The sequence below is a fragment of the Leuresthes tenuis genome, unplaced genomic scaffold, assembly GCF_036924035.1.
Source record: "Leuresthes tenuis unplaced genomic scaffold, fLeuTen1.0.hap1 SCAF_21, whole genome shotgun sequence".
Classification (NCBI taxonomy): Eukaryota; Metazoa; Chordata; class Actinopteri; order Atheriniformes; family Atherinopsidae; genus Leuresthes; species Leuresthes tenuis.
Genome location: NW_027325375.1, coordinates 17,651,640 through 17,773,535, shown reverse-complemented (window position 1 = coordinate 17,773,535; position 121,896 = coordinate 17,651,640). Strand labels below are relative to the sequence as shown.

The 121,896-nt window shown below is 38.9% G+C and overlaps 4 protein-coding genes across 8 annotated transcripts in view; all 4 read right to left on the bottom strand.

The window, feature by feature from the left end:
• Positions 1 to 2,840: 2,840 nt before the first annotated feature.
• On the bottom strand, positions 2,841 to 37,811 carry grik1a (glutamate receptor, ionotropic, kainate 1a). Of its 4 annotated transcripts, none has more exons than XM_072375108.1 (17): positions 37,424 to 37,811; positions 26,007 to 26,174; positions 24,803 to 25,060; positions 23,686 to 23,867; positions 23,031 to 23,084; positions 22,592 to 22,762; positions 22,129 to 22,272; positions 17,840 to 17,947; positions 17,532 to 17,576; positions 14,360 to 14,476; positions 13,796 to 13,999; positions 13,140 to 13,363; positions 12,498 to 12,616; positions 11,055 to 11,272; positions 10,054 to 10,279; positions 7,313 to 7,563; positions 2,841 to 4,435 (listed from the first exon to the last, which is right to left on the bottom strand). In XM_072375108.1, exons 1-17 carry the CDS (start codon positions 37,503 to 37,505, stop codon positions 4,268 to 4,270), a joined length of 2,739 nt encoding a protein of 912 aa, XP_072231209.1. In that variant the 5' UTR covers positions 37,506 to 37,811; the 3' UTR covers positions 2,841 to 4,267. The 4 variants fall into 4 exon arrangements, with proteins under 4 accessions (XP_072231209.1, XP_072231206.1, XP_072231207.1 ...); XM_072375106.1 differs by lacking the exon at positions 17,532 to 17,576 and adding an exon at positions 6,485 to 6,653 and having other exon boundaries at positions 4,354 to 4,435; XM_072375105.1 differs by lacking the exon at positions 17,532 to 17,576.
• Positions 37,812 to 38,923: 1,112 nt separating this feature from the next.
• tiam1a (TIAM Rac1 associated GEF 1a) lies at positions 38,924 to 91,200 on the bottom strand. Of its 2 annotated transcripts, none has more exons than XM_072375596.1 (29): positions 91,008 to 91,200; positions 75,595 to 75,698; positions 73,100 to 73,755; positions 72,124 to 72,410; positions 70,946 to 71,203; positions 70,611 to 70,842; positions 69,536 to 69,708; positions 68,725 to 68,949; positions 67,350 to 67,535; positions 64,433 to 64,579; positions 64,152 to 64,226; positions 60,946 to 61,107; positions 60,018 to 60,122; positions 59,006 to 59,087; positions 58,667 to 58,753; positions 56,325 to 56,537; positions 55,338 to 55,471; positions 47,551 to 47,775; positions 47,376 to 47,444; positions 45,952 to 46,077; positions 45,645 to 45,753; positions 45,283 to 45,462; positions 45,042 to 45,160; positions 44,831 to 44,939; positions 43,730 to 43,788; positions 42,888 to 42,984; positions 41,668 to 41,755; positions 41,349 to 41,521; positions 38,924 to 41,214 (listed from the first exon to the last, which is right to left on the bottom strand). In XM_072375596.1, the coding sequence occupies exons 3-29, from the start codon at positions 73,746 to 73,748 to the stop codon at positions 40,595 to 40,597; spliced, it is 4,989 nt and encodes a 1,662-aa protein (XP_072231697.1). In that variant the 5' UTR covers positions 73,749 to 73,755; positions 75,595 to 75,698; positions 91,008 to 91,200; the 3' UTR covers positions 38,924 to 40,594. The 2 variants fall into 2 exon arrangements, with proteins under 2 accessions (XP_072231697.1, XP_072231698.1); XM_072375597.1 differs by having other exon boundaries at positions 70,952 to 71,203.
• Positions 91,201 to 115,719: 24,519 nt separating this feature from the next.
• Positions 115,720 to 119,182, bottom strand: sod1 (superoxide dismutase 1, soluble). Its single transcript, XM_072375598.1, has 5 exons — positions 119,049 to 119,182; positions 118,083 to 118,179; positions 117,897 to 117,966; positions 116,222 to 116,339; positions 115,720 to 116,108 (listed from the first exon to the last, which is right to left on the bottom strand). The coding sequence occupies exons 1-5, from the start codon at positions 119,118 to 119,120 to the stop codon at positions 116,001 to 116,003; spliced, it is 465 nt and encodes a 154-aa protein (XP_072231699.1). The 5' UTR covers positions 119,121 to 119,182; the 3' UTR covers positions 115,720 to 116,000.
• Positions 119,183 to 120,098: 916 nt separating this feature from the next.
• scaf4a (SR-related CTD-associated factor 4a) overlaps positions 120,099 to 121,896 on the bottom strand; it is a 12,124-nt gene continuing 10,326 nt past the window's right edge. Inside the window, exon 19 of the mRNA XM_072374520.1 lies at positions 120,099 to 121,896. This exon is cut by the window's right edge and continues 1,861 nt beyond it. The gene's annotated coding sequence lies outside the window, so the exon portion shown is untranslated.

Genomic DNA, 121,896 nt, shown 5'->3' with positions numbered 1-121,896 from the left:
TTTTTTTTAGTGGTAGATATGACCAGCACTCAAAAATTCATAGGACCACTTCACCTGCACACCAGCAGATGGCAGCATTTGCTCTGAATTATTTACAGTCAGGACTCAGAAAGGGAAGGTAGGAGAAAAGTAAAAGACACACACACAGAGAAACAGAGAGAGTGATAAAAGATGCTCTGTCCTCTTCCTCGTTTGTCTTCATTGACAGGCTGTTGACACAGATCTGCTTTATCAGCCTCAGGGACTGTTCATCTCACTGTGATGGATGGGACACACTGAAACGTCTGCCATTCTTTAATGCTGCAGTCATACTTAAAATCTAATTCCTCTGTACTTGTTTGTACACTTGAGAGCCTCACAGAGTGATACACAAACTAAACTTGACAGGTTTGATGGATTTGGCTCTACAGAATATCTTAAAAATACACCTGGTTGTATCCAATGTGTGGCTGGTTGAATATATTCCAGCTCAATTTTGCCTTGCTGAGTTTTTTTCTCTGCTTTGTTGACCTTTGTAGAATGATTCCAACAGAGAGAGAATGCTGCACATTTTGAGCATTTCTACGATGGCTGCAAAAGGTGTTGTAAAGTGTCTGTCGGTCTTGGTTTCTGTGGATTTTTCTCTCAATCTTTTTCTCCTCAAGCGTAGAGGAGGTGTGCATTAATAATCTCTCACCATCTGACAAACATATACGCCAGCAGCAGCAGCAGCAGGCAATGTCTTTATGTTTCAAGATCACTGAGATAAAGAGCTTTTCTGTATGAATCCATCAAGGATGTTCAACCAAGTGAATGCAGAAAATGACAACAGCAGCTTTAGTCAGGTAAGGCCATCTTTTGTAAGAAGGACAGGAGTCCTATTAAACTGTGCAGAATGCCAAGATCAAAAGCGTAATCCATGACCTCATTCACAATGGATTAGATAATGATAAAAAAAAAAGATAAATAAAAATACTGCCTTTGGTTTTGATTAAGAATTATGGGTTTAGGAGATTAGAGGCAACCAAACGCTATTACACTGGACTGAGCCCAATCTCTGAATTAATCTGAATACCAAAAAAGAGGAAACTCATTACAGGAAGAGATTAAGAAAAGCTTGGTCCATTTCTCGTAGGATGTATACAAACCAGCACACTCACTCCATCAAGAGAAATGTCAAACCCCTGACTTGTGTAATTCATAAATAATTTATATTATGCCTTGCCCTTACCTGTGTGAAATGTCACTGGTGATATATGGGCATTAGAGGTCACTTGCATCCTGACAGTATTGATAATGAATAGTATTAACTGTATCAAGATTCACTGCTGAATGATCTCTATCAAGTTATCTGATCTCCTGAAGTCAGCTTCTCACACATATTTGGTTATGCTGACATTGTCAGTATAATTTCTCATGCATTTGTGTGTCTTTTTAATGACTGTGTCGATTCTAATTGTACTCGTGGCAGAATTGTTGGTTTGAGTCCAAGGTATGGATGGTTTGAGTCGTTTTGCAACAGAGCACACAACACACTTGAAGTCTCCTGACAGAGTTCATGGCAGAAGCGGAGTGAGCACAGAGGAGTTTAAAAAGGGACAGAATCACTGAAAAAAGGCGCTAATGGGGAGAATAGATTAAACAGCATTGGCAAAGTCTGACTTAATCAAGATGCACAAGTCAAGTGATGCTTTCATCTTCTTTCTGATTTGTCTCTTTCAGCCTACAGGAAGCTCCAGAAGACAGTCACAAACCTGGATACAGAGAGGCTCGTGAAACAACATGAAAAACAGAACTCAGTGGAAAGGATTAGTCAAGAATGATGTCATTGCAACTGTTTGAATGATGCAGGGATACAATTTGTTTTTGTTCACCATCAAGAGTTGATGCCCTTCAATGTGTCCTCATTGGCAGAGTTCCACTTAAAATGTGTCAGTCGGTAGGCAGTGATTGCCATAGACACTCTCTGTATTCGTGCTGCAGAAAGATAATGATTCTGAAGCCGCTTACATTTTCATCCCTCATCTTCCAGCTGAGAAAGCTGTCTGTTGTCAGTGAATGGCTCACTGAATTTTTGGATATTAAATTCAAATGATTAATGTGTTACAAAATAAATAAACCAAAACACTAACATGTTATGGTTCTGTTTATGCATAACTGACTCAGAATCCCAGACACAGATTAAACATCCAAAGACACATCCCTTTAAGTTGCTCTGTTGGTAGGTTAGTGACATCCCTTTCTCACATGCTACACTTGATTTGACTTGGCTACACTACTGTAAAAATAACTTGCAAATCATTTGTAGATATAAAAGGATTCTTCTGAGGAAAAGAAAACGTGTATTTTCACGCAATTCTACACCAATGAAAAAATAATTCTGGATATTATTTTTTGCTTTCTGACAGTAGACCAGAGTAGTGTTAATGTTAGATACTTTAAGAAGAATTACATAGGTCATTACTCTCAAGATTATATAATCTAATATCATCCAAAAGTTTGCAATAACTCACAAAAGCATAAGGTAATCAGCTTGATATCGAAGACAGATGTTTAAACTGAATGAAGCAAAAGGATGTTGCACTTTAACTCTAGGGGATGCCACAAATGTGAAAAGTTTATCTTCTGATTGGTTGTATAGATTCATACAAAAATCTGTTCATATGATTAGGGATCACGACACAGCTAATTCCTAAAATTGATCAGTTACTGATTGAATCAGCCGTGACATAAAATAATAAATCTGATTTTCTAAGCATTTCACAATCCAAACTTAAATGAAAATCACAGCAATATCACCCGTAAGGATCATTGAGCTGAAAACTTTATGGCACAGTCATTGATTTATGGCAAACGGCAGCTTATTGCAACTTATCATCAGCTCAGAAGTCCATCACCATTTATTTTCAAAAATGTGTCATATCAATTGACATCTGTGTCTTTACAAATCTTCATTCAAATGGTACCAAACTTGCAACAGACATTCTTTAGGTGAACAAAAAAAAGTTTAGGCACCTTAGAGTTTAAGGTGACATTCATTATCTAGCTGTAACTGGTACCGCACACATACGTGATGTCATTTACCTTACATGTAACAGGGGGTGTAAGATTCTTCTCTGGGAATAAAAGTTACACAATTAAAATCCGCTAGTGGCCATGTCCTACTTCTATGGGTGTTTATACATGAGATACAGTATGTTATCATAAAGGTTATATTTTACACATTTACAGTACAAACTCTTCTCACCTGCTTGGATGCAGATCATAACAGCTTGAGGCTATCGTTTTAAATTTCTCTGAGCCTAAGAGTAGGCTAAATTCATGCCTGGAAAAGCGGCTAAGACCATACATTTTAAAGATCCAGGTATGTAACATGCATACCAAAGCTTGTAATGCAAAGTGGCTGATGCTATTCCCTTTTTTGAATGTACACATCCGTTGGGATCTGCTGTGACAACTAAGAGAAAAGACTTTCCCTCAGGCTTTCAAATTTGACAACTGCAAAGGGAAAAAACAACAACAAAAAAACAGTTACTCCCAGGTGAATAAAAACAAAATGTGTTTTATCTTTGACCCACTGAGAATTTCCTGCGTTAAAAAAACAAACTGATTTTGCCCTTCCCTTCCCACTGTATCACATTCTTGTGAGGCCACAGTTTGTGTGAATTTTATGGGACTGGTTTGATGTCTGTGATGTTGGTTCTACAAGGGAAAAAACAGCAGGTGTGTTCCTGTCTTTAGAGGTTGTTATCTCTTTTTTGCTGGCTATGATTGGAGGCACTCTGAAGCCATTTTGCAAGCTGCCAGCAGGTAAACAAAGACACATGCACACACCACTGCCAGGAGTAAACAACAGTAGCCAATCATACACAGGCTTAAAAAAATGCAAAAATCTTTTAATTCTGAAATCTGAAAAGTGGTCACATTTACGAGATGGGAGAATTTTTAAAGTTTGCAGATTCAACTCTGCAAACTGTTCTCAACTACAGCCATAAGGACACAACAATTGTTTATTCTATGAGAGGTTTCATTCTTACAGTCACCGCCTGTAAGACAATATCAACGCCCCCCGAAGAATATCAATGTTTATACAGAGTTATGATTCTACAAACTACATCTACATTACTATCATCAATGTATTATACATACACAGTCAGTGTGAAATAAAGGAGTGATGAGGAAAACATTTCACATCAGGATGGTGGTGGATCACAAACAAATCTGAGAGGCGAAGAGCTAACAAAATCCAGTTTCTGATGCAACTTTAATCACGTTTTTGATCCCTGGCTCACATGCTGGAGTCTCTTCTCCCTCCTTCCCTCCTTGCAGCTCTTTTGGGTTGACAAAGGATGCAAGGGGACCTTGCTGCACTGTGCTGTCGTGACCTCCTCCGGATGCCTTTGTAACACTGCAGGGAGATCCCCAACTCCTCCATCACAGCAGTAAAAGACACACACTGCCAAAGAGAAAGACAACAAAAAACCACGATTAAGGCACCAGTAAAGCTCATTTCCAATAAACCAAGTAAATCTGAAAAAAATCTTTTTTTAAGAGACTGTTAATCTGTTGCTCACTATTGAAACTAATTTAATTAGTTTGAAGGAGTTAAGCTGCAGCTGAATGTGAGTAGGCAGCCAGTGACTCATCAACCACTTGGCCAGAAATTATAAAACTGTACTTTTATCGAAAAGAGCTGTAACGGATTTATAAACTCGATTGTCTCATCATAACACTCGAATTGCTGCTGTGCAACGTGCTGTTTCAGAATAAAAAATATCTACCACATTCATGATCAGGCTATTATTTAAAATGATCAAAGAAAAAATGGCCTGGAGGAATCTTAAAACATGTATATTTGCTTTATATTTTTCTCTTCACTGGCGAGTGTGTTCAAAATCATCATTCACAACGGAAAGTAATTATTTCATTATAAATTCATATTCAGTCAAACAACAGAAGACCTTTCTCATTTATCCTGAGGCTTAGCTGAAAGCTTTTCAAACAAATACCAGTGACATAATGTTTCAGTGAATAAAACATAACCTCTATCAACTTCTGCCCTTAAAGAAAACCTCTGATGGAATTTAAGTATTTTTCTGCATCAGCATAACATTAGGAACATTTGACACTAACGTGAGCAACTGTAATTTACTTATAATATGCCTCAGTTACAATATATACATCCGAAGACACAATGTATCTTCATGATATTTAATATTCTATCTACTAATTTAGAAGTTTATTGTCAGGGTTGTATCTCTCCCTCATTTATTTTGTCTAAAATATTCCCCATCATTCCATTTATCATTTGAAAATCCCTCATCTATCATCTATGTCTCATGTATCTCAGTGCAGTGCTCCCTTGCCATTCATCCTGTACACCACATCTAATATTTTCCAGATTGTAGTTTGTCTGTATGGTGCTGAGTGTACTTCAGGCAGCACTAAAGCTGTGAGCATAGACTTTTCAGTGTATTGTGTGTGAAACTCTGATATGATTCTGCTCTCCCTCGTGTCTTAGGATCACAACAACCTTCTGGCTGCCAGCACACTCAATACGATCCAGATCAGCCTCATTAGCTGCGCACTCAGCCTGCCCATCCTGCCATGCTCTCTTCAGCCCAGCTTTTCTCTCAACCTAAAGTTACCCCTTTTTCTGAAAAAGTTTAAGAGATAGATAGATCTTGCAAATAGTTGATAAAGTGGCCCCATCTATGATTACTTAAGTTAAAACACAAAGAAAGTTCAAGAAATTTACTTTTATCGTTGGATTTGTCAACATATTATATATTCAATCAATATTTGCTTAATTGCAGCCAACTAAACCAGTCCACTTGCAGGCCTAATGAAAAGGAAATTTTCAAACAACATTTCTTATCCATTGATTTCGCAGAAGACACTCAATTTATATTAGAATGAGAGCCAACCCTGCTATAGAACTGCTACATATTACTTACAGCTTAATGCCAGGGAAACACCACACTCTTTGTCCTATTTAGATAAGACGATTAAAAAAAAAGAATATAACACACACTTAAAAAGAAACAAAAAAACTTTCCAATTTGCCCTCTTTATTGCCTTCTGTTGAAACAGTCTGCATAATCAGGCTTTCATCTTAGAGAGTGCTCAGTGCATATAGCAATAGCATGCAAATAAGAGTGGATGGTCACTTATGATGAAGACAGCCTGCATGTAGATGAGCTTTCTGCTCATAATTGAACCCGCTGTCTTGTCTGTAAAAAGGTACAACTTTACTTAGGTATCAGGAAAATGGTGACTAAAAGCTATAACAGTATTCTATCAAATTTTGTTGTAATGTATAAGTGGCTTTAAAACAAAAACAGTACAATTGAGAACACAAAAGGTCTCAGGATGGCTAATTGGGTGCTGAGGGCAAAGAGGGTAAGAGTAACTGGGATTGGGTGAAGCTGGAAGCTCAGGTGAAGGTGCAGATAAAGTGGGATATGTTCAACAAGGGCAGAGAGAAGGCCCCCTGGTTACAAACCTATCGTCTAGAGCGAGTATGAGTTGTGTATGAGTTGCCATGGCTACTCTGTGTCATCCCTCAGTAGCCTGCCGCTCTCCAGATCATTAGATAAGGAGCTGCCAGAGGAGGAGGTGGAGCCACGCCGCTGAAACTGACGAGACTGCACCCCGTAAAAGAAACAAAAGGCCTGATTTGAAGAAAACGGGATGGAAGAGAAAACACAAAACAAAACCAGACATGAAAAAAAAGTTTAAACATTGTGAAAATTAAAATGAAAAAAAGAACAGGATGAAAGACACAAAAAGAAGGCAAACCAAAGAAGACAATCGTGTGTATTGTGTTGTTGCTTTTCAATGGCTTTTTAAGTGTGAAATGGAATGAGAATTTTTTGTCTGTTAAAAGAAAAAGTAATAATAGTAAATAATAAATAAATAATAAAAAAGGATAATAAAGTGCTAATTACAAGTTTGGGAAACAGAAGTTATATAAATAACACTGAGATAATGTTTAGTTTTCTGTCATTTGGAGCTTCTCCTCACTTCTTTACTCCATCTAACCCAATGTTTACTATGAAGGACTGTCAGACACTGATAAAGGTTTGATTCTCAGTCACAGACACCAACAGAGAGAATATCATTTTAAGTAATAAAAAAAACATCAGTTGGTGACTTAAAACAAAAAATATTACTATATTTTATATATATATATAAAACTGTATTTTGTCCTCAAAATGCAATGATACAAAGACATAATTGCACATCCAACTCTGCCCAGAGGAGTATGCACCCTCTAAGTCAGTAATTTGGGTTTGTCACATGAAGGAACAGCAGTATCACCATCACTCACCTCCTCTATGTCAGCGTTCCTGCGGGCTCTGTAGATGAACTCTCCGATAGCAACAAACACAGAAAGTACCAGACCAGCAGCCAGGACAATAAAGATACCACCGATATTCTCTACTCCAAGAGCACTGGCCTCCTTGTTGTCCTCCTCGGGACAACCGTTTCCTCTCCACCACTTCTCCTTCATCATGTGCAACTTCCCTTCCTCCTGCAGCTGAAGGATGGCGATAGTGATTTTATCCCTGTATGGAGAACCTGGTGAGGGAGATGGGACATTTACAGACCAATTACATGTACTTCTTGCTTCTCTTTCTTCATCGATATAATGCCATAAGCATTTGCTTCTCTTGGCAAGCGTCAACTGAAACGTGGTGAGTGTATTTATATTAACCCTTTTTTGAAGCCCTAAATCAGGATGTAGTGCTGGCAGATATCCACAAAAGTCAATATTAGTTCAGTTATGACCTGCTGTGTGTAACTTAAGTTTCAAGTGACCTCAAAAGGTCCAACAGTCCCTATAGATGTTCTTCGTGAAAGAGAAGCCAGGAAAAAAATCAAGGAAGATCTAAAAAGATTCTCCAAGCATGTGGAAGGAGCAACTCTGGTCTGATGAGATGAAAATGGAACTTTTTGGCCATCAAGGAAAACAGTTTGTGATGTCAACTCAACACCTCTTCACGTCTACTCTTGGTATACTGCAAAAATGCAATGAAATATCTTGCAATTAGTTTTAGGCCTCAGTCCCATCAAGAATGTGCGGTAGGACTTACAGATTACAGCACAGCGGTTAAATCCAAACTTTAAACAGTTGGAGCTGTTCTGCCTTGAGGAATGGGCAACAATCCCAGCCAGACAGTCGTGTTCATACTGTTCATACTGGCAGTCATGCTGTGTCAGCTGAGTGACACAAACTTCCCATTTAAGAAGGCAATTTGTGGCAGCACTGCTGGAGCATGTATCTGTTTAATTTGTTTTTTAATTAACAGTAAATAAAACTCCAGTTTGTATTTGTAATCCATGTTGTTGTTTAAAATGCATATTGAACAACAATGTCAGGCAAAGTTATAATTTTGCACATAAAATCAGAATATTTCCTTTAAAAGTCAATTACACACACTCCTGTTATGTCGTTGTAATGTGAGAGGAAAGACCTTAAATAACTAATTGTGAGTTCAGCTCAGGCTGGGCTTAGGAGTTATCATCCTGTGGATGCTAAATGAATGTGAAACTGATACAACTATGGTTAGTTGTTTAGGATACCTAAACTTGTGCTGATAAAAAAATCCTGCCAAATGCTACGTACAATCAGTCAGATCGTGCAATCAGTAACTTTTTCTCACACACATCCAGTCCAAAAATAAATTTTCTTAACAGCCAGATATTTAAATAAAGCATCAGTATTTTAATTAATTAAGATACTGCATTTATTTATCTTATCCATGGTCTAAGTGTTGCATTACATGATATGCTCTAGGCCCCATTCATGGAAACACTGGCAGAGAAATCATAACATTTTTCAGCTCCAGTGTTTAACACAGCCAACTGACGATCCTTCCATTGCACATTGCTTACATCTCTACATTTAGTTCTTAGTTACTGCATTTTTTTTTTAACAATCAAAAATGCTCTATATGAAGAAATGTTGGGTTAACATAAAATTGGACTTGCATAATGACATCCCTGTGCAAGAGGGATCAGTACCACCTTAGCTTTCCAGAAATGTTCTGGTTATGGACTATTGAGTAGTAGAGCTACAATGCAGATGTTGCTCCATTCTGTACCGGCTGTTATATGTTTCCTACAAGGATAACAGCACAAGAGCAGCAGACAGCACTACAATTAACAGGCTCATCAGTTTGGCCTGCTTGTATGAGTGAACTTGAATTTCTGGTAGAGGTGTGTCACGCTACACAGGTTCATTAGTAATGCTTGTCATCCTCTTTGCCTTCTTAATTTTGCCTGGGAGGAGATCCATTAGCCAAAACTTAAGCTTTTGCTATTTTTTTTTTTGCTAATTATTTTATTTACAGTTGCACTTCTCACACTAACCTCCCAATATTCACATTCTTCACTAAAGGGTCCTGTGTTCGGCAGCTTCTACAAATGGATGTGTGTAAATCATGCTGATGTTCAAAAAAGCTCAAGTAAAAAAGCTAACTAGCAAGACAGACTCAAGCTGTTTAAGTTCTAGTGAAGTAAAAATCCAAACACTTTAAAATGGTTGGCTTGTTTCCAGTCTCAGTTCAACAAATCGGCCTAAAGCCTCGCATGGAAATTAGGCCTGAACAGCTGGCACGGCTTTTTAATGGAAGTGTATTTGTACATTGAGGATGCGGGATAGCAATTCTGCACTCAAACTCTTGAAGAATAAAAATAGCATATTCCAAATTAAAGAAAACTTTACAGAGGTTCTATCAAATCTTGCATTTAATATTAAGTCTGTAAAATATGTGATCTGTATAGTATCTATAACTGTACAAATACAGTTTTGCCTGGAATGCGAGAGAGACACCAACAGCTGGAAACAAATGTGACTGCATGTGTCAGCACACTTCTACAGTAAAAGCAAATTATGATTGCTCAATACTTTTCTTTAACTTGTTAAACCAACTGATAAGTGAAGTCTGGAAAACAAGTAGTCAATATAAGTAAGTTTACACTGTCACAAGGGTCTTGCTGTGTTGAAGTATGTCCAAAACAAGGGGTCAATACTGATTGACTGAGTCTCTCTGTCAACCTTCTTACCAATAGGCGTTCCCACTCCATAGCCCTTGGAGTCTATGAGACCTCCAATCTGTGTGAGGTTGCAGTTTCTCTGGCTGATGTACTCAATGCTAGTGGACTCCATCAGCATGGCGTAGTCTGTTGTTAAAACTCGGGTGATCCCTTCCTTGTTATTCCTAACTAATGCAGTGTTCTTCCTGCTGCTCATGAAGGCCCACATCTTCTCATAGGTGGAGATCTTTGATTTCTGGAGGAGCAAAACAAGAAAGGGCCAGTAAGAAATGTGACTCATTTGTGTAGAAATCATAGGCCAAAGTCATACATGCTTTTTACTCCACATAGAGTATACATGCATTCTGCACATCAGCTTGAACTAGATTTAAATTACAACCATAAATACATATGTTTCACATCCTGATGCACATGTCTCACTGTGCATTTATGTGTCTCTTCTTGCTCACTCAGATAAAATAGAACAGCTGCGTTCTAAATCTCCTCCAGCTGATTCAATTTGTTGCGGCCATCAACACAGCCTGCCTCTTTCTTTACAGGCAGCCATAATCACTGGCTCCAATCTGGTGGGATAAAGCCCAGCATGAATCACCCCTGCTAAACCACAGGATGCAAGGAGAGTTTGGAGTTCTGAGGCAAGGAAGTGACAACCCTGCCAGAGGACAGTGGTAGATTATCTAACACGACCTAACAAGTTCACATATGTCTATCCTCAACCCAGACACCCAAAATCACATGCACAAGAAGTTTTGAACTGGAGGTGGTTCATGCTTACCACTTAATGCACCTATGTTTCCTGTTGTCAAAGTAAAAGCCTCTACTGCTGCGTGTTTAAATATCAAATGCATTTATCCCCTATGGGATGCTGGGAAAAAATGCAATTGACTGAGGCAGGAAGAGATCAAACCCATTTAACCATTGTTTAATTAAATGAAAATACAAGACATGACTCGCAGGTGGCCGGAGTTTACCCCAGCATTGAAAAATACAGGACGCTACACCAATATTACCTTAAAGAAGGTCATAGTAGATCCATCCCTCACTGCCCCATATTCAATCCTGGTCTGTTTGGCGAGGTCGTCTGCAGAATCAATGGGTGCGTCCATTCTTTCCACAGTGAGGAAGGCTGCCAAGTTGGCCGTGTAGGATGAGATGATTATTAAAGTAAAGAACCACCAGATACCCCCAAGTATACGAGTGGACAGAGCCTTGGGCATCAGTTCTGAGCCTGAAAGCATTGCGAAAGAGAAAAGAGGTTAAAACGAGCATAAAAGGTGACGGTTTTACAAAGATTAAGAGTAGGCGTTAGAAAGTGTAGAAGAATGTTGATAATACAGGAATAATTGTGCTACGAATTCCAGTGTGCTAATATTGTTCAACTAGAATGGAAGGAAGGCTAGTTTTAATACGATATGAATGCTCTTAGGATATTGCATTTTTGCAAGGTAAAGTCCTCCGGACTACATGGGGTTAATAGCCGAGTCCATGCATGGCCTCCAGAAATACATACATATTTCAGAAATACAGATACAGATACATTCAATGTGGCAGGGTTGGATTTGTTCCCTTTTTCTTGTTCTAGGTGTGAACAGATGCCTGACTACTGTCGCAACAGTTTAGCTTTACCAAAAAGGTAAATTACATGCACCACATGAATGTGCTTATACCAGGCATATGCAGAGGCAGTGGATACCTGCACTATACAAATTGTCTGAGCTTGGCTTTGTTTGAATGATGAAAGGTAAAATAGAAATCCTGCAACATTTCAGCAGAATATAAAATGCCAGCAAATAGCTTTAGAGATGAAAACAAAATTACCCACATCACAAATTTGTTCACATTTGAAATAAGTTTCACTTTCACGTAGCTTCTTTTACCTTCTTTTTCTTTTCTAACACTGCTTAAATCTGCACAAAGAAACATCAAGTCTCCACGACATCCAGCATGTCACACCCATTGTCATGATGCTTGGCAAAAATTTTAGGAAACTGGATCCAATCGTTTCTTTCTTTACTGTTATTCAGAGAATTTATACGATAACTACACTAAGAGCCCAATAATTTGATTTCAGGCACAAATGTGCACAACTTCAGGTACCACGCATGCTTAATGGTTCTTATTTAAGTAGCTATTTGAAGTACATTTAAATAATTGCATTCCATTCATGGTTAGTGCAAAGAGGTATTTGCAGGCTTCACACTACAAATTCCACGGGCAAGTCAGTGAAATTCAAACAAAGAGGTGGATGAGCGCACAGAGAATCAGATAAACCTGTGCGCATCACAGAGACCCTAAAATGATCATTATCTGCAATGTGCAAATCATAACACAGCATAAGAGGCCACAGGTTAGTTTTAACTGATTAAACCCACTGATTAGACTGGTTGATTTTTTTAAACCCTCTTGATGTGAACATGTAAGGATTAGAACCACTTTAAAAGTAAGATATATACCTTGCCGCATGAGAGCTCCAATGCCAAACCAGAAACTGTTCAGTAAAGTGAAATTGTTCTGTACAAGAGATGAGGATGGGTTGCATGAATGAGGATTGTACCACTCATATGGAGTAAACCTGCAAGACAATGGAAATAAATTATAAAGGGTAAGAAAGACAACGAATATTCAAATACTCAAATACAAAAGAAGCTAGATCATCTTGAAGCATGGTCAAAGAGTGAATTTCTCATCATGTGCGTTTCAATTCGCCAGAGAAATCTGTACTTTATCATGATTTACATTTTGATTATCAAAGATTGATTCTCGCTTGCACGTTTCTTGGTGCAACCTGCTAAAAAGGGTTTTTGCAGGCTATCTGAGAGAAAAGTGTTCTCAGTTACACCCAGTTTTTTAACAGCTACAGAGAAATGCAGTTGGGCAGCTGACAGCTAAAATGCCTGGGGTCTCATTTACAGAACTAATTACTACTAAGTGAATCTTTACACACAAACATCCTCAGGTAAAGCTCCCTACTCCCTCAGGCCCAATTTTGTGAAACAGCACAAAATACTGTACAGAATATCCTTGACAACCCTTATGCTTGTTCAGACTAGTGCATACATCAACTCATTATCACAAGCATCAATCCATCCTCTTACCTTGCAATCACAAAGAGCACACAGCTGACACCAGTGCAGGCTAGTAGCACATACATCCAGATGTCTGGAGACAGAGGGTTAAGGAAGGAGAATACCCCTGGATTGGTGCCATTAGGTTTGCGGTACAGGATGCTGATTCCTAAGGTCATGAAGGGCTTTGAGAAGTCAATCACTTTCTCCCTCACGTAGGTGATGGTTAAAGGAGCCACGGCAAGGTCTGCAACCTTATGCAAAGATGCAACTTGTTAAGATTCATCTATTTTATTCATGTACTTATTGTGTATGTGTATGGGTGTGTAAGATAAAAAATAAGTAATGTGCAGCAGTAACAGTGAGAAAGGTAAGAAATGAATGGAGGATTTGATATGATAAAATGTGTCATAAAGGAATCACAATCAAAAAAGCTGGAAAGACCCTAAAGGCTCTTTATATGAAGAAGAATTTTTACAACCCCCCCCTCCAAAAAATGTTATAAGTCTCACATTAATGAACATGACTGAATACGCTGCCTGCAAGCAGGCTTTATTGCAACCTTTAAACTCAACTTCGGGTGACTTCATCATTACTTTTCAACTCCATGGCATGAAAGAAATAATGATCTAACTAATGATTGCGTGGGAGGCATTTTTAATGGTGTGATATAACCATTCACTCACATGGTCGATCAGCTCCCGGACCATCCCATTCCACTCTCCCTTGTCATTCTGGGCTCCATACTTCCCATCACCCACCAGTCTAACTTCATAGGTAAAACCCAAAATGTTTGAGAGCTCTTTCAGGAGGTCCATGCAGTATCCCTCATAACGATCATTTCCAACTAGCTCCTTGTCTGATTTTTTGATCATCACATATGGATTCTCCTGCACAGCAAAAAGTAAATCCATCAGTGAAATGAAAAAACGTTTCAGATTGACAGACAAATTCCCCATCCTGAGAGATTAAGTTTTTTTTTTGTTTTTTTTTAAGTACTCAGGAAGCTGCATATATGGTTTTAGCCTGATTACCCTAGGATGAATGGCAATATTGAATTAATAAGAGTTAATGTTGTATATTTCTGGTGAACAACAATCTACTTTTATGTGCTATATATGAAAATGATTTCATCCACCCTCCCTGTCTTCTCCCTTTTCTTTCATTGTTCCAATTGACTCCACTCTATACATCCCAAAAGTGCTCTCTCGTTCTCCCTTTGCTGTCCTCTATTTAATCTTCCTCTTCACCTGTATGGTGGTGACAATAAGAGTCCTATTAGCCATAGAGTCTGTCACATTATTATTCTTGTCTCGATTGGGCTTCTCCATCAGGGTCATCCCTTTGTAAGAGTTCCACACAGCAACCTGGCAAGACAAACAGGGACTCAGAATTATAGAATCACATTTAGCTTTGATATAAAGCACATATGACATTTTATATTAGCTGTTGTAGTGACTGTAAAAGACTGATAAAAATGCAATGTAAACATGTTTGCATCTGTTAAAGCTTTGAAAAATCCTAAGTCTCTGTGATTACTACCATCCTAGTCTAAACAAGAAGCTCGAACCTGCCTCAGCACACTGCGTATTAATAACATTTTCTGATTCGGTGAACAGAAAAATGGAGCAGAAGTATGAAGGTTAAAAGACTTGACACTCCTGGCTCTTATTCAGACTTCTGTTATATTCCCTATCCTACAACATTTCCATTTGATCGGCTTTGCTCTGATGATTGCGGACAAAGTACTGTAAACTTAATTTTATTTACAGTGAATATGAAATGAAGAGACAAGCTCACAGTACTTCCAATATCATTTGGGGTTTTTTCGTGGGCAGAAACAAAGCTGATTTCCACAACAAAGATGAATACAAAAATTCTCTTTGTCATAGATTACTTTGGATTTGGAGCAACATAATTTTCTCATCTTTTCAAACTAGCTCTACATTTTTAGTATTTAAAATAATTTATTTCTTGTCTGACATAAAATGTAATTCTTTAAGACCTTGATTGTTGGACGCTTAGTCTTTGATAATTTTGCCTTGTATAATTCATAGATAATGTATTAATCTCTTAATAATGAACATAAAAGATAAGATAAAACTACTTGAATGTGATGGTGAAGAGTCAGTCACACCAGCAGGGACAGCATGAATGAAGAAGGGCAGAGTAAGAGGGGAAGTCGTGTGAGGGTACAGTGTGTTTGTCCTCCAACTGTTACTGTAAGCTTGAATAAGGCTGTCTGCCTCATCTGACCAGGCGGTATAATCCCCACAGTTACCAGATTAGAACAGGCATCTGGCAGCTGTATTTTGAACCCCTCAAATCCCCGCACTGTTTAAGACCCAAGCAAGGGTCAGGGGAGCTCATGACAGTGATGCAATAAAGTCAAGCGCATTAACTCATTACTCCTTGTTAATAGAATTAAAACAAGTGACAAACTTTCCTCCTCTGGCAATTCACTCTATAAATAAAAAGTAAAGTGTTTTGGTATTTTCACTCGGAAACAATGGCCTGTTCTGTCAGTGGTTGCATAAAAAGGATGAGCAGCAATGTGCACATCAGTGTCTGATTAAACTGAGTTCTTCTTATTCTTTTCACATTTCATTCTTCAGAAAAGGCTTGCGTCGAATTATCTGTTCCAAAAAGAAGAAATGTTTTCACTTTCTACCTTATTCTGTCAGCCTATACAGACAAACAGAAAATCTGCTAATTTATAACCTCGCGAAAAGCACTCTATATTCCCATTGAGGCACTCTGTGCAGGGGTCGATAAATCTTCTTATCTCTGGACACTGAAGATGAGGAACATTCTGAATGGTTGTTGGATTTAATTAATTGAATTGTTCTTAATCTCAGAGATAAATGAGCAGAGCGAGAACAACATTTTTGGAAGCGTGGAAGGCACTTTGGTTTCAGATTGTGTGGTTTCACATAATCTAGCAAGTTTCATGTTGTTCAAAAGGTTGGTTTTTTTTGGAAATAACCTCCTCTCTGAAACACAAACTCTACTGCTCACTATAAAGGTTTGGATTAGAAAGAAATCTGGCCGAGCCTTTAGAATAAATGCAAAATAAAACAGGCTGGGTCAATCACATAATCATCATCTTTTGAAACCCAGGTCCTGGTTTTATTTTGTATAGCAAAGCAGCTTCCACCAACAAAGTGTGTTATAGTAACTGACAGGAATTCTCTCCCTTATGCTATATTTCCAGAAAAGTCAACAACTTTAGGAGAAAACACTTTATTTCTCAGAAGACTTTCACTTTATTTAGTCACGTCATCCTCTACAGCATATTTAACACTCCAGTGCCCAAGAACTAACACAACTGCAACCAACTGATAATTCATTTTTCATTACCGTAAAGTCAGGCGTTTTATGGGCTATGCTCACCATAAAGTGCTATTTCCTCTGAGGGGAGGCTATTGAGGGCTAAAAGTACTGAATGGTATTAAAATTGCAGCATAAATCACTGTTTCTGCACCTGGGCAGCTGCTGACTGCCTCCACAACTGTGTGCCCGACAGCTGAAACAGACGGTGAGGAGGAACTTTGCAAACAAATGGTCTTTGAAACAATGGATTGGTTCAACATCTGCTCTTTCAATCGTCAAATAATTTCAGCAAAGATATGTAGATACAAAAAAAAATAATTAGGTTGCCTATTACTTAACTTACTTGGTGTGTTTTTTTTTCCAGTGTGAACACTTTTCTGAGTCACTAAGTCACATGACTTATATTCTGGTCATTTTCCACACACAAATATGATGACGTCATGATGACAGAGTCCCATCATGTTGCTTACAATGCTTACATTTGCTTCTTACATTTGTTACAAAGATATTTCTTTTTGGTGAAGTATGCATTATTCCTTGAATGGCTACTGCTAGAGGCAATCCCCATGTTCAACTGGAGTAAGTAATGTCTTATTTTGAATGGAGATACTTGTGACATGTCTGTATAGTGTCATTGGGTTAGCAGTCAGCCACTTGTATGAACTTCTGGTTTGAAAGAATCTCTATGGTAAAGTTTAACTGACACAGTTTTCCTATACATTCAAACACTGACCCGTCAAGTTGATGGCACACCAACATCAGACCCACCTCCATCTGCAAACCAATCAGGTTTAAGTATAATTCCAATGTGACACCAAACATAGCAGGCGCTGTGTTACGTCTGCTGAAATAAAAATGATTAGATTTTTTTCTGAAGCTACTAAAAAGTTTTGACGCGTGTCAGAGCAGTCAGTCTGTACCCAAACAGGAGGAAAACGGAAATGTCAAATATGGCTTCACGATACACAAAATCAGTGAAGAGTAACAAAGTTGACAAGGCAGGTAGCACGGAGGTGTGTGGCATATGGAATGAGGATAGGGGGAGGACAGGAAAAAAACAAAAGCTTCCACCAAAATGCTCGAACAAACCTTGATCCACCTTTTCGTGAGACGACTTGTACCTTCCACATTACCCTTTTGAAATAGGCAATATTAAGCACAACATTAAGCAGAAACATCATGAAAAGAGACAGTCACCTGTTGCAGTACTATTATAATTTTTGACTGGACAAATTCAATACACATAACTGTGTGGATGGATTACAGAAAAAAAAAGCATCTCTACAGTACCCCCCCTCCTTCTCTTTTCCTTTCATGAGCACTAACACACATGAATCGGCCAGCCTGGACGCTGCAGGAGAGTGGTGTAATTGGCTGTTTCAGGCCTCTGTACTCACCCTGGTGGTGCCGTCCTCTTGGAGGCTGATGATGTCCAAATCAAAGTTTCTCCTCAGGCCATCTGTCTTATTAAGCACAATGTGCCCTGTCAGTCCATCCCACTGTGCCTACAAATAGGGACAAGCACATAGAGAGTAGTGGGAGACCATCTGAGTTCTTTATATGTGCAGAGCCTGAATGAAATATCTTTAACAGACTCCCAGAAGGAAAATAGATGCTTTGTCCATGTTGGCATATGGCGAGAGGACTCAAGTAAATCAAGTGAATTCAGGAAGATGGATCAAGATATTTCTGAGGTAAAGTCTCAATATGAATGTAAGTTTATGTTTTACACAGTGACAGTAACTAGACTTACATTCATGTTCCTGCTATCTTAATGGTGAGGATATTACGATATTCAATTTGAGCTGAGATAGTGATAATATTCATATTCAAGATTTTCCTTTTTCCTCCATTGCCATTCCTCTATTACGTGGTGAAAGTTATATTTTTCTCATTTGCCAATTATTTATTTAACGCGCTACTTGCAGTAAGTTCAAAATGCTGTCGACAGACAGAAAAGAAAAAAAAAATGGGACCATATCACATCTGTACTGCACTGTCTCTACTGGTTTCCTGTTTGTTGATTTTAATATTGATATTTTGCTGTTCACTTTTAAGTGCCCAGCTAGAGACCTTTGGTCTACCAACTAATTTTCCTTAATGGGCCTAACACCAGGCAAACACCTAAAGGCGATTGGGCTTTTACAATGGCTGCCCCTGGGCAATTTAAATCATTGCAAAAGACCCACAGTTTACAGTTATTCTATGATGTATTATCCATTGTTGTTTTACTGCTGTACTGTTGTAACTGTGAAACTCTTTGGTTATTGTTTTTAAATCTGCTACATAAATAAAAGTGACTTGACTTAACTTAAAAATGTCTCTTTCTTCAAACATCAATGAATGATTTATTTCACCAACTTAAAAGGTTCTGTAAAGAATATGAAGGTAACATCAGGCAGACCCAAAGGGTTTTTACTTATAAAACATAATATATGTTACAAAAACCCATTTAAGAGTCAAGCAAATCATTGCAATCAGCCAATATCTAGATGTGAGCTCATAAATGTTTTGTTTCATGTTTGGTTTGATAACTGAATCGAAAACAGAAGGTTGGATTTTATAGGAGATTAGAATTAAGCACAACAGACCTTGCACCAAGCCAAGCAAAACTATTCACAAGCTTCTGTGGATTTGTAACATTTTGTTCATTTGCTTGGTAAAATGTGTTTTGCAATGTGCGGAAATGTGTGCGGAGGAAGAGTATCGAGTACAGTTGTTGTTTTGTTTTTTCCCATAGCAGGTATCCCTGGTCGAGAGGTTTTGAATTTGTTTGCGCCTCTGCCCTTTCCGCTCAACCCCCAACTGGTCAAAGCAGATGGCAGTCCTTTTATAGCCTCCTTTCTGTTGGAGGTCCTCTCCTTTTCCTCGCTCACCAGCCTGTGCATGCTCAAGACAGGAAATTGAATCTAACTGAAGATTCTATGCGATCTGGGCTTCCTTTGATTAACTGTTTTTCATGAATCGACATTGTATGAACACAGCTAAAATTAATTGGATGGATTTGGATGAAATGTCTTCAATTGAATGTAATAATGTGATTGAACTGGATTTAATTGGCCCTATATCTAACTTGTTCATAATCTGCTCAAAGTGCCGTGAGATGAATTGCCTTGAATTGGCATTGAATGAAATGGATTTATTTGGATTTTAATTAATCACAATTAACTGGATCCTAATCTTCTTGAAATGGACTGCAATTGCGTTGTTGTGGCATTTGTGTTAATTTGTCACTAAATAAATAAAACTAAAATAAATCTAATTGAATATGAAAAAAATTTATATACAATATGATTATGAATAAAGTTAACTGAATTTAAATCAGTTTGTTGTCAGATTTGAGAGTTTTATCCAACTTTTAAGTAAAAAAAACAGAACATAAAACTCAAACAAAAGAAAGAATCAAGATAAGATAGTCATAAACAAACATAAGGGAGTATAGTCCTCACAAGATGGCATCCCTGTGGGCTTGAACTACCTTGGAAATCTCTATTGAAAATCTTAGAAAACCACATATGTTGCAATAGAGCAGCAAAAACTCAATCCAGAGACAAAACCAAAATCAAATCTAACTCAGAGCCCTGCTTGTTGACTCTTGTCTTATCCCTTTCTTTGTGGGAGGCTTTTTAACTCAGTTTTTTTTTTTCAGTGGTATCAAAGCTGGATGTCCATTAACTCTGGACTGCAGACCAGGCACTCAAAAGCACGACAGCAGTTCAGTTTACAGCACACTGCGAAAGGGAGGGTAACTGTGCTCACTGGTAAAAACACTGTTATGCTGTTATATTTTCAGATAGCAAATAGTTACTTGCTAATGTATTATGGCTGAAAATTTGAGACTTGACAAACACTTGAAAAACATAATTTAGTAGTTCTATCATTTAGTTAAAAAAATTCTTTGTTCTACTTCATTCTGTTCTTGGAATTTACAGTCTTTCCTCCTTGCAGAGCACCTCAAATTTTTTAGGACATCTTGTAGGGCCGGCTCAAAAGCTTCAGCTTGTGTTTCATGCCAGAGTTTGAAGCCGGGGTTGCATCAGGCTGAGCTTCCACAATATAGCATATTGTGGAAGCTCAGCCTCTTTTGATTCACTTGTTGACTGCTGAAAAATGCTGCTCTTATTTTCCCCTAAACATCAACCTTTTAGGTAAAAAGAAGTTCTAAAACAGAAGTTGTCCTTCTGGTGATTGTTCCAATTGCAGTTGTACATTTTTTACCAGTTTTCAGTAAAGAAATAGCTGTGCATGGATAGGTGTGCTGACATACGCATAAAACAAACCTTGTGGTGATTGGACTTTTTTTGAGTGTCCGGGTTTTGTGCTGATTGTGTAAAAAAAAAAAATTTTCTCCCTTTAGAGACATGGATAAGGTCTTACCCTGCTTTTAGAGACCTGGATATGCTATCTCACTATTGATAGAAATCATAGTAGCTGATATGGTGACTAATTATATACAGCAGTAAACAAGTGTTGGAGAGCGGTTTGAAAAGCCAGGTTTCTCATGTAAGTGCCAAATCCAAAATATGGTTTAGACTCTAAATTGGATACCAATTAAAAATCCCAATCTGGAGTCTAAGCATCCTCACCTTCTCCTGACCAATGTTGAGTGAAACACATTTTCCTAAATTTCACTCAGGTCAAATGTTCCCCTTATTCAAAGATTATTTTTGTATCTGCACAAGTGGAATGTGTTAAATGCTGAACTGGAGGTATAGTACAGAAGCAGAAAACACTGCAGCACTCTCGTTATCACATCAGATCGTTTTCTTGGTGTGGAAACATTTCTTGCAGTTGTTAATGTGAATAGAAAATATCAACAGAGAAGACATACAAAAAAAAATAGAAAAAAACCTTCCTACAGATGATAATAATACAAAAAATAGAGGCTATTATCCACTTTTCACTGTGCATGAAATCACAAAAGTGTGTCCATACATATAAAATATATAAGAAAGCAATTTATCTACACCAAAGACACACAGATATAAGTGTGTTATTTCAGAAGAGAAAACCGTGTCCTCATATTCTCAGCTCTATTGTCAGGAATGTTTTTTAATTGAGTGTTGAGTGAGATATATTTTCAGTTCATACAGTCTAAGAAGCTATCTTTAAGTGATGAATAGCACTGGAGGACAGAAGCTTCAAAGAATGGGCAGGGGCAAACACGCCAAAAGCTAAAGAGGAGAGGCACACTAAGATGTACAGAAAATAAGCTGGGCATGAAGAAGAAAATGTAGCGAGGGGATGGAGTGATAATGTTCTCTCTCTCTCTCTCTGGCAGGCAACGGTCGTCCGCTGGATTTAAGACTTAAGACATCAAAACATTCCTGCATCAAAGGCCTCATTTCTGTCTGTGGGCATCCAGACTGACAGTCAGTCTAGGCCACATGCTTTCAACTTATAAGTACATAAATGTCTTGCATTGAGTGCTCTCAGAGGTTAAGCATGACGTCGAAGAGGAGACATATAAAATCAGTTTATGATCCATGTCACATGACATGATTTGGAATTTTGCTGAATTTCATAATCAAAACTGGGGCGTTACAAATGTGAATGATCTTGTGCTTGTAAAGTGCTTTGAAAATGTTGAATCACGCCATCAAAAATGCATGCCAATGCAGAGCAATGGGGAGATGCTGGTGATGGTGCAGGCTTCCTAGTTTTCTGTAGCTTGACTGTCACTGACCTCTTTGAACAGGTTCATGAAGCGAGGTCCAAAGCGCCAAGGTTTGTGGCGGTGGCACTGCAGGGAGCTGACGGTCATCTGTGTGGCCCGTTGGGAAGCAACAGCAACCATGTATACTGCATCATACATCAAGGCTGCATCAGTCTGCAGAGGAGGCGGTGAGAGGAGTATTTTTTTTTTTCTACACTCAAAAGCAATAAACATATGAACATTATTTGCAAACAGCTGAATTACAAAGCCAGGAGAGCAGGTCTGGCAGATGGAAATAAGAGGTGAAAGCATGATAATAAGTAAAAGGAAGGTGCACCATTAAAGGAGTAAGGATATTTTGTAAGTATAATGATAAGACAAATATAACAGGATTTATCCAGCATTTGCATTTTACCAAGGCAACATATCAAATGTGCATCGCTGCATCGCTTTCAGCAGAGCATGTGTCCAGCATCATCATAAAAAGGCTTACAGTCATGACTCCATCAGTCAAGCCACTCTCCTGTTTGGGACCCTGCAGTCTGTCCATAGCCCACTTGTCCATTGTGGAAGCTACCCATGGATCATCAAAGTTAAGCAGTCTGAAACCTGTCATGTTGACTCCGCTGTAACGGTATGGCTCCAGATCCAGAGCAAACAAATCCTGAAACAGGAGAGAAGAGATGGAAATGAGGGGCTCAACGGCAACATGGTACATGTATATTTTTATCTGTTCAGTGGACAAACAAAGTGCAGCACAATGTAATATTTAAGTTCATGGTGTGACATTCTCAGTCAAAACCAAAGCTTGGTAACATTGCCAGTAAATTCACAGAGCCAATGTCAGGCCGTATGTGCATACGCAGCTTGGTTTGACTTTGTGTAGTGCCTCCTGTGAAACAGTTTAAGTTGAGCATTGTTATCTAACTCACCAGTGTCGTGAAGAAAAAATGGTAGTATTCTGTCATCATTCCCATTGACGAAAGCTGCAAGATCAGGAAAATAAATATAGCAACAACAGTAAGGGCTGGACTGTTTTATTTTACTGTACTCAAAATTCTAAATGTTTTAAAAGACTAATGAAAGGAAAGATGCAAATAATGTGAAGATAGAAAGATTATATGATATGAGGAATTAGGGCACTGAATAGTATTTTTTTGTTGTTGTTGTTGTTTTTTTTCTTTATTGCACAAGACTTTCAGCCCCTCAGTCATATTTTAATCATTAAACATGGGGATATTCTATATTTGCTTCTATGCACAAAAACATCATCAATCATCAGCAACGACTAAATGGACTTTGCTCAAATAGTAGCACATTCATGAGATGGAATTGTGGACCCTTTAAAATTGTGACATTAAAAGGGTTATGTCATACTGAGGAGCAAATGGAAATGTTCACCTGATTATATCCTCAATGGCTACCACTGAAATCACAATAGATGCCTTAGTAAACAAACTATAGTGGCTACATATGATTTTTCTTTTTTTTCTATTATTAACAAACACAGACAGGCATTGCTGTGAAGAGAATTGTCAATTACAGGGTTCCCAAAGTACACACAAATGTGTTATAGAAAGGAGATACCTGCTTTAGGAGTTCTGATGCTGTGCGGTAGGAGCAGTCAAAGATAATAAAAAACTCTTTGTCTTTCTTCAGCTCCTTAAGCAGCGGTCTGGCATCTTGGTTACTCGGGGTGAGCTGGCGGATCTTGATCTTCAAGTTTAACTTTGCTGGAGCCTTGATCAACTCTTGCATCCGCATTAGACCTAAATAGAAAACAAACACAAAAAACACCCCACACACATGGAAAAATAAAAAAGTAGAAGAACATTTGTTTTTCCCGCATCCCCCGTGGTGGGACGCTCTTAAGTTAAGACCAGGGTAGAACACAACTCTTAAGATTCTTGGTCAAGGAAACTTGAATCATTTTGTTGAAGTATGTCATCTCTATTCTTTGCATCATCATCATCATCATCCTGTTGCTCAGCTTCTTGCTTAGACTACATCTTCTTATACTTTACTCCCCCACAAAATTCCTCCATATGTGTATATGGACACAACATCGTCAAGGAAATGCATTTCTGATAAAAAAAAAAATCAAAAGCTAAATTTAAAAAAGGTAATATTAGTCTAGGTTGTGGTAGGAAGTCTATGCAGCTCTCTGTATTATGAAGGCAGAGGGCAGATGTATAGGCAGCTTTTCTTATAAGAGAAGCTGGTGCCCTGTCATAGATTGGGTTCACTGGCCAACACAACAGAGGTGACTTTGGTAGACAGGATTATATTTTGTAATTATAACCATGACATATCAGTGTACTGGGATATCCAAAAAACACGAGGAAGACATTTTTTTATCTTGTCATTCTTGTTTTTCTGCTTTGAATGACATGCTATTCTAAGGTTCTAAAGCAGCAATGCACTAGAAAAAGAAATCAAAAGTAAAATGCTGCCCTCGGTCCCTCAAATATGTGGATATTAAAAGAGAATTACCAGAATCAACTGCAACTTAATGAAACTTTTTGAAAATTTGCTTTCACTTTGACATAAAATGCTTACTAATCAAGTGGGTTTAACATCTGATTGCTCTACATCCATCGTAATAACTGCATAGACCAATAACATATTCAAGTATCTGTCAATCTGTTCTTAAAAGTTACATTTTGCCATCCAATAAACAACTATAACAGTCCATGGACCCTACCTGTGCTGTCTTCATAGATCACCGTTAGTTTTTTCCATTTGAAGAACGTGACTATGTCCAGGATGGCTCTGGCAATGGCAGTGTACTCAGGATAGAGGTTAATGAAAAAGGTGTCTTTGTTGTCCACTGACGGGTGCTTCCAGCGAGTCTGTATGTGGGGGACTTCCAGGGCATTGCAGATGGACTGAACTGCACTAACCGAGGAGCTGTGAGAGGGGCCGAACACAGCAACCACCCCAAGAGCTAGCTGGTCACACACTGGTAAAAAAAAAGGAGCAGCAAAGAGTCAGCTGGAAATGTGTAGACAAGGATAGTAAATCAAAGATTAATGTTAAGCCAAATTCGCATGCAGGCTTGTTTTATCATTTAAACAAGTTAAATTGATACCGATGCTTATATTTTAAAGGGATATTTTGGAAAACCTGAAACTATATCACCTACACACTTCATTTTGCAAGGGCATCATGTACAGAGGAATATGTTTTTTAATGACTTGGTGAAATAATAGCTAAATAAAACAGTTATGTGCTGTATCTCTGGCTCCAACAGAATCCAAGACAAAAAGATTCAACTTGAATTATTAAGTCATAACATCTGTTGTTCAAAAGAAAGAGTCAATGGATTACATTGAAATTAAGTGTATGTAATTTCACTTGCACAATTTCAACTTTGTTTACTTTCTCTGTAAAGTGCCCTAAAATTTCCTTTTGCTGAGAATTTGCTGTGACGTCAAAGTCAATTGAATTGCTGTTGTCAGGAACGATGGAGAGGTAGGACCCAGATGCAGCTCTTTAGTTAAAAAATAAGGTTTATTCCACACAACTGGGAGCAACAGCAGGGACAAAAGGCACGGCAGAGCTGGATCAAAAATACTTCACTGCGAAAAGGCAAAAACAAAACAAGACTATGGCATGGAATCATTAACTAAACTGGACTATGGCTATGAGGCAGGTAATCAAACTTCTCTTTCTGTGGCATGAAGGGATAGTGAGGATTCTGCAGTGACTGAAAGGAAACCAGGAAGCTAAATACTGTGAAGGGAGTGATCAGTGAATGAAGTGCAGCTGTGAACAATGAGCCAGGTGACGTGAGTGAACCGAGGTGGCAGGGGAAAAACATGGCTAGAACATAACATGATTAAACAAACTGTGACATGACAAACTGTGACAGAGCAGACTGTGACAGCTGTCTTCTCATTTCCTACCTCTTCTGGAAGCTTCAAAGCCATCGAAGACATTTATTCTCTGAATGTCGTAGGTCAGAGTAATGTTGGGCATCAGGGTCTTGTTGCGGTTTATGTTATTCACAGCGAACTTGAAAGCCAACTCGTCCATACTCACTAACTCACTTTCTCTGGTCTCAAAAATTCCACCTGAACACGGAGATGGGTGAGAAACACAAGGACTGAGTTCAAATCAAGAAAGTGTAAAAGGTCAAACACTTATTTCCGGCACTCTGCAACAAACAGTGTGCTCTGTCAAGCTTTATATTTCATTTCATCAAATCATTTACAGAAAACTGCTGCAGCTGCAAACCAGCTTATCTGTTAATAAATGCATAATATAACCGCATATATTTATTTCAACAGAGTAACTAAAAGGATGATTAAAAACAGAAATTGAAATGATTAATTATTAAGTGTATCATAAAACTGCCTGTATATGATGCTAATTATATGAAACTCTAGTCCTCTGTGTTTGTGAGTAGGCTGTTAGCCAGTTTGGTATAAGTGCTTATATAAATAATAAACTAAAAATAAACGTTTTTATCATAATATTGTTAACATATATGAATGTACTGATACACAATATGTTAAAAAGCATGTAATTACTGATACGGGTCAAATTGCTAATAACTAGCACGAGCAAGTGTTGAAGGATTAATGTGTCAGATTTATTTGGAAAAGCTGGTTCATGCATTTATCTTCATTAGACTTGATTACTGTAATAATGTGTTTCTGGTCTACCCAAGAGATCGACAGCTGCAGCGGATTCAGAACGCTGCTGCTCGAGTCACTCACTGAGTGAGTCCTGTCACTCCTGTCTCCACATTGTATTCCGGTTTGTCAGGGAGTTGATTTTAAAATACTGCATTTGGTTTAAAGAGCTTTAAATGATTGAGGACCACAGTATATCCCAGATATTATGATACAATATGTACCTTAGGACATCATGTTGGTTTAAAGACGCAGAAGTTGCTTTCAGTATTTTGCAACATATATGTGAAAAAAGTCCCAGATAACTGTAGGTATGGGTCAGATCTTGCTTCTTTCCAATCAAACGTCAAGACTTTGCTGTTCACCACTGCATGTAGTTTATTCATTCAACCGAATTAAAGGACTTTGATTAATAACTTTCACTATACTGTACCGCTCGCTTTTTTTTTACTGTAAATTTTCTTTCAATGATTTTATGTTCTAAGTGAAGCACTTTGAATCATCTAGTTGTTGTATTGTGCTACACAGCTCACTTTTCATTGCCTTACTTATTACAGCAATATGAACATGATACATCACCAAAAATATACTGTTTAAATTGCAATCATCCGCGCAAACTAAAAAATGAATTCCAATAATTTCTCTGCGTCCCGAATTATGATGGTAATTTCAACCTTTTCTTTAATAACAAAAAGAAGAAGCAGATGCCTGCATATGTAGATTGACATGTAGTGTTCTCAAAGAGGAGCAAAGGTAGTTGTTCTTCCATTTCTCTGATTTTGTAATGTGGGGACAAATCGCTGCCAACATCAGCTGTCAGCACTCTTTCGAGGAACAGTGCTGTTCAGGCAAACTTGGTTTCGTCCTCAAACTCCTCCTCCGCATCCTGTCATTCAAGGATGTGAAGTGAGGATTCAAAGGCCAGATGAAACGGAGGTAGTTTACTGCTCCTACAGTGTCAAAAGGCAGCAGGAAATAAAAAGACTTTAACGGCTTTAAATGACTTGTCTTACAATAAAAAAGGCTTTTGTAAATTTAGTCTAAGAACATTTTTGAAGATAGGGACAAAAGAAATTATTAACTGGACAAGTAATTAAATTTTTTCTTTGTTTTTTTAATTCAGAACATTGTCTGAACATTCATATATATATCATTCCAAATATATATTTTTTACTGTTTAATTAAATATTTCTTCAGCTCTAAGTGTTTCCTATCTTTTGCTAGGCTTTGCTGCATGGCTGTGGACACATGATAATATTGGCTTCACTTGCAAAGTAAAATGTACACCCACCCAAAAATTACAGGCTGCTCCACGCTCCACCCCAGCACCACCTTAGCTGAAGTACTACCCACAGCACAGCTAAAAGTGAACAGTAAGTATGTCATCGCCCTTCATCAACTTCAGAATAATCATTTTGACAGAACAGGGTTTAACTTTTGTCTTAAAAGCAAAGTTTTCATCACAAAAGGTGTGCACCCAAGAACAACATTTCCTCTTAAAACATTTAATAACAGCTGCAAATATGGTGTCCCCTTCAGGAATTGCTCTTGTGATATGTTTCTATTCATTGTCACGATCCCAACACTGAATTTAAATGTCCACCTGTGTCATTTAATGGAAGAATAAACAAAGAAAAATAGATTACAAGGTCAATTTTCTATGAACAATTCTCCATCCATCCATCTGTTTTCTGCATAGTTACTTGGCTGAATCAGAACCAGTCATTTTCAAGCAAGCTGTGAAATACATCTTTCCAGCGGGTCCTGGGTCTACACCAAAGCTTCAACACATCGTGCACGATGCCCAGAAGGCATTCTGACGATATACCATTACATGAATAGCCACCTAACTAAAATAGAGTGGTTTAAGTGCCCTAGTGATTCCAGGAGCTAAAGTGTGTTGCTGAGGGTAGTGTGGTCAAAGTGGTCCTGGATGATGGCCCAGACAAAATACAATTAAATAACCCTTATGACAGATATATCAAGGAATTTAGGTACATGTTAGGGAAGCTGGAGCTTCACCCTGGAGCCATGCCCCTAGCAGAGCCTTGTCAGCTAGTGATTGGGGCTTTGCTCATGGGATTTGGCCAAAGGCACCCTAAACAAGTTAATGATGATCTCCAGAAATTTTTTTGGCAACACTTTGCCTCGGCGGTTAAATCATTTGTGAATTATATCCACGTATAAAATCATTTTTATGTTTTCATTAATTCAAGTTACTTACATTGTCACTGACCAGTGAAATGGATAATACATTTTGACAGTTTTGCTCTGTCACTATTTGTTGCATAAAGACAATGAAAGCAACACTGTCTGTATAGCTGCAATTTCTGTGCTAATGAACTGTCACCCAGCTTTACTGTCCACAGATTTTACCGTCAAAAGAATCACCTGCAACCCGGGAAACAAATTTCTTGCATATGACGGTGAGCAAAAAAGTTAGTTTGAAACAACATTGAAATTGGCATTCTGAATTCAATTCAAAACTCAATATCAAGTCACAAGAGCTCTGCCGTTTCTTATATCCCACACATATATCTCTGTCAGGATTCTCTCCTATTGCAGTTTGATGAATCCGAGTTGGAAGGAAACAAGCTCAGAGTCCAACTGATTTATTTATATGAAAATGTGTCCTCTGGTTCACAAATACTTAAAGATATTATTAGTAATACATGTTTTTTATACAGTCATAGTTCTTGTTACTTGCTTATACCCTTTTCAAGTCTGTAAGCTAATTGTTAGCAGTGTTGCCAACTGTTTCCAATGCTAAAGCTTAAGTCTAAATGTTGAAGCTAAAGTCTAAAAAATTTGTATAATTATTTTATTAATTTGAATTTGCCTTGTGCTTTGTGCCAGACCTTTACATCTGTTTCTTCTCATCGAGTCTGCAATGCAGCGGTGTGAGCCTGGGTGAGTTTGCCTGCCACTTCTCACCCACTTCACCACAGAGCTCACACACACAGCTGACAACTAGATCTTGCCCTCACAGGGCAACTGCAAGTCTCTTATATATGAAGTAGTAAAAGATTGTCCTAAAAGTTGCTAGAGTTGTTGCTGGGTGACTTTCAAGAAAAGAAAGTCTGAAAAGTAGCAAAACTTGTGACAAAGGTCACAATGATATGAAATAGGAATATTTTGTTTTTCCTCGAAGCAATAAACCAAACAAGTGTATCTTCTAGATCATCCAATATTAAAGTAAGCTTTAAGATAACATCAACACATAGGCAGCGGAACAATGGAAAATGAAAGCTATACTATATTGCCAAAAGTATTCACTCGCATGATTAAATTCAGGTGTTCCAATCACTACCACGGCCACAGGTGTATAAATTCAAGCACCTTGGAATGCAGACTGCTTCTACAAACATTTTTGAAAGAATGGGTCACTCTCAGGATCTCAGTGAATCCCAGTGTGGTACCATAATAGGATGCCACCTGTGCAACAAGTCCAGTCGTGAAATTTCCTTGCTACTAAATATTCTACTGTCAACTGTCAGTGGTATTATAACAAAGTGGAAGCGATTGGGAACTTTGTGGAAACAGTTTGGGGATGGCCCCTTCCTGTTCCAACATGACTGTGCACTGTGCTTTTAACTGGTTTGCTTTTGTGCATTAACAACACATACAAACTCACTTTGAAGGAACAAAAAACATAGATTTAGATCACAAATTTAGGTCACAAATGTCATGCAGCAACATAGCAATTATACAAAAAAGCCATTAGCCAATTGATATAAAATATCATTTTGACAGCAGGTTATGGCTGATGGATGCTTTTTCTGCCTTCAGTCAGACGTAAACGAAAAAGCTTAATCACCAGAATGAGCTCTATGCCAACCTGTCAAGCAAACCTGAACACTCTCTTCAAAATAAAGATATAGATGTTTGGGTCTGTTTGTATGCACGAGGATTCTCACCCCATCCATCTTTCACTACACTATTAACAACAAACAATAATGTTCTACATTAGTCATTTGTCATTCCGTTTTATGGAGCAGCTTCAACTCTTCTGTGGACTGTGACTGATGCACTTAAATTTGAAAATTTTCTTTAGCTTTTTTTTTTTCTAACAAATGAATAAATGTACCTCAAAAGCACTAAAAGCTTTTTTTAAGTCCTCAAATGATGAGAAATAATTTGCCACAGGAAAGCATGTCCATCTGCTATGAAACACATTACAAATGGATATAAAGTTCAAGCATACCCACAGGACTGCATAGATGCTTCTCAACATGTGACGGGGGTTTGCAGATACATTTTAGCTGCTCAAAATACAAGCTCAATCAAAATGCACTGAGGCTGATTAAAGCACAGGGAAGCATGTAATAATGGATGATTGTTATCCCATTCTTCCTTGAGTTAATTATTTTTTTATTAGTTTTGTAGTATTAGTTTTTTTTTTTTTGCAATGCTTTGTTTTATTTCTATTTTGTAGAATGTTGTTCTATTAAAAAAAGGATGATAAATGGGTAAATAGAAAATCCTACCCTATTTAGTTGAATTACTGCCAATATTATGTAATTCCCCTTTTTAGATTTTAAAAAAGACTTTCGATCTGTTGTCAACATAAGCGAATTCATAAAGATCACTCAAGCATTTTAGTGCTTGTGCACAACCAGAATACTAAATGTGAACTTATTCAATACTGTGATGACTTTAATGGTCTGTGTTTCAGTGTTGCACATTTACCTCAAGGCAGATATTAGATTTATAAAAGCAAAAATTAGTTGTTGCCAGGGATAGATGAGCACGCAGGTTTTTTAAATGCCATGTCATTATACGAGCATGTTTCACTGGCTGTTGCACATTTTGCTTGGCCTTCAGATTAGGATTATCTAAAAAGCATGCTGTAGTTGAGGCGTCACTCATTTGGCATTACAATTCAGCAGAAGACAGTTACACATTAAACTGACACTCACTACCTGAGAAGGAGAAAGTGTGGACCTATCATCAAAAAGCTGTGACAGGTCACTGAGTAGGACGTGTAAGAAGGTTTCCATTTTTTAGATAAGGAAAAAACTGAGGGCTCAGACTACTGTGGGAGCTCATGTTTTCATTTGCCCTGGCAGAATCCACTGAGCCTCCCTTCTGTTTCAGACCTGCCCATCACTACTGTTAATAAACTGATGTGAAATATAAAAACATATCTAATAAGAGTGGGTTTGATATTAACACACATAGGAGCATTGCTGGGGGATAGCAACATCAAAAACTTGTTCTGAGTTATGTCAGTTACTAGAACTTTGTTAACTAATCAGATCCAGTTGCAAGTTAGTCCCTTTAAATGTAATGCAGTCATTGCATATGTGGTACAAAATGAGTGTGCTGTAAAATAACACTGTCACAATTAAATATAAAACATTATTAAATACGTAAAAAAAATAGTAGGTGTCTGTTGTGGTAAAAATAATCAACAATGAGGTCACTGACATGGAATATGCTATCAATTATTTTTTGTTATTTCTTGTGTGTTCAGTGGCTTTTTTGGCAAATGAAACACTTTCTTAATATGAGTGTATTAAGAAAAAGAGCGAGTTTACAAGTTTGTAAAATCACAATATCGCATACGAGGAACAGTTACACAGCCAGTAAACTTGATTAGCTGGCACATGCATTGCCTCTTGAAAGGTTTTACTGCAACCTAAGAAAAGTGAATAAGAAACTATTCGGTCAGACACATGAAAGTTTGAGACTCACCTAAATGTTTTGAGTAAAGGATAGGCTGTCAAAGTAAACTTAAGGAATGTGTAAAAAAGAAAAAGTCCAACTGTTTTACTGTTATACTGAGTCAAGGCTCACCATAACAGTTCATGAAAACAAAGCTAACGAGCAAAGAGCTTATATAAATTCCAATAACTGAAGCTGTGCAATTTAATTAGAAAAAAGTTTGATTAGCTTGATTATCTCTAATTGCAAACAAAGTAGCAGATGTACAGTATTGTATTTTGTAATCCATTACTTTGTTACCTCTGCACTGGTTGTAGGTTTATCCAATTGTATCCTGAGGCTTCTAAGACCTGGTCTGTGCCTATTGATAACACCCATTGAAAAAAATAAAGATTCACCAAATGGGTTCAGACTTTGTCACAAGAAATATCTAGCAATATTAGGCTACAAAAACTACCACCATCAGTGCCTCTGAAAAAAGTGACCCACAGGCAGATTGTGTAGCGACGGGCGGGAGCTAATGCATCCACAGTAAGAAAGCAGTCTTGTGTCAAACATTTCACTGCACATTGGACTGAATATAAAGACACAGAGAGACAGAAACACAAAGAAATAACTGGAAAAATACAGCAAAAGCACCAAAAAGAAAATATATATTATGTAGCATATATTCAAAAGTCTCTGTACCCTGGCCTCAGGTTTCATTTGCATTTCTAACATGTTATACATTTGGTTGAGAAATCAAAAGGAATAGAATTTAGCGTGCAACGATTACAAGGCGCTCAACCTCCACTGTAGAATTATGACACAGTAATAATACATCGCTATCCAAGAATCAGATACTTTTTTCAACTACCATTGAACGGACCACAATAAAAGAAAACAGAATGTGTTACGTGACACCAGTATGTGTCTAAGTGACAATAATGCTTTTTACCCCTCCTTTCAGGTTGCATTTTTCAGCTTTTTAAATCAATTGTTATGAGCTCAGAAATCGAACAAAACCAGACACTACTAACAACAAAGATGGGAATGGACAAAAGAGGTAGGATTCCGCAAGTCTCTCCGAACACACAAGAAACGTCTCATAAGTCCACAGAGTCGATACATGCAAATAAATAAGGTAATTCGTTTAATTCTACAACAGACTTCAGATTTCTCTTTCTTCCTCTCAGCCAAAAGTTCTGGTTTTCTGCCAGCATAACAAGTGATCACACTACTGTGGGCAGCCAATTCCACAGTATAACTGGGTACATGCCCTCAACAAAAGTGAGGCAAAGTTTCCAATCACTGACAATATGGCTGTAAGAGATTTTTTTTTCTTAATATCTCCTCTAAATGGCTGGAGGAAAAATAACTAAATAATACATTCAAGCAGGTACCTTTTTATAAATATACGTCACAGCTCAAGTTGATTCAGCAGAAAGCAACACCTCAAGCCAAACATTTCCGTTCTGCAATTCTTCACATGCACGGACACACACACACACACACACACTTTGATATGTGTCTTTGGATGCAAATCTTTTGGAACTGTGAATTTCTGAACTTGTGTTGCTCAAAGGACCTGTGCTGAATCACTGAAGCTGAACAGATTGGTCTTAAACGGCCCTGAATATTAATATGTGACCCAGAGCTAAACCCTACATTATAAATCCTCTGCATGTGCTGCTAGACTTTACCACAAATGAACAAATGCTGTCCGAGCTAAGAAGAAATCTAACACAAAGACCAGCGCTCGTCAAGATGGTATAGATTATATACAAAATCTAGCTCTACTGTCCCAGATGGCCAAGTATATAATGCTTGTACCAGTTTACATAAAGACATAAGCTTTTCACAAATAATATCAGCACTGACAGAAACAGAGTCACAATCTCATGTTCAGCCTACCAAAAAGCTTTCTTTAAATATCTTAGTCATTTTTTAGATCTCTATCAAAACAATTCAAGTTATGCATTTACGCCAAAAGAAAAAATATCTTATATCATGATTATAATCATTTCAATAAACATCAGAATTAGCAAAGACTACAGTAAAATTACTGTTGCAGTTTAATTCCTCTGCCAGCCACTCAAGTTGCAGGTTACCCTGCTTATGTCCAGACTTATATAGAATATGCATTGAAGACTTTTAATAACTTAAGTAAAATGTGTTGAGTGTATTTATGCTTTTCAAATAAAGTTATTTGTACAACCTGACATCATACCCATCACAGAACAACTTTAAATATGAACTGAAATTCAAAAACATAAAAACCTGTCTTCACAGAACAAAATATTTAGAGAAACATCCAAGATGGGAAGATCAGTGACTTTACTTTGTGTACAGATGCAAAAGAATTTACATCAGGAACTCAAGAACTGTTTTCACATTCATCTGCATCTACAAAGGGGGGGATTTTGTGACATCAGAGCCAGTTTAGAAGTCAGTAGTCATCTAATAAGTAACGCATATGAGTGATGTACAGCAACTTCAGAGCGGATGCTGGAATGGACGCTTCAGGGAAGCCAGGGATAACTTGAGACTAAAATAAAAAAAATGGACTGGCGACCTGTCCAGGGTGTACCTGCCTCTCGCCCAATGACAGCTGGGATAGGCTCCAGCCCCCCACGCAATCCTAAAGTTGGATTAAGCAGGTATAGAAAACTGATGGATGGATTTTGTGCATTTTAAATAATCTGAGATATAGAATGTTACTTATCTGAACCAGAACCAGAACTGACTGTAGATCTTCTGGACTGCCTTACTTTATAAGTTAAGAACAGATGACAGTGACGCCACCTCTCCATTCAATCAGTCACTCAGATTCCCACATTAATGCTCGTCTGTGGTCTGATTCGAAGCCTGAAAGTGAAATGCTTGGATAATGAACACAGCCCTCAGTGTTCACCTGGCCCCATCTCGTCTAATCAAATCCATGTGCAGCTCTAAGACTCATCTTACCTCCACCAGCAGGCTGATGACAGCAGGATTGAGGGCAACTGGGGGTCATGCTTTGAGTGGAAATGGCCTCAACAACAATGTATGTCAGGCAGAAGAGAATACTGGGAGGAATCAATAATCCGTTACGTTTGCATGACAGCAAAATATGCAGCAAATGCAGATGATGGTTTGGGTCAGAAGTGTATGTCATAAAACAATTATTTTAAAAAATTGAGATCATTAAGATTATAACACCAGAGACAAAGCCTGTTGAAGATGATGAACTGAAGACTAAGAGTTTGAGCTGCCAGGTCAGAGGGAACATTCAACTTGGAGCCTTAGATTCCTTTATTAATATTTCAACTAAATTTGCATCCTGCATAGTGATGGAAACCCACTTTTTTGACCAATTCCTCTCTTTAACTATATCAATGAAAAAAATTTATGTAATTCCATGCAAGTACATTACAATCATGTGAAAAAAAGATCACACTCTCTTTCAGTTCTAAGTTTTACATATCAGGACATGATAAATGCACCTTTAGATGATCAATAACAAATGACAAATGTGTGTTTTAATTTCCTAAAAAGTACAGTTGCAGGGTGTGAAAGTGTAATTACAATTCATGATTTAATATCTTGTAGTACTCCCTTTAGCAGCAATAATGTCAAGTAATTGTGTTCTGTATGATATTATGGATATCTCACATCGTAGAGGATTCTTGGTCCACTTTTCTTTACTAAATTGCTGCAGTCCATTTAGTTTAGCAGGCATTGAGTAAGCCATAGCTCACTGAAATTCCAAAAAAGAAACTTTCAATTCGGTTGAGGTCTGGACTTTGACTAGGACATCGCAACACCTTGATTCACCTCTGATTAATTTTACAGATTTTGCTGGTGTCCTTGACTTGTCGTCTTGACTTTAGCAGATGGTCAGATGACCTCACATTTGACTCTACTTTGGTATCCAGGGGAGTTCATGGTTGACTCAGTGGCTGTAAGATATGTATGTCTTGTGGCTCCAAACAAGCCCAAATCTCACCACCCCTCCCACCGTATGTTGGGATGAGGTTTTTGCACTGATGTGTGTTTAGTATTCACCAAACATGTCACTTTGCATTATGACCAAAAAAATCCACTTTGGTCTTGTCTGTCTCAAAGGATATTATTCCAGAAGTCCAGTGATTTGTTCTGATTCATCTCTGCAAACATAAGCTGAGCTGCAATGTTCTTTTTTCAATTAGAGAAAAGGAAATGTCTCCTGGCAACCCTATCTAACAACCCATACTTATCTTATTGTAACTATATTGGCACGAACTTTAACATTTAACAGCCTAACTTTGGTCTCTAGTCTGAGAGAGTAGAGTCTGTAGTTCCTGATTTTTTTTGTTTTTACAGTTTCTCTGAGTAACTAAACTGTCTGGTATTGGGGTGAACTTGCTGGAAAATCCAATCTGGGAAGATCCCACAACTTTCTTGAATGTTTACACTTGTGAATCACCTTTCTCGCTGAAGAATGATGGACTCAAAATTGTTTGGAAATTTCATTATAACCCTTCCCATATTAATAACCAGAAACAACTGCAACTCTAAGATCTTTGCTGATACATCTGCTTTTATGTGAGATGTTTGCACTTGCTGATGATCAGTTAATGGAGTGAATTTGATTGACAGCATCTGGCTGCTACTTGCCCTCTTAGATCCCACTGAATCAGATTGGATTAACTTAGTTTTTTCAGACACGTACTGCTTCTGCTTTCGGGCTGGAATATATTTCGAGTGTTGTTCATCTGAGGCTGTATTTTATGACCTGGGAAGGACTAGGGAATTCTCCTGATAACTTAAAATAGAAAAGTGTAGCCTATTCTCTTTTTTTCACAACTGTAATTATTTTTTGTCATGACAGTGTTACCGATAGTCTTAATAGTGAAAACAATCCCATAATCACACTCACAGGTGAAGGCAAAATATCGGTTAACTGAAACAAAGGGGAGAACTGTACCACAAAACTGTAACTTAGACACATGGAATATTCTACCACACATTGTTCACAAGCACTAATAACACCGTGCGTAAACAGCTGTTGCGCTTACCGATCCTGAGGACTTGCGTTGAGCTCAAACAGAACTCCGCCGCAAAGAAAATATAGCAAAGAAGTCTCTTTCTCCGCTCCATAGTTTTACAGAAAAAGTCACCACAAATGGTGAGACCACGACACCTTGAAAGAGCCTTTATCCAAGCGGGGACACCATTGAGGTGCCATACCAACGCGCATCCCAAGTTTTATTCCCAACTCAATCCACTCTGCATCACACCGCTGCGCAAAAGAAAGTCAAAATGACAAACTCAAGTCACATGTATCTAAGGTTCCCCTGCAAAATCAATATACTGTCAACCAAGTCACACTGTCGAGACATAAAGTGGCAGCGGGATGTGCACGCACATCAGTATGAGCGCCTCCAAAGGTGGTAGAAGCTGGAGAAACCTGGAGTCTGTGTGACGTGTTACAAATGTAACATCAACATCCGGTACAAAACAATTTCAAAATAAAACATACTTCAGCATTAGTATCATATTGAAATTAAATCACCAGGACGTTAAATTTACTGTTCTTCATTTTCCACTTTCCATTGTTGAGATCATATAATATTTTGACTTTGGTGAAGATCAACTCTGACTAGAACAGCCATTTGCGTTACAACTTTGACAACGAGTTGAATCAGCATTCTATACCAACCAGTAATAAAACGATTACGTCAAACTTGGAAGACAAGCTTTTACACTGGAATTACGCGTGCTCCCATTCTGGCTCGTTGAATATAGTTTGGCTGCAGTATTTTTGGATTAAGGAGCAGATGGACTGGTGCCGATTGTCTGTGCACCGGTGCTGATGAAAGGAGAATAATCTTCAGGTTACATGGCAAATGCCAGATTATCTCTCTTTACATACAAGCATGCTATCAGATTAGATCACTGGATGCTTTCCCATCGAGCCTTGTCAACTTTGAATAATTTCGTCATGCGCTAAAACATCGCTTATCGAGACCTAATTGAAGCAATAGTCCTACCTTTTGTATTGATTTCCAAGGGCAAGACATTTAACCACCTCGGGAGTGAAAACTGTGGTTTGTTAACTCGGGACTGTTGCTCGATATTGTGACATTTGAAAAAGTCAGACTCCAAGAGCCGTTTTGCTCCCTTCAATATCCCCAAGTCTGAATTGACATTTTGTTTATCACAGTCTCTGTGAAGTCTCTCAAATGATCCCTCCCTAATGATCTGACATCTGACAAACAGCCATACAGGCAAACTTAATTAACTCAGAAAAACGACCACGTGCTCTCTTAAGGAGTCGTCCTTGGGCAACAATCCCAACACCAACATGATTTGAATACTGAGCAGAGGTGTCTCCTTGTAGAGCTTACAATACCAAAAAAGGCTACTTGTAAATGTCTTTAAGGGCTGTAGAAATAGTAATACTGAATTAAATCCTCAGAAGGTCAGAACTGGAAGAACATGCTTTAGATCTTTTGATTCACTTGAACAGATTAGAGTGAAGCTTTGGTTATTAAAGAAAACAAGTCTCACACAAATAAATTTAGAAGTTTATTTTCACATAAAAATGGTAATGCGCCACAGTTTTATAAGTATAAAGGGGGGAGTCTAATGGTCTCTCGCAGGATTTGCCTCCAAGGCAAATGATTGTACCTCACAGTTGGAAGTTCTTACTGGCATGACCCAGTAAGCTAACATCTAAGAAACCAGCATCATAGTGACAGACAATAAGAAGAACATACAAAGTATCAGTTCCATCCACTCACTTCTCATTTTGAATTAGAAGTTGCTCAGAATCCCACCCCCTTCACAGTTTTGGCATTAAGTGCTTGTTCAATACATCCATTAAGGTGGGCACAGCTGAGTTCAGCATTGCTGTGATGACAGTGAAGCAGCACAGCCCGGTGGAAAAGTGAAGAGTTGCAGGATTGTGAAGTGAGTGCAGGGGGTGATGTAAATCTTGACTAAAGTAACTTCAAGCAGAGGCAGGTGTCCGAATCTGTGAGGATAATAAACTAGCCACATGACGGCTCTTTATATTACAGCTTCAAGGAATACTTCCAAAACAAAGGAAATTCAAGTAAAAGGGACTGGAGGAATTATGCTATTCACCATGAACATAATGCACAAAGTGAGATAAACTCTGGGATAATACAGTATATCAAAGACTGTGGTGTAATCTTATAAGTTAACAAGATAGAAAATAAAAAGATGCTTTATTTGGGCAACAAACTTAAAATCTTAACATTCATGTGAAGAGATAGCTTTGTCAAGCCTGTAGCTGGCACTAAACACAAAAGGTAGTTTGTAACACTGGGTAGTTGAATATAGTGTAAACATTAGAAAATACAGCACTTAAAAAAAGGCTTTATTAAATAGAGAATAGGTCAATTATTTGCTGTCCAAACTATCGTTTTAAAAAGGCTTTGATTGGAGACAAAGGGAGCTGTAAAACATTTTTGTACAAGAGGTTAATGGTGCCATCATACACCCAACTTTACACCGATGTGCAGCTGATATTAAGTTAAAACAATAAAAAGCGCAATAAAGCTATAGCTGAATTTCACCATCTTTTACACAGTCATTAAGCCAAAAGCCCCTGAAGAGAAGTTCAGTAACACACAGCCCTTGAGTGTTAAAATACAAACAGCTTGAGCCAGAAAAATATAACACTCGCATTCTTGTGTTGAAAAATAGACATTTTGCCCAGAAGGTCACATTTCAGTGAGAATGTCTCTGTGCACTGTGTGTGCATGGGACAGTAGCTGCCTGTGTCTGCGTATTATGCGCCCTTGCAATATATAAACACACACACACTTGCTTTTCTATTTGTGCGACCATGCAGTGCTGTCTTCTTCACAAACAGTTTTACTGGTGTGTGAAATCCCAGGATGCGTGTCCAACATAGTGAGGGCTCTCTGGTTCACTTTTAGAGAAAGCAGCAATGGATAAGAATCCCCTGGCTACAAAAAAAAATTTCTCCACTTTCTCAATGCATGTTTCTTTACCTCAGGACTGTCAGAAGAGTGTGGTGTGAGTGAAAGTTTAGGATTGTTTATTGTTAAAGAGGATCACACATGCTCTGCAAGTATTACATTTAAAACTTTTATCGAATTTCTTCCATATTTTCTTGCACTCCAACTAGATCTAAAAAGTGGAAGACATCCTTGTGTCTCCTCTTTTCATCGTGTCTGTTGTGATTCCCCCAATCAGAAGACATCACTGTTGCACCTGTTAGTGAAGTCATCCCTCCGTACCCATATTACATCATGATCCTTGTTTGTGGCCCCCTCCACAGCACACTGCTTCAAGGGGGCAAGCTTCACACAGAGGGGGACACAGGATGTGAAGGAGTCTACAGATGGTGAATCATCCCCGTGCTTCATTTGATCGACTTTCACACTCTGCACACACTCACTTCTAGTCTCCACCCGTCCATTCAGCTTGACTTCTTTGTCCTGCAAGATCAGTCCTTCCATCTCCCCTTCCAGGGCGTCCGGTTCTGCTGACGCAGATCGAACAGATTTACAGTATTCATCGTCGTCACTCAAAATGTCTGTCTCCTTCACCTGCCTCACATCGATAGCCTCGCACTGGTCTTCATAGCAGCCAAAGTTAAACTGCTCTTCCACCCAGCGATCTGTGTCCTCACCTTGAGGTTTATGGGACTGATGGGGAGCGTGTTGGGAGTTTGAGGAACAGTAGGATGGCTGTTGGATGGGGTTGGCATCGTCGCAGTTATTGTTGCCATGGAAAACCAGATCGGTGTCGATGGTGATGCGGTTCCTCACCAGCGTTCTGCGAGCCAGTGTTCGAGATGGAGCTGATGCTTAACACAGAAAAATTTTTAGAAATTGATAATGCGTCCACACATGTTGGTCTACAGAAATATTGGTGTAACATTTGATCCCAATAGCTAACGGATGTTTCTGTAAAATAGAGGCTAAACCCAAGATGTGTCACCTGCTCTGTTAAAGGCAGGCCGTGCACCTTTGAGGGCACTTAGACGTTTGCCACCAAATGGGACATACTGCTGGTTGGGTGGCAGAGACTCCGTCTTAAGAAGCTGCCGTCGTTGCTTCTCCCTGAGGATGGAGTGGACTGCTTTCAGGAAGTCCTTCTTGCCATCTGGAGAGCTGCAAATCATGGGGGAAAAAAGACATGACCTTGAAATAATACATCAACGAGAACTTAAGTTTGAAGTTACTTTTTATAAATGTTTTGAATAAATGTGTACAGTTTATAGGGGGTACAAAATAAAAAATTTATAAAAAAAATAGACCTGGGGCACAACTGGAAGATTCTCTCTGGTCTTCCTTCTGATTCAGACCTTGTGTGGACTATTTCACACAATGCTGTGGATTCAGAGTCTGAGAAACGGAGAGAAGAGATCTACATGTCAACAAGTATTCCATCTCATTTCAGTCATCAATTTCTTTTTATCCAAAAACAGGCCATTTCACAGACAATCAAAGTTGAGCCAAAAGTGCAGAAAATGAATAAAGGTTAGCTCAGGACAGAAAAGAAATGTGAGGAAAGTAAACAGCTCTACAATGTGATAAATGGTTATTTATCTGATGTGCTTATAAAAAGGTTATCATTTTTTCCAGAGCCTTCAAGGCTACAGTCGAAAGAAAAACATGGACTTTTTTTTTTTTTTTTAAAGAATGACCTTGTTCGTTCTGGCATACTCTTGCATGCAAGTTATCCTATACCAGACTATATTATTTTTTCTACAAGACGATATTATTCTATCCAATGTGAGCTTTTAGTGATCAAGACTGCTCCAAAAATGAGAAAACGTCAGTTCTGGCACTACCAACATACCGTCATCAAGGTCCAATTCATCCTATTGACTATGATAAATCAAAACCTGCAATAAACCAGTAGTTTGGAACTTTTTTCTCCCCCTTCTGGCAAACACTAATCATAATTCATCACTCTCCTATTAGGCTATCAGCTGCATTATTGAAACTGTCATTTGTATAAAGAGGTTTTTGGGGTTTTTTTTAGTTTTTTTTTTTTTTTTTTTTTTTTTTTTTTTTTTTTTTTTAAATCTGCAGCATTTTCCTGGAGGCTTCCTAAATTTAGTATTGCCATGGTTGCTCTCTTCAGTTCATGGCACTGAGAATGACAGATTTTTTAATAAAACAGGGATATCAGAGACACCAGAGTTTAATTTTTTTTTATTCACAGCTTGAACTAAACTGTCAAAGTTCTGCTCTCCAGCTTTAGTCACCATCCAAAATCTCCTAAAAAAAAAAAAATAAATTGCATACAACAACCAACACTGCAGGCTAATGAGCAGATGACTAAACTAAACCAAATCATTTCCAGTTGGAACAAGAACAGATCATCAATTCCAGTGCACATCATAACCATCTTAATTCATGTGTTTATTTAAGCATTCCTAACAGCTCTTGTCAATCCATGAAATTGTTTATAATATGTAAGGAAAATATTTAACATTTACTGAATGTTACATTATCTCAGTAGACCTACTTGCAAGAGTACGGACTTGCAGAGAGTCTGTTGCAATCATGTGACGGAAACGGAAAGGATCTTTGTCATCACTTACAGATGCACGATGAGATCCGCCCTGGAAAAGAAGAAAAAAAAAAAGAGTGGTTGAATGCCTTATAAATAACCAATTGCAATACATCAACATGACAGCAGAGAGCACAAGAGTGCAGTGACATTCGGAGACAGCCACCTACTGTGATGCATCAGGCAACGGTATAAGTGTGCATACAAACTCTCCATTCAATTGTCAGTATTGTTTCATAATGCAAGCCACTGGAGTTCCTTGAACACATAGTCTATGAAACGGGTTTCTAAACCCACCAACAGTTTCTGACATTTGAAAATATTTTCTATTGAGGATTTGTTCTTTAGGTAAGAACACCATTTAAAATACATGCACACTTGTGTCCATTTGTTGGAGCTAAGTAAATGGTTATTGAATATTCTAAAACATTCTGGTTGTATAAATATAAATTATGTTTGAATTTTAATATTTATAAATTTGAATATAGATGTTAACATTCTGATACAAACTGAACCCCTACTATAGTGCAATGATGAACCTTCCAGGTGCAAACAATTCTGCTTTAAGAAAGGACCTTGAATCTGAAAAACTGATATTTGATAAATCTCTCAAAGACCGTTTCTGGAGCTTTAAACCTATTGTGAATGAAGCCCAATAGCCTTAAATGTCTTTGTAGTGTAATTGTTAATACAATCAAGCAATACAGAGGAAACACATAGGCTCATTCCACAGAGAGCATCTTCCAATAATGTTAGACTTAAGCTGGAGCTAAAAAGGTAAATGGATGCGTACTTACAATTTTTTTCCTGTGCTTGGAGCAGTCTTTGTACACAAATACAACTGCTGTTTTGAACACTGCATGAGGGTTCAGGAGAAATAAAGGGAGAAACCATTAGGAAGGTCATTGGGATATTTCATTAGCAAATTTGCAACAGTGGCAGCTTGATTCAGGATGTTAATGGATACTTTTAGTTACAGTTTGAAGAAAAATAGCCCAAAACTACGGACATTATAGCAGGACAAAAGCTTAAAATGGAAGTCGCATCATATGTCAAAGCAACCACTCCTACTCATGATCTCCTGGCAATAGACATAATGGCATGTGGATGTAATATTCATTGGCAAAAGAAGTGTGAGCAAAGCAAGATGTAAATATGTCTGGGCAGTATTGTACATCAACCCACTGATATTCGCCTGATGTAAAAATAAAATGAATGCATGGATCCCTCGCCTGCATTTGCTCCTCTATGTATTTCAGTTAAATTGTACCCAGCTGCACACTTAAGCCTAATGGTATTGCATGATAAAGTGTCATGTGTCTGCAAGTATTTCAGCAGTTGGGCGGCTGTGGCTCAGTGGTGATCATCCAATGACCTGAAGGTTGGCAGTTCAATCCCCACTCCCAAAATGAACTGACAGCTGGTAAGGGCACCTCAGCCATGATAAGGAGGTGAACTGCCTCCTTGAGCAAGGCACCCCATACTCCCTAGGCGCTGTGATTGCCTGCTCACCGCGCCAGTGTATGGCATCCGTCTCTGAGTGTGTGACCCTGTGCGTGTGTGTGTCAACAGGTGCCAACCTGGATGGTTAAAAGCGGAGGACAAATTTTGTGTGTATGCATGACAATAAATCTGATCTCTCTTAATCTTAGTTCTCTCCAGCAAATAAGATTCAAACATGTAATAGAAATGTTCTTTAGTCGTTTAGAAAAGTTACTGCATATCTACTCTACAACACAATATGTTCCACATGCAATATAGCTTTGTTATGTAGAGATTGGTTCAATGCATAAAACATAGTGTTTCTAACCAGTATTGTAACCTGTGAATTAAACTGTTAAGCCAAAAGTAGGACAAAATCATTTTCCAGAACATCATCCAAAAGTGTTCCATCTTACCAAAGGCTGCCAATTCAGGGTCCTTTTTGCTCTTGACCAAAGAGGCTGGAGGGTTCATCCAGATCACAGTTGAATGTAGCAAGAGATCCCCCATTGACAGGTCAGGCACCTGATAAAGAGATATTTAAAAAAAAAAAAAAAAAAAGGTAGTTATAGTGTTAGACAATTCCCTGTACTAAAAATCAGTAACATTAAACAGAATGGGTGTTACCTCTTTTTTATCAGCAGTTTGTTCATTGATGAGCTGGTCAAAAACAGCACCATACTCCTCATGAAGCTTCTGCATATCATTGATGTGACTCGCCACTTTGTTCATGGCCTTCATCGCAACTGAAAGGAACAATGATTCATTAGTTGTGTCCAAATTAATTACTGTTCCAATGGTGAAGAGAATAGAAGATATCAAACCATTTCACAGTGCTAATACGAGACAGAAAAAGACAGCAGTTTACCGTCCAGGTGGTAGTGTTCTTCACTGTCAGGGTCTGTGAGAGAGTAGAGCTCCCTCAGCAGCAGAGGGTACTTCAGAACTCTCTGGATGGGTTTGATCAGGTAGGACTCCAGAGTAGATGAATGTTGCTGTCTGGGGTTTCTCTCGGCCAGGAAAGCTTTGAATTCTGGGTCAGTTTTAGCTTGAGAAGAATGAATACGAGTGTTTATTTGGTACAAGTAGCAGATATTACAAACCTTTGCTACTCTCGACTTTTAGTTCTAACAATGATGATGGAAAATGACAATAAATTGCCATACAAGAATCAGGAGCAAGTGATGATTGTTCACTTTAAACCATGCATGAATGTGTACATAGTTTTACCTTTGGCAAGCACTTTGGGGACCTTGGTGTGACTAGCACAGAAAGCACTGTAGATCTTGAAGCGATCAGCATAATAAAGGAATGAACCGCCCAAGGAAAACAGCACCTTCTGTAGAAACAGGCCAAAAAAAAAAAAAAAGTAGGCAACACTGAAATGACACCACAAGCTATACATCATGGATCAATACATGTACATCAGTCTTAATGGCAGGAGGTGGTAAAAGGTGGGACAAAAAAAAAAAAAAAAAAAAAAAAAAGTTATTAGAGGGTTAAAACCTGAATGAGACTGAAATCAGCCATTCCCTACCTTAAACTGCTCGACTCTCTCTAGTCTTTCCAGATCTGGGACCAATCTGATTCCATCTTCCAGAGTGCTCAGGAACTCCACCTGGAATTCCACCATCTCCCCGAGGTTACCAAACAAAACGTCCAGCTACAACACACAGGTTTGAGCGTTCCGTCAGAGCTGCTTCAAAAACATGCTTGTAAGTTTGTAGATTTCATGCATTTGTGTTGATAATCTTAAAAGAAAAAAAAAATTCACATAGTTCCAGAGTAGAAAAACAATTCGATAAGAAAAAAAAAAAAAAGAACTTCTCTTCCCAGTAAATGCATTTAATATGAAATGACTGAATGGTAAAAACATAAAACTTGTGTTTCGTCATCAGGTGTTACCTCCTTGTCAAACAAAAAAACTAACTAGATATTTCCATTGAATGTTGATCAGTCCAGCACATGAGCATTGAGAATTTATATATATTTTTTTAATAATATTCATCTATAGAAAACTGCTTTAAACTCGGGTTTTGTTACATTAACTGCTAGCTTCAGGTCGCTCCACAGCATTTCTGTCTGCCGAACATCAGGACTTCGATTTCCTTACAAAACATTAACTTTGTTCTTCTTTATATTCTCTGGAAGAACAACTTGTTTGCTTAGTACCATTGTCTTGCTCCTTGACTCATTACGATGCGATTAAAGTTCAGACAGATGTCCTAATATTTTCTTTTAGAATTCACTTTTATTGAGCAGAACTTATTGTTTCATGATGGATGATTTTTTACATCATATACATTCAGAAGTTCCCAGGGAGAAGACTTTTTTTTTTTTTTTTTTTAAGAGTCCTGGCCTAGGTATAACATGTCCCCACCATCCAACCACCACTGCGTTTCACAGATGGTTTTTGTGTCAAACATTTTAGTTAAAACAATGTTTCTCATTTCAATGAAAAAGTTATGTGATCATTAGCAAACTGCAGCAGCTACGTCCTGTTTGGAGAACAGAGGTTTGTACCTTGAAACCCTGCCACTTTCACTGTTAAGAGTCTTCCAACAGCTGATTCATAAACATTCACATCATTCAGAGAAGACTTAAGTTGCTCAAAATCTACCCTGGGTTCTTTTGGGACCATATGATTTTTTTTTATCCAGTTACTCTATTTGTACAAAATCTTCCGGTTCCCACTTTTTAGAAATGGTTCAAAACAGTTTCCATTAATTTAAAACCAAGTTATTTGGAGTTCGAGACACACTTAGAAGTGTTGTAAAATAATCATAGAATAATGTTTACTTAAAACAGCTGACATGGATTAAAACATTACTCCAAATCACGTTCAACTTGACAGCTAACCCCTTTTGCTTTTGACAATCAGATTTTTCATTTGCATAAAGAATGTAGACAATTCTGTAAGTTTCAGCAGGTTTTTCATTCTTGGAATTAGCATATCAGTACCTCATCTTGTGTAAGGAAGCTCTCTTTCTGTAAAGGTGTCAAGTAGCACTCTATTAGGCAGTTCAGGTCCTGAAAAAGAAAAAGTATGAACAAGATCAGGCTGTGATCATATGTTCCGACTGAAATAAAGCAGGTCATTTGTAGGTGAAAATACTCCAGAGCTTTGAAGACTCACTTTGACATACGTCTTCTCTGTCTCAACTAGTTCACCGATGACCTTGCGCAGTTTGTCTGCATGAGAGAGCTGTCTCTGTGTGGCAGAGCCTGCTGTGGGTGGTAAAGCCGACACCGGGCTCGGGGAGAGGGACGACGAAGACGAAGATGAGGAGGATGACATAGGGCGCTCATGGGGATTCATGTCATGGAGACTGCGGCAGAAAGCAGTGACCTGCTCTGTACTCTGTTGACAAAGAAGTTGAAATATGTCATTTGTATTCAGTTGTAGAAATGTTATTGAACAGTTTAGGCAAGAAAATAAATAAATAAATGAAAGCTCTTGCATAACAGTTGGTTACAGTTATCAACATTCCTTGCTTTTACATTTATACATGAGCTACATTCACCAGATTGACATCTCTCCTATAAAAACAATCAAGTCTGCAACAAGGTTGCAGAGGAAAAGAATGAAAGGGCTTTAGAGACAAACACCATTTTGGATTTGGTCATTGGAAGATCAGGACGCAACCCTGTGTTGCATCGTGATCTTTTCAATGGCCACGCTTCATAAAACAAACTAGATATATGCACGTCTAGCACCACATGTGGTGCATTCTTGAAAACCTGCCATGACTCCACCTTCCTACTTCCATGGTACGAAAAATACCAAGCATGAGCAGACCTGCTGAATTGATATCAAGTAGAAATACGCCCAAAAGATTTAAAAACTCCTTCCCTTTGCATTTTGACAAACGTAAGTTCATGTTGCTACTCTTAACCATGAAACCCATGCAGTCCTTGCTCAGTAATGTTACTTGCAAAGTTATGATAAATAAATTCTCAAATCCATGAGGATGTTTTTGCCAGACAATTCCTTTATTGTCAAAGCAGTAAAGGTGAACACAAGGTATGAGACTGAAAAAAAATGAAAAATAAAAAAAATAAAGTGAGTTCACATAGCAGTATTTGGATAAAGCAAGAGGCTTATTGTCATGAGGCATATTTCAAATGCACCAGGAATGACACAGCAAATCTTTCTATTATAACAAAGACAACCATTACTCTTTCCATGACCTTTTGGACCAAATTCATGATTTACTTTTGTTGCTCAGATTCAGTCCTGTTGAGACTTATATATTTGCATTTTTCCCCACTTCTGAAGAGCAAGCAAAAAAAAATAAATAAATCTATGAAAGATGAAACAAGGCATTTACGCTCTTAAGGTCTCATTCACAACGCAGTCATAATTAATATATATATTTTATAGTAATATAAAGTATTTTACTGAATTCAGAGAGAGTGTTGTGAAATAATCCCACAGTAGCACAACTAGCCACAGTAAGTCAGTGAAGTGGGATACTTTTGTGCTGAGCTGATCAGAAAACACAAGCCAAAATCTGTATCTGCAGAAAGCAGGGACAATCCAATTTCAGCCACCACTTAGTTTGAGGGGATTAATGCTTCTAATTCAGTCCTTCCAGCCATTACTCAGAGAGGTACTTCTGCAAATGCATGTCACACAAATAGCCCTTATCTGTGTTGGGTCAGTGCACGTCTTTGTTTTATTGTAATCTGTGCAACAGTGCAATGCACCTGCTTGTGTGTAGACATGTGACTGATTTGGAGACAGCTGGGAAAGTAGCTTGTCTTGCTGATTCCATGGCTTGTCTCCCATCAAACTGCTGCAGCAATGACAAACAATTTTCCATTATGGTCATCAAACCAGTTTTGTGACACCCTGGGCTACACACACACACACAATGCTGATAAGTAAATTCCTTTTATGGAGTCAAGTAGACCCTCTTCACTCTCTTAGAGGAAACCATTACTACAACCACAAAAAACCACCACCGATATACCCTACAAGACTGAAAACTTTCTAGTAACCTTGTTATTCACACTGCATTGTAAACTTCCCTTCCAACTGATTTGTTGAGTAAAATGTAAATTTTACTCAAACTCCCCACATACAAACAGTAAAATAGTTTGCTTTTCCATCTTTAATTGCTAATATTAGAATATGGGAAATTATTAGAAAAATATGCTGTAGTTTCTCAATAACCTCAAGTGAAAACAAACAGCCATGCTGTGATGATGCCTCAATGCCTATACACAAGAGACAGCAATGATGGTCTTGCTACAGATGACAATGTCTTGCCCTTGACAGACAAATTGGTGATAGCCATGTGACAGCTGGAGCAGTGACAGACAGATGACAGAGGATGGAGGGGAAGGTTGGCTGCATAATATTGCAGCAGCAGTCATTAAACTTCTAATCTACAAAAAAATAAATACATTTTAAAAAAAAATCCTTTTTGATGTACATTTGCAATTCTACAAGTTACACAATGATATTTTCGCAAGACTTGCAGCTAAGAACAACAGACTTCAGTGATGCTGGTTTTGCTGCATGAAGATACAAACAATGATATGATAAAAGGTCCAAGGATTACATTTCACTGAATCAGCACGTATGATAAGAAATGAGTATAATATAAATCATTTGAGTGGCATGTTCCACTGGAAACTGACCTTAAGCAGAAGGTTAGCACTGATAGTACGATACCATGACAATCACTGACCTGTGTAGCATCAAATCCACAATCCGTCTTTCTCACACACACACACAAACAAACTGCAAGGCTCACCAGCTGGAACATATCATAGATTGATTCTGCCGAAGGTTTAGAATTCTTGCTTCTCCTAAAAGCCGACATTCTCAGTTCAAAACAGGTTTCCCTGAGAAGCCAGGTGTTCCTTCCGTGTCCTGCTTTTCAAGTCCAGGAATCATCCAACCTCCTGCTATATTAGGCGCCAGAAGGCTGGGTTTATCCAAAAACGTGGTGATGCAAGAACTACTTAAGACGTTGAATTCAAACAAAACAAGTTAAAAAAAAATGTATAAAAAAAGTAAATGCCTGCTACTCAACTGAACACTGCCGCCGGTAAAAATCACTACAGCTACACAAACAGAGTATTACCCAAATTGCATTGAACAGCTGCACTCTGTTACCTTATCCTACAGCATCTATCCAATCAATTTAAATCCTGACTGATTCCACATGCTCCAATGTCCACTCTCTGTTTCTACTCCGTCCCTGCTGCCTCTCTTGCTGTTCTGTCCAGTTGTTCGAGAGCAGCAGCGGTGTAGAATGCAACACTAAATAAGATCAAACATAACATCCTCATGAAGAAAAGAAGGGAGGAGAAAGGAGGGAGGAGAGAATGGGAGGTAAGGAGGCATTGGGTGGTTAGAGCCAAACAAGAAACGATATTCACCATCTCATCACAGCCTACAGAGATTAATGTCACTCCACTGGATTAAAAATATAAATTATAGATTAAGTCTCTGAAATACCCAAAACATCAATTGTGTATGCCAACAGCAGAATCCAGTCAGTTTCAGCAAAATGGAGAATGCTGCAATGCACCAAATATCTGCATTTTCTAATTCAAAGCACCTTAAAAAGGTAGTTCTGCACCCAGATCTGACGGGACTTACAGGTAGAACTCTTGGTACTACAACAGCAGCACACTTGCTATTCCAGTGAGACAAGCTTTACAAAATACTTGTGGGAATGAAATCTTGCTTTCAATCCTACTAATTTGAAGATCTGAGGGCGGAGATGAGAAAAGAATGTTACAGCTGTTGAATATTAAGAGGGGAGGATGTTTGGCAGAAAGTTTGAATACCTGGTGTAAGGGATCAATATTAGCATCACAGATGTGATGCAGGAATCCAAAGACTTGTGTTACTTAATGTTCATCAAGTCAAATAGATAGAAAGACCCAATTTTAAAACCGCTTGCGGCAAAGGTCATACAGCATAAGCGTGCCAGTGAACCAACATATATGCAACAAACAGAACTTGACCTCACATGGGAAAACAGCTACTTAGAAAAAAAAAAAAAAAGACAGAAGCAATTAAGGATTAAAGAAAGTTACAGCAGCTGTACCTTTACTGTAGTAAGTCCAATCATTGCATTCTCTAAACCAAGAGACTCTGTTTCTAAATGTTCTACACCCCTGATGCACCCTTCAGTACAGAGAGGGAAGGAAGTACAGAATGAGGGAGGAGCATGGAGGCATGCAAAAACCTGCTCTCACGCCTGTTAACCGACACCTCTGGCAGTGCTTGCCAGAATAAACAAATTGTATATCCATATACAAATAGAAATCACACTTAAATAGATACGCACATTCATGTATTCATGAATTTTATCATGGGAAAATTAAATGTTGTACATTTAATAAAACACCAAATTGTGGAGGGTAACTGTTCCTCCTTGGACATCGGTTCTCAGAAATAACAGGTATATACTTGTCGCTGTCAGTGAACAGAGAGAGGTGAAGGGAGGGGGAGGCAAGGGAGGAGGAGTATTAAGTTCATTCTCATCCGCAGTCAGGAAAACATGCAAATCCATAAATCTTTACAAGGAATGATGGGATGCACAGAGACTAATCATTTAATCTTAAGAGAAAGGACGAGTATGTCATGACACAGCCTTCACAAGTCTAATTATGAACATTTAGACTCTGACCCACTTAATTTAACCTATGGGAGTGAAGTGAATGCCATGTTATTGTTTTTTTTTTGTTTGTTTTTAAAGCACTAGTGTCCACCCAGCATTAATGACAGAATATCAAGTTAATCTTAATTTCAGGATTCATAATCAAGGGTCTCTCTCTCACACAGTAATCAATTTATGAATAAAATATAAAAATGTATGCACAAACTGTTCTTTTTACATTCTTCCCGTTTACGCCAACATTATTGTTGCTTTGCAGGCTTCATCAAGCTGTACAGGGCTCCCTCTAGTGGAAACTGGAAGTATGGCAACAACTTAGACAAAGCTTTTGAGGCCTGCTGGAGTGAAGAGGTGTGCACAATGGCAATTTACTAAAAGAGGCCAAATTTATGCTTCCAGTATGCATATTGATAACTACATTAAAGACTTTTACTGTGGGCCACTATCTAGCTGCAACTTTACCACCAGGGATCAAAATCCCTGATGAAAACTGTCCCCTAAAACACTGAATAATACATTTTCCATTACTTATGCCCCCAAGCCTAACGAATTGACATTTGTAAATTATAACCAGGACTTGTCAGTACAGCTGGCTACACATTGGAAAATACCAACTATCAACCTCATCTCTATTATTGCCGTTATCCTAAGCAATCGACATTTTATTCTCTGGTTGGTTTTCCATACAGCGGGGGATCGACTGTGTGCTTTGTCTAAAACAATGAACATTTCCATCTCCTCTGGCTAACCAGACACTCATTTATCTCCACTAAATGATGTGAAACACGGTTTGAGAGTAAAGTAATTAGAGTGTAGAGATAATTAAAATTGTCCCACTTTGCCTCTTCTTCCTCAGTCGTCTGCCACTATGTGACCGCAGGCATTGAGTGAAATGAGGCAAGACACAGTCCTCAGCACTTCAGAGGTTTTCCAAAGAGAAGTGGCAACAAAAGAGTGATAAACATGAGGGGGAGAAAAAGAGCAACACAAATAAGAGGAGAAATTATACAATTTTGGTAGTTCCCATTGATTGTGTGTCGCAAATTTGGATTGTCTTTGATAAAAATCAGGCTAAGGTCAGGGCTCACAGCCGGCTGGAAAGCTAAAGAGAGCAAGCTGTTTGAAAGCCAATAACAGTCTCATGTTGTTTGTGATAATGAACAGCAGGGAGCAAGTGGGGAGGGAGGTAGAAAGAACCTGGGATCAGAAGAAAACTGGAAGGACAGCAGGAAGGAAAGGGCATTCAAAACAAAGAACAACAGATAAGGAGACTGGCTGATCAGAGGGGACAAACAGAAGAGAAAAAAAAAAAGAAACACAAGCTGTCGTGTCCTAGACAGGACGTGGTCACATTGTTCTCAATTATGGGAACAAAATATGACAGTAAACCAAATGGAGGCAGAAAAAAAAGATGAATTGGGGGGGGGGCTAAAAAAAGGCAGCAGATGGAAATCAGGACACAAATCAGACAGCACATGCAGGAGTGGAGCAGGAGGTGAGAGACTGAGAGGTGAGATGAAGATCACAGACTGTCAGAGCTTTGTAATTTTGTTAACCAATTCTGGTGTACTGGTTTACAAAGGAATTGTCTGTGCTTTCCACATTCCAGCTTAGTCTATTTTGGCTCCTGGTAGATACAGACCGTTTAGACTGAATTCAGATATATCGTGTGTGTGGGGGGGGGGCAGCTCTGTTCAGTTGAGATCAGGTTTAGTCAGTTCAACCATATGACTAAGCATGAATCCCTAAATTATTTTCAAGATGCATTTTAATTTGGGTTGGTATGAAACCACAGAACTTTAAAAAGAGCATGAAACTTTGTGACGACACTGTATAAAAGCATGACCCCCCCCCCCCCCCCCCCCCCCCCCCCCCCCCCCCCCATATACAGCGTGCAGAGACACTGACCTTAAAATAGAAAAGTTATTTAAAATTTTACAAAGAGGCTGCACTGACATTTAAACCATTTAAAAGTTTTACAACGTTTTCCTCACATCAGGGACACAGAATGACACATAAGCCAGTCCCCTATACCGTTGTGTCTGCTTGTCATATCTTCTTATGCTTTCTCTTCAAACAAAAATGGCACAATGGAGTCAGAACCACGACTGTCTCTGACCTCCAACATTATAAGTTCCTTGAGACTGAAGCTCATGGCCCATCAGAGGGAGAACACAGCGCTGTCTCGTCCATCCCTTCCCTCGTCTTTTGTTCAAGGCTACGCCATCAAACAGAGATGACAAAAATGTTTCCGTCGGTTCCTGGCAATCAGACATTGCCATGGAAATCGAAGTGACAACCGTATCCAAGGGAGACTGGCTGGCACACAGCTTCTCCCAGCAATCACTGGGCTGACCCTGATCAGAGCGGACATAATCTTAATTAGAAAGTGATGCCGTTCACTCACTCATCCACTAACCTGTCTGTATCCATTTCTGTGCTCCAGAGTGCACAAACATCTAATTCAGTCTGGATACATCTGTTCATAGGCTGGGACTGACAGGTGTACACAAACACATTGTTTCTATTGAACACAGAAGTCATGCAATATATTGATGGAACAGTGTAGGAAGCGAGAACCGAGGGTCCATGCTGGTCACAAATATTTAAAATACTAAAAAAACAAATACAACTTCGAGGATGAAAAATAACACGTGTAACTCATCTGACACATATGGCATTTACAATAAGGTCCAAAATAATGGCTGCATAATTTGTCAAGAATGACGTTACATTTCCACACTTCTTGTTGTTAATCTTTCCACCATAGAGAGTCAATTTGTCAATGAGCACCTCCACACTACCACGTTCTAGCCTAGCATTACATACAGGTTCACTTTCAAATATATATATATATATATATATATATATATATATATAAAAATAAATGAATAGTTTAAATTAAATTGGCCTCAGGAGTTCTACTATATACACATGTCAAAAATAAAACTGTACAAGGAGTCACTTGTAGTCATACATCCAGAATATGAATATATTTACAACCCAGTTGGATTTCTGACTGATGACATTTTCTTCACAGCATTACCCACACGTCCCATCATGTTTGAATAGAAAACAGCTTCACAACAATTTAAAGATAATGCCAAAGCTGCTGATCTTTGACTGCAACAACACATCTGACAGGGTGTGAGTGAAACTTTTACCTTTGCAGCACTGAGCTGTTAATCCCTTGGATCTGTTGAATGTATGAATCTGTCCGTGTTTGGCTTGGTGTGCTGGATGGATCAAAGCCGTGTCTTTGTATGCCATACCCTACCTTTTGTCCAGTTCCCATAAAGGATCTGTCATCAGAATGATCTCCAGGGCTCCGCAGGGTTAGTAGAGGTCCTTCCTCCAAGCTCTCATCTGGGCTCTCCACAGTCAAACCTGACACCTCATCCAGGATGTCCTCTACAGACGAAGACAAAACACAGAGCTGAGAACTGTGCACAAGTCCCCCATACATTTAATCTATCTTTGTGTCGGTCACAGCTTTTGTGTTGTGCTATTTCCTGTGATGTTTTAGAACATATTATATTTGCCATTACCTTATGTTGATAAATATTTAAATAAAAGAATAAAAACAACAAAGAAGTCATTTCCTCCCCATGTGGAAGATTTCTCCAATTTAGAACAGTCTCTGTGTTTAAGAACTCATTTACACCAGCCTCATCTTAAGCATGACATCATCAGTGACCTCCATCTGGCTTCTGAAGTGTTTTACTCTGCACCTGACCCTCTGCATATGGCACATCCTCCATGGTGACAGTTCCACACTGCTGAAGGATTCGTATTAATATTCATATTGCTCCAAATCCCTGTATAAACAATGCCAACTTGTCAGCTTGTGCATTACAAGCCCCGGTTTCTGAGGAATGCAAATGGTGCCCTTGCAGAACTAAAAAGAGCAGGTCAGAGGAAGGCTGGCGGCTGCCTGCAGGTTAGCTATGAGACTGCACTCATGCATAATTAGTAGAGTGCCCTTTTTCTACAAAGTGTGATGCATCTGTTTTTTTGCACTGCATAAAGTTGAATGTTTTGACAGGGGATGTTTTTATTGCAAAAAGTGCATACTCCAGTACACTGGGAATTTATTAACATAATGTTACATTAACAGCAAAAAGCACTTAAAACTGAATTAGACAATCATGTATATATATATATATATATATATATTCCCTCTGAGGACAATGTATGTATACATCCTCTTATCAAAATTGGCATTGTTAAAAATAGAAATAACCTTAAAATATCCACAACATACCTTGGCTCTGGGAAAAGATGTCAGTGGCTGGGTCTTGCTCGCCTTCAGAGCGCCGGGGTGGCTGGGAGCACAGCACCCGAGGGTCCAACTGGGGCAGAGTGCTGATGCTCAACGTAAGCATATGGTTCACAAATGCAGCCCTCATATCATCCAATTGGAGGGCAGATGCAGGTTTACCATTGAGGAAGAGAATCTCATCCCCTGCTTTCAAACCTAATGGAGCATTAAGACATTTTTGTTTTTCGAAAAAAGAAAATGTAATAGTGAATCTGTAAAACAGAAGTTATTCAAATAAATGGAATGTGGACTTTAAAAAGGATTTGGTTGTAAGGGTTATCCATGAGGTCATGACCATACAACAAATCATTATCCAAAGTGGTAGTCCTTGTGTTCTAATGTATCCTAAGATCTACACAAAAAGATTTTAACGGCATACTTCCCAAAAGCAGCTCTGAGACCAATCAGACATGTTGGGCCTCTAATGTGTTTCAATCCATTAAAAATGCATTCCTCCATGCTTGCTTGCGGCAAAGACTGATCTAACAAGACTGGATGGAGGGTGAAAGGGAGGGTACAGTGCCTGTCTATTCCTGTCGTGTCATCATATACATTTTTCATGTGGTAGTATATGTGAAAGATAAGCCATTGAGCTCCCTGGACCACAGCTTCAGTTTGAAGCCCTCTCTCTTGCCCCTCCCCTCAACCACCTGCGCCCAGCTTTGTTAATTGAGAATTACCACTCAATCAGCCAACTTCGCCAATTAACCTGATTGGTTATGACAGCTGTTGAGGGGACCTGGAAGCCGTACTTGCCATCAGTACATAATTAAGTTGAGCTAAAGGATTTTAACATAACCTCAAATGATCATTATCTGTTCCCTTGACTTTTACTGCACTTTAAATAATCTAGAGCAACAGAAACAGTAGACATTCAGTAGAGTGCTGCCATAAACCGGTACAAGCAAGCCAGCACACACAATCAGACATACATAAAGACACACAAGGCACACATTTAGCCATAAGTTATGACCTAGTTGTGTAGGATGTGAAATGTCAGCTGTGGCAGAGTCTTTATAGTGATAACCCCTCTGGCCACGTTCTGCTGTGTGTGTGTGTATGAGGGTGTGTGCTTGGCTGTGTATGCTCCAGTTATATGTGTATGAGTCTGTGGTGGGAGGTGGAACAGAAATTACAACTAGAGCAAGACCCTTTGGGGCTCTTTGTCCAGTACGCTACTCTGCATGATCCCTTTCATTCACCATTCATTCTCCTCAATCTTAAAAGAACTACATGCACACACACACACACACACACACAGGCTCATCACAATGTACATCAATGAATCTAACATAATGCCACAGTTTTGTTGTGTGAATCCTGTGATGCAGTAAAACATATTGTAATATTGCAGAATATTATCAGAATGTACTATGCTAGCTGAATTTCACAAGACTTTTCTGTCCCTACAGAGGTTGATAGTCATTACAGCTGTGTCCTCTGGCTGCTGGCAGCCTGCTAAGATAGCAGCTTTTAGATTGCTAATACACTGGAGGCCGCAATCTCACACTTGAGTAACCTTGGTGTGACCCTGGGGCACAGTAGTGGTGCATGTTATTTTCTATACATTAGTGCTGCAGCTACAGAGCGCCTACATGTTCCTCAAACCCATTAGGTTTCTCTGCCTTGGTTAAAAGACAGGGACCAGTGAGTGGGGGATGATCTTGAGACCCAGTTGTTCAGTGGAGACAAAGAAAAGAGGGGGAAAAAAGCCACAAATCCACAGCTCCTGAGCAACCTTTTTGATTTTTTATCTTACTGATGAGGGATTTGGCGGATCATGCCTTTAGGATAAAATCCAGTGTGTGACTTCTCTGTGCACTCTATATCTATGTTGGGGTTGATTGCCTTTTTAAATCTTCGCAAAAAATCAAGGTGACCCAAAATGCTGAACAATACAAATCAAATTAAAACTGCATTACATTTAAGAGCATGTGCACTTTCCTCTACCCTCTCCTAAGCTACCTTACATCCTTTCCAACCCCCCAAAAAAGTGAAAAACCTGCAACAATAGCTTACTAGCTGATGCAAAGATGTCTGATAAGATGTCATGTAGAATCAGGCGTTTATCAGGAATTTAGATGTTGGCTTTGTAATCTCCATTCAAAAGAAAAAAAAATTGTCCAGTGTTTGCATAACTTCTACATAACCTGCTAAAGGACTAAATCCTTTTGCCAGATTGTTGTTGTGTTCCTATCTCTAAACATCTGCTCTAATGACATCAAATGCATGACATTACACGGACCATGTTTATTTGTTCATAAAAAAAAGAGAGAAACATGTACCTTTGGCTGAAGCTAGTCCTCCTGCTTTCACATCAGTAATATGAAGCTGCTGCTCTCCATCCTCATCAACAACTGCCACAGAAAAACCTATAGACATGGACAATTAGACCTTGTGAGATTCACTCATTTTATCTCAGTCCTCTTTGAAATATCTATGTGAAAGTATGCAATGCTGCAGCATGAGAACAAAGCGATTAGATCCACTTAAGACCACATGTGCTCCCACTGGGTCGTCCTCTTTTTGTCATTATAAAAGCATGACTCAATAAAGTCCATTAGAGAAATCAATTTCATACAGAATTTTAGGGTGTAGAAGACTATTGTCAAAGACAAGCATACCATATCCAATGGTGCAGGACTCTGTTTTGTCAAACCGGACCACCTTGGTAGCTTTGGGGCAAATCTCAATCTCTTTGTAGAGCTATGAACACATACATAAAATGTCATTTTAATTGGCAAAAAAAAAAACATGGAGGGATATCAATGTTATTAGATGGTTAGTGTCAAAGTCATGCTATTGCTCTTAATAAAGAATGAATGGGTCCATGCATAATTCCGGCTCCTTAGAGGAGCAAGTGGATGACAGGGTTGTGGGACCAAAATCCAGGTCAAGTCATTGGAGTGAAATATTATTCATATGAGGCTTTGACCTCAAGGAAGGCAAGAGCATAGACAGCTGTGTGTATGCAGCAACACACAGGGCAGACGTCTGCAGTGTGATAGCCTTTACTGAGAAGATATAATAATGAAATATCTCAGACTGAGGATGAAAGAGGTAGAAATGAGTCACTGATCAAAGCGGGAAGATAAAAGAGCTCTTGAGGAAAAGTGCAGCTTATATAGTTATTGTGCTTTGAAAGAGGGTTCAGCGTGTCACCTACAAAGCAACATCGCAAAGAGAATTAATTTTGGAGTTTACAGTGGCTGAATAATCTGGGTGGGTAGTGTGACTGTTTATATGAATAATAAGAAAGTCCAAGCATAGATGCACACAAATACAAATGGGTTTATCATGGTGCACACAATACACTCATAGTACCATTTTTCATTATTTATAGCATATGCAATAATGGCTCTTTTGCATCCTGGGGATTTTGTGTGCTTTGCTAATCAAATCAGAAACCAAGTCATAAAACATGCACAAGTTAGCATACATATCTGCTGATAAAGAACCAAAAAATCAACTAAGGCCCCAAAATCCAAATAGCACAGTGAGTCTAATCTCAAAATCCAATAAAACAAAAGTATAAAAAAAAAAGAAAAACCCTCGAAATTACACACATTATAAAAAAAAGTTTACTTTTCCAGGCTCTATAAACTGTATTATAGTGCTGTATTGTATTTTTCCTACCAGATCAGAGATGTCCTCCTCAAATTTGGGAACATAAAAAAGCATTTGGTGGTCAACCCACACCTTTACACGCAAGTAGTGTCCAGAGGGGTCGATGTTATGGGTCTGAGGGCAACAAGATGAAAAAGTTGTGAGAAAATGATGTTCTACAGAATAAAAACAGATCAGTTAGACAACCATAAACAATGTATTCATTCATCTGTCAAAATCAAATAGATGTGGTTATTCTTACAACTTGTAATTTATCCTCATTATGAATTAAGTCAAAGTCAGTCTTTTAAAAGTCTAAAATGTCTATGCTTCTAGCTCATGGAATCCGCTAGGACACAAATATAAACAAACCAAACTAGATTCTAGATTTAATGTAGAGGTCCCACAAGACTTTGCAGTTCCCTGTATTTATGGCATGCATGCACACAAATGTAACCAAGCAAGTCATCTTTACACCAGTGTCTGAACAAACCCCTTAAATGGAATGTATAGGTATAATCAGACATCATTATCACAGTCTCTGGCGAACACGTTTACATTCAAGATAACAGCCTCAAACTGTCCTGTTCCCAGAAAAAAATTCTGAAATATGTTTCATTGTTTGTAGCTGTCAACACCCAGAAAATTTTACCTCAGTGCAACGTCTCTTGGTATTCTAAACTTTGCAACAGAGCTGCTAACTTTATGAGACTTCAAAATTGCATGTTTTATGAAGCTGATAAATCACCTGCAGTCTTAACAACTGTGTGTGCAGGTTAACGCACATAAAATGATGTGCTGTAACATATTGAATGTTGGGAAAATTTGTTCAGTTTTTTCTGTTATTATCACCGTTATGTATTATGTAGCGTGAAATATGCACTTTCTATAACAGAAGGAACCTCTCAATAAATGCTGTCCAAATAACATGTTTTTAAAACCCCCATCACTTGACTACCTTGCAGACGGTGCTCAGGACTTCCAGCGCTGTCTCACCAGGCTGTACGATGGCCAGCACAGGCTGATTGTTCGGCAGGCACACCCAGGAGGGTTTTAGGTACTCAGGAACCCAAATATCACTGTCGACGTGTTGACTTTTTACAGAGTCTTCAGTTATTTTCTGAAAAACCAACACACATAGACACATACACAGCTAGTGAAACTTTGAGCAGATGTGTCAAAACAGACGACAAAACAATATAAAGTTGATATAATTGTGAAAAACTTTCACTCATAGATGAGATTCAAAAAAACAACCACATTCTGTTTCAGCAGTTAAAGTTGCTAAAAGCTGTCAGTAATATGTTTTAAGTGAATACACTAACATGATGGACAGTGGTGATGGGGTGAAAGCAGCAGCATATCTGATAACTAAATCTGATTGATTGGTGTTAATGAGAGCCTCTTCATGAGAATGTGTTATTCTTTGTTAATTCTTTGTGAGGCCACTTGCATTTCCAAGTGAGTGTGTGCATTCTGTTTAAACCATAGCCCACAACCTTTAAACCCATTAGTCTGACCTCCACCAATAATCTTGCAGCCGTGTCAGCCTCTCTCCTGTCTCACTCATCTCTTCTGTTTCACTTCACACTGTCTGTAACATATCTCCTCCTATCAAGTGACAGCACCCACATTTTTCTTTCATTCCTCTATCACGCCCACCCTCCAATTAATCACTGCCTATCCTTCTGGTGCCCTTTCCCCTATCTGTACATCACCCTATCAGCTCCCTCCTCCCCGTCTTTCGTTTGTACTATGCAATCTGCTGACGGTTTGCAATCAGGCCCTGAAATGAACCTAGACTTATCTGTGTGTGTGAATCTATGTGCTAGAGGGAAACTGTGAGAGAGGAAGAAATTGAAAAAGTGAAATATATTTATCAGCATGTTTTGCATTTACAAACAAACACACACACACAAACAAAATTGAAACACACAAAGAAAGACACATTTTCTCAGACAGACAACAGACTGGGGGGCCTGTAACCAGTACCTCCCCCTACTCCCTGAACTCCCAGCCCTGCTCAACACCATCTGGCTTCCCTCCTGGCCTATCTAGGATTCCTCTGCTGGGGGGACGAAGAGGTTCCAGGAGGCATATTAAACGCTCATGTTCTCTCATTCCCTCTTACACTAACAATTGGATTCCCCAGAATAAATACAGAGTCATAGCTGGGACGAGTCCATCAAATATAATCATTTGGAGCCAATCCTGCTGGAAATGCTCTTTGTGAAACTCTAAATCTGGCTAAAATGCAACATTTCCAGCTCTATTTCAGTACCAACCAAGGCATATTACTTCTTTTTCATTTCTTGACGGTCATCCCATACCCTGCCAGCTGAGGTTGGGCGTGGGTGGAAGGAAACTAAGCTCTCAATCTGCCACTGGGGGCCTCCACAGCTACAGCGGGTTATTGCAGCAGTTTCCTTCAATCTGCAGGGTTCAAATAGAGTTTCTGACTTTCCTCTCCCACGTCTCTGCTGCCTCTCATCAGCTCTCATCAAATATGGAGTTAGCATGCCTGCTTTTTCACTACCTGATATTACTATGAGTAATTGGACATTTTTTTCTTTTTAGTTTACCTAAAATATCAATTTACCCATCTGTGATAATATACTACTGAACAGCCATTGCTATGGTGGCCTAGGGTCTTTTATTCTTTAGACAGTATTCATTATTTGTAATTTGTCTGTAAATTGTGAACAAAATGTGGTCAATACAGCAGACACAGGAGGGCACAGATGGTGTGAAACTGCAAGGCCCTTTGGTAGCTAATGTCTGCATAATTTCTTGAAACATCAGAAAGCTAATGATCTGCAAATATCAGATCAACTTTGTCTCAGTGGGAATGGCAGACAGGAGTATCCCTCAAGCTCATAGCCTCTGTGATGCTGATAGAGATGGAATTGCCTGGGGCAAATAAGAAAAGAAATGGAAATCTGTCAGCAGTGATGTGGGAATGCTGTTTGATAAACTAAAAAAACGAGACTGTGGACAAAAACAATAAGAATAATGGTGGGTTTTTTTGGGTTTTTTTTCCTGGCCACCATTCAGAATGGCCAGTTGTGAGAAAACAAAAGCATAAAGCTCAACATTTGTTGATCGATACAGGAGGAAGAACAGCAGCAAAAGATGAAAAAGATGAAATAGACTTCACAATCGTTTGATAATAAAGCAAAAGAGATTCTGCTGATCGTAATGTTTCATAGGTCTAAATTTCTCCAATTACTCCATGTGAAGAGGTGCATTGGTTGTCTGAAAATATTAAAGCAAGGGCTTGAGAATGACCTTAAAAAAATGCTCACTGGCGCAGAAGGGTGCAGGGATTTTGTGCCCCCCCCCCCATATTAACCACTAAATGAAGAACCAGAGCACCAGAAGCATCTAACTTAAGTGAAAAGAGGTGGAAAATCCAGTGATGCTGCTTGCCTCAGGGTCTTTGAAGACCCTATCCCATTGTACAAATAAAAAGGTTCATCAGATGCTCCGATGAACTTTTTCTTGGTTTACAGAAAAGGCAAACAATGACAAGAAATTAGCCTACAGCTAAAAGAGCTCTGGTTCTCTGTAGTGAATGGCAAACAAAGAAACTGAGGGGGAACTTTGTGTTTAGCCTTAGGAAGATTATTACTGTATGGACATAAATATTCCCTTCATCTATTGTGGCCTTTTCCATCTCAATCTGGTTGGAGTCTGGGAAACAACATTAAAAGAAACAGAGATATGTTTGACCTACATTCGATGACGCCAACTGGGTAGTATGTGCTGTAATATAAGTTGTTGTAGACATTTAAAGTGTAAGGAGTTGTTAACCTTCACCCTTTGCGTAGCTAAAACAAATTTCGATTATCTAAATTTTTTTGGCAATTGATCAAAACCATAAAATGTCAGCTCTGTTCATAAAATCTATATATCTAGATTTTTTTTATGTAACCTTTCACACTGATATGGGCTGATCTATGACTATACCGTTTAGCCCTGTCTCCATCTCTACAGCTCGTCAGGCTTCATCCTGGACTCTACTCAAACGGTCTTGACTTTTTTTGCTTGACAATATGTCCAAACAGCTAATAATGTGCATCTTATGTAAGATAAACCTTCTACCCATTCACCAACTTTAATAAGTTTATTCACAATAAACCTCAATTTAAAAGAAGCTCTTACCGATTTTTCACTGATGGAGTCTTCAAACATGCGCTCCTGGGGCTTTCTTACAGGTTCCATCCCATCAACAAATACCTGCAATCACAACAGTTATCATACAGTTAATATACTGAGCGCATATCTAAGTGTTTCAAGAACCTTCACGCACAAAATATTTCATAGATTTTTTTCTACAGCATTTATAGATGCTTGTCACATATATTTATTAGCTGTGTTGGATCATCCCCAAAATCCAATTTCAGTCATTTTGAGTCAGGTGGTAAAGCGAATTGAATCAAAACCTGGTCGACTGATGGATGACCCTTGGTCTTCCTCTTGGACGTGGTGTCCAGACCCCAGAGAGAGGAGAAACGGCTACGACGTTTACTGAAGGTACGAGACAGGGGCTGGTTCCGCCTTCTGGCGCTGCTTTCAGTACGGGCAGACACCTGTGACAGTGATGGTAGAAGAAAACACTGTATGAGTGGGAAAGTAATTTAACCATGAATATCCTTATGTCTGCAACTTAATGACAATGTATAGAAAATGTTCTTTATAGGGAAATTGTTATAGCAATTGATAATGCTCATGAATGTCTCTCTTTTGTCATTATGGCTATATCTATTATACAATAAATAGCCATGGTTTTATCAATTCATAACACACTTATTAGTATCTATAATTAAAGTTTATGCTTTATAATACTGAAGTGTTAATGAAAATTAACAGAGTTCATAGTCAAGCATAGCAACGTTGCTACTGCTTGCAGCAGATCTGTACTGCAGGCGGGCCGGTATTCTTCCTGGACTCTTTCACTGGAGGCCATGTCATTGTAATAAATACAGAATGTGATTTAACATTGACATGCTAAAATAAGCAAGGTGAAAAAGTAGTCATCTAGATGGCAGCATATGTTGCTATAAAAACCTGTATATGTCTCATATATGAAAAAGAAAAAAAATATAAACATTTATATCTATTAGAACTATCGAAGGGGTTTAAATCATGAACATGTTGTCATTTAGATTATTATACAGCATTCCAACTTAATGCAGCATATAAACTAGTGGAACATTGTGAATGCTTTCAACCTCTCATCTTGTTCAGTGACCTACAAGAACACAAATGAACAGCTTTTGGCATTTCTGGGTTAATTTATACTCAATTGCTGGACTTTGAGCAGCTCAGACTCACTATACGTTTCCGCATTACACAAGTGTGTATGTTATGTATGCGTACACTGTGCACATTCTGTAGTTGTGTCTTTTCACCAGTCACTGCGTGCACTATAGGCAAATAGATCAAATAGTCTGTAAGATGCTTCTGATGCAAGATATATGCAAGAGGATATTTTCTGTATGTTTTATTATTTCTCTCTCAACCAAAGATGATAACAAGCTGATGAAAAAAGAAAAAAGAAACTCAAAAGAACTGAAAATAGCTCATTTTGTGTCTCAGATTTCACCTAAAAATTCAGAGAGGAGAGTTCATTTCTGCTTTAGGCTGTATAAATTAGTTTATTTTAAATTCTTTATATGTCATTAGTTACCAGGCTCCATCCTTTATTCTATACTTAATTAAAACTTAATATGTTATGTTTGTTTATGTATTTAGCAGACGCTTTTATCCAAAGCGACTCACAAATGAAGATATAACAAGCTATATAAAAAGCTAACAATAAACTACATAGAAGGAACCCACTAGTCCGACTCTGTCAGAGGTGACAGAGTAGAGAAAGGGTGCAGGCATAGAAGGAAGTGCAGAAGCATAAAGTGCAAAGATAAAGGGGGTAGGTAAGTACAAGGTAAGTGCTAGGATAGGATATGCTCTCTGAAGAGCTGGGTTTTCATAATAATAATTTTGTTGTTATACATGATATATAATTGCATACAGCATAATTGTTTGACTGCTGGGATAATCAAATTGAATTCAAATATGGATTCAAAAGGATATGGTGAGACAGGGAAAGGGATGTGTGAGACATAAAAGAAGAAAGAAAAACCATAAAATAGATAAGGCAGATAAGAAAAAGACGAGAGAGACTGAATAATATACACACAGACAAAGGAAGAGAGGGTGTTGGCAGTAAAAGGAAAGGCAGGGGCAAGGGGCAGAGAGTGCTAAGCCTGTTTGTGGGAAAGTGCCTCAGGGATGGCAGCTTACCAACAGAGTTTGTATTGATCCACCTATCACAAAAAACACTATTATTGTCAGATGCGGAGTGTGTTTATGTTTATGTGTGTGAGTTAATAAATGTTTTGCATATCAAATGACCTGCTGGTATGAAACTGGACTACAGAGATATTTTCAAAGCACTGTCTCTTCATTTTGCTATTCATTTCTTGTGTGATATCTAAGGTACGATACAGGCACAGGATATGCAACATCAAATATATTGTACATCATTCAGCCACAATACTGAAACTAGTTTCGTGCAGTCTACAAATACTCAACCATCCAAATTATATAAAAGAAAATGTGATATCTCTAATTGAGCCATCTTCTTCTATTATTCCATTTTTCATGCCTGACAGTCACAAGCCTATTGCAGGCGCTTTTGGGATGGGGGCAGGATGGGCATGCCGACCAAATTTGCTCCCATCAGTGATCCTTGGATGTCATTGATCATGTGGCAGGTTCAAGATTGTCTTTGCTCGCACCACTGTTGGTATGTACCAACCACCGCATACTGTGAACATCCCACAAGAACCAACAAAACAAATCTCACTCCCTGACAGATGAGTAGCATTATAAACGTTGCCTTTCAGTGACCTTAATGTCTCAATCATTCCATGGATGATGGTGTTTCATTCTGTACATTCTTGAAGCGCTTCAGATACCAAACAACACAGTTTGCAGCACGGAGCTCATGACTTGGCTTCAAGCCACAAGGTGAAATTGTCAACAGCACATAAAAGAGAACAAATTTAAGGAATGCTTCAAGCATTCAAAGCAACATAGATCTAAGGAAAAAAGGATGTGACAAGACATTCACAGCCACATAAACACACCCACCCCCAAGCTGGGCTGTTAGTGAGGGTCTGCAGCTGGGCACCTCTTACACAATGCCGACTTGAACAAGTACAGACACGTGTTTGAGTTTCACAATTAAGAACATAATTACTGTACAGCTAGTTGGGGAGAAAACTGGAATGAGCAGTCAGGGCACTGTATGAAAAATGTGTGTGCATGAATGTGAGTGAGCATTTCTGACCGTACCAGTGCGTGAAAAGAAGAAACAGAGAAGATGCCCAGGCGACCCATCGCCAGTTTGGTGGGACGTGAAGCAAAACCCAAGAGGCGTTTGGGATTGGGAGGTTCACCACCCTGCAGACTGGCCAGGTAGCAGCGACAACGGAAGAGATCTATGTGGAACCGCTCCAGGTTCTGCTCCCACAAGAAGATCTAACAGTGGGAGAGATTATAGAGAAAAGAGTGAGAAGGATGCAGTTATGATTATGCAACAAAAGTAAACATTGCTGACACCAAACTTTGCTCAATCAAATACCTCCCGATTTAGCCTCTAATGAAAAAACACAACAGATTAAGGGAAAGAGATGAAAAATGCATAAAGATGGCGTTACATGGCTGTTGTGGGAGGAGTGTGATGTGGGAGGGTTGAAGCTCCTGTGGAGAGGTATTACTCACTCTAACAACCACCGCCGATTGTCAACCTGCTGTGCTATGTGCAATGCATCACAGGGTGGGTCGTGGGAGGTGGAACACAGAGACATGCACACACACACACACACACTCTAAAAAGAAATAAGATATAACTGACTTCGTTAATATCAATGTGGCACAAAGGGCAATCAAAATGCTTTCTCGGAAATAACTTTTGTCACACATGATTGATGTTAACAGCACCCTAGTGCTTTTTATGTAACATCTTATTCTTTGACAGTCAGCCAACTGTCATACTCATACTAAAGCAGAGACTTGCCAAGATAACAAGGCCTTTTGTTAATGACGAAATTCCCAAGCTCTCTTGTAATATTTACATGCAGTGGTGCTCTAAAATTCAATAGCAATTACAGACATACATGAACTAAGAGGAAAGCTTTGTTCCATTGAAAGTGAACAAAAATTATCCAGCTTTGAGAATCTAGCTGGGACAGCTATCAAACAGAAGGATTAGCGAATGAGCTGAGGTTTACCTGCCTGCTAATGCTGGCTTTGAACGCGTTTCAACATGTGTTAAAGAAAATATGCATAATACTGTACTTGCGTTTGTTCATAAATGAGCGCCAGATGGGATATTTGAAAACACCTGTGGTTGGAACGTGCTTCTTAAGAACATTTTGTCTCAATGACGCCACCCAGTTCAGATGATTTAGTGGCAACATTTTAGTGAGGGAGAGAAAGAATGCACTTCAACTGTACAAAGGTGTGTATCCTTGGGCGTTTTCTCACGTTCAAGTAGGGTTATTAACACATGAGAGCGCAAGCCTGGTTCATATCAGCATCACATAGACAATAAGTTTTACTAATCTGCTGCCTGAGTTTGCTCTTTTGTCAAAATTTTTCTTTATCGTTCACATTTGACCTATTTGACTACTTGTATTAGATGTTGTCATAGTTCTATGCTTCTTACCTGCTCAAGTATGGTCTTTCTCTTCTTGGCATCATTGACAGTGGACAGCTGCATATCGCCCATCTTCTTCATTTTCTCATCCATGTCAATCTTTTGCTCTAACTTGCGAATCTCGGTTCGCAGAAGTCGCACTGTGTCTTCCCTGTGGTGTTGTCGAGCGAGAGCAGCGGCACATGCAGAGTGGATCGCAGTGATCCAGTTTTCCAGTTCAGTTTGGCCAGATGTCTGCCGAAAGAAGGAAAAAGGGAAATCAAGTCATTTAGGCTATAATAGAAAAAATGTGGAAGTAAAAAACTGATAGCTAAAAAAATGTGAAGTCTGAGTCACAATACTGGCTTAATGGATAATGTAGTTACTATGTTATCATGATCATCTTATTAATCATCCTCCTGTACACGGATCAAATGTCTTTGTTGAAAGCTGTTATGAATATAGATAGATGTATTTCAATACACACAATGGTCACCGTTGAGGATCACTGTCACAGCATGACAGTATGGCATTTAAACATGTCAGACATAAAACAAACACATAGACACAGGTCTGTCATATCCCCACATCTGGCTAAAGGTCACTTATTAGTGGGCTACACACACACACATGAATACAAGGATAAATTATCTTTTCTCTTAAATCCATCTGGCTGTGACTCCCCTGGCATGTGTACGTCACGTTGTCTCAAAAACAATTAAATGATCTCCACTTTCTCTTAGACCTTACATTTACTTAACCCACACACTTTAGGACACCTTTAGGACTGAAATGGCAATGCAATGTGACATTTGATGTTGAATTCCAGTATTTGTCGCACCTGGAAGAGGAAAGCATCTCCTACTGAGTTGCTGAGGCAGAAGACAAAGTCTTTCTTGGGATGTTCAGGAACAGCTTGGACGATGCTGTTCTCCGCCCACAATGCATGTTTAGGAACGCTGTTATGGTCAATCCCAGAGCGGCCATCAGATTCATACAGGAAAAGGGTGCAGCCTTGAAGGACACAGAAGAAGACAGATGAAAAATAATTCTAAGCAAGCTCTCAGCCAAAGAATGAGCTTAAGTACTACTACATCTGTAATAACAATATATCATATTCATTAGCAATGTGTATGAACATGGATGAGCGTTATTGGTTATGGGTGCAAACATGTAACATGAGGTCTGGAAAGGAGACACAAACAGTGGATGCAGACAGGAATGCAGCTGTAGATGCTGTATCTTATGCATTTCTAGAGAACCTGATTGGATTAGACACAGACACTGCCATGAAATTAAATTGTGAAGTGCTGCGCAGCCACAGAAAGTAGCGTGAGAGAGGTCAGTAAGGGTGACAACCAAGGGCATATGCTTTGTTTAGTCTGATGTGATTACAGTCTAAGAGGAACAAGAGTGTGGGACATTAAGCAAGCTTGGGTCAGGTTGAGAAGCTTTTTCTAAATGTGACATTACGGCTGAAATGTTATATTTATAATAAGGTGTTTTCAAAGGCAGGAACTAGCAGGGCCTTTTAAAGCAGCCCCCACCATTTTAGAGCAGCTCTTTTGTTGTCATGTAGTTTGCCACAACAAACGGGAACCATCTAGGTTCCCTCTTTTTAATGTTGACATTTTTTTGTCCATAGTTACATTCATAGCCTGTGAATTTGATGAGTACAAAATCAATTTTTACATAGCTGAAGTTGTCACAAAATTAGCAGCACATGCCTTAAGTCTGGTGAATCTTACACTATGATGGATTGTATTGCTGTTCCTAAACATATTTTATCCATGTTTATTTGAGATCTCACAGGATGAAGACCTGCAGCCTGGAGATCTTCATCATTTGTTACCATCGAATACATTTTTTTTTTTAAATCTTAAAAAAAATAAAAAAAGAGAGAGTCTGAGCAGCACCTTTTAGGGACACCCAGTAATGCTTCCACTTGCGCCTTGTCGCAGGTTCCACCTTCTTGTTTTTCTTATGAACAAGAAAGTTCTTCACAGCCAGAGCCCCTGCTTTCCTGACCGTGCCTTGTGCGCAGCCAGTCCCACTATCAGATGGATACACGCTGCTTAGTGTGCCGCTACTCTGCTCATCACTTACAGCCGAGCCTGCCTCCTCCCTGCAGTCCCGACCCTGATTTGTCTAAAGACACAGAGATTGGAAGATGAAGGGACCAGAAAAAGTGACTTTATCAAAAATATCTTGATTTTAAAGAAATGAAACACATACTAAAAAAGCAACTGACCCATACTTGACTGTCCAGTTCCTTCCGGAAATTTTCATACACTCCTCCCCTGCCTCCTCTTCCGTCTCCTCCACCTGCGCTGCTGCTCCCACTGTCGCTCCCATTAAAAACACTGCTCTCAGTGGCCGAGTACACTGAGAAAGAGGCTGACATGGTCTTACACCGTCGGGATACCAGTTCTCCATCAATCTCTGTGGTGACACCATCGATTCCGCTGTCACCATACTCGCTTCCCTCACCGAGGACACCAGAGATGTCCTGCAGACACAAAAAAAAACAGATGAAAACGGCTCTGATTTATATAGGATGAACAGTCAAAAGACAATCTAGTAAGAACCAAAGATAATACCAGAAGGTAGATTTCCAAAATCAACCTGAGGGTACATGTTTGTTCCTCCATGCATTTCCAATAAAAGAAAGCTTTTCAGTTTGAGCAGGAGGCTCTCCATCCTTTCACCAAAGAAGGTCTCCTTCTGTTTGTTTTCTCTTTGTTTTGCTGTGGTGTTTCTCTAACTATATCTTACAACACTCTCCGCTTGGTGGGATGAATCCATAATAAGCACTTAGGCTGAGTTCCTCTTGAAGGGCTTATGGGTTGTGGGAATGAGCTGAACAAAAAGTCCAGTTCACTATTTTACTACTGCCCTTTCCTTTAGTCCAAGACACAGAAAATTTTCAGAAAGCACATCAAATGCCTCCTGTGTGATAAATTACACCAACAGTCTCTTTTTTGAGTTGATCAGCTTTCGTGACATGATCAGAAATTTTCCAAAAGATGCTCAAAATGTCTTTGTTGTGAATGGTTCTGTATGAAAGAAGAGCGTGCGGGAGAAGAAGGCCCACTTCTGTCTGAGTCCCTGTAATCCCCCTTGCTAAATGGAAAAAACACTGTCTTGAATGTGCACATACAACATGCAGGAAATGTCTCTGGTTGTCAACAAAATGTTAATTGCTGGACGGACTGTTGTTCCCTGTGATCTCTGAACCCCTTGAACTTCCTGGACACTATTGGCAAACAAAGTCCTCTATCTCAAAGTTTATTTCAGACAGAAGAAAGAAAAAGGACAAGATACAGAACAATTAGAGAAAGAAGACTTTTACTTTGTTAAGTATTTAGCTTAACAAAGCTAAGTATATTTATTCATAGATATACGTATAGATATGAATTGTGATCAAACCTGAGTAGTCTGTGCACGTCGTCCCTGGAAGGCAGGGCATGGTGCAGCTGCCATCCCCAGCCCTGACAAGCCTTCAGAAAGGCAGTGAGAGCGTCGACAGGGGAGCGTGAACGCTCCATATCCACCACCGTCCTCTTCAGTTGGAGAAATCAAGCTATCCTCCCCTTCTCCACCTCCATCGCACTCTGTTTCTCTGGTGTTTTTGACATAGCGACTCCTCTGCCCCCGGAGGCCAGGACTCTGCTGGCTGCACAGATGGTCCAGAGACGATGCCCTTTCAGCTGAACCTGGAACACACACAGGTGGTTATTACAGAGCAGTGCACTGTGTGTGTGTGCGCGCGTGTGTGTGCGAGAGAGTGACTGAACCAGGTGAGTTAAGTATATTCTGATTACTGTCAGGCTACTTTGACATATTTGACCTTCTCTGCGTGTCTCTGTGTCCTGTGAATCTGAACAATTTTTGTGACTGAGTTTGAATCTGTCTCTGTGCATGTATCTGCAGAAAACTAATTTATTATTCTGAGCCAGGGGACCACTTATGGCAGTGCTGAAAGCTGAACTCCTGCAGTTCCTGCACAGCTCCAGCTACACTAAAAAGCCAGTGATTATCTGAACTGTTGCAAGTGATGGACAGTAAACATTCAATCAGCCCCTTCTCTGTAATCATTTTTCTCTACGCAGAGAGTCCCTGCATTTTGTCCACCTCCTTCCTCCTTATCACCTATACAGTAAATCAAACAAACACCCCTGCTTACATGCAGACATATGTGAATGTTTTTTAGTTTTTTTAATCCTTTAAAAAATCCAGTAACCTTTTAAAAATCTATTCGGTCAGTTGGGACTTTACTTTTGGTCAAGCAAATCATGGTATAAATTCTATTGATATTGACAACAGAAACTGACTGAGAGTACAACTGATAACACAAAAGATAAATCAAAATACTTGTGTGTGCATGTGTGTTCACTGTCCTCACCTGCACTGCCTCTGGGGCATGTGAACTGTTCTTCTTCCTCTTCCTCTCCTCCATCGATCATCTCCTCAGTGCTGGTCAGATGCTCCTGGCTCAGGTCAGAAAGAGAAAACTCCAGGCTATCTTCTCTCCACATGTCTGCCGACTTTGACCGCTTCTTTTTAAAATTCCCTCCTTCTCGGGGAACCTCAGTCATTCGCTGAAGGTACCTTTCCTCCACAGTAACTTCTCCCTCCCCATCCCCCATTGAGTCCTCTCCTCCATCCTGAGCGACAGTATCCGCCTCTGAAGTTTCGGGAGTCGGTGTGGCCAGGGGGTCATCATCGTGCTGATAGGACTCTGGTCTCATTGTCATAGCGACACGTTGCGTCCAGTGCGGATTGAGGCCAAACTCTCCCAACTCATCTGCGGTGCTGAAAAGTTCCAGTCCGTTCTCTGCTAAGGATTGTGGGATGCTTGGGGTGCTAGAGGAACGAGTTGAGGTTTCAGAGTTTCTGTGTTCCTGTTTTACTGATGAGGAGTGCCTTGGACGGCGGGTGACCGACTGCTTGTTGGAGAGGCGGAGAGAGCGTGATGTGTGCTTACGAGACAGATGTCCCGTCCCATTGCCATAGAAACTACTGTCTCCATTCTGACTCTCCACATTTCCCATGATTAAACTGTGGAGCAAGGAAGAAATCATTCCCTCTTAATTTAGGCTGACTTACAAATAGAGAAAGCAAGGACACACTTAAAGTCACATCCACCATATCTGTGCTGTATATGTAATGTGTGCACCAATTAACTGCAATCCACCTGACACCAAAGTGAACATAAGCCATGTACATACTTTCTTTGATTAAGATGATCATCCACACACAAACACACTGAGAACAGTTGTATAAAAGGGAGTCATAGGTGTGCCAGATACCTATAATATTTATGTTTAAGTCAATGCTACAACATCAATTTTACAAGTAGAGGCATAGATTTCATACATGAACATGCAGTTGTCCGGTGTTTCTAAAGTATTCCATCTCCCATTATTTGATTTACCAACAAAGAAACACACTCCAGTCCATCAGCACAATTACAGACACAGCTGAGCTTAATTACAGTTAGAGCTCCTTTGAGAGCTTGACCACCATTGCTTGTCCCAGTGTACATGCACGGGAGCAGATTAGAGTTATTGACTGAAGTAAGCCACAACCTTGTGGACAGTGTGAAAAGATGGCAATTTTACTGCTGGTTTAAATTTTCTTTGATGGAGGGAGATCATACAGATAGGTAGAGCTGAAATCACTGCAAAGAAAGTTGTCTTTAAGTTACTTGAATGGGGATTTTGTCTAATGATGCCACAGTTATAGAGTAAGAATGCTTTTAGAGTAGAGTCACAGTCTGGAAATGCTTTAAGCGATGATTTACAGCCATAGTTTCTGAAGCATTTAGACAAGAAACTGAAAAAAAAGACGCAAAAAGATGGAACTTTAGACTATGTGTTGTGCACCAAAGCCCATTTGAGTATGGTGGGCATATATGTACAGGAGTGATATGAACCCCAACTGCATTATCTGAGTGTGTTAGTCCAGTTTTGAGAAGCTTTGTTTTGTACAGTTTTGTATTTATAAACAATATATATATATATATATATATATATATATATATATATGTACACATATGTATTTATGTACATATATGTATGCTAAAATATTTAATCATTTTAAGCAAGATAGAGTACTGAAAAAGTTTCTCCTCTGACCTGTTCTATCTACACAGAGATAGATATATTTGAAGGCCCCTTTACTAACTGCAGGCTCTCACAATCTCTGTGAAGGCTTTGCATACTTTAACTGTCATGCAGATCAGGTCAGAGATCAGGTATCCACATATGAGGCTGGCAGTTTTCTGGCCATTCAAATTGATCTTGACTTTTCTTTCGTGCTTAACACAGCATACATAATGGGGTAGCGCCAGGACACAGATGTTTCTTAAAAAACAAAGTAAGGATCAAAGTCATATTTAATTATCTGGGACTACATTGACTTCTTTTCATTTTAATGAATCACTAATCTCCAAATTTTGGGCAATTTAAGCCCTCTGCAAAGTGCTCCTATGGTCCCAGACACTGATGAATAGCTTTCAGGTTCATAGATCTGAATTCTTATGTTAAAATTCTACAATGGCTGTATGTCCGAGAGTTAAAATCATTTAAAAAATCCCTTTGTTGGTGCATTCTGTCGATCATTTAAACTGTCTAAACGGCCTGCTTTACTTTATGCTTTTTATTATTCAAGTACAAGGAACTGCTTAGTCAACTGCTGCCAGATCAGTTTGTCCTCTGTGAATCACACATCAAACCTACACCATCAGCTTCATTGCTCAACCTGCAGCAAGAGAGACTGACTAAAAATCTGTTTTAAGAAGTAATTCTATTTCCGTTCTGAGCTAGAAAATCTACTTAACAAATCTGCTTTGGAAAGTGACATGACTGAAAGAAAGCAAGAAGCTGAAAGAAATACCTGTGGTTAAGCAGCTGCCATCACCATCTTCCCCACATACGTGTGATGTGATCTTCCACCGTCCGCATGATCCACACAGGCTTAAAGGTTGGTGTCAGATTAGTCTTGGAGAAACAAAAGGAGAGAGAGGTGTTTTAAGCAGGACTCTCAGAACTTCAAAGTGACTTGATGTGTCAAACACATAGAGGAGAAGAGAAGGTTTGAAGAGGAAGAAGCTTCTAAAACTACCGCAGAAGGGCCTGCAAGACATGTTATATGAAGCAGGTGAACTAAAGCAGAAAGTAAAAGCTTGGTAAAAAAGGAATCTTATAGAATTATAGTATAGTATACAATATAGTATAGTATTATATATAGTTCTATCCTAACACTCATTGCCCACATGAAACAATACAGACTGGCACAGGCATGTGCCTGAAACAATTTGGGAAAACACCCTTTGTCTCCCTGCAGACAAAGAAACAGGAGCACTGATATTTACGATTGGTAAAATGAGAGAAGATGAAAAAAGCTGTAGAGTATGATTAACTGCTTAACACTTGATTAAGCTATCCTTGCCAACACCCAATTTTCTTAAATACCAGCCCTGGGCCTCTAAGTGTGGACCAAGATTTCTAAAATGAACTATGCAGTCTATGTTGTCAACTTATGCAAGTGCAAGCCTGCTTGCCTGTGTGCAGATTTGTACATATTTCCAGTTTAAAAAACAATTACAATGTTGTTGTTTTTACACAGAACATAGTAGATCTTGTTTATCATCTTGTTCAGACAGTACATATGCATTCAGAAGCTTCAGTAGTTGGTGAACTGACTGTTTCCCTCCATGCTTCAAACACAATTACCAGATTTGACTGTGGCCTGATAAGCCAATAAGCAGGAAAAAACGATGAAAGAAAACTTCTTTTACAAGAAAGATAAAACGCTTTTATCAGTTGCAGGGCAGATGGCCATCAGCACAGGGTCTGTCTGAAGCCTTTACAGCTGGAGAGTCATTTTAGACAGACTTTTTTACTTTAAAATGCAAAAGAATGGTCAGTCTGTGCCTTTGGGACCACATTTCTGGGATGAATGAAATGGTTTTTCACCAAACTTCAACTGCAGCTGCTATTTTTATTACAAGCATTATTGGATTATAGATAGTAACACAGATGTCACTGAGGGGCAAAAATACATTGAATCAATTGTGTTACAATTCTTGGGAAAGACAAATTCAGAAAAGGAGAAGTGAATTTGAATACATACTGATCATCTTTTGCATTGCAGCATGTATGCGTGTTCATGTATTTCAACTCAGCTACTGCAGCATATTTAACCCCAGCTGTGGGAAGTAGTTATATAAGCTAAACTCGACCCTGAGACTTCTCCTCCTCTTCTCCTCTGCCTCTCATTCTGCCCTTTATTCCTCATCTCTCCTCTGTCTCATCTATCCTGATGAGGCCAACCCACATTCTGTCCACCCACTCCCTGAAACAAACAGAAATACATGACACACACACACAATACTAATGATTCATAGATAGTTAGGACATGCAAAGTGGCTGAATGGAAAGCAGTAACCAACCCCAAGATAACCAGTTGGGAACACAAGTACACACAAGAACAATTTGGTTTGCAAGAACTTTAACACATACAGGGTTTATTATGATGATGATGACCATTGCAACGACTGTTGCAAAGCCATACAGATCAGTTTGTTTCTTGGTTTAGCGAGGGGAAGGTGAAAAACACACACACTGGCCAAACAAACAAAAGAGTCCTGTCTGACGCCACACAGGGGAAATCAAACCGTTGCCTTTCCTCAGGCTGTGCACAATTTAAAATGTTTTGTCTTTTCATTTTTTCTCTCCCTTTGCCCTGCAGCAAGGCACAGGATACGAAGAGGGGTAACAAGAAGAGGAGGGGAGCTCGCTGCTAAACCCACACAGAGCCAAGAGGTGAGTCAAGTCTGGAACGCGCGAGGAGGGAGGGTGGTGAGGTTGGTACAGACGGAAAAGGGAGGAGGGAAAATATTGGGGTACTGTGCTCAGAATAGAAGTTTGATTGGAAAATGTGAGGAAAAGGGAGAGGAAAAATTTTAGAAAATGAGGGAGAAGAGGAAGGGATAGATTGGGAGAAACTGGGGGGTCCTATTGTTGCTGAGCTTTAAGTGGATAAGTAGACATGTGCTCTGTCTGCCTCTTCTCGAGCTTAATTGAGGGAGCCGAGACAAAAGGGAAACATAATTATTCGCTCTCTTTCTCTCAGCCTCTCATTTCTCACACTATATTAACACACTGAGAGTGTATTAACACAATGCCCTGCACAACAGCAGCATCATTACCATGCAGACATGTCCCAGCAAACAGACACAAGCGCACACACTGCGAGGAGACAAAGAGTAATGTTGAAAAAAAAAGAAAGAAAAATCATGGTTAAACACTAAAGATACCTGTGAAAAAGTGGAGTGAGGTTTCGATTGATTTCAGAGTTTACATTTGCCTTTTATTTTATTTTATTTTACATTTTTGTTCGCAACAAAATGTTTAAACGAATGGGTTGAATCATAGGGATGTGGTAGACTGTACCGAGACTGGAGGTGTCAGAGACACCTCTTTACTGAAGCTGTCAAACTCTCATTGCCGCAAAACACAACAGTTGCATTAAAAAATCTTCAACACCAATAGGCCCTTGCATCTATCACGCAGCTGAACACAGAAACTAGCAGGCAGGTTTCATACCGCACGCACTGGGGTACAATGACACACACCTCTTGTCACACACACCTGTACGGTCCCGAGAGAAATATAAGCAGGTTTTCTGACTCACACGTATGCACTCACACTCTTTGGAAAAATACCAAAGGCCTGTCAGAACAGCCACTGAGCAGGCACACCCTATACTTCCCCCTGCCAGTCTTTTCATCTCTGCACCTGTCTCACAACTCCACCCTAACCTGACACACAGCTCAGTTGTGCAGAACCAAAACACACATGGCTTGGATGTGCAACCGTACAGCACTGTGCAGGAGTGAGGCAAAACAAAACATGTCTCATTGCTATTTTTAAGTCTGTCATAGGCTACACTGCATTCTGTAGTGGCTGTTCTAATCAGACAATGATCCACCTAGTGTTATTATCAATGCTCTTTATTACCCAAACAAAAAATGTATCACAGATGCTCTTGTTTTTTTGTTTTTTTAAAGACAGTACTAATATAGAAGGGCTTTGCTTTAGTTTTGTAGTATTAATGTTCTGTAGCAAAATTCGTGTTAAATTATTTCAGAGCCACACTCAGTCCTCAAAGAAAGCAAGTTATCATCTGCCATTATAGAGCATTAATATATAGAGGTAACACCTCTCAGAGAACTAATCCTACACCATGGTCTGTTCGTTATTTAGAAGTTTTTGAAAGCAGCCTCAAAACACACTGATATTGAATTGGTTCTTCCCCTTCTCAACTTCCATCTCTCCACCGTGTTTCACGTTATTCAAACTGGTCCCTTATCTTTTTGACAGATACTCAAACAGCCCTGAAAAAATGCATCTGCTTTGGCTCATTGTGTTAGCAATGCTGCATTTCCCTGGTGACATTTTGTGTGGTTTTGTCTTATTCTTGGGTGCTAGTTATTAGTCACATAAGGGGAAACAACTGATTAGCATAAAATCAAATGAAGTGTTCCACACTAGCTCATGACTGGAGAATAGGAAACCGTTTGTATTCCAAATTTGAAGGAAAGACAGTATGCCTTTCTTTAACATGCTGGATAAAAACGCCTCAAATGTGCGTAATGCTGTTAGAGTTTATACCATTTAATGAGGATTGTGGTAACTCTTATTGTTATAACTTAAATTTTTCAATAACATACAGAAATTACCTGTATTTGTCCTTATCTTTCTTATTGTAGACTTAAAAACAAAGTTGAGACTGTAACACCAGTGACCAGAGACCTACTCATTCTCTCTAACCTTTCTCTGGACCCTCAAACCTTCACCAACTCCTATCAAGCTCCACGACACATGACACAGTCACTGGAGTCACCCTACCCTTAGGCCTTTTCCCGCACCTTTTACATTCCTCACATTGGAAGCAGACCCCGTCCAGCTAGCCAGGGAATGAAGTTGCTGAGGTTTATGCTCTCTCTGAAGGTGTAAACTAAGGGATTTCTGGATGGGTAAAACTTTGTCCTAAACAAGCTGAAATAGAAGACCATGAAAATCCTTGATGAAAGATTTTTATCAAAGTGTCATCATTTCTCCAGTTTTTGCATTTACACCTGTACTCACCTATGCAAATACACATCTGAAGCATACAAAATCAGTTTTTAAAGATAATGAAAACACTGTGGATAAAGTGAACACACAAAGGCTCATGGTCTTAAAAAAAGTAGGAGTGGGGGGCTTATCTGAGAGCACCTGCCCATATCCGCACGCGCAGGTAGGTGTGTGTGTGCATTGTTCACATTTGAGGAGGAGCAACATTTATCTAACGAAGAGACAAGGGTCTGATGTGCTCTGAAGACTGTAGACATGGGAGTGCACACTCCACTGCACTCCCACAGTCCCTCTGATATAAGGCTGTCTGAGACACAGAATTCCCTGGAAGAGGGAGATTAGCTTCTTATTCATCCTTTGGGGATCTGACAAGGCACGCGCCACCTCCCCCCACTCTCAGCTTAAATACACACATGCACAAACAGTGTGCCTGCAAGCACAAGTCTCCTTAAATCATACATTAATTTATTTAAACTGGTGAAAGACAAATGACAATTTGTTTCCTGAGGAACGCTTTCATTATAAGCAAAGCATGAAAATGACAGAACAAAGTGGAGTGGAAGGGGATGAGATGATTGTTCTTTTTTAATGGCTCCTTCTATTTGTTATCTCCAAACAGAAATAGAGAAGAATAGTTGGCTATTAACACAGAAGCAAAGCAAATTCACTGCCAGTCACTTGAAAACATTTTTAAAACACATGTCAAGAATGTCAGATAAGTAAAGTAATATATAAAGAAAATGGCAGAAAAACAGGGAGAGAAATATAGATGCAAAATGACAGATATAAAAACAAATTACTTTGGGCTAGTATGGCAACTGAGGATCAAGCCAAAACAGATAACTAAATAAATAAAAAAGATACAGAGCAGTAGAATTCACTGTCAGCATATTCACTCCAGTTGGTTCCTCAAGTGTCACTAACCTCATTAAACGCACTTTCTAGCAGCTTACGCTGTATGCTCCTTAACTCAGATTTCAGCTGACTGTCTCTGCAGCATGCTGCAGTCAAGGATTACCATAATTTAAAGAAGATTTCTTATTCCACAAGCCTTTCATTGAGTAACAGACCCAAGAGAGTCAATGAATGTGTGTAGCTTTTGATGCTTAACCACAGACTGCTCAATTCAGTCAGTGCAGTAGAAGATTGCAGCCTCAACCACCAGGAATCCCTGTGAGAATTCAAAGACAAAAGGCACAATAATTCCAACCTCTTATTATGAGTGATAGGGATGTGTATTTTAATTTGAGGATTTTACACTCAATGATCATAGCATTTAGTTCTCGCAAGGTCAAGATCAGGGCCTGTAATTAAATCCTCCTTGGACTGTAGTTAATAAGCCACTTTAATTCCCGCAGTCGGTTGAATGACAAAATGAAAAACTACCATTTTCTGTTTGTTGAATATTAATAAATAACCTCCCTCTCCAGCCATTCCTCAATCAGCGCTCACTCGTTCTTCCAGATGAATCAGTGATTGCACTGACAATTGCTGCTCAGACCTGAAAATCAGTCAACTGAATATTCATGTGGTGATTTCCTGTAACAAAACTTATGAGAGGCAGAAACGAGAATGTTGCTTCGTTATCCAGGAGGAGAGTACAACAGTTGGATTTTGTGAAATAACAGAGTGAAAGGATGATTAGATCAAAAAAAGGACTCTAACAAATGCATTAATAGATTATTACATATTTTAGGCATCACTGGACTTTTATGAAAAAAAAACTTTATCAGAACTCTGTAGATCAATAGACAAAAAAAGGCCAGTTTTCTGTAATCGGCACAACAATTCTTTCCTTAATAATCCCTTGAAGATTTGATCAGCACGAAACTTTAAACAAGTGCAACTTTAAAAGGAAAAACGCAACCAATTTATTGCTGATGTTTATAACAATAAATAACTTAAATGACTGAGACTTTATAGCCTTTTTACCCATTTATATTTAGTCAATTTTATCACTGCAGCACTAAAGCCTGTGTTCCTGTTCTTCCTGTGCTATTTGTGCAGCTGGATTCTTACACGACTGTGCTGTGATGTGTGCAACTTGTCCTGTTTTTTTTTCTGCTTTTTTTTTTTTTTATCTGATGAAGCAAATTCAAAATAATACAAATTTCAAAGTTTGGATGGACCATTCTGCAAGGAGCAGGTAATCCTGAAAGACCACATACACTGTGTAAGGTTGTTTTATAATACAAAAGACCCTTTTCTTTTGGGTTTTTTGTATCTTTAAAGACCATCTTAATTTATCCATGTCACTTAAACCCTGCCATCGCCACATAGTCTGACACTGACGCATACAGACACCTGCAGACAAAAACGGACCAGTTTGAATGTAGCCAAATTGGCAGGTAATACTTCAATTCCGCTCCATGCAGGCTGAAGGGACAGCAAAATAACAGGGTGGCTGAGTGGATGAGTGAGAAGGATAAGAGGGTTTCAGGCAAAGGTAGACTGACTGAGGTGGGAGGTTGAGACAGGGGGATGGGATGAGAGTGGGAGGAAAGTCTAAAAAAATAGATGATGGTGCTGAAAGGGTGATGAGAGGCTGTTAATGTGGTGGCGAGCTGGTGTTATCGAGTGTTGGGCCACAGGTAGACAGATGAATGATGTGTGCTGAGGTGGAAGGAGACATAAGAGGAAAAGAGGTACAGTGGCGCTGATAGGTCCTAAGGGGCTTATAGAGACAGATGCATTGTCAGTTCAAAGTAGGGCAGACTTGAAAAGGCCCGGTTTGTTGTGAGTTACGATATGACTGGAAGGGTATCAGGGGAGATTCTTTGAGGGGGTTGTTATCTTTGCTGTATTTTTGTGTGTATTTAGGTGTGACCTAATGGCCTGCAAAGTCATTTTCACACGTGCGCCGCAGGCCTGAACTTTTGTGGGCCTCACCCCTAGGAGCTGCAAGAACCAAAATGTTTTCTAATGGTCTGACACAGGACCGGTGAGACTTTATTTTGCAAGCTCCCTCATATGACGTTTGTAAAATGAGGGATTAGATTTTTGTGTGAATAGAGCAGTTAGTTTTACAGTTACTGATTATTCATGCGGATGACACTCATATCCTGTTACTTGAAATTCCAAATTTCAAATGTCAACCACCAAATTGTGCCATATTCTTCAACATGGCCTGAACTGTCTTAGACAAGATTTCTTGACATTTCTTTAAGTAGTCCAGGAATAGTTCTCCAGACATCATGCAGGACATCCCTAAGCTTATCTTTGGATGTTGGCTGCCTTTTGTTTCATTGTTCGTCAAGATGGGATCATCTTGACACTGCTTCAATAATGTTGAGGTCTCGGCTCTTGAGAGGATTCATCACTCTATAAGAGCTGTTGACACTGATTTTTCAGTCCACTTCTTGAGTCACTGGGACATCCCATCCTTATCTCCCTGTTTCCCTTCCTTAAGAATGGTTTATTGACAGTTGTCACTCCACAGAGATCATGTTTGATGAGACCTCTACAAACAGTAAATGAATCAACTTACGGGCCAGGTGCAACTCTCCGTTCCTGTGTCAGGTGTTTGTTGCATTTTTTTTTTCTATTTCTTAAGGACATCACCTTGAGATACCGCTCATCTGTTGACACTTCTTCTTTTGTTCTTCACTTGTCCAGTTGCATCACATTTTTAAGAATTGCTGCACACCGTGCTGAGATACGCCAAGTTCTCAACTAGTTGAAGGAATCGCCTTGTTAGTCCAAAGGTAATATCTTAAGACCGGCAAACTGTGTTATCTTTGGCTTTCTTTTTAGATGCAACAGAAGAAGTGTAAGCAAATTGTGTTTTTGTGACAGCTTGTAACAAAGCACTTCAAGATATAATTTAAAACTTGTTCTTCGCCAAGTTGTCTGTTATATGTAGATACGACATTGGTTCATCGCTTGAGTTAGATACCGACTTAATGCTTGGATGATGCGTAGGTTGGTGTTGAGTGACTTCACAAAAACAAAACCTTTGAATGATCTTCAGAAAGTCTGGAGCATTATTTCTAATGGCCACTAAAATATTTCAAGTAAGTCTGATTGCTTGGAAGCAAAATATAAAGATATGATTGGTGCCTTCAGACTTTTGTACATTACTGTGAACACTTGCACGCAGCAAACACAACATTTATAAATGTAAGTACATCAAGCCATAAACTTATCAAGTTCACTGAAAGAATGGCAATTCATCTTGTGTTGCTTTTAATTAAAACCTGTGCAACAGACATAGCTTAATTTTGCATTGTTGTAAACAATAATGCAATATGTGTGTGATTTCATATTCTTGTTTTGATGAAGTTGTAAGAGTCGTGCAATTAAGAAAATGCAAATTACCCCTCTTATTGTTTTCTCAGTTATGATTACTTCTGAGGCATGAAAACCCACATCATTATCAGGGTACAAGAGAAAGATTTTGTGGGTGGAAGAAAGTATTGAAAGAATAAGGAAAGTAGCAGTACAGAGGCACGGGGGCGAAAACCAGCCATCTAAGAAAATACCTGACAAAGGTGCAGGTAAGGACACGAGAGATCTTAACAGCAGAGGTAGAAGCAGCATAGAGCAGGTCGCGTGGGGGAAGGGAACAGTGGGATGTTGAAGGGGAAGTTATCTTAGTGCATCCCTGCACCTGAGTCAACAGCAGCACTCACAAACAAAGTGCCCCCTATAAGGAGAGACAGAAGACAATGTACTGCACTGAGCAATGGGGGTAAGAAATGTTCAGCAAGAATGTAAAAGACAAACGTCAGCTGTCTCTGAGTCTCAAGCCAACATAGGACAGAGGACCGCAGGAGAGTACTGCAAGTTCTGAGTTCTAAGCTAGCCAGGAAAAATAAAGACAACCCTTATAACAAAAACTGTGGTAATTATAGACAGGTGTAAGAGTTCCTCAAATTTAGAATAACTTTCTGAGAAATTTAGGTCAGAAACATTTGCTCAGTTCACACATTTGCATCACTTTTCACATGATTGTTTCACAACGACACCCGCCCTCCTTCTTCTCCTTTTGTGCATCACACAGAAGCACAAATGAATATCCCACTCATGCAAATAGGTGTGACTGACAGAAAGTGAGAGGACCTAGGCCAAGTCAATTGCACAAAAGTTCTGTAAACTTTCAAAACAGCCAACTGTTCCAGTAATCCTAGTTCACAATAAATCAGTTTGCCACACAAAGACAAAAGGCCAAGACTGTGATAACACTTAAGAAAGACTGGCGCTGAAGTTAATGGTTATTTGATTTTGTGATTGACTGATCCAACATTAAGTCTATAAGTCTGAAAATACTTGTAAATATTTATTGAATAAATGTTTTGTCTGCATTGGTAATACCCTACTCGTCTTTTACTGTTCAGGAAAAGCAGGTCCATTGTCATGTATGAGGAAACTGACCATGTACTCTTTCTTTGTCAGACTTCAATTTTGCATTATGAAAACTTCGTTAATCAGCTTAAACTTTAGTCACTAAAATTGTACAATGTCAAATTTCAACAAAAGAGTGTGAGATCAGACAAACCCAACGCAATCACTGAAACAAAGATGTCAACAACATGTCATTTTTTGTGGCATCTGTTTTGTGGATGGGGTTGGATCTAGGTCATTGGGTACATTTCCAGGGAGTTGATCTCTTGTGCCGACTCGAGCTGGGGGTTATTGTTTGAGCTCTGAGTGGCTACAGTGAATGGAGCCTCCCCTCACGGTGCATTAGTGACCTGTATAAGCTCCACATGACTCTTTGGCATCTGAGTGCATGCCTGAGGGGAGATGGCAAAGACAACCTGACCACAAACACACATGCGTACACACATTCACGTGCCTAACCACTAATGTACTATGCAACAACAATTAAAACACTCAGGCTAACAGAAATCTTACACAGCACTCGTCAACGATTTTCGATCTGCAAAGAAACTAAACCCACGGAACAAAAGAATCCCTGCAGCTTTGCCTGTAAGCCTTTATCCTTGCTTTTGTCACTCCCATGCACACATATTCACATACATATTTGCACACACTTACAAATGCATCCACAGGCTTTTTGGTGACTGCCTTGTAATATCCCTCGGCATCACTTCCAGGTCAATAAGCAGGAGCGTGAAGTGTGACTATGTGATGAGCACTGAGTCGCTAGCCAAGTCAGCATCCCTTTATGTAAGTATGAAGAAGGAGAGACAAGGACAGAAAGTGGCGAAGATGCCTGTTTCTTTTGCTTTTATTACACATTTGTGATGCTAGAGTTAGTTCAAAACCACACTCAAAGAGAATGAAGTGTAAAGATTTCAAAGCAGATACTAAAGGGGGGCCCAGGCAGACTAAATCTCCCCTGTGCAAACAAAGCATAAACACTATCTTTGAAGACACTCTTCGCACTTCTGCTCTAATTCCTTTTTTTAAAACCCTACTAAACACCTTGCACACTCTTACATTTCCAATCTCTTCCTCTGAAGTATTTTACAACAGTTTCCTGTTCTGGCAACACAGCTCCTTTCAAGGCATGTTTCCCATTTCCATCAAATCCAACTTTCACATTAACTCAGCTTCTATCACATTTTCGGATAGCATTTCTTTGGGATGACATGTCATCTTGTTTACACAGAGGATTAATTTGATTTTCATTTAATGAAAAACACAAATGTCCTATCTAGAAACACCAGTGCCAGGGATTGAGCCGTTAATCGTGCAGTTGAGGGACAAGCAATTTACAGTCTGAGCTGACAAACCATCAGTTTTTGTCAGTGTTAGTATTCAACCTTTTTGTGATACAGGCATATGGTCTGAAATCAACGGAGAGTTTTAAGATACATCAAAATAAATGGAAATATCCTTGAAAGCAGTGTAATGATGCAGACATCAAATCTGTGGCTACTAATACATATATTTAAAACACCAGCAGCAGAACAAGCAAACCTAAAATTCTAATAATCTCCCAGTTTTATATTCACCTGCTTTAATTTATGTAATGTCTTGAAGTGGATGGAACGACTGAAACACAGTGATCCGTAACCAAAAAGAATGTGGGACAGGCAATGGGCAATGACCCCTAGCCCCCCCAACTTCCTGTGATGCTTGGTTTGCTCTGCTCACATCCTGTGTATTTTGATCGCTCTGTACACAAAATCAGAAGTGTTCATCTTTCTTTGCTTTCTTTCCTTTATTCTTTTTCACTGAAGACACCATGGGAAAAAATACAAATCTAACCTTTTGCACGCATCTTTTTGCCATCAGCTGGCAGCCATAACTGATGTGTGGGCTGGAAAGCAACACTGATCAGAGATAATGGGTGACAGGGATGGTAAAGCCGTCACACCACAAGGGGAAGGGAGGAAATATGATGGAGTGACAGAAAGAAGCAGATAAAGAGAAACGACAGTTAAAGAGAAAGAAGGTCGGAGCAAAGGAAGGAAGGAAGGGGAAAACTCCCAATTCATCAGCAGACGTAGAACAGACAAAAGGAAGGAAATGAATGAGGGCACATGCCAGCTCATGTCAGGTCTGAGACACCCCTCCCCCCATTTGGACCCCCTCTTGCTGCTCTTACTTCCCTTGCATGGTCATTTTCCTCTCATCAGGGGGTTGATGTTGAGGTAAAGTGTTCTTCACATCCCAGCAAACTACTCTTTCAGTCCTGCTCAACCAGACTAGTGACATTACAAATGGGAGCACAACGGCAAAGACGTCAGTGTGACATAATGTTCACACTGACTCATTCAGCCTGTCTTATCTTGTATGATTTCCAACGATGTCGGATGCCCACACATACACAGATATGAACACAATTCCCAGAGGTTTCCAAATAAATTAAACCTTATCTGTTTGTAACCCATCATTAACTACAGCATGGCTCATGACCAAGTTCAATCACAGTATTTTTCCTGTTTTATTCAAATTTCTCTACAAACAGTAAAGTTCTGAAGGGGGAAAAAAAGAACTGATAACACATCATAAAAAGTTTAATTTGTGAAGCAAACGTTCCTTTTTCCCCTCCTGTTCTGGTTTGCCACCCCTCAGATTTAGAGAGCTTGGGAACAACTACTCTATCTTGAATCTACACTACGAAAGGATTCCTTCAGTTATTGCATGCAACTGTGACAGAAACAGCTCCTTAATCAGACACATTTTATGAAACCAGAGAGGAAGAAAAACATTTTTTAGTTCCTCTCCACCCTCAGCTGTCAGGTCTTGTCATGGTTTTCCCAAAAAAGACCTCAATTCTATTTGTCTACAACACTGCAAGTGACAGCAGCAGATAATTGGAGGGTTTTTACATACATATACACACAGAGAGAAGACAGGAACACAGTCAAATGCAAACATTAAACAGCTTGATTGCATAAAAGGAGCACTGTGGGATGCAAAAGCCCCACATTTGCTTAACAGCAAAAAACTGGTGGACAACTGACATTAAAAACATTGGAGAGACAACTTTTAGAAAATAAGAGAGGCAAACAGACTATGCGGAGACAGAAAGAGAGAAGAGAGGTCATCCCTTCTGAATCAGCTTCATATAATGCATACCACATGCTCAGAAAACTGCCTTATGTTGCTGTACCTACAGAAATTTGTTTGTCTGCTCAACTACAAGGTCAGAGGAGTCATAACTTTGTAAAATCTACTGTGTAATTTACATAATACAGTATGGAATTCTCATGACCACATCAAAGTGTGCCTTGATGATTTGTATTTGATGGACAGATTACACAAAGGTTGCAGGATATCTACAGCACAGGTGTATTCATTTGGTGGCTGAGTGTTTTATTTATTTCTGTTTATTCTAATCATGATGTTGCGGACAGCACAGAACAAAAATCAGTTCCCTTAAGGGAGACACCTCCAACTTTATGTTGGTTTTTGGTTGAGGTGTGGCTAAGTGTTAGGTCTTAAGAGTGTTTGAGTATTAGTAACTGTGTGTGATCAGATGGATTAAAAGGGAATATTTACATCTACCTCTATAGAAAAGCTGACCAGCATGGGAGCAGTGTTACAATCTGGGTCAGTATTTACACATACTGGATACACAGATACACCCGCAAGGCTCACTTGACAAGATCCCACCCTGCGTTCATGCTTATACACTATATTAACTTACTGTACACAGCACTTGGCTGAATGAACGCACATACACACACACAGATATATATGCCATCAACACACACCTGGTAAATGAACACACACACACACACACATAACAACCAGGATGTGTACTAGCATATGAGATAAGACAGCTCCCCCATCCCATTTTCACTGCCTCTGGCTTTCACAAAGTCTTTGTCAGTGATGGAAAAAAGTGGGTATCCACACACAAACGCACACCCACACACACACACGTGTACTTCGGTTTTTATCTGCCACTATAAATCCTTTCACGAATCACTTCCCCAAAACACCCTGCCAATATTCAACTTCCTCGTGGGGGCAACTGAAGCAGTGACAGGGAAAATATAACACAATGGAAATATGACAAAACAGAAAGTATGATTCTCCATAAGCACTTTGTCTAAGGAATTCCAGGTATTGTGACAGTCTATGATAGGGATATTTTGCTAGCAGTTTGTTTGATAGGCATGCCACAGCAATCTGAAATCACACATTGCAAATAAAATATCAAGGACTAAACAGTTCACAAGGCATTAATGATTATAATGCCTATCAGTAGCAGGAAAACATAATGGTTCCTCTTCTGATCTCCACAGTATTCCTGAGTAGAGTTTAAGTAATGCTGATACAGGAAAAAAAATGCACTATTCTGATCTCTGGAGAAGAAGCACAAACCTTAGCACAAACTTCAGGTAGAACCAGAGAATGCCTGCTCTGTGCCCTTTGATCTACCATAATTACTTTGTCGCTGGATTCCTGGAGATGACCCTCTGCACAGTTTTGACCTTACACCTTCTCTAACATGCACACAAACTTCAGTGACGACTGGTTAGTATGTCTGCAATATCCAAAAGGACATAGCAATGCACATAGCAATGTTTTTGTGCATTGTTTTTGTATTTTCCAGACTTTACATCTTATCTCTGATTCCAGCTTTCTTCAACTTTCTTCTATCTTGTTGGCTACTGTCACCCTTTGCCTTCGTCTTAGGTAGAACTTTGCTTTTAACAGATGTTTCAAGACTTTCAGCAGCTCTTAAGTCTTCCTCTTTGTCAGTCCTCTCTTCTTCAACTCTCCTCTCTTTTGCCCTTAAAATTTCCACATGACACTGCTTACACATACACACACAGAGAAGAGGCTAATGTATTTGTCAGATATAAATCTGTTGGTGAGAGATCCTGCTTTTTTCATTTTGCATGTTAAACCTTTGATGGCATGAGCAGAAATTTTCGAGGATTTACTTCTTTTTTTTTTCTTTTACATCATCAAAGTGCTATGGCTCTAACAAGCTTTTGACAGGCTATAATTGCTGTAAGTACCATTCGTCTTTTTCATCTGAGATTACACTTTATCTGATGTAACTCAAAGTCTATATTTCTTACGTAGAAATATACAATCGGTACATGCACTCAAACATCATGCATGACAGTGTTTGCCCTTTGAGTTGTGCAGTTTGCACTGTGGCGGGGATTGCTAGGTGGTGCCAGGCCAAAGGGCTGTTAAGGTATTTTGTTATCACTGAATTAACTCAAGTTGGAAACTAGGCAATGTCCCAGAGGAGAGCATTAATGATTGATAAGCTCCTTTCATCAACACACACACAATGGCCCCTGCAACATGGCAATTTAAACAAAACATTTGCAATGCTGGGATTATTTCTAAATTTTTAATGAGTTTGTGCCATAAAGTCATAAAGACTGAGCGTGAAGACTAAAAGAGCCAGGACCACACAGTAAGATACTGTACCAGCAAAGGAGAGAAGTTACTCTCACATTATGGCACATGTGTAAACAAAAAACGTGCAATCTTACAATACCTGGTAGAGTAAATTGATAAACAGATCTTCTAAAAATAGAACAAAATATGCATGAGAAAAATACTGTACTCTTGTAGAAGTTTTATAACGAGATATTCACTCCTTACAGCCACTTCACCTCCTATTTTTCCCCTCACAAACATAAGCATTCAAATTTTTCACAAATATTCCAAAGCAACTTCCCTTTAACCCTCAATCAGCTCTGTCGCGCTTTCTGTCTTTGTTACTCACAGAGCTCCCAAAAGATCCCAAAGAGAAGAAAAGTATCTCCTTACCTCCGCCAAAGCTCTCAGTGTTTCCTGTGTGTTACTCTTAATTCCTTGTGGTGGTTAAAACACAGACATCACCTGTCCTCTTAAGAGAAAGGAGGGAAATCCTTGCATCAGAGAGACACCTCCTGGAGTCCAACGTTTCACTCTACACACATTACAGCTCATACTAGTACATGCTGCCTCTTGCATGCCGTGATCACACTGTGGGCTGAGTAAAGGGTGTGTGTGTGTGCACTGCCTGAGTGTAAGCCCGCCCTCTTTTCTCTGGTTTCCTCTTCTCTCCCTCACACACTCGCTTAGCCCTCCTCCTCCTCCTTCTTTCCTCTCTCATCGCCACTCTCTCTCGCTCTAGTTTCACTTCCCCTGGCTTGGCAATTGACTGCCAGCATGTGTGCTTGGTTTGTGCCTCTAAGCCTTTAGATGTCCCAATCCTCTGTTTAATTGCTGGCTCTCTGGCCTCAAGTTCTGCACAAAAACAAAGGCACAAAAATACGATGGATAAGAACAGGCATGCACAATAACATCTCCCTGCAAGTAAAATATAGGCAAATTTAGCAGGTATGACCATTTTTTCTGAAAAGACTGGAGATAATGCAAGCCAATATTGTGTGAAAAGTAAGTGGGCAGAAATACGTTTTCTTATGTAAATTCAAATCACTAAAGATAGAAATCTGGTTTGAGTAGAGGGGTGGAAAAGGCCAACAGTAGAAAACGAAGAGAAATCTATCTCTGTCTTGGACACTGTCCATGAGAGCTGATGATGCTTGCATGTGCTGCTTCTCTCTTTTATTTTGCCTCCATCCATCCATACAACTTTACGACCCATTGGGGCATTTTGTAAAAGGAGCTTCACATAAGAATGAAAAACCAATCCTCAAATTGCATTTTTCCCTATTGTCTCTGACTTTTTGAGCGTCTACAAATCCCCACCTGCGGGCTTGAAAAGCAGCTCTGAAAAGTTTGTGGATTGCCCTCTCATTGACAGCGCTTGTAGTCTGCTTGAATTCAATGGATTATGGATTTATGACAAGATAAACTTATACCAAAAATCCTGCTACTCCGCTGTGTTTTCATATGCTAAGAATAATCCAAATGCTGCCACAATATGGAATCATTCACAGATTCACACAGCCAATTTTATCATGGTTAGCTGTTTGTGTCAGCTAAGGTGATTACAGAGGTACAGATCACAGAGGTAACAGAAGTATTTAAATTCCCATTTTAAATACACTTGAGTGACACTGTGTATAATGTTTTTTTTTTTAAAAACAGAATCCAACAATCTGCAAGCAATTCACACATAATATATATCTAACTAACGATAATACAAAGGCAACATTTTATAACCAAGAAATTTAGCTTTCTATATATATATACATATGAATTGATATTTTTTTATTTATTCTTATTATTTTATGAATAAAGAAGCCGAGAATCAAGAAAAGGCTTAACCGGATTAAATTAATGCAATGTCTGACTCGTCAGCATCATCAGGAGCAACTCAGTAATATGATCAAGTATATTTTTTTCAAAAAAGCCAGCAGGGTAGATATTTCAGTGGATGCGAAGAAGTTCACCACTCTGTTAAAGACTGTGTGGACAAATAGATTTCACTAATACTATTTATTGATGAAAACTGCAAAGAATATGTGAATGTAATTACCCATTTTCCTATTCTTAAACTTTCCATGGAATTTTGAGAAATCGCTTAATAAAAGGAATGAGGCCAAATACCCATATTGAATGAATTACCTTTAAGTTCAGACTTCAGGAACGCACTGCATAAAAAACAGACATGATTCTGGAGTTGAAATCAACATATGGCCACAGGAAAACTTACAAAAATTTTGAAGAGCAATATGAAACAACATTTAGGGTCCCTTTTTCCCCACAAGGAAGGTTTTGCTATTTTCAGTGGGAAAAAGCCAAACCGCATTCTTAGTCCAGGCAAAGTAACAATTTACGACAGACTAATTGTAAAATAATTTTTTGCAGCTTAGATCATTTCTATGAGGTGTCCAGAACAACATACTAAAAGTCCTAAGAAATCCTAGTTGAGGAAATATGTTAAATTCTTTTCATAATAATTCTATTAATCCGAGATGTTTGCCAATAAGGCCAGACAACAATAGACCCCAATGGGGCTATTTTTTTCCTTTACTCCTATCAAAATTAAACTTTGTACAATGAAAGTACCCATGAAAAGTAACATTTGTTGTATTACAAGTTTCTTTGAAAATTAATTTGAATACGTGAATGAGCTATACACGAATCTAAATACACCCAAATAGGCTTAATTTTTTTCCTTTGTTCCTACCACAATAAAACTTTACATGGTAAAAGTATACATAAAAAGTAACTTTTTTGTATTACAAGTTTCTTTTGAAATTAATTTGAATATGCACATGAGCTCCACACAGGCAGAAACACCATTCATGACAAATACATCGGCCCAGTCTTCATCCAATCATGACTACTGCCAATAGGTGATGGCAATGCTGCTTTTAGATTGGCCTCTAACCTGAAAACTGCCTGGCTTGGAAGTACTTGCCAGGGGTATAATCCCTGCCGGTATAGTCAGGGTCACAGAGGCACACAAGCCGCACCACCACAATAAGGTAGCATCAATAGGGGAGGGGTTTTTTTTGTGTGTTTTTTATATTTTTTCAGTTTTTCTTCTTAAAGTTTTTTTTATGTTTGTTTTTTTTAAATCCAGCCTGGATTCTCGACCCCTTCTCTGTGGCTCTTGGTTCTGGCACCCCCTATATCAGTTCCTCTTCACTTAGCTCTTCTCCTCTGGGTCATATTCATCGGACAAATCAGGCAACTGTGAATTTGTGCAGCTAGTACCACGACATTCTCCGCAAATGGCAGTGCAAGGGAGTCCATGTTTTCTGCATGTACATTTTTTTGTGCTGCAGTCTTTCTTGCAACTACAGCAGACTACATCTAGTAGTTCTGGTGGTGTCGCAGGCTGATCTGTCATTTTTGGCATAAATTTCCCACCCAAAACATGCCACCCCCAGTCTTTTGGGTTCATATGTTCACTTCCCCCTTTCCACTCCATCATTTGGTAAAAGACCCGAAGACTATGGAACTTTGTAGCTGTTGACGTTGGAGGGAGAGTTTGAGGTTCCACTGGAGATGAGTTCTGAGTTATTTTATCACAGAATGTATCTCCGCATATCCAGTAAATATCATTTTATTTACTGATGTATAATATTATAGTTCTAAAGTCAATAATTACATTTATAGGGGTTATGCCCCTGGCGGGTACTACCAAGCCAGGCAGTTTTCAGGTTAGAGGCCAATCTAAAAGCAGCATTGCAATAGGATGATTGGATGAAGAAGAAAAAGAAAGAAACTTGTTATACAAAAAAAAGTTACTTTTCATGTATACTTTTACCATGTAAAGTTTTATTGTGGTAGGAATAAAGGAAAAAATTAAACCTATTTGAGTGTATTTTGGGCATTTTAGATTAGTTGAATTAATTTTCAAAGAAACTTGTAATACAACAAATGTTAATTTTCATGGGTACTTTCATTGTATAAAGTTTAATTTTGATAGGAGTAAAGGGAAAAAATAGCCCCATTGGGGTGTATTGTTGTCTGGCCTTATTGGCACACATCTCCGATTAATGAAAATTTAACATATTTCCTCAACTAGGATTTCTTAGGACTTTTAGTATGTTGTTCTGAACACTTCATAGAAAATATTTTACAATTAGTTCTATTTTTGGCTCCAAAATTAGTTACTTTGCCAGGACTATCTGCACATATTACAAGAGTATGGTTCCATAGCAAAAGAGTCAAGGCGCTAAATTCGCCTGCCAGCAGTACTGACCTGTCAGCCATTGAAAAAAATTTATGTTTCAGGACAGCAGGACAGCAAAACTAAGTAATGGTTTTAACCTTAACTAATACAGTAAATAAGACTCCATTAACAAAATATTGCTCAAATCTGCTTTGTATGTTTTGTCATTTAAATCAGTCGTCAAAAATGCTTAGCTGGAATATATGTGAATTTATGAGGAAAACGGGAAGAATGACATAACAGGCTGATGATCTCTGCTGTTACTGCAGAATGTTGGGTTATTTAACCTTTGAAGATGCAAACACGTCAGTAAAAAGGGCAGAGACCGTAACAGTTCTACCCAACAAAGAGACCTGACACAACTTCCACAAAGTCTCCACTGTACGTGTGCACAGGCACACACATTTGCAGCTTTTCACCCTCCGGCACATGATGACATTTCAGCACCTTGCTCAGATAACACTACTGCGGTGCTTCTTGCTTATATCTATTCTTTTGTGTAAAGATTGTGTGTATGCGTACGTGCACATATGCTAACTGTCGCCTAGCACCTGTCAGATCATGAGATGTCATTCTCCATTCCTTCCTCTCCCCTCATTTGTCTTTTTAGTTTGTTTTTTTCTGTTATCTAACAGTATAGCTGTACAAGGTTGTGTTGTGCCATGAGCTGGCTGAAACAGGAAATAATCAAGCCAGTATCATGAATGGCAGCCAGTTCCCACACTCAAACCAAAACATGGCGTTATTGGCCTGTAATGAAATTATCCAGGGAGTGGGGAGAAATTAGTTCTTTGTTTAATGATAGATGTGATGGCACGTTTGAACAAGCAGAGGACAAATGAGGAGGTAACAATAACAGCTGCAGGTGGAGGATCTTATGAAAGCAGGGAGGAGGGATGGAGGAACATCAGGATGTCAGGGTATGTATGAATCTTTTTGTATGCTGTACTTATATGGCATGAATTAACTCATTGTCTGTTGTCATCTTCGCAGTAGACAGTGTAGACAAAAAGAATATCAAAGCCAACTCACCAGTTGTATTTTCTGTTGAATTCTACATGGTAGGGCTTCTGTTTTCCCCCATTTTTCCTGCACACCTGAGCTGGCTTTTCAGCACAATAAACTCCACATTTCAATCCTTATCAGATGTTATCAGATGTGTGTGAGGGTGGGGGTGGCGGTATCATTAAAGAGCCGACTGGGTGAGATTGATTCCCCATTTTATGCTTCCTGCCATTTCAGATGCCGAACATATTGTATTAAAACTCATGAACATGTGGTATGGCACAAAAAAATACACAATCAGAATACCCATTTCCCCCACCCAACCAACACCCATCACGCCAGATTTAATCAAATCATTACTACCAGCCATGCAAGCAGAGTTGATGAATAATACATGTACTACTGGCCTACAATTGTACATCCCTTCTGGCTTGCTACCTTTCTCTTAGTTACATTAGTTAGTGGTTGCTCTTTCACCACATAGAGTCATATCAGATAATCCCTGTAAAGCACTATTACATTTTCCATTTGCTTGGATTGCCACCATGTACAGTGCACATCCATTAGTTTGTGCACACTTATGGGTGCGTGCATACACATTAGTATGTGCACAAATAGTACCTCGAACACACAGGACACAAACACATAGACACATTCCAGAGAAAAAAATTAATTGGAGGGATATATAGGTAAGACACAACAGCACTCATCAACAATAACAACAGATGACTGACAGGCCCCCAAAATGGAGAGTAAGCGGGCATCAGGTGTTGGAATGCATCTCTCTGTGATCAACCATGAGAAACTATAACATACTTCAAGTCTAACGCCATGATGGATAGCACAGGGTTTGACATGCCATATTGATCATTTCAAAGGTCAGATACAACAGATCATATGTGAAGCATATGCCCCAAACTCAAGTTAACTCAACATATAACCACATAAACAGATCCAAGTAGAGCTGCAGTATGCAGTGATTACACTTGGGGTTTCTTTTTGCTGTGTCTTGGATTCGTCTTGACGAGAGACACCATGGACTGATTGTTAATCGATTAAGGCTGTTTAGAAGTCAATATATTAAAATCATATCACTCAGCAATACATCAAAAGATAAGAGGTGTGTAGTGTAAACACAGAAAAGGTATGGCAGGTTTCCTGTAAATCCAGCTTACATCACCAAGTCGAACCTGTTACTACTGCAGATGCGATCCAGCCTCAAAGCAAAATGTTTAAAAAAGTTTACACTGAATCAACTGATTTGTGTCCACAAACACAGTTTTCATAATGTTATCCCTTTCGTCACAGAAATAACTGCATAGAGCAGTTAAGTGTTTACCGCTCTATACAATTTCTTCAATTCTTTACGAATTTCTTCAAATGCTCAGAAAATGACTGCTGCTTTTTTGGTTTGGATTTGTCTTCAGGTTTCTTGGATTGATGCCAATTGGTTCTATTGGTTTAGTTAGGTCACTCTTGGTTTTGTTATATCCTTTGCTTTTGTTTTATTCCTGTCATGAGGATTATCTGGAAGTTCAGTAAGGATGTTCCCTGTTCCCTCTTGCCTGCCTTCAGTCTCATTCTTTTGTGTTTGGGCTTTTCATCCTGCTAAGCTTTGTCACTACTCTTTTTCCCTGCTGTAAGACTCACTTTGTTCCTTTTTCTGTTGTTACAACTTTGGCCCAAAGATCTTCTTGCTTGCTGCTTTTCAAGCCAATCAGTCTGATCCCTGTTCTTTAAAACTTACATTAGTTCTGTCATTCCCCTTCCAGATTTATTTTTTGTGCAATCCATATCTGCTTCTTCCTGTTGCCTCATCAGAGGTAATCTGCAACTTCCTATCTCTGCTCATCCACCACCAGTATCCTGAGTCCAGCGGGGTCCTATGATATCCTCTTCCTTCGTACCACAGGGATGATGCATCAGAGTATAATTGTTACTAATTGCTTAAATTCAGTTGTTATGTGCGCGTGATTTCTCCTTATTAATTTGTGTTTAGTTAGGTTTTGCCCTGATTGCATCTTCTGTATTCATGTAAAACTTTTTATTTAGTTTTATTTTGTAGAATCTGTTCATTCTTGTTAGTGTTGCTTCCTCCACCTGCCACACATGTAGGCTCAAATAGTCTGGAAAACCCCTATCGTCTTATTCTAAGCTCCCTTCCCTGACCTCATTGGTAAACATCATAGGGTTAAAGAGAGGTGGTAGGAGAAATCCTCAAGAATTTAGTTCAAGATGACCAAGCAGAAATGTGAACGTGACCACACATACACTAAGCTGTGAGGGGGTCTGCAGTACTAAATCTATAGCTGTTCAAAAAATATTCTACAAAAGGAGTATTCAGGGAATCTGGGGAGAAACACTGCCTCGCTCTGCAGCCTTTACCTACTGAGATTGCCCCATATTCTTCTCACAATATGATCACTGAAACCACAGTTTCTGTTCTATGAAATGTGTTCTGTGGTTATATGAGTCCATATTACAGTTTGCTTTTCAGCGAGAGGTGGAAAAGACAGCAACTGATGGCACAGTGGTGCATCAGTGCCAATGGATGACTTGCATATGTGTGAGGTTATCCCCAATGTAGGAGAACATAGGAGTAATGGACACATGTGCTACCATTAAGACAACAAATTTTCCCAGAATCACGTTTATTATTTCAGCAAAGTAATGCAAGATTTCATTCTTCCCAACATCATAAACATGGAGTGTGTGTCTGAGTGACCTGCCTGCAGTTCAGATCTGCGTCCTACCGGAGATGAGTGGTTCACGGTTAAAAAAATCAGGAAACTACAACCACAGAAGTGCTGAGCAGCTGAAATCTTGCATTCTACAAAAATGGACAGATTTTTTTATGCATTTGTGTCTGTTGAATAAAGTTTCAAATCTTTTTTATTTCTTTTTATTTAAAAAAAACTTTCCAATGTTTCTGAAAATTTGATTTATAATTCCTGACAGATTTCCAGACTTGCGATATTTTAAACAGAAATAATTGATTGTTAAAGTCATCGATTTTACCTTTAATCTTGAAAATCCATGATTAAATTGTTCACTGTTAATAGCTTTGTAACGTCCCCTAGGAGTAGATGGTCAAAAACAGAAAAAAAGGGGGGAAAAAAATTGATGTTAACATTTGATAATGGGTCTTTTCCATGATTTGTAAGGTTATGCAGTACAACATTAGCCCAAAGCTTTGAGGATAATGAATATTCATGTTGGAGAGGTGAATTCATCCTCTGCACTATGGTTATATAACAGAACCAGTCATCTGTTTATTTTTGTAGTCTCTCCCACATTACTGCTCCTAAACCACAGTTACACTCAACTGGTTTGTTTATATTATAATCTCACAATACAGAGAAACGTGACATTCAGTCCTTTGTCTGTGGTCACAAAAAATTTAATTCGAGATTGTCATTTTGCATTTATTAATGTCTGATTGTGAGCTATGCTGTCTGATTACCACTGACTGTGACAATTACCATCTGACAAAGTGAAAATATATCTCAGTCAAGCTATTAGCAAAAAGAATCACTACCACAAACTCTCCTTATCATACAGTTTCACCTGTGTCAATTTTCACCAATGTGAAAACTTTGTTTTCTCCAAAAGGGCCTGCATACAGAAATAGGCATTTTCAACAGTCCTCAGCATTTCAACAATACAATGTAGTTCTCAACAATGCTGACAATTACAGGCGGTCTCTGTACTAGCAGGCCCCACCATTGAAAGTGCTGTAAAATGGACGAGTTTAGCATAGTATGCATGACATGAACTTGCATTGTCTTATTTATGTTGTGTTAATTTCAGTGAGCCATAGAGATTAAGGCGAAGGTGTTTGAAGGCACAATCTGAACTCAAGGAAATAGTGGTAGGTACTGGAAAATCCATGAAAACAAAGCACACACTTAAACTTTCTGCAATGGCTGATCCTCGATCCTGCAATAGAAATGGCATATTTTTACGCCTCCAAGTATCTGGGCTATGAGTACAATGTGAAAACACTTCATCGCCATTCAGTTCTACGTCAAATAACTTGTAGTAGTAACAGGTTTTATTGGCTCCAGCTCAGTACTGCATCAATGGGAACATAGGTTGCTGTTGTATGGCCCACAAGAGTGGACACAGTGGACACATTTTCTTCTACAGTTCTACACTCTGGAAACAGCTACAGAATTATTCAAGCCCACAGAGGTACATACAGAAACACCAAATGCCTGTCTTGGTGTGAAATCTTATGTAAACCCCCCATTTCCTTAGTAAATGACAGAGCTGTAATGCAGTCATATCACAGATCAGTTCATATCAATAAAGCACTCAATGAAACACACTGACAGATAGCCAGTAATACAATAACACACTAAAGTTGCAATAGTCTGTCACACAACTGTCTTATTCTACTTTGCCTTCCTCCTGGGTATAGAGTAAAAAAAAATACGACACTATAGTATTTTACAGCAGGCTGTATGTCTTTTTTTGGCTTCCGCTGAGATATACAGAGGAGTGAGGAAAAACTGAAACAGCATAACAGTCAGCGCTACTTCAGACAGGTTTAAGAGATCAAAGAAAGGTTTAAGAGATCGGTTAGGTTTAAGACGTGATAGGGCCTAATATGGTAGATGTTTAGAATGAAACAATTCAGTTTTTGCAAAGGGGAAAAAAAATGAGAATTTTGCTAGAGCCAGTGGAGAAGTAGTTCTATGTTAAGGGCTTTAGAAATAGTCCTGCAGCAACAAATTAACCAAAGATTTGAACAGGATTCAGTACAGCATACAAATGAAGAGCATCCTCTTGATAATTCCACAGTGTTTGTAGTTCTGAGAAGAAAATAATTACACAAAGCAAAATTAGACGACTCCATTGCATATTTCACTGCTCATTCAAAATGAGAATGTTTCAGCATGACAGTCAACAACAAAAGTCAGACTATGACAGAATCAGGTCCAGAGAGTATCCAAACACGTTTTTTCCTGAGAGAAATAGCAGATATGGGCCAAGAAACACTGCAATTAGAATTTTTTTCATTACCAGTTGTTGTTTTTTTTTGTCTTTTTTTTGCATGTTTGTTTGTTTTGTTTTTCTAATCAGCAAAAACCTAATTAAATCAGCAAGTATTGAATATAAAGTATGTTTCTTCCATACACAGTGCCCTCAAGATCAGTGGGGTTAATGCATGGTATCACTCTCTTCAATCATAATCCCCTTCAATGCAAATAAGGAGCAGCCATAATTAGGGTGCTGCATTCAGAGATGATGAACTGGGATACATGGACATACGGGGGAGGATACTGTACTGCATGCTGTTTTCAAGCTTACCTCAGCTCTCTTAATCTGTGAAACTTTGCTGTTTTAAAAAAAAAAACAGCGATGAAAGGCAACAAAGGAATAAAATATGTGGACAATAGTGTGGGAATAGGAAGAGTGAGAGACAGATAAGGATGTAGCCCTGCTCAGACAGCTGCACACGCCACATAACCTTGTGACCTTGTCATGAGCTCATAAGCCCAAACTGCATGGCCTACTTCATTACTCACACAGCCACAAACACGAACACATGAACACGCACGTACACACACCTTTCTGCTCTTTTGCTATTAAAGCACAATCCAGACACATAAGCTAAAAACCTTATGGGGCCACAGCCACAAACATGAAATGATTTCGCTGCTCAGCAGAGCAAGGATGTCAGTGGACTGACATTGTGTCCTGGAAAACATTCTGGACTTAGGCTCCTTTGTCACATATAACACAAGCCATCAAAGAGAGACATGTGGAGGAAGTCTGAGATAGAAACTCTGTCTTGGCTCTGCATAGGATAAAGAATCATTATCATAATTATTGATTGTTCTGATAAATGCACCACTGAATATAAGTAGAATCAGAAATTAAAAGACAACATAGATTCTAAACCATATATGATAATCCTTTTTTCAGCTCTAAGGGCTGTTTTATACCTTCACAGTAGCATCCGTTTGCGGCACTCTCAGCTTCCGCAGATGGCTATTTTTCTACACAGAGAGACAGACGAGCAGTCTTTCAAATAGCTAACAATTCCCACTATGCGTCGATCAAATACTGACTGGTTGAATGCATCATAAAGAATTGCGATGCATAATTTTCAGTACTGAAAAACTGTGTTGTTGTTACCTGTCCACGAGCCATCTGTGACGGTTAGTGTCGAGTATGAACACGAGACTGGAAAAGCTTAATGTCAAGTGCTGGATACACACTTTCACCATACTAAAATTTCAACAGGCACCAAAAGTCAGTTATGAACAGAAAAGAAAACAAGAGATAATAAGGAACAAAAGCAATATTGAAAACAAATAGAAAAACAATAAAGTAATCAAAAAGTGAACATTAGTTTGGTCTGAAAATACTGCATTTGGCTAAACATTTATTGCATGGTAATGTTCTTTGTGGTGGTTGTGGCGTGTAAGTTACATGAGGATGTAGAAACCCCACAGCACTGTCAGATATACTGCCAAGTCTTTCTTTTTTACTTATATCTGTATTTCCATCAGGTGATTACATTTAAAGAATGGAGTCGGCTGTTTTGATGCGCACCATTTAGCACCAGTATGAGCTGGCACTGTGTCACAAGTGTCACTGTTTTTTTCTTTTTTCACCCTGTTTGCACTGGACACTGTGGTTCTAATCTCTTGTGATACCGTTGTTGTTATTTTTTTGTTTTGTTTAACAGTCACTATCACTCTTTGCTTTTGTTAAGGAGATAAAACTGGTTCCTGGTTGGGCACTAAAATCCAAATAACTTGATTAAGATTTTAAAGTGGGTAAAACCGCAGGTTCTATGCAGAAAAAAGATTTAAATTATATATGACTGGTTTCTAGAAATGTAAATGGTTCCGTTTTACTGTGGTGACTGCACATTCTCAGTTAATGTGGGCATGTTAGCAACCTGACATTAGCATTTAACTCAAAGCACTGCTCTGCTTTAGCTGCCAGAGCTGTTGGCATATCTTTGGGCTCTCAACATTGTTATTTTAGGAAACTTAAATTAACTTTCTCCCATCTTTCTCCAACATAAATCATGGACACGTACGGACATGCACTGCTCATTTAAAAAATATCTATGGATGGTTGTTTCCAGGTCAACCAGAAGTGACAGAATTAGACCCTATCTTGCCTGTCAGTTGTGATAGTCTCATTACATCTGTGATCCGTGGTCATCTCAGATCCACATAATCTATTCCCATTCAGGTTGCCAGTGATAGTGACATAGTGAAACATAACATTATTTCCATTAATAGTCAGATTATATTGAAAAGTCACTCTGTATTAGAGGTAATGTTGTACTAAAATGGGTTTATTTAATATTTTGAAACACCTAAAAAAAAGCATATAAATGGCATAAATGATTTTCTTTCATGTTTTTCTTGAGCATTTTATTCCTATAATTAATCTAATATGTGTGCTTACTGAGTCCCTTCCCATAGCATGAAAAACAGCAGCATCTTGGCATTGAACTGTAACTTTGCAGCTTTTAACACATAAACCTCTGCAAGTTTCAGCCACTTCAGCGAAAAGATGACAGCCACAGCAAGGAGGGCGGTAGAGAGGAGAAAATTGGAGACGAGGTTAAGAGGTTGAGTGTGGGAAAAGGAGGGGAGGAGAGGGTAGAAGGGATTAAAGCATCAGAAGGCATAGTGTTCTGCTTAAAGATGACAGGCTGATGGCTGCTCCCACAGGACTTACTGGAGGAGTAATCCCACCAAATGGAAGAGTTTAACAGTTACCACCCACTAAGACTGATACACAGAGACAGAGAGGAGACACACTGACACACTCACACACAAACACACAGTCACTTAAACAAATTTATGTGAATAAACATCCACACGCATACATAAAAAACCTCTACCTCAGACATGTCAGTTTATGTGGGAACTGTGACAATACAAGTCAATAACATTCTAGGCAATACACACATAAATTATTATAAAATACGACCCAAAATGTGTGCACAGTCAGTGACAAAATATCCCTGTTACAGTGGATGTGACACATTAACAACAGGTTTGAAGCTTTCTGTGTACATCAGCACAGTCAAGGACCGCTGTGAACTGGAATAAAAGAAAAAAAAGAGAAAAGTGGACTCAGTTTTGATGTTTGATGTTGGACCGGTGTGACTCTGCTAACACATCAATGCTTTGGTAGGTTTCCGCTGTGTTAGCTGGCAGGCTCCAACAATTAGAAGCACAAACTGCCAGAAAGAGGCAGATGAAACAGGAGGCAGAGAAGGATGGGATTTAGTGAGGCTGAGCCATTCTGCCAAGTGAATGAGCTACTTAAGAAAATCCATACTTTATCTGGCTATGCAAAATTAGGAATAAAGAGACAAGAAAATTTTTTTTTTCCTTTTTGAGCCAAACAATACTATTCTTTTATCGACTGAAAATGATCAAAACACCTTTACCAGAAACTAATGAAAAAAAGAGATACACATATAGGTTTATTGGTCTTTCCTACAATGAAGTAAGTATTAAGCAAAATTAAAATAATGATCTATGTCATAAAGCTCTGTCTGGGGTTCAGATTTGTTTTTTTTTTGCCACATTCATTTTGTATGAACAGTCGTTCTTATGATGAATTAGTGGATGAGTGAATTGATTTTCGGTTTGTGGATTTAATTGGAAAACACTAATCATATGTCTCAATTACGGACATAATAAATAGTGAGGGTTTTTCTCTCACACACAGATGTATACATTTCTTGCAGAGGCTCTTTGATCAGAATGGTTGCTGACCTTTAAGTGGGAGAGGTGAAGCAGAAAAACCTGTTAGGCCTTCTCAAACACAATCACTTTCTCTTGACATGATACCGTCAAGTTCATATGAATATATTCATTTTCCTGAATAATTTACAAATTGTGCTGCTGATGACCTCCTCCCCTGTTTCTCTAATCAATAGATCAAGTGACCCAAAAAACTGAAAAAGGACAACGGCATAAACATCACAGTCAGTGAGCAGTTATTGATCCTGTTGAAGGGCATTCAAGGGCAATTAAAGGTTGAAGACTAACCGCACAATAGTTTGATTAAATATCCTCACCTTGTAGGATTTTCTCATGTTAAAAAATACTTTCATTACCCTTTCACGCATCAGGCTTCATGCAAGGAGTTAAAAACAGCAGATTGACATGTTTTTTACTGTGACCAATAAAGCAACTGTAGAAAATAGTTACTGGCTAAAAAGAAGAAAAAAAAAACGTAACAGAGACTGCGGATCAGAATAAAAGCAGATTTCACTGACAAAACTTTGCCCAAAAGTGTTGAGGAAATTAACCTCTACAGTAACACGGAATCTGGATTGAGACGTGTTTGGACTTGCCATTAAATTGGTTTAATTATCTCTGGCAGAAAAAAAAAGTGAACCCTTGAGAAAATATACATAGAAAGCACTCATGAGAACTCTGAGTCAGTAACTAATCCATTAAGCAACATTTAATTCAACAGTAAATTTAAAGTTGGAATAAAGCAGAAAAGATTTGGAGTTTGTTACATCACAGAAAAGTGTCCCACATTTTGTTGTTTACCTTTTACCATGACACTAAAATAATCTTATTAACTATTTTCCCATAAGAAATTATTATAAAAAATGTCAAATGTATAAAATTAAGTTTCAAAATCATACTAAAAGGGGCAGTGTTGTTTAAACTAAGATACTGGGAGCATGTTGACTGAAGACTTTGACTGACAGATCTAAAACCAGATTAAATTAACCATCTAAACAGGGTAAACACAAATGCACACTGCAGATTCAGTAATAAGTATGTTGGTCAACATCATGCTGTGGACTAACTTGTAAAGATTGTTAATAACTGCTTTGTACATTCACATGACATGCATTTGGGAAGGACTCAGAGGGAGTCAGTCCGGATATGATATGCTGTGGCAGGGGTGCATCTGTCAATCCCAATAATCTCAACTGAAAGCTTTTTAAACTACCAGGTGAAAAGCTTTCACTGTTGGTCTGCACAAAATCAATCCACCATGCGTCCATCAACTGTTAGTCCTCTAATGACAGCTCTCTGAAGAGGTGTGCTACCCTATGTCCTCCGCAGTTTGGGATTAGTGCCTCACAAAATATATCCACAGCGTGAAACTCTAGCAAATAAATGCACATACAGTCCTCTAACAATCACTGTGCAAAACTCTTAACTTAACTTCAGTCCACCACTCTGATTCTTTGAGCTGGTGCACATGCCATCCACCATCTGCTATGCTGAATTTCGACTTTTCCCTTCACAAAATCAACTAAATTCTTCTTTGTTGCAATACTTTATGGCAATTTCAGTACGCAGCACAAGTTCTGCCAAGTCTGACGTCCAGGGAGGATAATTTTTTTGCGAAAAAGGCCGAGCAGAAATGTGTTTTAGTGGGCCTTTATTGCAAAAATCTTATAAGCATGTTTTAGTATTCTTATGCAAAATTAGCTTGATTTATCCAGTACTCTAAAACTCTCACTCTCAAAACTTTTTTTTTTTTGGCCACCAGGACGCTATGATATCATAATTCCCTGATTTCCTTGTATGGACAAATTCGCCAGGCAGTGCATCCCAACCTCAGCATGCAGTTTATCCACTGCAGCTATTCTAAAAGCTAATGTTTTTTGCACTGTAACTTCAAAAAAGGAACTGTGCAGCATGCAATGAGTGCTTAGGACCATCTGATTCTAGTTGAGGGCTAACATGGAGGAGTGATTAGATCCCAACTGCATTATCTGGATATATACGTCAGGTTTTGCGAAGCTCAGTTTTGTACAATTTGTCTACATACATGTTTTGGTGGGACTGACACAGAAATTAAACTATTTCTAGTGTCATGTAAAAGTGGTCAATGTAAAGGTTACCTATAGCAACAGAATGTTTACCTAACACCAGCTACTATGGCAGATAATTACTCTCACTCTGTTATCTCACTCTAATCCCCTCTCTGTAATTGCAGGTGCTGAATTAAAACAGGTTAATTGCTGTCCAGAAACTAACAAGACTCGGGGTATCATTGGCAATTAATATAAGCTTAAACAGCATTATGAGCGGCCTACCTTGTTTTCTTATGTTTAAGCAAGTAAGACCTGATGCAATACACTATAAGTGTGCTTTTACCTTTCAAGCCCTTTTGCAGCACATCACATAAACACTGTCGGACACAAACATTTTTTCAAAACATAAAAACATGAGGTCTAAGTAAACATTTGACACTAAAAGCTGAAGGTTTAATGGCTCAAATGTGTTTGGGATTTTTTTGGAGGGATTTATCATTCAGCTGGTGACCTCTTCAGGGTTTACCCGCTGGGACAGACTGCAGCATCCCTAATTGAGAAAAGCGGGTAATGTAAAATAGATGGATGAGTGGTTGATCATTCAACCTTTTTTTAAAAGACTCAGAAATAAACATTTGTAATGGACAATTTGAAGTAAGCAAACAAAACAAAAATAATTTTAAAAAAAACTTTTTCCAAGTTTTCAAAGGCTTTTTAAAAAGAATACTTAGGCTGTAAGAGTGAATTACATTTTTTTCTCAAAAACAACATACACACAATTCTTTTGAATGGAAAAACAAATGCTGGGAGTGTTTGAGTCACAATGAATACAGTCCAGAAATTCTTCTTATTCCTCATAAAATGGGACACAACAATTTGTTGAGAGTTTGCCTAAATAAACCTGAAGGAATTACACTAAAAGACTAAAAGAAGCAAAATCCTCAAAACTATCATAACAAACTTCTTAAGGGTGTCTGCTGTGGAATCAAAGCACTGAACATCACCTTATTCATATTTACATATATGGATGCACATAAATATTAAGCAATCCTGAGCAAAAGCCTTTGCAGAGTGCTTAGGGGAGAGTAGGGTAAGATGAGCCGGTGGTTAAGCTGACCCAACCATGCACTATTATTTTGATGTGAGCATTCATTGTGGAAGCGTTCATCATTTCTGCCAAACTGTAAAAAGAAGAAAGAACACTGGAGGAGTAAAAGGGCCCACATTTTCTTTAAAAACTGCTTTTGGTTCACCACAGTATAATTTTGAAATATCAGACGTAATGGCTGCCACATTATTGCCATTTTGTCTTGGTGTAAAAATGTTAGTATTGCCCTAACCCTAACCGTTTTAGTTATCAATTTTAGTATTTTTTTGACTGCTACTGGGTAAACTAACGCAGGTAGGAGGTTGGAGGAACTACAAGGAAAGAGCAGAAATTATATATTTCACTGCAACCTTGATGAATGGAGCGTTCAACACTGATTTACATATGAAAAGGGAGAAACTTAGAAAATAAGTGCACCAAACATTTAGATATGTCTGTTAGTGTTCTGGAACATTATGTCAAGCCTTTTTCACCATTTTCTGAGGTTTTATAGGCCAAAAGGTTATTGGACAAAATCTGCAGATGGAGCCTTTGTCGTTTTCTTAGAGCTCAGAGTCTCCAGAATATATTTTACTTTCCAAGAGGGTTTCACAAGTAGATGAATAGTAAGGTAAAACATGGGATCAAGCATAAGATTTTGGACTGCCTACTTCAATAGAATGCAAAACATGTGCATATGAGCAGATTAATTCCCCCCTTTTATTTTAAAGTGTGCAGGGGTTAGGGCCCACAGACAATCCATCATTTGCTATTGACAGAGATGAGAACAAAAGAGCTGGAAAAACAGCCTGCGATGGGAGAAGCTCTAGTGTAGCTATGGATAATGCAGAGTGTCTCTTCCCTTTGAGAAATATCTGTGACCCTCTTCTTTTTTCTTTGCCTCTTTCTGTCTTGTTCTCGTCTTTTTTTCTCCTCTCTCAAATTTCCCCCTGCGCCCGAACAAAAAATGAAGTGTGTGGTGTTCTTTATACAACAGGGAACTGCAGAACACTTCCCACCTATGCAGTACATTTCACATGCAGACACGAGAAATTCTTAAATTGAAACACAGTGTAAGTACACACTCTGAGCTTTTAAGAAGAAAAACAATTGCCAAAGTGTGAGTTCAGTGCAATGGGCCTGTACAAAAAGCCATTTTGAAGACAGCAGACATGCCAAGTGTGCTTTTTATGAAAGCAAAGAATGGTCCATCATTTTGATTAGACCCTAGAATCTAATGTAGCCGTGATACGCCTTTTCCTGTCATTATAGTCACAAAATAATTTGTAAATGTCTTGCTCTGTTTAACTTATCCAGTTCTTCCTGTTTCTGTCCCTGCCAGATATTTGCTTTGAAAACAGTTGAGAGGGGAGCAAATTTACATAATGGAATAAAGAGTCTGTCTTCAGGGAAAATTCTGCATGAACGGACTCAGGGGAACAAAGACATGTGGGACAGTAGGAAGCAGTCAATGTAATTCTCTTTCAAATACATTTAATTCAGAAACGTGAATTTATTTCAAACATAACAAACTAATTGTATTCCTGTCAGGCTCAGCTGTTCTTCTGGTCCTGGTTATCAAATGTTGCCATGCTGACACTATCCCATGCAAATCACGACTCTATGAGAGTGTCGCATGCAAATAAAGTGAGTTGCACACAGACACTACAGCAAACTATCATTCCTTCATCCCTCACCGTGCATTTCAAATGCTCTGTCACTCAAGCAATCTCATTCGCTCTCCAATTTGACTAACAACACGTTCCCACCACTACTTATTGATGTCGTAAAGTTGTAAATAAAGTAGTAAATAAAAGTTAAAGAGGCTAGCCGTGCACCCAAGTGAGGGAAAAGTATTTGTCTTTGAGTTTAGACTTCGAGGTGGAGTTTGTGCTGTTCCGTGAACAATTGAGTTCAGACACCTTAATATACACGTATCTACCGTGTATATTAAACTATAAGAATATGGTAATCAAACAACCCAGTGTGTTCTATGGTGATCTGAGGGAATCTGCTTTTCTGCTTCAAGGACCAGAAATTGTGGGGGAAACAATGAATTTGAAATTGTATGAAGGCATTTTACAGCAGAATGTCAGGGCAGATACTGTGGCATGATCTAAAGAGGGCTGTTTAATCAACAACAGCTCTTTGAAGGTTTTGTTAGGAAGACTAGCTTAAAATTCCTCCTATTCATTGCCCCAATCTCATAAGCAGGAAATTATTGCTACTAAAAGCAGTTCTATGAGTTCATTTACTTTTCACTAGGTAGGTGTTTGATGTGTGATAAATGGAATGCATTTGTAAATATATATTGTATAGCATCTCTAGTCATACTGATTATGACTATTCTAGTCATAGAATAAAGCATTTTTATGGAATACACACCAAAGACGTGCTGGGGTTACCCAAGGCCACTTTAACACGTGAACTGGAGGAACTGGGGATCAAACATGACCTTCCAACTAGTAGACAACCTGTTCAGTCTTCTAAGCAACAGCTGCCCAAACACGGGTTCAATAAAGACATTAAAACTTGTGAGAAACAGCTTGTGTGTTATTAGTTTAGTCAGACTGTGTTGTCTATAGCTCTATAAAGCAGCTTTATCTGCAAACTATTGTTTGCTCATATTCCACCTAATGACCAACCTGGCACCCTATATGATTTATTATTTTGTTGGTGATGGTTTGCTACACAGAAACATCTGGCCCAAAACATCATTAAAAGTGTTTAGAAAAGATTTGGTACTCAAAAAAAAAGAAACGCTAGGTGATTAGATGAACCATTGTCTATCATGATCTAAGGAAGGTCATTTCAACAAAGCAGATCAGTGAGAAAACTGGTAAATTGAACACTTACTGAACCCAGTCAAGAGAAGATCAAGAAAATGTTTTAGTACTTTTCTCTTTCCTTGTTGTGAAGAGACTCTCTGTCTGTACAGCTCTAATAGAACTGACAGAAGAGTCCTTGCCAATGCTGGATGTGGTCGCATCCAAAAAACCTGCTTAAGGCTGCCAGTAAAGGACACATACACAGTTTCAAACAGCTGCGCCAGTGTCTGACCAGATCACTGCTATGTTGATCGTGATCCAGATGCTTCACAAGGTAAATTATTGAACATTCATTCAGGAGATTTTACATAGAAGCATCTCAAGAATGTCACATATGTCAATGTCTAGCAAGAAGGACAATTGATTATCCAATCATGTCTACCTCCCTGCTTTGCGATATGTAACATACAGTGTCAACGATCCTTTAACTATTTCCCTGAGAAAGAATAAAAAATGTGGGAAATCTTGTGATGATGTGTGAGTTATGGTCAACGATACTGACTTTTCCCAAGGCTGTTATTTGAACATCAATAAGAGAAGGATTCAATGTGGTAAATAAGTCTTTGAATCCCTCTGGAGTCCTCTCTACATAGCCTGAATACAGTGTATAATCCTATCCACCCTGTTGTTCTTTTAGACTGAATCTCTACTCAACTCTTTAACCTGCACAAAAAATCTTAAATTTGTCTAATTTCTCCAACTTGTCCAAACTCTTCCAAGTAAAACTAAAGAGACACTATAATGAACATGAGAAACAACAGAACTAGCTGTAAAATTTAAAAGCACTCAGTGTTCTGTGGCTCTATTCCGATGATCCAATGCCACGTAGCTTTGGGGTCAGAGGTTAAGTCAAAGGGGGCCTCTAATTACTCTTTCTACCATGTCTCACAAGGTGGGCACCATTTGTGGCATCTCACCCCTGACCTATGGCTCCTGGTCACTAAAATATCCCTACAATGTCAGAGGTAGGCAGTGTACACGAAGGTGAACTTTCACCTCAGAGAGTAGAGAAAGGCCACAACAAAGTTACCAACAATACCTCAACAGGAGCAAAGGAGATAGAATATGTGTCTGTGTTCATTTCAAGACATTAACCTGTTTAATCCCACATTTTTCCCTGCAAAATGAGAGCATGCATTTTACTCCTTAGACCTCCCTAACACATAGTATGTATGATTTTTTTCATTTCATCTTCTTTTTTGTGGTTGTGGGGTCTCATTTTCCTTAGTGCATCTTCTTTTTTGTGGTTGTGGGGTCTCATTTTCCTCAGGGCATCTTCTTTTTTTTTTGGTTGCGGGGTCTCATTTTCTTCAGGGCATCTTCTTTTTTGTGGTTGTGGGGTCTCATTTTCCTTAGTGCATCTTCTTTTTTGTGGTTGTGGGGTCTCATTTTCCTCAGGGCATCTTCTTTTTTTTTTTGGTTGTGGGGTCTCATTTTCTTCAGGGCATCTTCTTTTTTGTGGTTGTGGGGTCTCATTTTCCTTAGGGCATCTTCTTTTTTGTGGTTGTGGGGTCTCATTTTCCTGAGGGCATATTCTTTTTTGTGGTTGTGGGGTCTCATTTTCCTCAGGGCATCTTCTTTTTTTGTGGTTGTGAGGTCTCATTTTCCTGAGGGCATATTCTTTTTTGTGGTTGTGGGGTCTCATTTTCCTCAGGGCATCTTCTTTTTTTGTGGTTGTGGGGTCTCATTTTCTTCAGGGCATCTTCTTTTTTGTGGTTGTGGGATCTCATTTTCCTTAGGGCATCTTCTTTTTTGTGGTTATGGGGTCTCATTTTCTTCAGGGCATCTTCTTTTTTTGTGGTTGTGAGGTCTCATTTTCCTCAGGGCATCTTCTTTTTTTGTGGTTGTGGGGTCTCATTTTCTTCAGGGCATCTTCTTTTTTGTGGTTGTGGGGTCTCATTTTCCTTAGGGCATCTTCTTTTTTGTGGTTATGGGGTCTCATTTTCTTCAGGGCATCTTCTTTTTTGTGGTTGTGGGGTCTCATTTTCCTTAGGGCATCTTTTTTTTTGGTTGTGGGGTCTCATTTTCCTCAGGGCATCGTCTTTTTTGGTTTGTGTTCTGGGTTTTTGGCTGGACACTGTGGGAGGTTCACCAACTAGCGGCAATGGGTTTTCTTCAACACCAAATGCTGCAGGAGTCAGAGATGAGGGAGCAGTGGAGTTGGGGGGGCAGTGGATGTCTCGGGGTACGTCTGGGCTTCTCATGTTAAATTCATTCTCATCCTCCTGATAGGTCATCCCTCCTTCACCATTAAGTAGTCTAGCAGGCAAATGGCCTGTTTTGCCTTGGTACTCTCTATCTGACCAGTCACTATCACTATCTTTTTCAACTTTAGGAATGACTGTTATGTATAACACATCGCTTTGGGGTTCTTTTAGGTCTAGAAGATCCAAAACCTCTGATAATTCTATGCTGTGTAGAAAAAAACATAAGAAAAATTTAATACACAGTTAAAACGTTTCACACGTAGCATAACGCTATGACTGTGGTATGCTAGCTTATAATTCTCATTGTATATCAGAAATAGACCTTTTAAATAATATATGTACAAAATATTTCAGTTATATTTGTTAATTAAGGTATTTTACTTACTTCCTCTTGTACAAGTTTGAGGCAGACATTTCCCGCTAGCGGTGCAAGCAGGAAGTAAAGAGGCCTGGTCATGTGACCATTCACGCTAGTTACATGACATTGATACAATTTAGAGGAGACAACATATTACAACATATTCTTTTATTTAAAAAATTGCATTAGCTGCCGAAAGCCGAAACAGCACTTTTAGAGCTTCTAGAAGTAAAAAAATAAAAAGATTAAATGGGTTAATATCAAAAGGTGACTGAAAGTCTGTCTAGAATGTTCAGTTGGAGTACTGGAGCCTAAAGAAAGAGCAACAAGAAGCCTCCAACAGAAATGTGACCACACTGGTTTCCCTCAGCAGTGATTCAAAGCTGCATGCTCAGTGAAACAGAAACAACCGTGTGACATACACACAGACAATAGTCATTTACCGGTGAGGTACACCTCTCCTGCTGATGTAACATAAAGAGTTCCCACTTCTGAGTCATCTTCATGTGAACAATGGAGTAGCAACTTTCTCATCAATCTATAATGATTATATAAATTATGGTGAGGGGGGAATGTTAAAATCTAATACATAATCCAAGAAGGTCCATACTATCCAAGACAGATAGTTGGGATATTCCTGCAACGTTCAATTCAATTTTCAATCCTAGCTGATCCTAGTTTCTTTTTGCCATCCTTATTTCATTCTCCTCTGTGCATTCCTATTATGATGTATTCTTTTCAAGTAGGTTTTACTGGGCTGCTGTAATGGCCCCTCTACCCCACTGTCAGCTGCATTGGTAGTCTCTATTATTCATCGTCTCCTCTCCCAGGCTATTTATACCTGCTTTTACAGCCAGTCTGTCTTTCTGCTTCACTGGCTCCAACTGTCTACACAAATACAACTAAATCCACTCTCAGCTCTGGCCTGCTTTAGAGTTCTTGGCCCCAATACAGCATCACCACAGGTACCCAAACACAAAGAATATGAAAAAAATATCAATAACCAATATATTCTGCTAAATTAGAGCTATTGATTTGCCACTAAAAGAAAAAAGAAAAAAACACTAATAAAATCACTAGAAACTTGGAAAATATTTGCTGATTTTATTTCTATTTCTTTTTTTTTATGTGGCTGAGATTCCCTGTTTTCCATACATTACTTTCAAATATAACAACCTTTTACTGTAACACTTATAAACTGTGTAAAGTCTATTGAATAAAGAGCATAGAAAGACAAATGCTGTTCCCACGACAAATCTTTCGAGCTAAACAGTTTATGAATGAATTCGGACTGCACACTCTGCAGCTTGCCTCTGGATTTCTCCCTGGGGTGTTAACTCCACTGAAGGGAGCTCCTAATCTCTCATATTCCTGGGAGAAGATCACAGAGTCATGTCACTTCATATGGGCGCATCCACCATACCCACAGAAAGGAAAGGGCTTTCAGAGAACACAATTTCAGCAGTCATCCACCAGGTATTTTTAGACAGCGATGAAGCGTACCGTTTGCATGCACTTATGTGTATTCCTGGGTGTGCGCTGGCCTGCGTGGGGCGCAGCTGTTCAGTTCACGGGTACGATGGAGAGAGAACATACACAGATTTCTTTCCAACATTTCCAATCACATGCTATTACTTATAGGATGACACTCATGGCTAGTCTGAGATTCTCATGAAATGTAATGCTTGTGTGTACAAGAGCAATTAAAAGTGTATTTGAAGTTTCTAGTTTGAATGCAGCAAAAAGGCTTGGGTGTCCACTTATGAGGAAAACAAGAGGGAACATCACCAGCTTTTTAAAAAAAAATTTAGCAGTTACTCATATGTACGCTTATATGCCATTTTATTTTGAAGGAAGGTAAAATGTTATTAGAAACTTGAGTAATTTGTAATTTCAGTTGTGTTGCAACGCCCTCTAGATGAAGACTGAGCATATTACATACTGTAGCTTTTCCTTTTTTTTTTTTGTCATCAGGAACCCCAAGAAAATATCTGGCCTGTAAATACAGCTCTCTAGATTTAGTGCTACCTTAATTGTACCCAAACTGCTGTTTTAGTAATAATGACTCACTTGTTGCAATAAGCCTTCTGTCACCATCAGCCCACAATGTCATTACCCAGGATTTTAAAGAATCTGTGATGGTCTATTCAGTTTTATAAGAAAAATTATATTGCAATGTATTTGGCTTACTTCTCATCCCTGTAGTCAGACACGGGTCTCAAGAGGACTGTGCAGAGCATCTTGGATCAAAAGACCACACAGATACAGCAGCCATATTTCACAAGTGTATCCAACAAATGCAACACGATAATTATCGTGGAGCTGAACTGTCTGGCAGCACACAGCTCAATTTGCAAACTATCATACGGCACCTTTCAAGTCATTTGGGAACTATGGTCCCTCTACAGATTTGTATTAGCTTAAATGCTCAGAAGAAACTAAACTGAAAAGAGACAGAATTTGTACAGCAGGTTGAATTTTGACACAAGGCTACATGCACTGAAACATTAGCATTTTTATTAAAAAAAAAAAAAAAAAAAGAAATTACACAGGACCCATTCAGATGAAACTAGCATTCTGTAAAAACACTCACTTATGATAGACTCCGCAAACGTGGACAATGAGCACACTTGATGATTTTTCAATTTATTTATTTTTTCCTCAATAGTATACATTTGTGAACTACTTGTGCATTACCAATTCTTTGGGACTTCACTGACAGACATAAACCCATACATACAATTGTCATTAGGAAAGGACTGGGCAAAGCATGGCTTAATCACTACATCAACTGGTCAACAAAAAAAAGACAGAGTACTGAAGAGGGCAAACTGTTACTCAAGTAGCTATGTTGGTCTCATTAAGTGCAGTCAGGAGAAAAGGTTTTCAGTGCTCCATGTTGTTGTGTATTTTACTGGGTAATTCCAATGACTCCACAGGCCAGACGTGCACCAGCATTACCGGTTTTCAGGCTTTCCTCATTTCCTCCTTTTCCCAGATCGTCAGCTTTCTCGTGGATCTGAGAAACAAGAACGGAAACCTCACAGCTTAGCTAACCAAAGTTAAAACCCTGGTTTAGCAGTTTGGCAAATGTAGTTCATTGGATGGCAAATGGCTGCCACTTTTCCTTACCACCATGGTTCTCCCAATGATGGAGTGTGGTCCTGCAAGGGTGATAACCTTGTCTGTGAGGTCTATCTTGGCAACATTATCTGCTCCTGCAGTCACATTCCCTAAATCTCCAACATGTCTGTAAAGAAGAAAAATAAATAACCAAATACATTATACGTCTGCAACATTTAGGCCAGAGTTTTTTGTGAGTTTATCCAGCCGGCAACCGAGTAAAATATCAAAAATAATGACTGAAAAAGAGCAAGATGGTGGGTAATCCCCCAGAGCAGTTCTGGTAAAGAGTGTTGGTGCTGATAACAGTTATAACCATTATCTTACAAACACTGAAGAGATGTCTTATTACAGGTACTGTGGAGAAAAGCTGTTGGTAGGTTATGCATCTTTTAGTAATGCTGTCGAACAACACTGCAATTTGTGCAACATCCATCCTTCTGTGCGTTTACTGCAGGCAGCACTCTGGACTATTTCCACTTTTAAGGACAGATACAATGAAGTGAATGTATGAACGGGAAACTGCCAGTCCAGACCCAATTTCCTACAGCTCGTGTACTTTGAATTGTTTTGTACATGTATACAAGCATCCATTGTTGTGTCCTGGACAGCACACATTTAAGTTGATAACATCTATTAACATGCTGTCAGTTCCATTTACTTAAAAAGGTGTTAAGAAGCAGTGTACATGATCCTATAGACCAAGAATGCAGACAGTCGTGACACAAACAACCATCTAAAACCATGGTAATGATCCCTTTTAACTGAGTAAATAGTCATGTGGCCACTGTGCTTCAATAGTGGCTTTCAAGTACCCAGTCAACCATGACTAATAACACGGTCACATGACATGAACTTGTCATTCAAAATATTATGATCTTTCAGGAAGATCATTAATCAGAATGCACAATTCATATCCCGGTGGAAGAAATCTTACTCATAAGGGGAACATATGCAAAGATAAGTCATTATCACCACCATGGAAAAACGGTCCATTTGAGATAAATCTGTCCTCTGGCGTAGCCCGGCTCAAAACATTTGGTATGTACATTTCATGGTTAGATTTTTCCTTTTAATTAAAAAAAATAAAAAATTTAAATGGTAAATAGCTGAACTGATTTTTTTGTACGTTGCACTGAACGGTCGCAAAAGATGCCTCAGAAAACATGCCAGACAGGTTAAAAGTTTAAAGAATTATAATTGCACCTTCCCCAGCAGAACACCAGGTTACAAAACAAAACCAAGAGCTCTACGGCTGACTGAAACCACACCACAGTACACCAGCTTTTGTAACAGCAATAATGGCGCACAATGCTGTAGGCAAGGGTGTGAACGGCAAGCATACATAAAGCATTCCAGTCCATATTTATGATGTCTAATCGTGCATTACTTGAAGGAAGTTGAAATGAGACGATAAATGGAACTACAAAAACAGACCGAACGCTAACAATACGCAAGCTTGAGTTGTCTCTAAATTTAAGTACTTGTGACCGCTCAAACTAGTTGTAGCTTCCTGTAAAATGATGAGGGAGATTCCCTTTAGCCCCCTCTACTAAAACCCCCAAACCAGAGTATTTCAGGAAGCAAAAAAAAAGTGCCCTCTTAAATTTTTTTTTTTTTACAGTATTTTCGAGCCCTCTAATTTTACCTTCAAGAGAGATTTAAGAGAACCATCTCACCCTACCTTACTTCATCATTAGGACCGGCATGAGTCTTGTTGTGGGGATTGTAGTGCGGCCCTGCACTGAGACACCCTGGGAAACAGAAAATGTAAGCAGCAAACTTAGGTAATGCACATAAGTTCATTTGTCAGTCCAGCAATTTCAGAAACCCGGCGGATTCTGACAGCAAATACGGCTTGCACACTCACCGTTTGTGTTATCGCCAAAAGCATGGACATGGAAACCATGCTCACCAGGGGCAAGGCCTTTGATTTCTCCTGACACTTTTACAGGGGCCGCATCATTCTGGCAAATCGAGACACAAACAAACACGGCTGTCAAACACGAGCGAGTAGGTCAGGTCAGATAATCACAAGGAATTAGCTCTATGCCATGAGACATGTAATGGTCGGCGAAGAAGACTCTGCAAGCCTTTGTGTGCTCATAATGTGCCCCTTACAGTCTGTGGCGCATGGTTTCCCAGTCTCGCGTCACATAGACCGAGGTCAAGCTATGACTCAGCAAAAATATGAGTAAGCTGGTGTTTGGGCTTACATTTAAGGGTACCAATGGCGCGTTTTAATACAACAAAACATTTTTTTTTTTTTTTTTTTGCATTAACAACCACAACAATCGAGGCGATAACTGACGTGGTGTGAATAAACTAGTAATGTTAGTTAGTTATCGATACCGCAAGAGCTTAACTTACGCAACGGACATGAATGCTGTTAATTATTACAAAGTCCCAGGTCATTAGTGTTCAAAGGTTATGTCTTAGTTGCCTGGGCTTTGATTTAAGACCCTCACTGGTTAATTCTGCAATAGCACGAGTAACCTACTTTGTATAGAGTATCGACAAGCTCTCAATAGAACGCTCAGTTGAACGTGCAGAACTGCAACGTGCAGTTAAACACTACTTTGCATTGAAGAGGTGTTGGGTAACGCCATGCAGATTTGTAAGGATTGGCCCAAGTTCAATGCCATATGATTTAGATATAACGTGTACCTAGCTGGAGAGCCAGCTACGAAAGTGTCTCCTAAACACAGATGAATCAGAGAACTTGTGACTAGAGAAATCAGCTAGCTTAGCATTTGCGCACTGACGCACCCAGTGAAATTAATGTAAAATCTCTCTTTTTTTTTTCTTCCTTCTTTGTGCATGTAGCACATCTTACCTCCTGATCAAAATAAACAGTCCCGGTGGTTTCTCCAGCTCCCTTGAGCACACAAACAGCCTTCAACACCATCTCTGCAACAGCTTTTCCAAGACACTAAAGTTACAAATGTGTGCTCGATCCCAACACGACAACCTACCTATCTATAAAGCTTTATGGGCGGGATTTAGGACAGAGGGCCAATCATAATCAAGTACAAACAAAAAGCAACATTTGATTGGTCAAAGACGATTACGTAGCCTATTATATATGTGGACGTATGTATTATGTGTGTGAGCAGAGAGGTTATTCAATATTTTGAAGAAAAAGATTGTAAGAAAAAAAATCTATACGATTTATCAGCTACTGTCATCTTAACCCTTGTGTGGTATTCGGGTCAAATTGACCAATTTCACATTTCTAAAAGAAGAAAAATGATACAAGTATACATTTTTCTCAAAATATGAGGATAATTTAGATGTCAATTCAGAGTGTTCTGATTCTGAAAGTGAATTTGTAGATGGCCCTCATTCAGAATATGCACCACAAGGAGCACCACAGGTGGCCGCTGGAGCAGCAAAAGAGCCAGCCACTGGAAGACCCTCACAGACATATTTGTCTAAAAATGGACTAATTTAATGGTCTTCATCCCCAGTGAAAGAGCCGCAGAGTAGTCACGCTTCCAATGTTAATTGTGTTCTAGTAGAGACTGATTGCATTCATTGAACTTATATGTTATCTCAGTTGTTTGAAATTGAGATAAAGACAATACAGGCTAATGGTTCATGAAGTAAAATGTTGTGTTATATCATTTATAAATCCTATCACTGAGTACAATTAAATAGTATTAATTGTACAATTCAATAGTACAACTCATCTTAATTAGCTAGTTTTCTTTGTCATATTAGCAAAAGTTAACTTTACCCGTTTCAATAAACACCAGACTTACAGAATTAGTCACTTTTGTCTTTATCTGATCTGATAAAACGGAAAAAGAAAAAAAAATTAATGAACAGAGATTAACTTAACTGCCAAGTATATGTTAGGCACAGGATACAAGAAGCAGAATGATTTGGTACAAAAATAGTTTATTAAAAACAATTTCCTGTGGCTGAAATATTGAAGATTTTATCTCCACGTCTTTTGTATTTCAAACAAATCATAGAAACACCTGTCAATTTTCAAACCACGAGGAGTTAAAAACGTTAAAGCAAGGGGCCTCCGATGTACTTTTAAACATCTATTTGTGTCTCTTCGATAAACAAATCACAGATTATTGACAGCATTTACCATGAAACCTTTAAAGTTGCCAGTGATACAAGCATATTTACAGCAGTGTTCCAGGCAGTACCCTTCATTTCATCACCGTAGCTCTACTCTCCCCACCTTCGTTAAAAGATATTCCACACTCGAGATGTACTTGCCGATTCTGGCTTTCAGATTAGAACAAGACCAATACAGTGCGTGTCCGATGAAACGTACACCCCGTTTATAGGCCGTGTTTATCAAAAGGGGGTTTTCACTCGTCATATTTTCTTCTGACCAAAGCTAATTCTTCAGTTTGGCTGACTGAGCAGACAAATGGTTGCCTAATATACTGAATTGTTCCACCATCGCATTCTATAGCAGATTCATTTTAAAGGTCAGGAACCAGGAAAAAAAATAAAGATAATAATAATCCGTAACACATTTCAGCTTTTTTCTCATCCAAAAGATTTGCCCCTCCCTTTAAAAATCAAAAGAAAAGACTACCAGAACACACATATTTTATATAAACATGTTTGGGAAAAACAAAACAAACCCATAACATCGATTCCTGCACTTCTGCAAGATAAAGTTCAATTAAATTTGTGTTCGCTTCCTTATTTCTGATAAGACTGCTGTGAGATATTTAGAGTAGGAGAAGGCGATACCCAGTGGAATCTTACATGCGTTTACCTTTTGGGATCTATCATTTTTTAAAAGTAGACACCAGAAACTGTTGGGGAAAAATCCTCCCCGCCAGAGAGAAATATCGTTGCTTTATATTTCGAGCCATTTCTAAATAAACCGTTGCTGACCGGAGTAAAATTCAGCTTATTCACTTTTGCATCTAAATCTTCTTAAGGCTCAATCACCTTAAAACATCAGATTTCTGTTCATCTGAATATTCGAAGGATGCTGCACCTAAATACGCTTTCTACGTGATTTTTGTGCGTGTAAAAATGGCGTCCATGTTAAGTGGGAAATTTAAAAAATAAATCAAAATGACTCGCGTTCAAGTTGTTGATTTTGACTCGTTTGTGTGACCAAAAAATGTAATTTAACAGCCGAGCAGTAAGGTGACGTCGGTGCCAGTGTTCTATGATCATAGAAAAGGAAGCATGCTTTTGATTTTGGTAAAGATTGATTGGAATGGGAGCTGGTTTTCAGGTGTACTGCGTGTTACCGGTAAAATATCACTTTAATGTCAGAGATCTTCTCATAAACAAGCTCCGATTCGTCAGAGTCCTTTTGTTTTTAAAAAGTCAATACTAGCTGGCACGTTACTTTAAAAACTTGTGGATTTTAAAGACACAGAGTAATGGACTTCAACAGAGCACACCCCACTGATTCATCAGTTACGGCATCGAGCGTCTGGTAGAACAAAGACGATGCATGTCTGAATTCTGCCAGATATCGTGGCTCAAGGCATGAAAACTCACAACATAATCAAAAGAAGAATTGCAAAGTATGTGTACAGAAGTATACATATTCCAATTTGTATTAATACAGTTTTTTCTCCTTTTCTTTTAAAACAAAAATAGAAATCACAAGCCCGTCTCTATTCAACTGCCCGCAAGTACCTCGACGGTATTTTAAGGCCACTGTTGTCCTTGAGAAACTGCGT

Coding starts and splice junctions, on each gene's coding strand:
- sod1 (XM_072375598.1), bottom strand. CDS start 119,120: ATGGTGTTGAAGGCTGTTTGTGTGCTCAAGGGAGCTGGAGAAACCACC. Junction 117,967..118,082: donor TTTTGGCGATAACACAAACG/GTGAGTGTGCAA, acceptor TCTGTTTCCCAG/GGTGTCTCAGTGCAGGGCCG. Junction 116,109..116,221: donor TCATTGGGAGAACCATGGTG/GTAAGGAAAAGT, acceptor CTTGTTTCTCAG/ATCCACGAGAAAGCTGACGA.
- tiam1a (XM_072375596.1), bottom strand. CDS start 73,748: ATGGGAAATGTGGAGAGTCAGAATGGAGACAGTAGTTTCTATGGCAAT. Junction 61,108..64,151: donor ACTCCATCAGTGAAAAATCG/GTAAGAGCTTCT, acceptor TTGGTTTTTCAG/AAAATAACTGAAGACTCTGT. Junction 58,754..59,005: donor GTCCTGCACCATTGGATATG/GTATGCTTGTCT, acceptor CCATGTCTATAG/GTTTTTCTGTGGCAGTTGTT.
- grik1a (XM_072375108.1), bottom strand. CDS start 37,505: ATGGAGCGGAGAAAGAGACTTCTTTGCTATATTTTCTTTGCGGCGGAG. Junction 22,763..23,030: donor ATTTTTTCTTCACGACACTG/GTGAGTTAGATA, acceptor CTCCTGTTTCAG/GATTTGTTTGCTCTGGATCT. Junction 14,000..14,359: donor TTATTGTCACCACCATACAG/GTGAAGAGGAAG, acceptor TTTGCTGTGCAG/GAGAATCCATATGTGATGAT.